Consider the following 122,363-nt stretch of genomic DNA (forward strand, 5'->3'; position numbering starts at 1 on the left):
TGGGAGCCAGATTGTGCAAGGTCTCAGGTTTTGTCCTTCCTGTAACAATGGGAAGCTACTGAAGGTCTTTCACAGGATAAGAGGCAAGATGCTCATTCTGAGGCAGGCTTTCCAATTGTGTGGCAGAGGTCATATTGGAGAAGGGCTATTGCAGATGTAGTGAAGCCATTGAGAGGCTACTACTGTAAGAGTCCATCCAAGTTTGGACTAGGGTGGTGGTAGTGGATTTAGAAGTAGAAAGATTTGAGACTAGGGGGTAAAAATTAATAGACTTTATGGGAGATCAGGAGGGAAAGTGAAGTGGAAGAGGGGGTGGGGAAGCCCTCTGATTTTGGCTTTTGCAGTAGAATGAGGGTGGGGCCATCTGTGGAAACAGACCACTGGAAGAGAACCAGAGAACTCGGGGAGGGGCACATCAAGGCATGAGCTTGGTTTTAGAAGTTGGAAGTGTTAATGATACACCAAGATGGCTGGGGATGTGGTTTAGTGGTAGAGTGCTTGCTTAGAATGTACAAGGCCCTGGGTTTGAGCCTCAGCACACACACAAAAAAGTTATGTCAGGTAGCATGAGACCCAATGCCTAGGAGTGGACTAGTCATCCTAAAGCAGGTGCAAATTGAAGATATGATTGTAAATCACATACCAAGGAGGAGAGAAGGCGCCTCTGCCTGAAGAAGTGCCGGGATTCAGCATTTGAAGAGAAGATGAAATCACAGAAAGAAACTTGAAAGTTTGAAATAGCATTTGAGAGTCAGGTATAGTGGCACGTGTCTATAGTCTGAGCTCTGCAAGAGGCAGAAGCAGAAGGATCACAGGCTTAAAGCCAGTGTGGGTAGTTTAGAGAGGTCTCATCTCCAAAAAAAAAGACCATTTGTGGAGAACAGCGAGACAGGAGTTAAAGCAGACCATCAGTACAACCTTGAAGACTCAGTTGGATTTATTGCTGGGGAACTTATGGCAGTACCCATGTGCTGGGCTGTGATCCTTGCCCATATCTTTTGGCTGCCCCGATACAGGGGAGGCCACAAAGCTGAGGTCTATACCCCTAATGGTCCCAAAGAACCTTCCTCAGAGACTTCTCCATTTCCTGCAGGGGAGGGAGACCCTGATCTGGGAAGGCATTCTAAACATTCCTACATTTAATTACACAACCCCTCCAGCAGCCCAGGGCCTGGAGGCAATTTCTTGCTTCTAAGGTGTTTGCCTGCCCTGCAAGGTGCTAAAGCCAGGGGTCCAGAAATGCCACACATGTCAGATTGGGCAATTTCCCAGATTGTAGCTTTTCCCCTTTTTCAGTCCCTTGTATGAGGTACCCATTTAACTATCCACTGCACTGCAATGGGCCAGGCATTTCTAGTTTGAAGCCGTTACCAATAGCCTCACTCTGTTCCAGTGTACACACCCCTGTGTACGTTAGTACTTCCGGGGGTTCTTTCTTACAGCCAGAGCCTCAGTCAAGTCTGCTCTTTACTTTGCCCCCGGCTCCCTCAGGCTCAAGAAAGCCTCCTATGAGGCAAGATTTTGCAGCACTTTTAATGCACAAAACAAAAGGAAAGTGGCTGGTTGGGTGACCAGCCTTCATTCCATGTACAGGGCTCGAGTACAGATACAGTCCAACTGGGAAATGAGTTGTAGTTCACAGGCCTCAGCTGAGAGCAGGTGATGCTGTTTCTCTTGACAGCCACAGGAGTGAGGATTCCATTTTCTGGGGATGAAAGGGAAAAGACAGTTGTTTCTACAAGATGGCAGCATCCAGTATTCAGCTAACAGAGCCAGCCAGGGCCCAGGGGAAGGCCAGGCAAGGCAGCTGGTGCAGGAGCGCCTCCTTCACTCTTCACCGTTGCAGCGACATCGAGCATCATCTCTGTGACGCGCTCAGCTTCCATGGCGCTTCAAAGCCAGCAGCACAACATGGTTCTCAGTTTCTGAAAGGCAGCCTGAGGCCCAGTTCTCCACAGCTGCTTCTGGGCTCAGCTGCTCTGTCCCTGTCCTCCCACCACAGCCACCCACCTGTTTTCAGTGCATGTATGCCTTTGGCTGCTCCATGGCCTGGTGTGCCTGCAACACTGCCACAGCCTCTTCTATCTGGGGACACAAGTAGGAGGGGCTTAGTGCAGCTTTCCAGCAGGATCCCGAAAGAGCCTGGGCCTCCCCCTCCTCAGCATGATAGATAAAGGGTCTGTGGACCCTCATCCACTGCTGCTTGCAAGATCCCATGCCCCAGTGTCACCTTCTCAGGATAGAGGTACACTGTTGGACACTGGGGAAAACCTTTATACCAAGTCAGAATATAGCTCCTTGTACCAAAACCTGAAGTAGCAAACCCTCAGTTAAGGCCCTCTCCCATCAGGCATGGTGGTGCACAACTGAAATCCCAACAGCTTGGGAGGCTGAGGCAGGAAGATTTTGAGTTCAAAGCCAGCCTCAGCAATTTAGCAAGACCGTAAGCAACTTAGTGAGACCCTGTCTCTAAATAAACTACAAAGGGCTGGGGATGTGGCTCAATGGTAAAGCGCCCCTGGGTTTATCCCCAGTACCCAAAAAAAAAAAAAAAAAAAAAAAAAAAAAAAAAAGAGTGGCCCTGTCCTACACCAACATTCAGCAGGCCCTCAGGTAGCGTGAGCAAGAAGATTAGCTTCATCTGGCCTAGCGTCTGGGACAGCCCTTGTCCTTAGCTCTCCTGCTGACAAGGCTCTACCTACCTTGGCATGGAGGGACTCCGGAGACTCCAGCATGAGCAGCAGCTCTGAGTTGTCAATCTCCAGTAGCATGCCTGTGATCTTGCCAGCCAGCTGGTTGTGTACATCATGGACAAGTGGGTAAAGACGCTCTCCTGTGTAGACAACCGCTGATGGCTTATGCCACACCTGGCCCATACATACCCCAGCACCCAGGATTGGTATTGGGTGGATCAGCGAAGACATCTGGGTTCTTAACCCAGTGCTCCTTCTAGGCTGTGTCACTTACTAGGGACATCTTTTCTCAATTGCAAAGTACCCATGGCAAACCCTGCCTCAGAGGACAGTTTGAAGAATCAAATTTGATACTGTGTTAACAAATTATAGCACAGGACCTAACGAAGTCCGTTACTGTTTAAAGACTACTCTTGTTCATTTTGCAAGAAATAGTTCTAACTAGACACATCTAGACAGAATATAATGCTGAACTTGAGACTTTTTGGAGGGTTGGAAACAAATACATAGGATAAATTCATCTTCCACTATGCAGTATTTCTAGCAATAGGCCTAGGGTTGGTGTTGGGCATGTGGAGGGTTCAGCCAGGATTAGGTTCTTAAATGGGGGGGTCGGGGGAGAAGGGTCTTCCCCAGAGGAAAGTGACATCATTTACAGAGAATTGCTAAGAAAGCCTTCTGCTTCAAATACATTCAGAATTTTTCTTTATAGCCAAGGGATGGGATATGGAATAGCAAAACCCTAATAAATAAGCTGAGAATCAAGGTATGGAGGCCTTCAGTGAGGAGATCTCAGTGACCATGCAGGGAAGAAGCTGCAACCAGGAACAAGCCTGCTCATTCAGTCAGAGTTCATGACGTCTTTTAGTAGGGCCTGACGTGGACTCATGTCATAGATGGAGGTGAACCAGGAATTCAGAGCCCAGTGGGAACCACCGGTTCTTAGGCCAGTGCACAGATTTTTCCCACCTCCTTGCAGTAGGCACCAGGAGATAGATGAAATGTGGCAACAGCTTCCTTCCGGTAGAAGAGATAAACTCTTAACACCCTGGGCCATTTCCTAGCATAAATTCAAGGTCCTACCCTTTCTTACTCTGCCTCCGGACCCTGCATATCTATAGTGTCTCCCATCTAAGTGAATCATGGAACAGCAGAGCTGGAAAAAGCCTTAGGATCTTGGTCTGACCAGTGTTTTAAAAATAAAATAGAGGCAGCTCGGGTAAGGTCACCTGGCAGCTCCGTGAGGTTCGCAGCAGCCTCGCCAGCTCCCAGCCCTCCTTTTGCTGCCCCAGTGTAGGGGTGTCAGCCACTCACCAATCATCTGCTTTTGCTCATGCAGGGGCGCTGCAGCCAGCATGGACGCAGTCAGGGGCTCCTGGCCAGGCACGTGCACGGCAGGCTCCTGGACCTACACAGTGCCGGAGACATGTCCCTTAACCACAGGGATGGGAAAGGCCTCCAAATACTTAAGTGAACACAGGCCTCCAGGAAGGATCTGGAAGAGGGGAGCAGGGGATAAGGTCTGGACAATCAGGTGGGGCAGAGACCCTAACAAGGGCACGTGGAGTAGAAGACAAAGTTATGTTCCAACTTAGATGTGCTGTGAACCCATAAAGGCCCCTAATCAGCGATACCAAATGAAAATCATGCATCACTAATCACCAAGTACCAAATAAAGCACCTTATCGGGTAGCTTTATGGACACGTCCCCAGAACACCCTGTCACATCTTGGTAACTTTAAAAGTGTTTTTGTTGTTTAAAGACCACTCCTTCATTATGCAAAAGATAGTTCAATTGGACACATTGGAATATGATAGTGCTAAATTTGAGGCCTCTTTTGGACAGGAAAATAAAAAATTGCACAGCCTTTCGTTTAATGATAGTGGATATTTTTAGTCCTATTTTGAGGCTTAATCACATTCCTTCAATACCCAGCATATTCTTAGACTATCTTCACTTGCTGTTCAAGAGAAATACTATAGAAATCCAAATTAATTTTGGTAAGAACCTAGGCAAAGCAAATCATAACTAGAAAATAAAATAAGACCCTGGTCCTCTTTCCTCTTCTGCTGACTGCACACAAGTAAATGGAACTTTACAAGCAACACATTAGCCAAGGTTCTGAGCCAGGATTCCCAGAGCTCCGACGAGGGTGTGCAGCTGGGCCAGCCTTACCCTGTGGGTGTTGTGTACGGCTGAGGGACATTTGTATGGCAGGAGAGGCCGGCCTGGTGTAGAACATCCCACCCCACTGGGTCCTGTGGTCTGGGTACCAATGTTGGCTGTAAAAAATAAACAGGGTTCAAATGGCTGCCGTCCACAAAACAAAACCCCAAACAAACCAACGCATTGGTTAGGACATAAAGAAATAAGAACACTTGTGCACTCTTGGCAGGAGTATAAACAGCCGCTATGGAAAAACAACACAAGGGTTCCTCAAAAAAAGACAATTACCAAATCATCCAACAATTCCACTTTGGTATGTACCCAAAGGAATTGAAAGCAGGGTCTCAGAGGTTTGTAAACCCACATCCACAGCAGCAGCATGCACAATAGCCAACAGGTGGAAGCAACCCAGGTGTCCATCAACCGGTGAGTGGATGAGCAATATACAATGGAATATTATTTAGCCTTAAAAAAGGAAGGAGAGTCTGACACACGCTACAGCATAAGTGAATCTTGAGGACACAGTGCTAAGTGAAATAAGTCAGTCACAAAAGGACAAATTTATATAATTCCACTTATATGAAACACCTGTCACATTCTCAGAGACAAAGTAGAATGGTGGTTTCCGGGCAATGGAAGGATAAGGATGGGGAAGTGAGGAGTTGGGGTTTAATGGGTATAGAGTTTCAGTTTTGCAAGAAGAATAAGTTCTGCAGACGGATGGTGGTGATGGCTGCACAAGTGTGAATGAATGCACTAAATGCCACTGAATCATACACTTAAAAATGGGTAAGTGAGCCGGGCACAGTGGCACACACTGTAATCCCAGCAACTTGTGAAGCCGAGAACGAACGTTTGCAAATTTAAGGCCACCTTCCGCAACTTGGTGAGACCCTGTCCCAAAAATAAAAAGGGCAGGGGATGTGGTTCGGTGGGAAAGCTCCTAGGTCCAATCCCAGGACCAAAAAAGAGGTTAAGTGATGCTGGGCAGAAGGGCGCATGCCTGTTAGCCCAACGCAGAGGCCGAGGCAGGCGGGTCACGAGTTTGAGGCCAGCCTTAGCAACTTAGTGAGACCGTGGCTGAAAATTAAAAAAGGACTGGGAATATAGCTCAGTGGTGGAATGCTCCTGGGTTCAATCCCCAGGACCAAAAAACCCACAAGTTAACTGGTAAATTGTTATATTTTGCCACAATAAAGAGAAAAAAGCAGGGTGTCGGGGCCTGGCAGCCACCTAAGGCCAAGGACCGAGTCCAGCTTGTCCATACAGAATCCCCACTTGCCGAGCGCAGGACCAGCACACAGGCGGGAGGAGGTTTGCTGAATGGAGCAATGGCTGTGCTGGCCCTGGAGCCAAAGCCTCCGCCCTGTTCACAGCCACTGTGGTACAATTCAAGATTCAGCTCCTCGCTCTGTGTTCTCAGTAGTCCTCACAAAAGGGACACACTATTCTTACCCTGTTTTAAAGAACAGGTGATCAGAGACAGGAGTTAGCAAGGGCCATCGAGTGAGCAAGTCCCAGGAACTGGTGGCCAAGCTAACTGTACACGACATACACAGCCTCCAAAGTCAGCCTGGCTTTCCAGAGGCAAGGTCACCGTGGAGACCTGTCTTGACTCCCCTCCAGTGCCAACCCAGCTCTGAGACTTGCCCTCCCCTCCTCACTCCTCTTGGCCCTGCCCACACTCACCCACTCTCTGGGTGTGGGGCACCGGGTGTAGCTCCTGGGTGGAGGCCTGGCTGATGCTGACGGGGGTCCGGGGGCGCCGAGGCATGCCTGTTGGCCGGGCCACTGAGGCGGCTGGAGGGTAGACAGCTTGCAGCGCAGAGAAAAACGGAGAGAGTAAGTTTGTGGGATGTAATCACCATGCCCTGGAGGTTCCAGGACTGGGAAGGGGAACTAGAAATTGACAGCAGAGAGATGAGCGACTTCACCTCAACCCAGAACGCCAGGGAGGAGGAGTGTGGAAATCTGCAGTGACAAAGCCGGCTCATGTCTACCCAGAGCCCTGAAATGCCTAAGTACCAGGGTCATGCACCCAAGTCCCCCAAGACAGTGTCAAGTGAATGTGAAGTTGTTTCTCAGGAAGGTTATTCAGCAGTATAGCCAGAGGAGTCTCATTTTCTCAGCTTTATAAGATTTGGGGGGGGGTACCAGGGATTGAACCCACAGACCTTAACCACTGAGCCACACTCCCAGCCCTTTTTTTATATTTTTATTTAGAGACAGGGTCTTGTTGAGTTGCTTGGGGCCTCACTAAGTTGCTGAGGCCGACTTTGAACTCACTAGTCACCTGCCTGAGCCTCCCCGATTTTTCAGCTATAAGTGAGAGAAGCCTTGGAGATAAGGGAGAGTTTTCCAGGGCATGTCTTCTACAGCCTGGCTACTAATGGGGCACTTCATGCAAACTCATTCAGGCCCACACTGAGAAGGGGAAACTGAGGCAGAGAGGTGAAGGAACCCCACCCTGGGGCTTGAGCCCTGCGTTATGCACTGCTTTCTGGGTCCCTCACCCACAGGCTGGGCTGAGGGTAAGGGGGCTGCGTCACTCACATGAAGGTCTGTGTGGCTGGGCGGTCCACCTGGGGGCAGGCTGGATGGGGGCCATGGAGCCAGAGGCACAGTATGCAGCCTGGGCTGGAGGCTGTGTGGGAGAAGAGGACCTAGAATGAGGGGCTCCGCAACAGAGGAGGGTGGGTGCGAAACCTCATGCTCTCAGGGACACTACTGCGGGAACTCTCCTGTCCCCTCTAGGGAACAGGTTTGCAAAAGCCCTCAAAGCTGGCTCAGAAGGTCCATTAGCCCTGAACCCTTTAGGGAAAGATCTCAGATTTCAATCCCTGCTCCTCATCAGGCCTCGGTGCCAGCTGAAGCAACTGCCAAAATAAGGGGGATGTTACCAACCTGGTGGCCTTCAATGGCTTATGTCTTCCTACTTCCTCTAAGTACCATGAGGTCCTTTCCCAAACCATGTTCCTCAGAACAATCATCCAAGAGATGTTAACAGGCATCCCACAAAAACCACCATGAAGCTGCGGAAATGCTACCTGCTTTCTGCCTCTCTGGGAGTCATAATGGATGTCACCATATTAGGTAGGATGGTGGATACAGTAAAGAAATTTAGGCTCCTTTTGTTTGCTGCAACATCTCCCCAACTTATTTGACCAGAGGAAGTCTTCCTGCACAACATTCGAGAATCTCTCAAGCGGGCAGATGCCCCCTGACACTCCACCTTTCTACAGATGGGGCGACTAAGCTTCAGGGTTTGGGACAGCTGCCTAGCGAGCTTTCTGCAGAACCTCTCCCTGGGAGGCTCCCGCCTTCCTGCTCTACCTGTCAGGGAAAGGGTGTGGCGGGAGCTACGGGCAGACTGTCACCTGGGGCATAGCGGGCAGGAAGTAGCTGGAGGGCTGCTGGAAGGAGCCCAAGAGGGGGCGGCCCAGGGCCCGCACCGTGGAGAGGCGCTGCATGTACTGGTTGGTCAAGATGGCCTTCCGCTCCTCTTTGCGCTGGGCCAGTGCCACGTACAGCGGCTTGGTGCCCACGATGCGCCCGTTCATCTCTGTCACAGCCTTGGTCGCCTCTTCTGGAGAGGAAAAACACACAAAGCCAAACCCCTTGCTGTGGCCACCCTCTGTCATCACCTAAAAGCAAGACAAGACAAGGGTTGCTGGGGTGGAGAAGAAGACTCCTGGGCTCTGCTCCCCCCTCCTCCCCCAGGAAGCCCCGTGAGACACCTGTGCTCAGGGGATAAGCTGAGCACCCTGTGTTTACTGAGGCCACTGTGTGCCAGACACTGTGCCTTAACGCGAGGCTCACATGCCCAGCCTCCCGCTGAGGGAGGTCCTGCAGCTCCCACTTTATGGAAGAAAGGGAACTTGTCCAGGTCACCCAGCCAGGGACCCAGACCGCCAGAGGCAACCTCTGTTGCCTCTGCAAGGCCCTGGGCCACGTTCTTTAGGAGTTTGGGGAAGATGTTCTCAGCCTTATTAAAATAACCTCACTGTTTTGGAGTAACTTCAGATTTACAGGAAAGTCACAGTACAGAGCCCTGGGCCTCTCACGCAGCCTCCCCAATGCTAGCCGGGCACATTCTTCCAGTCTCCGACCCCGGCATGGTGCCGTTAGCCAGGACACTGCCAACTCACCTCACTCCACACTTCATTTGAACCTCACTTTTGTAACTAATATTTTTTCTCTTCCAGGATCACATCCACATTTCGTTCTTAAGCTTTCCTGGGTTGAGACGCTGGCCTGGCTCCTGCACGCTAAGGGCTAGAGCTCTTCCCAACCTCCCCTTTCTGGGCCCACGCTCTAACTCGGTCATTTTCAAACGGCCACCCCCCAGCTATACTGGGGGTATATCCACAGATCCCCCCAGGGGAGTCATTATGGAATTCAGGAGGCTGTGAACTTGATGGGGAAAAGTGACATCCTTATTTTCACATTAGCATTTCTTTCCATTATGAATATGGCAATATTATCATGGCAATATTAACCAGGCCTGTGACTCTGTCATGAAGAGAAATCATGTCACTGTTGCTAATCTCAAACTGTCACTTACTCTGCTACCCTGAGAGATCTTAGTTTAATGCATTAATAAAGAAGCTTTTACTGCTGCCACTTAAGTATTTTGATGTTATACTTCAATAAAATTGTTTTTTATAATCCTGTGAATTTTATCATTTGAAAGTATTTTTACAAAGGATCCACAGGCTCACTGGACAGAGATATTGACACAAAAATACTGTTAAGAATTTCTGTTCAGAACTGTTAGTAAGATGCCAGGCTTGGTGGCGCACACCTGTAATCCCAGTGACTCAGGAGTCTGAGGCAAGAGGATTGCAAGTTCAAGGCCAGTCTCAGCAATTTAGCAAGGCCCTAAGCAACTTCGTAAGATCTTGTCTCAAAAAATAAAAAGGGCTGGGCCTGGTGGCATACATCTGTAAGTTCAGCAGCTGGGGAGGCTGAGGCAGGAGAATCACGAGTTCAAAGCCAGTCTCAGCAACTTAGCAAGTCCCTAAGCAACTCAGTGAGACCCTGTCTCTAAATAAAAGAGTAACAAGGGCTGGGGATTTTGTTCAGTGGTTAAACACCTCTGGGTTCAATCTCTAGTACAAAAAAAAATTTAAAATAAAAGTAAAAAGGGCTGGGGATGGGAATGGGGTTGTGGTTCAGTGATTTGATTCTTAGTACCACATGTAAATAAATAAAGGTTCATCAACAACTAAAAAAAAATAATAATATATATATATATGTTAAAAAACAGGGGGCTGGGGTTGTGGCTCAGTGGTGGAGTGCTTGCCTAGCATGTGTGGGGTACTGGGTTTGATTCTTTGCACCACATATAAATAAATGAATAAAGTGAAGGTCTATCAACATCTAAGAAAAATTTTAAAAAAGAATTGGTAATTAAAAAACATGGTAATGATAAAAATTAGTAAACATGCAGAATTTACTATGAACTTGACTGTAAGCTAAGTATAGTAGTTAATTTACATATCAACTAATTTAATTTTCACAATCACTACTTTATATAAAATGGAAAATACATAAAATTATATAAAATCCTCATAACCTGCTGGGCACAGTGGTGCACACTTGTAATCCTAGTGGCTCAGGAGGCTGAGACAGGAGCATCACAAGTTCAAAGCCAGCCTCAGCAACTTAGCGAGACCCTAAGCAACTCAGCAGGACTGTCTCTAAATAAATACAAAAATGGGCTGGGGGTGTGACTCAGTGGTTAAGAGTGCTCCTGGGTTTAATCCCTGGTGCCAAAAAAAAAAAAAAAAAAAAATCCTCATCACCTGATTGGCCTACTGAAAAAGATGATCACCCCAGGTGCCTCAACTCTGAGCAATCCAGATTTATATATTCCCTTTGTTCAGGGACTCTAAGGTCAGTGAATCTCCGTGTGCCGAACGATGACAAGCACCCCTATCCTGCCGCATATGGAGTGCACCTGCTCCATAGGCAGCCCCATGCGCAGCGCTCAGGAGCCTCTAGAGGTTGCTTCCATTTCTGGAAGGCAGTCACTTGCCCAGATTCTACAGCTAGGAAATAGTCTAATGAACTTAAGAGCCCAGCTTTCCAGTACCTACTGCACAAGGTGTGCATGTACTTCCTCGCAAAAGGACCCGTAGCTTTATACCAGGTTTGGTCAAATTCACTGAGTCCCATAGCTTTCTGTCACATTTTTTCAAAAGGCCCTTTACCTGCACCACCCCCCCAATTAGAACCCCTCCCCCCAGATACCAGATTCCCTGAAAGAAGTTTAGGGTTGGATTCAACAGTTAAGAGAAATTCTAGATTGCCTTTTAAGACCCCAACCATCATATATGTGCAGATCCCCAGCCCCGCTGTCCACACTGATCTCTGAGGAAGGCTCCTAATCCCCCCCCCACAGCTCTTCACTGCCAAGTCAAATGCTGCCTGCACTGCCACTTCCTCCAGGAAGCCCTCCCTCCTATCATGTCACTGGCCAAGGTTAGAAAACAAAGGTCCACAGAAATTTCGAGACATAAATTTCCAGGATCTGGCATACAGTAGGCACTCAATAAATACTTGCTACAGTGCACCCCAACAAATCCAGTAGTAGACCATATGTCTACTTTCTTCCTCTCCAACCTAGACAAGGCTACAGCCGGACTCCAAGCTCTACCAGGGTCAGAGCCCTAAAAGGCCCAGCACCCACTCCCTGACCCCCAGTGAGGGGCTGGTGGGGGCCCCGGGTGGGAGGATGAAGGGGCGGCCGTGCCCTGGAGGTGCCCCAGGCCTCACCTTCGCACTGGTGATCACTCCGTAGGGAGAGAACACTTTCCTCAGTCTCTCGTCATCAATGGAGTCATCCAGATTCTTCACGTACAAGTTCACGCCCTGTAGGAAAGGGCACTGCTCGATTCCCCGCCCCCGAGAGCCCCAGGTCACCTCCGAACTACAGGGCTGCCATGGCCACAAGGGTCACCAAGAGCCCTGCCAGCCAGCCTCCTGTTCTCAGACTCCCACAGCACCCCGGCATCCCAGTGGCTCAGCACGCCTGTTACCCAGAAGCTGCAGCCCCCACAGTCCCTCGGCCCCTCACTGCCAAGTCGAAGGCTGCCTGCACTGCCACTTCCTCCAGGAAGCCCTCCCTCCTGCAGCCCTCATTCACTGCATGGGTCCCCACCTCCCTGGCCTCTGCACACTTATACATGGGAGCCACAGAGGGATGCCGAGTCCCACAGCAGGTTAAAGCTCAGAGCGCAGCTGGAACACAGGTCTCCACATGTCAAGGAGGAGCAGCTGGAACCAGAGCTCCCCCAGGCGGGGTCCAGCTACCAGTCCACCACCAGCTGGGTGCCAGGCACTCCCCTGGGTTCTTGTATACATTTTAACATTTAATCCTTAAGAGAAGGAAACTTTAATCCTTATTTTGCCCACATCAAAACCGAAGCACAAACAGGTCAAGTGCATCGCCTCTGATCATCCAGCCCGTAAGTGGCAGACAGAACTGATTCCCGAGGTCTAACCTCAGGCCCTCAAGCCCCTTGGCACTGGATGATGGCCATTCCCAGGGCCTCGATGTCCTCCTTCCAGTCTGCCCAAGCACAAACGCGTGTGAATGCACGACAGAACTGAGACCCCACAGTCGCACAGCTGTATATCCTGCTTGCTCATGTTGTGTGCTGAGAATGGTCTCCTCCAAGTTTATAAACCCCCGAAACTGTGTGCACAATGGTGCCTGCATGGGTTCACACCCGGGTTTCTCAACCTCAGCATAGTGACTTTTTGTGTCAGATATTTCTTTGTTGCAGGGTGTACTGTCCATCATAGGATATTGCCAGCCTCCCTGGCCTCTACCCAGTAGATGCCAGTAGAACCCTGCCCCCGAAAAATGACCACTGAAAATTCCACACATTACCAAATGTCCCTAGGGTACAGAGGAAAAACTGCTCCTCACTGGGAGCTCCTGAGGACGGGTGTAGGTACGTGTGGAATACACCATACGCTTTGGGGTGCACGCACATACGCCCTTCTCCATGAGGGATCTAGAACTTCTGTTAAAAACCTTTGATGGGGCTGGGCACAGTGGCACACGCCTATAATCCCAGTGGTTCAGGAGGCGGATACAGGAGTTCAAAGCCAGCCTCCGCAACTTAGCTAGGCCCTAAGCAACTCAGCAACGCTGTCTCTAAATAAAATACAAAATAGGGCTGGGGATGTGGCTCAGTGGTTGAGTGCCCCTGAGTTCAATCCCTGGTACCCCCCGCCAAAAAAAAAAAACAACTTTTGAGGGGTTCATTTCCCATAGAAGGCTTAAATTGTAAAAGATCTACAATTTTAAAACATTAACTTAATATAATTTTAATGACTGCACAACATTCCCACTTTTAGATGCGACATATTTGGCCTGATTATTCTCAGCCTGGAGTAGGATTTTGTCTATGAGCATTTGGACTATACAGGGCCCTTTGTCCATGAGTGGAGGATGCAACAGGTATGGAGTGGGCAGCGGCAGAGGATGCCAACCAGTCCCACGGGAAGGCCCGGCCTTACCTGGTAGCGGTTCTGCCTGTCCTGCTTCATCTGTTCAAACCTGCGCTTCAGTTCATTCTGCCGCTCTGCCCGCTTCTGGGCTCGGCCCACATACAGCAGCCGCCCGCTCACCTCCTTCCCATTCATTTGATCCACAGCCTGGGGAAGGGAGCAAACTCTGGGTAACCTTGGCCTCTAGTCCCACCTTTTGGGCCTAAGAGGGAACTACCTGCAAACCAGGCTGGCCTTGTGAGCCAAGAATAATCAGTACCAGAAAAAGGTCATTTGAAAAGTTTTGCAGAGTGAATTATAGATTTTAAAAATTTGATTAGGTTTCTATTTTGGAAAACAAAATTGAGATTTGCAAAGTTTCCCCTATTTAAAATTTTAATCATTTTAAATTTAATAAAAATTTTAAATTTAAAATTTAATTATTTTTAAATATATTCAAGTATTCCCATATTTTAAACACACATCACTCAATGAAAGCAGCCAACCTGTAAAAGTTACATGCTGTGTGATTTCCAATATATGACATTCTGGAAAAGGTAGAATGTGAGGTCAGTAAAAAGATCAGTGGTGCCCAGCGGCTGGAGGGTAGGGAAGGTTGAAAGAGCACAGATTCTTAGGGCAGCAAAAACACTGATATTAAAACAATAAATACATGTCCTAATACAGTTGCCCAAACCCACAGAATGTACAACCTAGGCATGAGCCCTCCTGTAATAAGGATGTGTCAGTGCAGGTTCATCAGCTGTAACAAATATGTCACTCTGGTGGGGGACGCTGACAATGGGAGAGGCCATGCACATGGAGGGGTAAGGGACATATGGAGTATCTGTGCCTTCCACTCAATTTTGCTTTAAAAAATAAAGTCTGATCAACCTCATACCCAAACCAGGCAAAGACACATCAAGAAAAGAAAATTTTAGACCAATATCCTTGATGAATAGAGATGCAAAGATCCTTAACAAAATATTGGCAAACCATATCCAAAAACATATTAAGAAAATTGTGCACCACGATCAAGTGGGGTTCATCCCTGGAATGCAAGGATGGTTTAATATCCGTAAATCAATAAACGTAATCCATCATGTCAATAGACTTAAGGATAAGAATCATACGGTTATTTCAATTGACGCAGAAAAAACGTTCAACAAAATACAAGACCCCTTCATGCTTAAAACACTAGAAAAAACAGGGATAGTAGGAACATACCTGAACACTGTAAAGGCTATTTATGGTAAACCCATGGCCAACATCATTCTTAATGGAGAAAAACTGAAACCATTCCCTTTAAAAACTGGAACTAGACAGGGATGTCCTCTTTCACCACTTCTATTCAACACTGTCCTCAAAACTCTAGCCAGAGCAATTAGGCAGACCAAAGAAATTAAAGGGATACAAATAGGAAAAGAGGAACTTAAGCTGTCACTATTCGCTGATGATATGATTCTATATTTAGAGGATCCAAGAACCTCCTCCAGAAAACTTCTAGACCTCAATGAATTCAGCAAAATAGCAGGCTATAAAATCAACACGCATAAATCTAAAGCATTTTTATATGCAAGTTATGAAACAGTTGAAAGGACAATGAGAAAAACAACTCCATTTGCAATAGCCTCAAAAAAAAAAAAAATACTTGGGAATCAATCTAACCAAAGAGGTAAAAGATCTCTACAATGAAAACTACAAAACACTGAAGAAAGAAATTGAGGAAGACCTTAGAAGATGGAAAGATCTCCCATGTTCTTGGATAGGCAGAATTAATATTGTCAAAATGGCTATACTACCAAAAGTGCTATACAGATTCAATGCAATTTCAATTAAAATCCCAATGATGTACCTTACAGAAATAGAGCAAGCAATCATGAAATTCATCTGGAAGAATAAGAAACTCAGAATAGCTAAAGCAATCCTTAGCAGGAAGAATGAAACGGGGTATTGCAATACCAGAACTTCAACTATACTACAAAGCAATAGTAACAGAAACGGCATGGTATTGGCACCAAAATAGACAGGTAGATCAATGGTACAGAATAGAGGACACGGACACAAACCCAAATAAATACAATTTTATCATACTAGACAAAGGTGCCAAAAATATGCAATGGAGAAAAGATAGCCTCTTCAACAAATGGTGCTGGGAAAACTGGAAATCCATATGCAACAGAATGAAACTAAACCCCTATCTCTCACCCTGCACAAAAATCAACTCACAATGGATCAAGGACCTTGAAATCAGACCAGAGACCCTGCATCTTATAGAAGAAAAAGTAGGTCCAAATCTTCAACTTGTTGGCTTAGGATCAGACTTCCTTAACATGATGCCCATAGCACAAGAAATAAAAGCAAGAATCAACAACTGGGATAGATTCAAACTAAATAGCTTTCTCTCAGCAAAGGAAACTATCAGCAGTGCGAAGAGAGAACCTACAGAATGAGAGAATATCTTTGCCACTCATACTTCAGATAGAGCACTAATTTCCAGAATATATAAAGAACTCAAAAAACTCTACACCACGAATACAAATAACTCAATCAACGAATGGGCTAAGGAAATGAGCAGACACTTCACAGAAGATCTACAAGCAATCAAACATATGAAAAAACGTTCACCATCTTTAGTAATAAGAGAAATGCAAATCAAAACTACACTAAGATTCCATCTCACCCCAATTAGAATGGCGATTATCAAGAATACAAGCAACAATAGGTGTTGGAGAGGATGTGGGGAAAAAGGTACACTCATACATTGCTGGTGGGGTTGCAAATTAGTGCAGCCACTCTGGAAAGCAGCATGGACCCACCATTTGACCCAGCTATCCCACTCCTCGCCTATACCCAAAGGAATTAAAATCAGCATACTACAGAGATACAGCCACATCAATGTTCATTGCTGCTCAATTCACAATAGCCAGACTGTGGAACCAACCTAGCTGTCCTTCAATTGATGAATGGATAAAGAAACTGGGGTATATATATACAATGGAATATTACTCAGCTATAAAGAATAAAATTATGGCAGTTGCAGGCAAATGGATGAAATTGAAGAATATCATGCTAAGTGAGATAAGGCAATCTCAAAAATCCAAAAGATGAATGATCTCACTGATAAGCAGATGATGACACATAATGGAGGGTGGGAGGGGGGCAAGAATGGACGAAGGAGGGACTGTATAGAGGGAAAAGAGAAGTGGGAGGAGTGGGGGGGGGATGACAGTGACTCAAACCTCATTACCCTATGTGAATGTATGATCACACAAGTGGTATGCTGTTACTCCATGTACAAACAGAAACAACATGGATCCCATTTGTTTACAATAAAAATAAATTTTTAAAAAATGGCATCATTCAGGTCAAACCCTGACAGAGAGACCGAATGAAAGAATAAATAAATAAATAAATAAAGTCTGTTAGAAAATAACTTAAATTCAAGATCTTATTGCATCTATATGTGGGTAACTTAAACACAGGAGCAAGCAAGGTGACATGATTACTGCTAGGTGTGATGGGACATGCCTGTAATCCCAGCTACCTGGGAGGCTAAAGCAGGAGGATCCAAAGTTTGAGGCCGGTCTGGGTAACTTGGTGAGACCTTGTCTCAAATTAAAAAGGTCTAGGGATATAGCTCAGAAGTAGAGCATTCCTGGATCAATCCCCAGTACAAAAAAAAAAAAAAAAAAAAGACAATTGTAATCATCCTTCACTTCATGTTGTATTTCACAGTAAAAAAGAATCCTTTTTGCTAACTATGAGAACTGTAAGTCTTTAATAAACATTTGTGTCTTTGCTGGGTATTGCAACATACATCTATAATCCCAGGGACTCGGAAGGCTGAAGCAGGAGGATTGCAAGTTCAAGACCACTCTCAGAAACTTAGCAAGGCCCTAAGCAACACAGTAAGACCAAGTCTCAAAATAAATAAAAATGGCTAGCAGGTGTGGTTCAGTAGTGAAGCATCCCGGGTTCAATCCCTAATACCAAAAAGAAAAAAAAAAAAAAAAGAAATATTTGTGTCTTAAACTAAGGATCTAGCAGACTTAGGCCAGTTAACTGCATAAAAATTCTGCATCCTCTGTCAGAAATCATCTTCTCTCTGTTATCTATGGACATTGAACTGAATTTTCATTAGTTCAACCACAAAAACCAGAAGTCAGACCCAAGCATCGCCTGACTCAGTGGCTAGGATTTTTTATGGGTTTTATTTTTTACACTAGTGTTAGTGAGGATAAATGAAGGGTAACTGTCTTAAGTGGCCAGTTCATTAGTAAACATTTACATCTGATGATGATTTTGCTTCCCTGCCTAAATATTCAATTCTTTGAACCTCGAGGCTTAGAAGTGACCATGGAAGGATGAAGGATGAAGCCTGTGGCCCAGAAGGGCCCTGTCTGCAAATGGGACTCTTCCACCCTCTTGGCCCAAGCAGAGGGGACTTCCTTCCCCTCCACAAGCAGCTGGAGGGCCCTGCTCCTGGTCTCCCTTCTTCTGAGTCCTGGCTCCGTACCTCCTCCCTGGAGCAGAGCTGTGGGGAGGATCCTACCTTCTGGGCTTCCTCATGCTTTTCAAAGTTGACAAAGCCGAAGCCCCGGGAGTGGCCGCTGTTGTCCCTCATCACCTTCACGCTCAGCATCTTTCCTGGGAAAGACCAACCTGGCTCAAAGGGGAGCTGGGGAGCCCCGGATGTTCCCTCCCCAGGAGGGCCCTCCTCCATGGCACACCTGGGTGTAAAAAGAGGAGCGGTAGGGGTCCCCTCCTCCCTCGGGGAACACACACACCGAACGGGGAGAAGAGGTCCCGCAGGCCCTGCTCGCCCACGTCCGCATGGAGGTTCTTCACATAGATGTTGGTGAACTCCAGGGCCCGAGCTCCCAGCTCTGCCTCCCGCTCCCTGCGAGACTTGAAGTGGCCCACGAAGCTGTGGACACACCACCAGGTTAGGCAGCTGCCAGCCCTTAGCCACCCCCTCACCACACCCCCAACCCACCCAGGAACTTTGGGTCACTTGAGCCGGTCACTGTCCTTCCCTGCCTCCACATCCCCCACCAAGAAACTGGGCAGGGCCATACTACATAGATTGAACCTATCCAAGACCCTCCAACAGCCAAGAGGCCGTGTTCCAGAGCTTGTCCCGAGGGTAGGTTCAGACTTCATTCTTGTGACGAACACACACCATATACCAGGCAGCTACGAGCACAGGATGTAAGAGCATGAATTTGGGATTCAGACAAGAACTTGAATCCTCAGTCTGCATCTGGCTCACTGTGCAGCCCTGGGCAAGTTACTTCACCTCTCCGAGCCTGTGCTCATTCTTGTAAAACTGGGATCAAACTCACATCACGGGGCTTTCCTCAGTCATTTAACACACACTGGGTGTACTAGAAAGGCAGGGCTTAGTCGATCAGACAAGGCCAAAGTCAGTGTCACTCTGGTGGATGGACTGAAATCACTTAAATACAACATTAGTTTTAAGTAATTTCCAAGTTCATGTAAGCACATCTTGGAGAGTACCCTTTTCCTTTTTCCTTTTTATTTATATTTTTAAAGAGTCTCATTGATGCTCAGGCTGGTGTCAAACTCCTGGACTCAAGCAGTCTTCCTGTCTTAACCTCCCAAGTAGCTGGGCCACCAGATATACACCACCACACCTAGCTGGCACGTACCCTCAAAGGAAAAAAAAAAAAAAAAAAGCATAGCTGTGTGCAGGAGCCATGCTTATAGTCTCAGAGACGTGGGAGGGTAAGGCAGGAGGATTGCAAGTTTGAGGCCAGACTCATCAACTTAGCAAGACCCTGTCTCCAAACATAAAAAGGGCTGTAGGTGTAGCTTTGTGGTAGAGCACCCCTGGGTTCAAACCCAAGAAAGAGAACTGAGCACAGGAAATGCTGGTGGTGATGAAAAGCAAATGGTAGAGGTAAATCTGAGTAAATAGTCGCTAACAAAAATGACACCTGTTTGAGAACTGGTAAAAGCCCACCTAGAGCGGTGTGATGGGTCAACAGGACCCTCTCCTGAGGGACCCAGGCAAAATGCCCCAGGTGCATCTCAAAGCCACCTTCACTCCACAGCACTGAGGGCTGGGTCACCAGCCGGACAGAATCAACACTGGGGAGGGGAGCGGCCAGAAGCAGGTTCTCGCCAGCATCTGCGTCTTCCTATCTGTGAAGTGGGGTTGCCACTGGACTTGGACAGGCTAAGCATGTGCCTGCTTTTCCTTCTGTCCCCAAGTCCCGTGAAACAACACACAAGGTTTAAGAGAAAACCCACAGCCATACTGCGAAGACTGGAAAACAGATGAAATCACTGAGTCCAGTGATGAGTTGGCCTTCAGCTGTCCCCTCTCAAATTTTGAGATCATCACTTCATTTCTGACCCAGGACAACTCTCTAACACCCAGTCTGACAGTAGGAGAGAGTCCCTGAGAGGTCAGGCGGCTTGCCTGAGGTCATGCTTCCAGGAAGACTGCTGCCCAGTGTCTGGGACCCATCATCCTAGTTGGTGGCTGCCATGATCCCGTCCCTCCAGCCACCGTCCCTCCCCCAGGCATGGTCACTTACACTTTGCGGTCATTCAGCAGCATCCCATTCATGGTGCTGATGGCCTGCTGTGCAGCCTCATGGGTCTCGAAATGCACAAAGCCGAAGCCCCGGGAGCCATGCTCGTCACATACCACCTGGACCACAGGGAGGAAGGAGAGACAGATCATCCACCCCCAACAGGAGCTCCAGGAGAAAAGGATGACAAGTGAACGTCCAGTACCCGAGCGCTTGCTATGTGCGTGTGTAAGACAGTCCCGTGAGGACCGGGGTGGAGCTCAGTGGGACAGAGCTTTCCCAGCATGCACGGGCTCTGGGTTCCCTCCCTAGCACCAGAAATAGAAAGATAATCCTAGTCACGAAACAGCCCTGTTGTAGAGATGGGAAACCAAAGCTGGAAGAGATCAGTCCACTTGCTTAAGCTAACAGAGTAAGGAGGAGCTACACCCTCAGCACGAACACATTCCACCTACACCAGGGCCAGCTGTAACGGCCTCCCTATGCCAGCGGCTCTTCAAACCCCCATCTTTGCAGCCCATTTTCTTTCTTTCTCAACAGGACTGGGGATTGAACCCAGGGATACTCTATCACTGAGCTGCATTCCCAGCCCTTTTATTTATTTTTTATTTTGAGACAGGGTCTCACTAAGTTGCCTAGCGAGGCCTTGAACTTGTGATCCTCCTGCCCCAGCCTCCCAGGTAGCTTCGATTACAGGCATGCACCACTGTGCCCAGCCTGGGATGTTCTAAAATGTGATTCTGACCAGTCTCTTTAAGCTCCAGTGGCTTCTACTGTGCACAAAACTCTCAGCATCTGAGGCTTTCCAAATGACCTGCACAACTAATCCTGCTTCTAATGCCCAGCGCACACCCGACCTCCCCAACCCCAGACAGGGCTCTTTCATCCACACTCAGTCATGTTGGCTGGGACCCCACTCTGGGCTGCACACCTGCCAGGGCATCATATACTTTTCTTGCTATGTTTGCGAGGAGGACCCTGCCGGACAATTTTTAACCTGAGTTAAAAGGGAAAATGGAAATAAATGACTAGTCCAAGGTCAGCCAGCAGAAATAGCTCCTTAATTATTTGACCTGCCATTTGTATGCTTTCCAGCACTGCAAGTGCCCTTCTGCTGGCTGTACATCCTAACTCGGTTCATCCTACCACAACCCTATGAGGAAGGTTCCTCCTACCACTGTCTCCTTTTTAAGAGAAACCAAAGTATGGCAGGTTAAACAACTGGCCCAAGATCACATAACCAGGAAGTAGAAGAGACAGGATTTGAACCCAGGACATCTGGCCTCAAAGACCACGGTCTGACCTCATGTTGCCTCCCTGCTAAGCAACTGAGTTTGGCACTTCAGTGACCTGACTCAGGTCATGTGCTCTTCCCACAGCCACACAGAAACCTCCCTGACAGCCAAATGGCTCTCTCTTTCCTCATCATGATGACCATGCTTGTCTCTCAGAGCTGATTTCCAGCTATTCCTAAAAGTCTCACCATCTCCAACTGGCCTAAGAGCGCCCAGGGCTAGGGACCACATGGTATGCCTTGTTTCTAACCTGGCCCACGACAGGGCTTCATTAAGCCTGCAAAGACTCGCCTGTATCACACACAGCTTTCAGTCTAATCCTCAGTGTCCCAGAGGACCTCGAGGTCTATATGGGGGGAAGGACATACTGTTTCCTGTTTTCTTCAGCGGCAAATTCATTAGTTCAAATTCTGATTCTGCCACAAAAACTCAACCCTCAATGCAGCATAACTGTGGACAAGTGACTCCAACTCTCTGAACTTCTGTTCTCAAGTGCAACTCAGTGGTCCTCCTTTGCACACTTTAAGGGACTGTGGAAAGAAATTGGATGTGGCCATATGTGCAGAAAACCTAGCACAGGAGGAACTTAACGAATCTGCCATTGCTACTAAAGGGTATGTGTCTTCCACTGACCCTCAAAATGGGGAGCAGCCCCGTCACAGGGAACCTTAGCATATTACTGTACCTGAAGCCTCAGTCTGCTCCTCTGAGCCACAAGGAAAGTCCCTCATCTACAGGGAAGGTGCGAGGCATTGAAACTTGAGGACTGTGCCTGACACAAAGTAGTACTCAGGAAAGTTCCCTCCAGGAAGGTGGCTGCCCCAGAGGCTGCAGGGTAACTCACCAGCCATCCCCATAAAATGCAGGGGGCAGAACACCCAGGTTTAAGCCTTCTGGCCATCATACACCAACCTCTGCTGCTCCACATCTTCATATACAAAGTCAGAACAATCAGAGACCTTCTCGAATGATAATACATCCCATCAGTCAACAAATATTTATTGAGCACCTATTATGTGCTGATGGCCAGTCAAGATAATGGGATGCAATAGTGACTAAACACAAGGTCACTACTCTGATTGAACTTGCATTCTTTGGAAGAGAAATCTTTTTGTTTTGATGCTAGGAAATCAAACCTAGGGCCTCATGTATGCTAGGCAAGTGCTTTATCATTGAGCTACATCTCCAGCTCCCAAAGAAATCTTAAGATGTGGCAAGGACTGGGGTGTAGCTTGGTAGTTGCATTTGTATTTAGCATGCACAACAGAAACAAGATGTGATCCATTGATTGCCATGACGGCCCCCATTCATGGCCTTCCTGTAGCCTTTATCCTGTAATTTCTAGTGCCCTCTCACGCTGTATGTGAGCTAGTCTTGTGTCTTTCTTTGGCCTATATTTGGCAGAAATGATGGTGTCTCAGTTCTGAGTTCAAGTCTCAGGATGTCCAGTGAGTTTCCACTTTCTGCCTACTAGGGCCCTGCCACTGTCAAGAGAATGGCCCAGCCTAGCCTGCTGGAGGATGGAAGGCCACAGGGAGGAAAGCCGAGGTTCCCAGCTTACAGCCAACCACTGCCTCATATGCCCCAGAGGCCTCCCATCATGTTCAAGTGGCATATGAGGGAGTCCAGCCAAGGCCAAACCAAATTGCCCGCTGAGCTCAGAACAAACCTCCAACTGCAGAATTATGATCTAAATTAATGGTTGTTGATTGCTACCACTGGGTTGGTCACACAGAGAGCTAGCAGATTTTTTTTTTAAATTATTTTTGTAGTTGTAGATGGACACAATACCTTAATTTTATTTATTCATCTTTATGTGGCGCTGAGGATGGAACCCAGGGCTCCACCACTGAGCCACAACCCCAGACCTACAGGTAATTTTGATAGAGCAGCTACTGTGCTTGCTGTACCTGGGACCTCACTGAAAGGACCTTGTAAACTGTAAAGGGAAGTGTTGGTTAGCATCCTGTCCCACACAGGTATTTGTGGCACACCCACCTTGCACGAGAGGATGTTCCCAAAGGTGGAGAAGGTATCATATAAAGCCTTGTTGTCAATGGAGTCCTCCAGGTTCTTGATGAAGATGTTGCCCACACCTGATTTGCGGAGTCCTGGGTCTCTCTGGGACCACATGATGCGGATGGGTTGGCCTTTGATCACCTCAAAGTTCATTGTATCCAGTGCCCTTTCCGCTGCACAGGAAGAAAGAAAGGGATTTCCTGACCTTGAATATCTCTGATGCTTAGTTAGAGCCAGAAAGCAAGCCATTGTCTGGTTCTCACCTGAGACACGAGCCTAAAAGCTCGGGAGGGATGGGCTGAGGAATAATGCGCATGGTGCTGCTCCCAGCTCCCACTACCATCTCGCATAGGCATGCGAGCAAGGTTTCCTATCCCCATTTCACAGAAGGAAAACTGAGTCTTATAAGGATGAAAGGTCAGTGACAGAGCCAGCTCTGTTTTGTCCTCTGAAGCACAATGAGTCAATGAGAATGTAACAGAGGGGTCCAAATGATGGCAGTGGTATAAGGAAATCAAAGCTCAGAGGTGATAAAACAGCAGAGCTGAGATTCAATCTCAAGTAGTCTGGCTCTGAGGAAAGTGAACGCTGCTTGAGCCAGTTTCCTCACCTGTAAAGTGAGGACAATGACATTACCTGCCTCTCCACACAGCAAAGAAGCAGTGCCACCTACCAGGCTGTTGGACAGACGGGAAAGTAAGGCATGCAATGTGACATGCCTGCACTTTGCACTGATGTGCAATAGGAGTTTGGTAGTTGGCCAAGTCCACCCTCATGCCACTGCCACAGCCTCTAGGACAATATACTCTTTCTGCTCTGGGGACTTGCTAGTTTCCGAGGCATGGAGGGAGCCGGGGAAGCACAGAGGAGCAAGCCTCAGGAGCCCTCGTTCTTCATCTAGTCCTGACATCAGCAGCCAGGGGCAAGACTCCTGCTCTCTGCAGCTCGGTTCCCCTGTCTATGAACTGGGACCAAAAGGTCAGGTCCCGCTTCACTCGCCATGCCTGCAGAGGGGTTGGGAAGCCAGGAAAAGGTAGCAGGTGGGAGAGCAGAGGAAGGGGAAAAGCACCCTGCAATACAGTTCAGCTACAGCAAACCCCCAACTCAGGAGAACTTGCCTAAGAAAGTAAGTCACTTTCTTGTGGACGTGGGTGGGGCAGGCCTTTTTGGGTCGTGTTTCTGGAGTGTTACACCACAATATTACAGCTACTATTCATACTTTTTCAATGCAGGTTCTCATTCTGCATGTGTGTGTTGGGGGATGGTTGGAACCCATGGCCTTACACACGCTAGGCAAGCACTCTACCAGAGCGTCATCCCCAGCCCACTAACCACCTCCCTTTTTTTCTTTTTAGACAGGGTCTTGACAGCTTGCCCAGGTTGCCCTCCGACTTGGGATCCTTCTTGCCTCCGCCTTTCAAGTTGGACTCACAGGGATCACACAGTTCTCCGTTCTTTCTGCTCTGGGGGTAAGCCTTAGCCCTGTCTATAGATTGTGAGGTCCTGGGGTGGTTTGCCCCAGCTTGGCTCCTTTATCCTCTACTCTCAAAATAGGTGCAGACATACTCATCTACAAATTCTCCTCATCTACATACAAATTCTAATCAATCCTATGGGAGCTGAGAAACCAGCCCAGAAGGGAGGACGTTTAAGGGATGGAGAAAGTGGAGACACCAGTGTAGATCAGGCTGCCGGAGGCTTCCGCACCCTCCAGCTGTGTCATCTTGGCCGTCTTCTTCCCCAGGTGCTTCGAATCTCTCATCCTCACAACCACTATCGAAGGCAGAAAGGACCCCCATTTTGCCGACAAGCAACCGAGCTCGGAATAGTTGGGTAACTACAGCAGCTGGGTTTCTATTTTGGGCGGCGGTCAGATCTGCCTTATCCCAAGGCTTTCGCTGTTTTCACTTGTCTCTCGTCTTTGCAAAGCGGGGCAATACTTGTAAACAACGCAGTTAATTGCCAATTCTCGCTTCACTTACTGAGCCCCTTCCACGACCCTGCATCTCCGGGTCTCAGTTTGCCTGGCTGCAAAATGGAAGATTAAAGCGAGGGCGCCCAGTGCGGGGTGCGGTCTATCTGGACCTGGAGCTCCTCCCCTCCCGCTCGCCCTCCCCGGGGCTCACCGTCGGCAGGCTGCTGGAAGTTGATGTAGGCATAGCCCAGGGAGCGCCTGGTGGCCACGTCGCGGCACACGCGGATTGACAGGATGGGGCCGGCGGGCGAGAACGTCTCGTAGAGCATGGCCTCGTTCACGTCTGGGTGCAGGTCGCCCACGTAGAGCGAGGCGAGCGGGTAGCCCTGACCACCGGCGTTCATGGTGGACCCGGCCGGGTGCGGGGGAGACCAAGAAGCGGGTCACCGTGTGACCCGCGCTCAGTGGGCAGGAACCTGGCCTGCGGCGGCGCAGGACTATCCCGCCTGCGAGCGCCCGTCCGCCCCTTCCCTTTACCGCCTCCCGCGCCCTGCGCGCCAATCGCCGGAGCCCAGCCCCACCCCACCTGGGGGCCCTCAGCCACCTCAAGGCGCAGGTGGGGGACATCTCGGAGCCCGCCTCGGAGGAGGGCGCAACCCTCGGCCGACCCAAGGTAGAGCGGCCGAGGCGGGGGCGGAGCAGCTCAGCAGGGCGGAGGGCGGGCGGGACTACAGATTGAGTTCTAATCCCAGGTCGGGCAGTGCCTTTCTGGACCCATTTTCCTTCTCTGTGAAATGAATGGGGACTCCCTCATGTCAAGGATTAAAAACTGCTTTTTGCGCTTTTCACTTACAGAAGGGAAAATTCCGAGCCAGACACGCTGTTTCAACTTGGGTGCAGAATTGTTATCCTGCCTGCGGAAAGGCTTTTCTGAAACAGCGCGATCCAGTCCGCCATTCTGTGCAGAGAATGGAAGCGCCTTTGTGACTGGGGACTAAAGGCTGCGCGTGAGAACGTGAGGATCCCTATTCTTAAGGCCTCCTTGCCACTCGCTGTTATACCGCCAAGACCACTTCGTGACGCATCACCTCCCACCTCTGTGGAGCAAGCCTTTCCACCTGCATCCACCGGGGGTTTACTTCTGATCCAGCCTGCATGGGAACAGTAGGGACCTAAGAGTAGATAAGGGCCAAGGAAGTGGCCCTAAAATAAGCAATGAGGCTGTTTGCAGCCTCAATCTATGTGAGGAAGGGCCATTTTGTTAAAATTCCTGTCCATTGTAGACTAATACTTTTCCGTGCTTCTGCCAGGATCTCAGGCTTCTCCTGGCCTTAAATTGGGTGTGGCTTCCACAGGTTTAACAGTTCCTAAACTGAGGGCCGGAGTTGGTCTGACTGTCCAACCCACACTAGGATGTACCAATCCTTATCTTGAGCCCGAGTACCCCTCTGTGATTTGTCTCCTTGTGGGAGTGTGGATGTTTTTAAAAGGGGTGTAAACCCTATGAAGAAACAATGCTGTAGGTTATCATGAACAGCAACAGGAAGATGACCAAAAGTCATGCAACCATAAAGTACGTTGGTTCCATCTCACTGACTTGGTTGTAGTGAGGGTTTAAAAAAAAGGCGCAGGTGGGGGACATCTCCGAGCCCGCCTCGGAGGAGGCTTGGAAGTACTGCAAACTAATTGTGCATACCAAATCTTACAAGCCACAAAAAGGACCTGCCTGGATGGTTTGCTGTGGAAGGTGAGAGGCCTCAAGTAATGGGTAGGAAGAGACTTTAATTAATGGTAATCTCTTTACTACACCTGAAGGATGAAATAAAGCTATTTGCCTATTTTTTCTTTTTTTTTGGCGTGGTACTGGAGATTAAACCAGAGCCTTGCACGTGCGAAGCAAGTGCTGTACCACTGAGCAACACCCTCAAACTTTTATTTTTTGAGATAGGGTTTTGATAGGTTGCCCACTCTGGCCTCGAACTTGTGATCCTCCTGCTTCAGTTTCCCAAATAGCTGGGATTACAGGAGTGTACCCATCACCCACCTGTTTTATCTATTTTTCAAGAAAAGAGCTAAAAATAGATGTGATCAGAGTATGTACTTAGTTCTGTAGCGATAGAGATAGTGGTGGCACATCAATTCACAAGCAACTAACTGATAAAATTTTTTATTTCACTTGAGTTTTTACACTTTTCCTGATTATTCCGTGTAAGGTGAAACTAGAACTGTTTAAAAGACATACACAAATCTAGTACATCAATAACCGGGGATTTTTCTTTTTTGCTATACTATTTTCACAACCACAGGTGTGCTTGCTAGGCAATATAACCATCACAGAAGCAAACATTAGGCAGAATACTGGTAAGGAAAACAAAGCAAAGAGCTACCAGATATACAGACAGGCTTGGTTCCACATTCACTACTGCATTTTCAAGCGCCAAGTATTAACTGCACATTTTTGTTCAGCTATAAAGAAGGGATTTTTTTTAAGTTTTTTTTTTTGGGGGGGGGGTTGTTTTAAATCAGTGCATGAATTTTTCTTTTCTCATTTCAGCAGATGGACAAACAAATGACTCTACAGCTACATGGAATGTTAAAGGTAAGGGGTGATACCGTGAGACTGACAGGCCTGGCTATTCTTGATTCTCTCCTTTGCAGTGCCCATGCAACTTCCCTGCATTATAGGGTCTTGTGTAGACATGTCTGAGAACTGAGCTGGATGAGTACACCTGGAGATCTGGTGAGAGGCACTAACAAGCATTATCAAGGTTGGTTGCAATACAGGGAGAAATCATGGAGATTTAAAAATACTTTTTTGATTCAGATTGTGGTATGAACGAAGAGCAACAATTGTGCTGACAACTGGAGGAAGACAGGGATATGGTGTGAGAAGCTCTTCTCAATTCTGATGCAAGCCTTGCCCACCAACATGCTCACCAATGTCTTGCACCCCCTGCCCACGTGGTATAAAAAGTAAACAAAAGGTACAGAATTCCAAAGGAAGAAAATGTAAGGAAGCAAAAGAACATACATTTTAAGAGGGAAGAGAAAATCAAAGTCAGTAGTTCCAAAGAATAGGGGGAAGGAATGTTTAGATTTCAAAATTTAAATACCCAAGTTAGGAATATCTCAAAGACTGAGTACTCCTCAAGTGAGAGGCAACCTCTACAGAACATTGTTCTTTAATGCCTTACCCAGGAAACAGATAAGGTCATTCATAAGATACATAGCTTGTTTTTCTTTAGCTAAGTGGTAACAAGGAAAACAGATCCCATTGTTTTGAAAAGTTGCAAATCAGTAACATATTGCTGTAGGAAAGGGGGCTTAGTCACCCATGTTGTAATGAGCACGGAACCTTTTTGCAGTGTCATAACCCAGCTATCTGCCACAAAGAATCTCCATTTCAGGATCTGAGTTTCCTCAGAGGAAGACACTGTAGACATTTGTGGTCATGAACTTTTGAGTGGCACAGCCCAAACTGGTCAAGTGTCTAAAGTCCTGAACCACAGGCAGAATTACTGTGAATTACCATTAAACTTGATGTGTCTCACTCCAGTCCCAGCATCACAATATAGTCTCTATAACTTTCTGTACAACTTTACAACAGAATTGTATTTCAGTGACTATTTTGATATCAGATTAAACTTTCCAAAAAGTTACACATAATTCAGGTCTATTTTTTCTACCAGTAAGAGTTCTGCTAAGTTACAAAACCCCATAATCACAGTGTTCAGTTAAAAAAATTAGCACACAGTAATTCTGTCAATGTTAATGATATCAAAACTTCAGAATGCCGTGGCATTTATGTGACCAATCCAAGTTTTAGATACAAATACCAACTGTTTATACCATGGACCATTTTTGCTAGGCTGAGGCTGTGAAAAATTTAAGTCAACGTACGATTTTTTTTTCTTTTTTTCTTTTTTTTATCGCACAAAGGGATAAATGTGGAGGGTACAGAGTGACACTGAACAGATCACAAAGCATGATAGACATTAGTTCTCTCCCTCCCCAGCATCTCCTTCATCTCCCTGGTTTTCCGATGTCCACAGCTGCAAGAGAAAAAAAGAAGTATCATCAAAGTAGGGCCACTCAAACTTAAGCAGGAGTGGTATATCTTATCTCACTCAACTGTTTAAAATTCCTTCTGTATTACTGCAGACACTGATGACTATAAAGGTCACAATTTTAGCAGTCATTTATAACTAACTGAACAATATTTAACAGTAAAAATTCTCTCTTGAATCTTAGATAAGAGTGAATTATTAAGCAGGTGAACAGGAAAGAGACCATAAACCAACCAAAGTAGTACTTACAGTAAGATTGTCCCTAAGTAACTGCATGATCAGGGTGCTGTCTTTGTAAGACTCTTCATTCAGTGTATCCAATTCAGCAATTGCTTCATCAAATGCCTAAAACAAAGAGCCTTCAGCAAAGAATCTACAAGTTCTCAGAATTGATAGTTTAGCTCTTTTTCCCTTTAATAACTGACTACAATTTTTCTTCTTTTATAGTACTCTGGGGGAGTCTAGTGTGTTTCTAAAGCACCAACCAGCAATGTTAAAATTTCTGAGATAAGAAATAAAATATGCTTTATCTAATAAATTTGGCTTTGTCTAATAAGGAACTAGTATTACTGTTAACCCTAGCACATTTATTCTAGGCCAATCCACGTAAATTTTTAATTACCAAAAACAATTCTAGAAAATCCCAATAGTTTTTTAACTTAGATACAAAAATAAAGGTAGAAGAGTGAAATTCACTTCACCAAACCCAATTTGATTAACCCATTAAGCCCAAATTTTCAATTCTGTGAAGAGTTCAACAAAATTGACACAAGTATATTAAAATAGGATGGAAATGATAACCTAGCACTTACATATCCTTTATACATTTTTTTCGTACATATGGAAATATACATTTTCTTTTTTTAAAAATATTTTTTAGTTATCAATGGATCTTTTTATTTAATTAATTAATTTATTTATATGTAGTGCTGAGGATGGAACCCAGGACCTCTCACATGCCAGGCAAGTGCTCCACCACTGAGCCACAACTCCAGCCCCCATAGATTTTCAAATGCTGTAATCATTCAGTTATTTCTCAGAAGAGAACTTTAAAAACATAATATTTCCAAAATTACCATAAGTGGTACAATTGTTTCTCAATTTAAGATTTTATAGATGTCCCATATCTAGGACAATGAGACTCAACAGGTTAAGTGATACAACTTACAGGGTTCATTTTAGGACCTTTTCCAAAAACAAAAAACAAAAAACAAAACAAAACAAACAAACAAAAAAAAACCATGTGCATGTTTATATATATATATAGCCAAAAAAAGTAAGACAGGAGGAAATCTAGCACACAAAGAACATGTGGTCCAGCTGGTGTGGTGGTGCACTCCTATTCCCAGCTACTCTGAAGGCTGAGAGAGAAGATCACAAGTTTGAGGACAACTTGCACAACTCAGTGAGAGCCTGTCTCAAAAATAAAATTAAAAGGGGGGTGAGTATTGTGGAGATAGCTCAAGGGTAGAGCACTTGCCTAATATGAACAAGGACTTAAAGGTTCTACTCCCAGTACAGGAAGGCAGGAAAGAAGAAAGGGAAGGGGGAAGGAATGTGGCCTGATTTCTTTCATTTACACAGCCATAACCTACCATCTTGGTAGGAGGATGACAATACATAACTAAGGTCCAAAGCTTGATGAAAAACAATAAACCTACCTTTACCTGGAATGTTCTGCAACCATCCCTCAAAAATAGTAATCAAACAAAACAAAACAAAAATCAGCAGGAGGTGTTGAGAAGGAATCACAAATAGGTCTGTATTTATTTCATTAAGGACATAATCCTACCCTTAAAAAAAAACCTACCAAAAAGTCCAAAACAACGAGGATGTTCAAAAATACAAGTTATTAGAAAGCACAAGCACTGTTTACTATGATCAGAAATCAGAGGATCCTTCTCACCGTTTTTGCCAGGCTACAGGCCTTTTCAGGAGAGTTTAGAATCTCATAGTAAAAGACTGAGAAATTAAGTGCCAGGCCAAGTCGAATTGGGTGTGTAGGCTGCATTTCTTTCTTACTAATTTCAAATGCTTCCTGGTAAGCCTGCTGAGAGTTCGACACAGTGGCTGTAAGAAAGATGAAAAATATTAAAGGCTGGCTTCTTTCACAAGCTGCGTCATAAACTGGATTCACAATCAAATTATTTTGACAAAGTGGGCTGATGTAAATGATCCATCAAAACAAGATGTGTCTCTATCATTCAATCAGTCACTAAATATTTATTCTAAGTCAAGTACTACATTAAGTGCTCTGGGGGAAACAATGACAATTATAACCAAGTCTATTAAAGCAACTAAGAAATACAGACATAATCTTTAATAAGATAGAATATAGAAAACAATATGCTCTAGGGGAAAAATAAGGGGCTTCAGAATTGATAGACCCAAATTTGAATTCCCAACTCTTAATTCAACTAGGTACATGGGTTAGAACAAGTAAAAATCTCCACCCCTGGTTTCCTTTATTAGAAAAATGGACAGACGCCCATCTAAACTCAAAGTTGTGAGAGGATAAACGAGACTAACGTACTTGGCACACAACAGGGACACATAGCTGTTAATGACCACTATCATGATATCCTTGCAATTACAGATATGCGTCACTAGGGTGGCTGCACACCATCAAATACACCATGTCTCCCTTATCTGTAGAGTGCATGTTCCAAGATCCCCAATGGATGACTAACACTGCAGGTAGTATTGAAACTCATTTAACTGTTCTGCCTGTATATACATCTATAAAGTTTAATTTACAAATTAGGCACAGGAGATTAACAACAATAGTAATAAAATAGAACAATTATAATATACCATAACAGGAGTTTGTGCATTGTCATTAAGTACAGTAAGGGTTACCTCAATACAAACACAGCCATGCTATGACAGTCAATCTGACAGGTAAGATGACAACTAAATGACCAATAGGCAGGGAAATACATACAAGGTGGATATATGCCAAAGAGATGATTCACGTCCTGAGGAGGATGGTATGCCATCCCATTACTCAGAACAGGGTGAAATCTTTAAACTTATCAACTGTTTATTTCTGGAATTTCCCATTTAATATTTTCAGGCCTTGACTGACCTTAAAAAAAAACTGACACTGGAGAAAACAAAACTGTGGATAATGGTGGACTACTATATTTTAACATTCTGTCTCTAAAAAGATAGCTACCTAATAATCCCCAAGAAAAAGAGCTCTTTGAATGCCTATGCATCAGATTTTAATGTCCTACACATTTGCCCCTTAGACACATTCTGATTTGTCTATGACCCCCACCCCATTCATTACAATGCAATGGTCTTTTACATCCTGCTTACTGCAACATTATCTAATGTTGATGGTGCACGAACAAAAGCAAAAACTGTTGAACTCATTACAAAAGAAGACTAGCTCCTCTATTGTTCAAATTTGTTTAAAGGTTACTTACTTTGTTTATTATCTCCAGATGCCACCTCAGAAAGATACCTAAAATAATCGCCTTTCATTTTCAAGTAGAACACCTTACTTTCTGGTTGAGTAGCATTGGGAATTAGATATTTGTCCAACAGCTCCTAAAAAATGATTCACATTATTAAGACTCTTGAATTATTTACAAGATGCTAAAATTATATTTGAGATTCAAGATACACACTACCACTACCAATTTTTTTGAAGATTAAAAAATTTTTTTTTCATCCGAGACTAAATGTTGTTTAGCTCAGGTCATGACAGCAGATGCCCGTATTCTTCGGTTAAAAATCACTTTGACCATCCATAAGGGGTTAATTAAAATATTACAATGCAATGCTATGCAAAAATGATGCAGAACTACACTGATAACATGGAAAGACTCTCAAAAGAAATCTGAGTGAAAAAAGCAGAATATAAACACAAGAATCATATTTAATATTAAAATATATATGTGTACAGGCACACAAATACATAGGGGAAAAACCTGGAAGGATTATGTTCATAATGGTCCTCTAGGTGATAGGATCAGAGTGATTTTTACTTTATAGTATTTTTCCCTGTCCTTTTAAAAATAAACAAACTTGTATTATTACTGTAATTAGAGGGGGAAAAATATCTTTCCATTCTGGGAGAAAAAAGTGATAACAGAACAAAACTGCCAAGAACTAAGTTCAGAATCAATATGACCTGGGAAGAAACCCCTCTTCTGCCTACTGTCTGTATCTATATCACCCTGGACAGACTGCCTTCTCACCCCAAGCTTCAGTCTGCTTGGCTGTACAATGGGGGATCACAATGGCCACCTTCTAGGGTAATCAAGAGGACAAGTGAGCTAATGTACATAAAGTGCTTAACACGATGCCTGGCACGCAGTAAGCACTCAAAGAGTCTAATACTATTATTAATAATAAATTCCTTTAAACATTTATGCTTACAACAAAAGTAGTTCTGAAGGAGTCCAAGCTTCGTATACAGAGCAATATTTTCGAAGAGTTGTTTTAGAATGTGGCATCCTGAAAAACTGGTTAAGAGGCAGTAAGTACCATGCTCTTCTTCACATTCTTTCAGATGCTCTTAAAAGCTGGTCTACATTTCAGGAATTATGGAACTTTCGTGCCCTTGGAATGCATGCCATACTTCATCTGAATACCAGATGTACCTAACATTCAGGAATTAGTGCACCATTAACAAACCCCCAAATGACCAACAGGCAACAAGTTTAGCCATGATACTCTTTTTATCTTATACCATGAATCTAATAAAAAGAGAAGCTCAATGCAAAGCTTAGTTATAAGGGGATTTCATCAATCAAAGTGAGAAGACACAAGGGGCAGTAGTCATTTTAATATTCTTTGCAGACAGAGTATAACTCCTTGGGGGTTAGGGATGAGTACTGCCTGATGGCTGACAAACTTTGTACTGGTTTTTCAAAAGAAAGGTGTCATGGGCAGTAATTCGGAGAGGCAGCCAGCAGGGGAGGAGGTAGATCAACAAGTGTGAATTCCTTTTCCCTTCAAAGCATCCCTCACCGTTCATTTTTACCTGATTTCACCTGGAAGAAAAAAAAAGTTCCCAGTGGGCTCAGGATGTGAGGGAAAGACAATATGATCATGATTTGTTCTAGGATATGCACCCCTCCCATCCAACCCCAAACTGTGGTCACAAGTATCAATAATATGACTCTAGCTTATATAAAACATAGGAGAGAATCCCCAAACCACCTTCGATTTGGCTTTGGAACACATACTGAACTTGAGGAATGTGCCTAATTTTCAGACAAAAACAGGACTCTCCACTGTGAAGGCAGGGCTGGGGAGAAGATGAAAGGCAGTTCAGCTTTTTGATCCTGCCTCCCCTACAGGAGATGACATCACTACTTAGATGAATATAGAGAATAGCCTATATCTGTGGCTGCATCTAAAATCCTGTCTATCTGGCCTCAATTTCTAAAGAAAAGATGTTGACTAAATGTTCCTGTTTTTCACAGGTCTTTTTGATAGGGGAGGAAAATAACCCAGAAGTGATGAACAACCTCTGATGAAACAAAACAAAAAAAACAAAACAAAAAATCACATCATGTGCATAAAAATGAGTTGCAAATGTTTTTTCAGCTTTGCAGTATATTCAGACACCTCTTTCCTCCACACGCTGTGTGAGAGTTTGCATTTGGACATTAAGTTAATACTGTTTAGAAATTGTTGTTTAAAGCAGAAGCACTGGTCCCTTACCAGAACGTCATTGCAGATGTCCTGCAGCTCCGCCTCGATCTTCTCACGGTATTCTTTGCCCATCTGCTGCTTCTTCTCATTCCTCTCTGTTTTCTGTTCAATGCTGGAGATGACACGCCAAGAAGAACGGCGAGCACCTACCACATTCTTGTAGGCAACAGAGAGCAGATTTCTCTCTTCATTAGAGAGTTCGTGCCCCTGTTCAGTGACTGCCTTCATGGCTGCAGCCATATCATCATAGCGCTCGGCCTGCTCAGCGAGTTTGGCTTTCTGTACCAGCTCACTTTTGTCCATGGTCATTCCCTAGAATAAGAGCAAGAGAAAAAGAAAGGCAAATGTCAGGCTTCAGGGCCCAGGAAATGCATGTGTGAATCTTCTTACATCTCCTCTGGAAAGAACACCTGAAAGTGAAACATCTAGTTCCAAATGCCATCGACATCATGGATCAGGTACTGAGCACTTACATTGTCAGGTACTTTGCTAAAACCTTTATTTGGGTCAATTAATTTTCCAATACACACCAAAGAGGAGAAGCATAAATCAAGGATAGATGGACCTGGGCTCTACCAAGCACTAGCTCTGCTACTCCAAAGTGGTATGATTTTGGTTAGACCACTTAACCTAAGAGCTTTGGTTTCCTTACTGGAAAGTGAGAGCACTACCAACTCTCTCAAAGAGGCTCTTAAAAGAACATGAGCTTTATGTGAGGCGCTGTGAAAAGCTGAAAGCATTATATACAAATACCAGGTACTAATTTTGTTTAGGTATAGGTTGCAAAAGATAAAAGTACACAAGATGCATACCAATAGAACTTAATTAAATTTATTTGAACCACAAGAGTTCATTGAAATTTTCTTAAAACAAAATTCTCAGTGTTTTCAGTTTATCTTTTTATCAAACCCTTTATACAGACCAATCGGTAAATGCCTCTTATTCACCTCACCTTAAGTCAATTCTCCACTACATTAATCACCACTTAGTGTAGTAATTATTTTTGGAAAAAATGTAACTAAAAAAATTATTTACTAACCATTAAAAGTTAGTTTACATAATGTTGGCTTAAATTTACATATACCCATCTGTGCCATAGAGTAAAAATATGCTAATTTATTCATTTATTAATTTCTGTGGTACTAAAGACTGAACCCAAGGGTACTTTACCACTGAGCTACATTTCCAGCCCCTCTTACTTTTTATTTTGGGACAGGTTGTTAAGTTGTTCAAGCTGACCTCAACCTTGAGTCTCTGGAAGTAACAATGTGCACCACCTCACCCAGCCTTTTTTAAAAAATGGACCAGGGATTGAACCTAGGGGCACTTAACAATGGAGCTACATCCCCAGCCCTTTTTATATTTTATTTAGAAACAGGGTCTCGCTAAGTTGCTGAGGCTGGCTTTGAACTTGTGATCCTCCTGCCTCAGCCTCCTGAGCTGCTGGGATTACAGGAACACACCACCACACCCAGCTCCAGCCCATTTTTTTATTTTGAAGAAAGAAATTCTAAACATGAGGCCCTAGCACACACAAAAAAATGCATTATCAGATGAAGCACAGTGAAATCCAGGCAATTTAGAAAGAGCTGATTCTCCAGTTCAGAACTGTGAAGTTTCTTCCTACTGCTTATTATCTAAATCATATTCAGAGCTACCTCTATATAAGACTAGATAATTGTAAGGTTACACTTAGTGACGCAAGTCTTGCCTAGATCTATATGACATCTTTACTCACAACACTAGAATGAATCTACAGCAGATAGTAATCCTCAGGAAAGACTCCATTTGCTGCTCCCCTACACAGAGCACTCCCTCAGCAGTTAGGAGACAGCAGAAATGATGCTGCTTCCAGGCTCAAACTGTGAGAATCCTGCTTGTAGTTCCCTGAGCTTTCTTCTCTGGCAGCATCCACATAAAATGTGTTCTAGATGAGGCACTCACAAACAACATGACCTAGTCTACTTTAGTACCAAGTAAGAAATATCCTATCATACTAAAATTACATACTTTCAGTATATCTAACTTTCTTGATCATAAAGTCTTTGGGATCAGAACAATTCCTATGTTATTAAATAACAATTGTTATTCCTAAAAATGCCAAGCACGGCAGAGGGAATCTAACTTTCAGTGACTCAATTTACAGTCTGCAGACTGACTTAAAGTTAGAAGTCACCTAAAGTTCCACTTCAAAGTTCATAAAACAGTACCTATGTAACTACCTATGAAAGATTCCAGATAATAAATTTCTGGGCAAAAGTCAACTCAGAGCTAAGCTATCCATACAGGGTTGTAACAGAAATATGAAGGACTGACCTTGCTAAAGGATGCCACAAAGCTCTTTTGACTTCACTAGGGTCCAAATTAAGTACCCTACCCAACCCCCTTTTCTCTCCTTGTTCAAGGATTTAAAATTTAACTCACACTTTGAAGAATTCTGAGTACTCTTTGAGACCTCCCAAATGTCCTCACCCTATTTCCTAAAATAAAATGTGGCCTTTCTGATTTGAGGCCAACTATTTCAAGCTTCTCCGGGATCATCACAAGAGATCCTGGAGACTGAAAACCATCATGTTACAGTAAGACTAAATAAATGCATGTTTAAAAACACACACACACACAAAACCCTATTCATGTATCTACCCATTTCAAAAAATTTAATTTCCACATACACCCAGAAACAATTTAGAACAAACAAAATCCATAGCCAAATGTCCTGATGCCTACTGCTTACATAACTTTTGACTTATATAACATGGATTTTGAAGCAGCAAGACCAATTTCAACAGGAAATGGGTTACACAATACCCAGCAGTTTGGAGCAAGGCAGTAGACAAGGAAGAAATGAAACCGTTCCTCTTTCTGTATCTACCATAAATCTCCTATCCATCCTCTTTCCCTATACCCACTGCTTTCAGTCTCTATCTCCAGCCCATTTACATCTTTGCTATCAGATCCATCTTCTTTTTTGTGGTACTAGGGACTGAACCCAGTGCCTCGCACATGCTACACAAGTGCTCTACCACTGAGTAACATCCCCACCAGTCCCAAGACCCATCTTCTAAAAGCCCAGATCAAGTCACTTCCTGCTCAAAATTCTTAATAATTCTCTGCTGTGGACAGTAGAGTCAGATCTCCACCCACACCCTATGAGTGAATGCTTGCCAACCTGTCTTCTCAGACTTCCTATAATACACCTGCGACACGATATGTGTTTCACACTTACATACAAAGTGTGATTTTCTGTCTTGACTCACTAAAGTCAATCCCTCTATCTGGAATGGCCTTCCCCCCTTACTCTGAATCGTCTTCAGAGCATGGATCCAATGCTACTGCTCCAAGAAATCTTGCTTAAGCCAAGCCCAAGCTGTAATACCATAGCCACTGGCCACATGTGGCTATTCACTTGAAATGTGACTGGTCCCACCCATTTAAATCATATTTTGGTTATTATATAGAAACACATACAATTATTAATTTCACTTGGGTTTCTGTAACACTGGGGACTGAACCCAGAGCCTTGCACAGATTAGGCAAGGGCTCCACGGCTGACCTACACCCCACTCCTTTTGTCCACTTTAAAAAATATATAGCTACAAGAAAAATTTAGATTACACAGAGCTCATATTCTATTTCTCCTGGACAGTGCTGCAGTAAGATGAAACTATTCTCACAAAGCATTTAATCTACACCTGTCATGTCTTATCCCATCTTCTCAGTATTAAAATTATTTGTATATACTTCAAATCCCTTCCTATACCACAAGCTCCTTTTAGGCATATCTCCCACAGCAACCTGCACATAATCAGTATGTGCAGCTACTGAATCTATGGACAAATCCTGAAAAGAGCAATCTACAAATTTGGTAGCATACTCTTTTCTCAAGAAATTCAAAGATTCTATTCCTCAAGCATATTAAATCCTCATATTTGTACCTTACTCTCTGTGCTTCTGGCCCTATTTCAAAATTACTCTTCCTAAACTACTTCCTTAGTCCTGCTGACACTTCTACTCAATAACTTTCAACCTTTTTGGCTACAGTCCATGAAGTCTACACTCTACCTGGCTTTGTAGGTACTTCATAACTTGGCTCCTCCTTATCAGTCAGGCTTTCTCATCCACTGTTCTGCAGGTACCCTTCTCTCAGGCTGGACATCACCACATGGCCTATAAATGCCATGTTCAAACACACCAAAAACTGCTTTTGTTATCTTCTTCGTCTAGAATGCCCTCCTATACTCTTTACTTTTTGCCTATGTGAACTCTGTCCACCTATCGGGGCTGTAAAGCACATATTGGTCTACCATGCCCACCACCCCAAATACACATGGAGAGTGTTTCTTTATGTTATTCTATGGTACAGATGATGAAAACTGTAATAATTAGTTTCACAAATGCATTTCCTCCAAGGAAAGCTTCTTATTATTTCATGTTTAGTGTCATCAGAAACTGTTGGAGGCTGAGGCAGGAGGATCATGAGTTGAAAGCCAGCCTCAGCAAAAAGCGAGGTGCTGAGCAACTCAGTGAGACTCTGTCTCTAAATAAAATACAAAATAGGGCTGGGGATGTGGCTTAGTGGTCAAGTGCCCCTGAGTTCAATCCTCAGTACCCCAAAAAACAATAAAGAAAAAATAAAAACAACACTGTGCTCAGCACAAAACTCATGCTCAAATTACATATATGATACATTTTTCAACACTCATTACTGGAACAGCAGAGAACACAGACTACCTGTATATGGTAGTACAGCAGAAAGGCAATAGGGCTGTTATCATAGCACAATCTGCCACTACACAGCCATAAGACCTTGTTACATCCCAGTCTTCCAGCCTACAAAATGAAGACAAGAGCATCTCCCTAGAAGAGTTGCCGTGAACATGAGGGATAGGGAATTAAAGAACATTAAACATGGAAACTGTTCTTAAAAAATGCATAGTGCATAAACATGAGTTATTATTATTATGAGCTTGGATTTTTATTTTATCTATTTATCCATCTACCCATCCATCCATCCTGGAGACTGAACCCAGGAGTGTTCTACCCCTGAGCAAGCAAGTGAGTGAACTATCAATCAATCAGGACTGGGATTTGAACCCAGAGGCATTCTATCACTGAGCTATAGCCTCAATCCTTTTTATTTTTTATCTTGAGATAGGGTCTTGCTATATTACCAAAGCTGGCCTCAAACTTGCAATCCTCCTGTCTCAGCCTCCTGAATAGCTGAGATTACTGTTGTGCACCACCATGCCCAGTTGAATTTGTTTATAAATATACAAGCTCATGAGGAGAAAAAGCAAGTCTGAAACAATCTTGTACAGGAAATAAACTCTCAATGAACTAAAAATGGGCATACATGTTAACTGTTGACTGATTTATTTACAAGTTCCTAATCAAATTTTCTAGAGATGACAACTAGTGATCATCAGGATATAATTTTTATTCTGAGCTTTATAAAAGACTACAGACTGGTCATCAAGTCTAGTACCAACCTCAGAGAGTCAAAGATACCACAGTAGACAAACATGCAGGACAAAATTGGGGGCGGGGGTGTGTCCAGATCTGCAGTGAGCCAAGAGAGTTTGCTTGTGCCTGGCGTATTTCAGGGAGATACATGCCTGAGAATAAAAGTTCTCAAGCACTCTAACATGGTAGTGATGGGTGTCAGTCTTTCCTAAGTCCCCTGATGCAGCAAGTCAGATGATGAGGAAGCATTTGCTGATCAATACAGCAAATGCATAGTGAAAAATTGAAAAAAAATCTAAATATTCAACAATAAGGGGATGATTAATAAAAGAGAAAGATGGCCCAAGACTGCATGATTATCTATGTGTTATATATAGTCATAAAAGAACACAGCCTGTGATAAGCACAAGGAGGACAAAATAATTTGTTTTATAAGAAAACATGTTTAGAAAACAGAAAGCTATGGAAAATAATTCTAAAGGTGCCAACAAGATAATAGGATTTCCTTCAAAAAAAACCAAAACCCTAACTTGGACAACAAATGCTAGAATAACAGTATCTAAGAACCAGCCCAGTCTCACCATCTCAATTCTTTGCCTAAGTTTTTTTAGACAGGATAAAACTTCTGAGAAGTTATTTCCCAATGGCCAGAGAAGACACCCAAGGATAAGAAAAAAAAAAAAGACTATCCATCACTAATCAATCTCTGTCTCACTACATATGTGCTTGTGTGTGTGTGTGTGTGTGTGTGTGTGTGTGTTTTAGAGGGCACTGCAAAGGAAGAAAAGATTTGATGGCTGTGGCTTTAGATGCATTAACTTTCAGCTACATTTTGTTTTTGAGGAAAAGAACACATTCAATTCTAAAATAACTTTGAGTTAGAAGTTTAAAATGAGAATTCTGTCATCTCTTATATGTCTGGAATTACCCAAGTTTTATATAAAACATACTAAATCTGTTTTCAGGAAAGCCCTACATACAATGAATCTGGGTTTCCATACAGAAATTAAGTGATCCCTCCCCATATTTCCATATTATAACTTCTCTGCATCTCAGTTTCCTCAATGTCAAAAAGTTGATATTAACTGGTATCAAATAAAATAATGCACATAAAATGCTTACATGGGGCTGGTCAAAGTAAAAGCTCATAGGTAAACATTCTTACTCATAAGCTACTTCACAAAAATGTAGTGCATATAAGCCAATGTGTGCTGAAAGAACTGCAAAAGGAAAAAAAAAAAAAAAAAAGTATTTCCAAGAACTCTGGATTACTAACTGAGGGGAGTTCAAAAGAAATGCAAGCCATATGACCTTCCCTCAAAGAACATAAACTCTAATAGCAGGAACATAAGAAAATACCATACATTTATGGGTTACAATGCTTCTTCTCAGAAAAGTAGCTAGAATTAGAGGAGGGTGGTTTAGTTTAAAAGTATATGGGTCCCAAATGCTTTTATGGGATGGAGAGCTATGTGTAAGAGAGAAAAAGGGAACTCCAGGTGGTGACAGGAAAGAGAGATGTATGAACAAAGTACATGTATGTTTTTCTAAATGACAAAAAGCAAAGTGGAAAAAGAAATGAAAACAGTTATCAATCCAGAGAGCGGAAACTGACAGAATCTTAACCTAGGCTCAAAAGTTTTGGTGGGGTAGAGAACTGACTGCGAATTCAGAACAGCATTCAGAGATGTATCATTCCAGACAGAGCACCCACAGCACCATAAAGTAAAGTTATAGCTCTGGAGTCACTCTGCTGAAGGGAAAGCGTGCCAAGCTCCTGCGGAGGGACTGAGAAAGTCAGCAGGACCAGCTGGCTAGTGGGTGTGATCCAGAAAAAGTCAAGTACTCCTGGCTCTCAAAGAAAACTACTCACTGAAAAACACCTACTCTAAAAATTTCTGTGTGCCTTTCTACACACAAAATGTAAAGTCCTGTAATAAATTTCATTTCATTCAAACATTTGCAGGTTCTTTGTTAAAAACAGAAACATAGCATATCTGAAATACAAAATTATTAGCTTTATGTCTAGTGAACACTGAATGGTGAAGGGAAACTGGACCTCTATTTCAAAATCCCTTCCTTCCTTCACACCAACTTTGAATGTCATTGTTAATTATGTCCAATTAGCCAAGATTAAATTTAAAACAATAAAGGTATTAAGTGATAAGCCCAAGGTCAAGCAATGTGAATCATTAGCAGATATGACAATAAATTGATCTCTTGGCTTTAAGTGATCAATCCAAAAACTTAATATGGTAATTATGATCCTAAATACAGCCCAAATAGTTGACCCTTATGATCAGGTTTCAAAGTCTGGGGCCCACCAACATAACAAAGTCACCCAACCCAACATACCAGTTCCATATTCCAACTCCCCAGGTCGTTGGACCTGTGTGGGTCTGTTTTCTCATCCATAAGATAGGTAAATCTAATTAACAAGGTTCTTGTAAGGAGTAAATCTATTCTTGTGAGGATACAGGACATTTACCACAGTCTGCCTTTGTAAGCACCCAAATAAATGGCAGTCAAAGTATACCCTACACAAAGGTTAACAAATAAATGGTCAATGAGCAAAGAGGGACTATTATGCATCTTTTTTTTTTTCAATTCTAAATTGCTTTCTTTGAAGATTTTTTTTTAAAAAGTAACATGCTAATTAACCTACGCCTATTTTTAAAAGTGGCACACATCAGTTATTATAAATGTCTTTGTTGACTCTACACTGGATTATGAGCTTAAGGTAGGAATCCAGACTTTCTTACTTTTGAATAGCAAACCACTTGACCAAGTGACACATTTTTGTAAAGAAGTGAACAAGTTTTATTGCCCACACGACAGAGGCAGGGAGGTTGATGATATCTGATCTATACACTGTACGTGTAGTCTATCTTAAGACTACTGTTTGAAGAGTCAGCTCTAATCAGGAGACAACACTATGCCTTTTGACTAATATTTTTCTGTACCTATTACTATATTTATAGATTAAAACTCAGTTTCAACAAGTCTTTGAAATACCATCTATCTCTTCCATTCAGAAATCCAATTAGTTAGTTATACAAAAAAGTCAAACTAGCTAATGGGCTTAAGAAAAATATTCATTGTTTATGGTTTACTCAAAAGGGCAAAGCACTTAGGGATTTATAGCAACTCATTTAATCCGCAGTACTCTTATGAAGTAGGTGACACTGCTCCCTTTTATAAGAGTAACTCAGGGTCACACAGTTATAACATTAATTTTAAAACTAATGTTCTTTTCTCAATGTATCACAATCTTCTAAAGATCAATTATTATTCTCAATGTCTACTTAAGGAAAAGATAGACATTAATTTTTTGAAGACTCATGCAAGGTTATTAGTTAAGTTGTTGTATATTTAAAAACTCATCAAATGAGCTTTAAGTTGAAGTTCTCGTGGAAGAGTAAATAATAATAATGGATAGGGTTCATATATAATTTATTTTACCCTTTAATATGTTTGTCCTGGTCAAGGCCATTCAGAAATAACTCTTCCTGGGTTGCTTAGAGAAAACAATGAAATGAACAACCAGGACAGGAAAAAAATTACAAAATAAAGAACTGGCCAGAATTAAAAAAAAAAAAAGAGCTAACCTACAATCTGCTGGAATAACTTGTTCCTGGTAGGCCATCGTTCATTTTCATCTCATTACAAGTATTAGAAACATGTGACCGTGCCTCTTTTGGAAGATCTTTTGGTAGAGAAAGTATTATTATGACTGACTTTGAGCATGCATATCATGAAACACAAAGTACTGTAGTCTATTCATCCCCCTTAAACTTTTCCCTTAGAAAACTCCCCTCAGCACCCAGCTCCAGCTGTTAGTTTCTCCATCCTGACGTGCAGATGACTATGAGGATCATATTCATGTAGCAATTAAAATGGTTCTAAAACTTAAAAATTGCTATTACATAACTGTAATTTCCTGCCCCCTAATGTGTGAATTGTCATCTCTCTTTAGAAGAATGTAGAAACCAAGGAACTTAAAAGTCCCTCTACAGTGAAATTTTAGTTCATTCTCTAAGGTATCCTCATTTAAAAGGAAAAGAACTTTGTTGCCACATAAAAAAGCAGGCAGCATAACAAGATGTAATAATTTAAAATTTTCTTTCTACTCATATACATATATTCCCTCATCTCTTCTTCCCCAATAATACACAGAAAATCTAAAAATCTACAGAAAAGTAGTATGATAAACAGTAAATAACGATGGCCATGACCAAATTCTATTAGGTAAAGAACCTGGAACTGTGAGCCACAAAGGTAGCTGATGAACTTTCTCCCTGATCAGAAGCAAGTACCAGAAAAACTGGATTTTACACAAGCTTGCTTCCTAATGCTCACCAGCAGTATCGTTCCTCAGGCCAGAAGGGGTATATCCTCCAATAAATCCTGTCTTCAAAATTAGCAGAAGTTTCAGTGTAAACACATTTACTTTAATAGGATACATGTAAAGAAAAATGAAGGGCTAAAATATACACATATTTTATGTACACATTATTCCGTAAGTAGAAATCTATAATTCCTTAGAGCCAAACCACCTGGGTTTAATTTCCAATTCCACCACTTACCTTGTGTTGGAAAAATTACTCTTCTGTGCCTCACTTTCTTCACCTCCAAAATGAAGCTACAGTACTTACCTCTTATTGGCTGTTATGAAGACTGAGTTAATATGTGTAATGCTTAGTGCACAGTGAGTGTAGACTAATTACCTAATGCTACTTCATCAGCTGGTGAACTAATTACAAATAAGTGGATTCTATCTATCTATGCTATATAGTACATATGCCATGACTAAATATGGGTATATTCATGCATATGGTAAAAAACTATTACCGAAAGGTTGATCGATTGAGTACTAAGTTATAGTTTGACAGGAGTAAGTTCTGATGTGATGGTAGGGTGACTACAGGTAACAATTATATACTATATATCTCAAACCTGGAAGAGCTGGACACAGCAGCGCACACCTATAATCTAATCCTAGCCGCTCGGGAGGCTGAGGCAGGAAGATCCAAGTTCAAAGTCAGCCTCAGCAAAAGAACGGCACTAAGCAAATCAATGAGACCCTGTCTCTAAATAAAATACAAAATAGGGTGGGGGATGTAGCTCAGTGGTTGAGACCCTGAGTTCAATCCCCAGTACTCCCCGCTTCCCCCCCAAAAAAAAACCTGGAAGAAAGGACTTTGTTTAATATGATTTAAATATTACAGAATGCATACATGTACTGAAACATCCCATAGTTCTATAATGATGTATCATTTTTTTCAAAGCAATATGTACAAAAGCAGGGTTGGGTCTTAACAGAATTTAACTGGAGAAAAAAAGAAAGTGAACTCTGTGGTTAAAAAACAACAAAACTAAGAGCTTACATTTAACAACTTAGTTTGTCAAAAGGCCTCATGACAACTCCGGTATCAGGAAAGCTAAAAGCCAGATTGATTAACATGCTTAAGATCACACAGCTAGAAAATACTGCAGGCAAGAACTGAATCAAATTTACTTAACTTCAACTTCAGCTCTTTTTCTGTTTCTATATCAACAGTCAAGAGGGTAAAATGCACTTTTTGCATCAGTCCAAATCTCCAGAGACTCTGCCTGAGGAACTAGCGTCAAGGGAATTTGTTCAGCCTGGTTTATAGAGGCTCCCTCCCAGATCTATAGAGCTCCAATTCTAAAATGGCTTCAACATAACACAAGCACTGCATGATGGGAAATGTTCAGAAGATTATAGGGTAGGAATCATACTCCAGAGGCTGATGGTCCATAAATATTTACTACTGATAAAAGAGGATATTCAATTTGCAACTAGATGTGTGGTTTAGGCCAAATCACTTCATTTCTCATAAAGTCTTCATCTGTAAGATGGGTGAATGGTTTCTTATTTCATTGAAGGCAGAGGCCAGGAAAATAATTCAGCAGTTGCTACTGGATTTTTAGCTTTCCATTTTGAAAGCCCTGCTTAAGATTTTAACCTAGGTCCAATAAAACCGATAGGTTTCACACTCACCATGCTGTGTGCTGCTAAGGACATGGACCAAAGAAAAATACAGGCTCAGACAAACTGAGAAGACCCTAATAAATTGTGTGCACTGGAGGCAGTCAAGAAGAAATACACCAAGAACCAAATAATACTTACAAATTTTCGACAGGAAAATGCAAAAAGCTGAGTAACCATGTGTTCAGTTCTATAAACTGCATATGTGTATGATTTCATATGAACAACTGAGACAGTGAGAAGTGCAGACAACTCTCATATTCCTGTAAATGCTTCACCTTTCTGTTTTGGCTCCTGTGACCGGCTGATTTTATATATTCATAACATCATCTTGCCAAATTCCATCTCCCACACAGGGCAAGTAAAATCAGAGCCTGATGCTATCTAGCCTTACCAAAGAGAAATGCAGTGAAGGCAAGGACAAGAGACATGCATTTTTAACAGAAAGGTTGGCAAACTGTCTAACCAATGCTGCCACCTTTGAAAGCCCCATTACATGCAAGTTCTCCATTTGCAAGAAACAAAGATGTACTCGTCTGATGAAAAAGAATCCACATCACGCCCACCCATTCCTCACCAGGGAGGCCATCAGGCAAATTTCAGATCAAAAAACGTATGGGGGAATTTTGGGCGAGGACACAAAAGACTGTGGCATTAAATGACAGTAAATACTACGGGGAAATATTCCAGTACTCAGACTCTGGTATTTTTTTCCTGGGATCCCGCCTGACTCAGTAACCGGTTCCAATGAATCCATTTTTAAATTCAAACCTCAATCTTGCTTTTCCCTGGGAATCCCCGGTCCTACCAAGCTCTAAAACCACTGAAAGACGATGAAATGACTTTACTGCAAAGTGGGAGGGGGTTTCCCCTCTGCTATCTGCCAAGGTTAAACCCTTTACTCATCCAGAGGGAGTCCAGCAGGGGTACTGGGGCTCGAAAATTCTCCCGCATCGGTTAAATTTCAGTATCTGGAAACCCGAAAGCATGGAACAGTGGCGACAGGGCTGCAAGGGACGGTTCGCGCCCACCAAATCCCAGGGAGAGATCGAAGGTCGGTAATGTGAGTGTGGGGGGGCGTTTCCGGGGCCCACCGCCCGACCGTCCCTTCCAGCGCAGTACGGAGCCGCACCCCGCCTGCCCCGCAGGGCCGCAGGAGGCGAGGGAGGCCCGGGCTTCTCCAAGAGGCTGAGGGCCCGGCCCCGGAAACAGGGAGGGGCCGTGGCAAGGCCGGGCCCGCGCCGCCAGCGGCCGCGCGGGGCCGAGAAGGCCAAGCGCAGATACCCTCGCAGCCCACTCGTGGGGATGCGGTGATTGTCGCCGCAGGGCGAGAGGGGCTTCCAGCGTGGGCCCTTGGGGGCCCGGGGCGGGACCGGCCGCACTCACCGTGGGAGGGCAGCAGGGGGCAAAAGTGCTTCCGACGAAGCTCTGAGAGTGGCAACCGCTTCCTTCCCAAGCCCACTCCTGAGGCGGCGGCAGCGGTGGCTGCAGTGGCTGCAGTGGCGGCGGCGGCGGCAGCTACCCCGGCTCCGGAATCGGCGGCGGCGGTGGCGGCAGCTCCACTTCCGCTCCGGCCACCACTTCCGCTCCGGCCCAAGTCCCGCCCCACCCTGTGCTGTCTACTCATTGGGCAAGCGAGGCACGGGGTTGCCCTGGCCTCCCGAGAGGGGCACTGACGGAAGGGAGGAGGAAGAAGAGCGGAGGGCAGGGATGAAGCGGACGGGGGAGGGTGTCGGTCTCTGGGTGGGAGAGAGGAGGAGGCGGGCGAAGGGGAAGGAAATGGGGCGGGGGAGCAGGAAAAGGAGGTGGGAGGAGAGAGGGCGGAGCTGGTCAAGAAATCGGATGTGTGGGAACTGCGAGGTCTGGGAGAGGGATTTGGGTAAGGGTTTGCCCTCTATGCTTAGGGTAGGGGGAACCCACAGGGCCTCGAGATTCCGAGGGTCAGAGGTTCCCACCCCATCCTGAAAGTAATCCTCACGGGATCGGAGGCCGCAGTCAATCCCGTCTGCTGTGGGCACTGAGAATACTGTACCTAGAATTGAGAAATGCGCATCCCTATGTTTTTTAGTTAATCTTTTTAGTCCTTTAAACTAGTTCTTCCTTTTGTGGACTGAAAAGGCCACAGGAAGTGCCACGGATCAAACATGCCAAGGACTTTAAAAACAAAAACAAACCTTGGTACATTATTTCTTTATTGAGAATACCTGCTCCCCAAGACTTGTAGGGGAAACTTCAGGGAAAGAAACAGGTCTCCTTGTCGCCCCACTCCCTTGACTGCTTTCATCATTATCAACATTTTATTCCTCTCGAGGTAGTTGACTCTTAAACCCAGCCCTTCAAAATGCCTCCGCCTTCACTCCCTTTCCTCCATTCTTTCAACAAACATGAAGCAAGCTTTCTGCTTAGTACTGAGGACACAGCAATGAACAAGACAGACGGGCGCCCTGCTGGCTTAGAGTTTACAGACTGGTAGGAGAAAGAACAAAGTAAATAGGCCTTTGTTATCTCTCCTTTACCCTTACTTAGCTTAATGATAGACTTATAATTCACAACCTTCTTCTCAGCCCTGCCACCATCAACTGCCAAGTGATCTTTTTTTAAAAATGCAGTTGTAATCGTGTCCCCTTTCTTGCTTAAATCCTTTGATGATCACTTAGACCCAGAAGTTCCTTAAGTGAGACAATCAAGGTTCTCAAGAAGCTGCCCTTACCCTTCAGCTATCACCTGTTATTTCTCTCGCATCATAAAGACCCCAATTCATTTACATGACTCCTTCTCCTCTAATTTGGCATCCCAGTATTGCTAAACAGTAAGTTGAGTAAGTTGAGTAAGTTGCCAACATTTTTATAAAACAGATTGCCATGTGAACAAAAGTCTGCATCCCTGCCTTGTCTATCAACACTGCCCATGTGTCTGTGCCCCATTCTAGACTGGGCATGAACTTTCCAAAGGCCAGGGAGAGGTCCCAACCTGAGTTTGCCTTTCTCATTATGTTATCTAACATATAACCACTTGTGCCCACCACCACTGGACCATACCACATGGCCTTAACCTAATACTACACCACCTTTTAACGTCAACAAGATTTATAGAGAGTGTTGTGTAATGTAAAAAGCATGGATTTTAATCAAAATCACTGGATTTGGATTCTGGAGAGATTTCCCAGTACAAACTTCCCCATGGGGATCTGCCTTTGGCAGACCAAAGACCAGTAATCCAGAGACTGCTCAGATTGCAGTAAACTTTAATGTGACATGACTGTGTCTTATGCCCCTATCCAGAAAATAGCCTATTGGGTCAGAAGGCTTATAATGATTACACCACAAATTACATCGTCAGTGCACTGAGTGAATAGCACTGCCCTTTGTCAGGCCTTCCTGAAGGCCTACTAACAAGTTGCATGGATTAGCTCCTTTCACTATCACTGCATTCTAGGCCAGGGGTCAGCAAACCATAGCTCTTAACTGACAGAGGCACAAAGATATTAAAATATAATGTGGTAGATGCAACCACAGGACTATCAATATGTGTGGGGCATTATGGAGGCTTGAGAGAAGGGCACCTAGCCCATCTTGGAAGTAGTTGGAAAATAGAATAGACTGCCTGGAAGAGGCGGTACTTGATCCTTAGATACTACGGTAGGTTTTTTTAAAAAATAGTTTTCTTTTTAAATAACAGTTTAGGTTTATAGAAAAATTGGACAGATGGTGCACAGAGTTCCAATATTCCCTTCTCCCCCATACACAGTTCCCCTATTACGAACATATTATAGTCATGTAGTACATGTGTTATGATTGATGACCCAATAGTGATACACAATCATTAACTGAAGTTCATAGTTTATATTAGAGTTCTTTCTTTAGGTTGTCAGTCCTAGAGGTTTTGATAAACATGGAATCTGATATACCTACCATCCTTAAGAAGAATTTTACTACCCTAAAATTCCCATTTCAATCATTCATACTTCCCTCCCTCCCCTACTTCCAACCTTTGGCCATCACTGACCTTTTATATTCTTTATAGTTGTGCCTGTTCCATAATGTCTTAGAGTTAGATTATATAATATGTAGCCTTTTCCAACTGGATTGTTTCATGAGACAATATGATTTAAAGTTTCTTTATATCTCTTTATGGCTTGATAGCTCATTCTTTTTATCACTGAATAATATTCCATTGTATGAACAGTTTATTCTTTAACCTATTCTTAGATTGGCCTGTGTCTTCCACCAAAGATATATTGAAGCCCTAAATCTTGATATTTGTGAATATCAAGTTGATATTTGTGAATATTAGTTGGAAAAAGGTCTTTGCAGATATAGTCAAATTAAGATAAAATCACTAGAGTGGACCCTGATGTGACCAGTGTCCTTAAGAAGGAAGATGCCAAGTGGAGACAGAGACACATGGAGAATGCCATGGGCAGCAACTGGAGCGATGCAGCTGTGAGCCAGGGAGAACCAAGGATCAGCAGCCACCACTAGAAGCCAGAAAGAGGCGTGTGGCAATTCTACCCAGAGTCTCAGAGGAAACATGGCTCTGCAGACACATTGGTTTCAGACTTCCAGCTTCCAGAATTGTGGAAAAGTTCACCTCTGTGACTTGAAGTCATCTAGTCTTTGGTACTTGATTATGCCAGTCCCAGAAAACTACTAGACTCATTGAGGGATCTCTTGATTCAGCTTTTGATGATTATGAATAAAACATCTGCATGCAGGATTTTGTGATTTTGTGATTTGTGATTTTGTGATTTTGTGAGGACATAAATCTTAACTAATTCAAGTAAATACTTATGAGTATGACTGTTAGATTATCCATTAAAACTATGTCTAGCTTTGTAAGAACCACCAAGTTGTCTTCCAAAGTGGCTGTACCATTTTGCATTCCTTTCAGCAATGAAAGAGAGTTCCCATTTCTCCACATGCACACTGACATCTGGATAGTCTGCTTCATTTGTTCTTCATGTCTGTTTATTTTCTGTTTTTCTGAATTTTAGCCATTTAAATTGGTACTATGTAATGGTACCTCGTTATTGTTTTAATTTGTAATTCCCTGATGACAGATGATGTTAAACATCTTTCCATATACTTATTTGCCATCTGTGTATCTTCCTTGATGAGGTATCTGTTCCAATTTTTTGCCCATTTTTAAACTGGATTGTTTGTTTTCTTTTTATTTGGATTTTAAAATGTCTTCGCATGTTTTGCATACCAGTCCTTTATCAGATATGTGCTTGGAAAGTATTTTCCTCCAGCCCATATCCTGTCTTTCACTCTCTTAACAGTGACTTTCTGGACCAGAAATTTTATTTATTTATTTATTTTTGTTGTGCAGTTCTGGGGATCGAACCCAGAACCTCACACATGCACAGCAAGTACTCTGTATCCCCAAGAGGACTTTTTAATTTTAGCGAAGTCTAACCTCTCAATTTCTCCTTCCTGGATCACTTTTTTTTTTTTTTTTGTATCTAAAAACTTGTTGCCAAACAAAAGATCACCTAGATTTTTATTTCTTATATTACCTTCCAGAAGTTGCCTAGTTTTGTATTTTACATTTAGGTCTGTGATCTGTTTGGGGTTAATTTTTGGTGAAAGATTAAAGGTCTGTGTCTAGATTCATTTTTTTGCATGTGGATGTTCAGTTGTACCTGCAAAGACTTTCCTTTCTCCACTGAATTTCCTTTGTTCCTTTGCAAAAATCAATTGACTATATTTGGTGGGTCTCTTTTTGGTTCTTCATTGTGTTCTGTTGATCTATTGTATATTCTTTTTTTTTTTTTTTTTTTTTTTTTTTTGCTGAGGGACACCAGGGATTGAACCCAGAGGCTCTTTACCACTGAGCTAAGTTCCCAGCCCTTTTATTATTTTATTTTAAGACAGGGTCTCACTGAGTTGCTGAGGCTGGTCTCAAACTTGTGACCCTCATGCCTCCACCTGTTTGTCCATTCTTTTGCCAATACCACAGTGTCTAGATCACTGTAGTCTTTTTTTAATTTGGTTTTTTATTTTTATTTTTGTTCTTTGTTTTTTTTTTAAACTTTTTCTTTGATCTCTGAGGTCTTACAGTAAGTTCTTTTTTTCAGCTTCTTTTTAAATTTTTTAAATTTATTTTTAAATTTGTTCTAATTAGTTATACCTGACAGTAGGATGCATTTTGACACATTGTACACACATGGAGCACAACTTCTTCCCCTGGCTGAACGTGGTGCAGAGTCACACCAGCAGTGTAATCATACATGTGTATAGGGTAACCGTGTCCGTCTCGTTCCACCGTCCTTCGCATTTACAGTAAGTCTCAAAGTCAGGTAGTATCACTCCTCCAGCTTTATTTCTGTTCTTCAGCTCTGTGTCTGCTGCTCTGGTTCTTTTGCCTTTCCATATAAATTTCACAATCAGTTTGTCGACATCCTAAAATAACTTGAAATTATGGTTGAGATTATGTTGAACCTATAGATCAAATTGAGAAGGACAATATCTTAACAATATTGTCTTCCTACCCATGAACGTGGATTATCAATTTCTGTAAATTTTCTTTAACTTCTTTTATCAGTTTTATAGTTTTCCTCACATAAATCTTGTACATGTTTTATTACATTTATACCTATTTTGTGCTAATATAAATGATACTGTCTTTTAATTTTCAAAGTCCACATGTTCATTGCTATATAGAAAAACAACTGACTTTGAATATTAATCTCGTATCCTATAACCTTCCTATTTTTGATTATTAGTTACAGGAGTTGTTTTTGTTTGTTTATTTGGTTGGGGTTTTTTTTAACCAGTTATTTAGCATTTTTCATGCAAATAATTATGTCTTTTGTGAACAAGGAGTTTTATTTTTTCTTTTCTTATTAACTTAGCTAGAACTTCCTGTAAGGTGTTAAATAGGAGTGTTGAGAGGGGACATCTTTGCCTTGTTTCAGGTCTTAAGGAGAAAACATCTACTTTCTCCTCACTAACTATGTTGCGTGTCACAGGGTTCTTGGAGATATTATTACCAAGTTTAAGAAGTTCTCTTTCTTAGTTTGCTAAGAGTTTTTTTATTTGAATTTGTGTTGGGTTTTGTCAAATGTTTTTTTCTGCATTTGTTGACATGATCACATGATTTTCCCCCCTTTATCCTGCTGTAGTGATAGATTAGATTCGTTAGTTTTCAAATTTTGAACCTGACCTATATGCCTGTAATAAATTCCACTTGGCATGGAATACATTGTACATTATACATTATACAGTGTCAGATTTTATCTGTTAACAAATTGTTGATGATTTTGCATATCTGTTCATAAGAGAAACCGTCTGTAGATTCCCATTATTAGAATGCCTTTGTGGTGGTAGGGTAATTCTGGCCTTAAGTATGAGTTAGAAATTATTCACTATGCTTCTATCTTTGGATGAGATTGTAGAGACATAGTATCATTCATTCCTTAAATATTTGGTACAATTGACCAATGTAACTATTTTGGTCTGGCATTTTCTTTCTTGGAAGTATATTAATTTTTGGTTCAGTTTCTTGAATAAGTGTAGGCTTATTCAGATTGTTCTTTTCTCCTTTTGTGTTTTGGTGTTTGTGTCTTTCAAAGAATGGATCCAGATTATCTGTTACATTAAATTTGTAATCATAGAGTTATTCATAATATGCTTTTATTATCCCTTTAATGTCCATCGGATCAGTAGTTATGGTCCTTATTTCATTTCTAATTTTAATTTATATCTTCATTAGTCTGGTCATAGATTTATCAATTTCATTGATCTTTTTGAAAAAAGAGTTTGTGTTCTCATCAATTTTCTGAACTGTTTTCTTGCTTTCAATTCCATTAATTTCTGCTCTAATTTTTATTTATTTATTTATTTACTTACTTACTTACTTATTTATTTTTACTTCTGTTTGCTTCAGGTTTATTCTGCTCTTTTTTCTTGAATTACCTGAGGTGTAAGCTTAGATTAATGATGTTAACATACATTCAATGCTATAAACTTCACTCTAAAAACTACATTTCCTGCACCTATCAAATTTTTATTTTTATTTTCATTTAATTAAAGATATTTTAAAATTTCTCTTGAGACTTCTGTGACCTATGAGTTACTCACACATGTTAATTCCTAATGTGGAGATATTCCAATTATCTTTCTGTTCCTGATGTCTAGTTTAATTCCATTGTGTCACATTTTACATGATTTCTCATCTTTTAAATATTTTAAGGTATGTCTTATGGCCTGGAAGATACTCTATCTTGGTTAATGTTCCATGTGGACTTGAGAAGATGTATTTGCTGCCGTTTGGAGATGCAGTACTTTTTTGGATTCAGTTAGATCCATTTGATTGACGGGGCTGTTTAATTCACCTCTATTTTTACTGATTTTTCTGCCTACTGAATCAGTCAATGAATAATAGAGCAGTGGTGAAGAGTTCAACGTAAAGTGCATTCACCTGTTCCTCTCTGCAGTGGTTTCCTTACGAGTTTGTTTGTTTATTTATTTATTTTGTGGTGCTAGGGATTGAACCCAGGGCCTTGTGCATGCGAGGCAAGCGCTCTACCAACTGAGCTACATCTCCAGCCTGCCTCACGTGTTTTGATGGTCTGTTGCTGGAAGATGTGTGTAAATTAAGGATTATTGTGTCTTTTTTGGAGAACTTATCCCTTTATCACTGTGTAATGCCCTTCTCTAGCCCTCACATTTTCCTTATTCTGAAGTCTCCTTTGATCCAAAGTAATATGGTCACTCCAGCTTTCTTTTGATTAATACAAGCATTGGGGATATATCTTTCTTCATCCCTTTACCTTTAATCTGTCTTTACATATAAAATGGGTGATTTGGGGCTGGGGTGATAGCTCAGTCGGTAGAGTGCTTGCCTTGCAAGCACAAGGCCCTGGGTTCAATCCCCAGCACTGCAAAAATAGATAAATAAATAAAATAAAAATGGGTGATTTGCCTGTTTATTTATTTATTTATGTACCAGGGATTGAACCCGGGGTGCTCTAACCACTGAACTACATTCCCAACACTTTTTATTTTTTATTTGAACATTAAGTTGCTGAGGCTGGCCTCAAACTTGTGATCCTCCTGCCTCAGCCTACCAGGTTACTGGGATTACAGGTGTAGGCCTCCATGCCTGACTTTAAAGTGAATTTCTCATAGAAAACATAAAGTTGGGTCTTATTTTTGTGTTTTTATTCTTTCAGTCTCTTTTAACTGGTGTATTTAGGCCATTCCATTTAATGTAATTACTAATAGAATTATATCAATATCCACTATATTTGTAACTGTTTCTATTCCTTATACTCGTTCTTTGCTCCTTCTAAATATTCCCTTCTTTTTCTATCTTTTCTGGTTTAAGTCGAGCAATTTATATGATTCCATTTTCTCTTTTAACATATCTGATGTGCTTTTTTTAGAAAAATTACTTTAGCGATTGCCTTACTGTTTTTTAATTTTTATTTGTTTATTTATTTATTTATTTATTTTTACATTGCATTTTGACTCATTGAACGCAAATGTGATACAACTTTTCATTTCTATGGTTGCACACAATGTAGATTCACACCGTTTGTGTGATGGTACATGTACATAGGGTCATGATGTCTGCCTTACTCTTTGTATATACATTTATCAGTAATCTAAGTCCACTTTCAAATAACATACAACTTTCAAATAACTATACAGCTCACAGGTAGTAGAGATACCTTATAAACAAAGTATTGCTAGTTCCTCCTTCCCATCCCTTATAGCATTGCTGTTAACATTATCCATAAGCTCTAATCACCCAATACTTGCTGTATTATTATTTGAGCAGAAATCCATTAAATAAAATAAGAATATGAAAAACAGAAGGTTTTATTTTACTTCATTTATTCCTAACACTTTTTATGTAGAACTGCTTTTTAACATTTTCTCTTTCTGGAGAACTTCTTTTAATGTTTCTTACAAGATAGATCTACTAGAGACAAATCTCAGTTTCTGTTTGTCTGAAAAAGTCTTTATTTCTTCACTTTGGAAAGATAATTTCACTGGATACAGAATTCTAGATTGGTAGGGTTTGTTGATTTGCTTGTTTTTTTCTCTTTCAACACTTTAAATATTTTACTTCTTGCTTGCATGGTTTTTAAAGAGAATTTCAATGTGATTCTTATTCTTGTCCCCTTATGCAAGGCATTTTCTCCCCTAAGACTCCTTTCAAAATTGTCTCTTTGTCTTTGGTTTTCTACCATTTGAGTATATTCCTAGATGTCACTGTTTTAGTATTTTTTTTCCTTGGGGTTCTCTGAGCTTCCTGAATCTATGGTTGGTATCTCTCTTTCTCTCTCTCTCTCTCTCTTTTTTTTGTAGTACTATGAATTGAGCCCAGAGGTGCTTTCCCACTGAGCCACATCTCCAGCCCTTTTTAATTTTCATTGTTCTTGCTACATTGCTGATGTTGCCCTTGAACTTGAACTTGCTTCTGCTTCCCAGGTAACTGGGTAGTATCTGCATTCTTGCATGCTGTTCACTTTTTCCACCAGAGTCCTTAGCACACTAATCCCAATAATTTAAAGTTCCTGGTTCAGTAATTCCAAATCTCTGTCATATTTGAATCTGGCTCTGATTCTTGCTTTGTTTCTGCAGACTGTGGTTTCTCTTGCTTTTAGCATGCCTTATAATTTTTTGATAGTCAGACATGATGTATTGTGTAATAGGAACTGAGGTAAATAGGCCTATAGTTGTTTTCTGTTTATCTGACTGAGTTAGGCTATGTTTACTGTTTGCTGTAGCTGTGTCAAAGGCTTCAATTTTCTCTAATGTGCTTGTTTTTGTCTCTCCTGTTGTCTTTGAGTTTCCTTGGAAACTCCTTCTGAATTGAAGTCTGTATCTTGCAACATTCTCAGTTGTAATTCATTGTTTTTATTCTGGAGCCAGGTTGATGTGGTGGTAGGATCCTGATGAGGGGAAGCCTCCTATTATTTTAGGATTAAATCTTTGGGGGACTCAGGGGGATAGTGGACCAGAGTTGTAACCTTCAAAATAATTTCTTAGCCTTTATGCTTCTCCCCTATGTGAGACCTGAAAGCTAAGGGCAGCTGTAGGTGTCTAATTGCCTTCATTCTAGGCGTGATAAGGGTCTGGCAAAATAGTTTCCTTTGAGGGCAAACCCTTGTTACAGAGAGCAGAGTGCTCTGGGCTCATTTCCAAGTGGGTTCTTTTCCCCTCCTCTTGTCAAAAGTATGAGGGGATTTTCTTTAGATCTTTACAGTGAAAAACTTGTGGGATTCCATGTGGGGTACCCCAAAAATGGGCCTCTGGATTTTTTAAACTCTCAGGCTAGTCCACCCTCAGCCTGCAGTAATTCATAAATACTATTTAAATGTTTCTATAAATTTCTGTGACCAACAGTTTCTGCTTCTGGTAAGCCGTGTCTATGTATTCTCCTGTCTCTGGGCTTCAGAACAGCAGTTTGCCCTGTGATCTCAATCCTCTAAGGGATCTTAGAAGAGGTGTTGATTTTTGGTGTGTTCAGCTTTTTTCTTGTGGTAAGGGTGGAGTGATGACTTCCAAGCTCTCCACGGTCCTTTACAGAAGGACAGAATAAGGATAACATTCTGTATCAAGGTGAAGATTGGGTTTTATAACCACTGTTAGATGCCCAACTCATCCCCAGATGGAAGTTCCTTGACAGCAAGAATGATTTCAGTGTCTGACGCTTGGTACAGAGCATGCTGTGTCTCTTCCAGATGAATGAAGTCAAGGGAAGACATTTCTGCCCTGAGAAAAACAGCTAGCTATAATTAGCAGTCCCCAAGAGTCCAACATTCTCCCCTCATCTTGTGAGAAAGATTACTTGGTAGTAGTATGGGAATTTGGGAGAAGGTAGGAATCAAGCTCACATCAGACAAAGAACCAAAGCAGTTCAACAGCTTTCCTTCAACTTGCAGTTGGTGCTTGACAGCAGGCTTGAAGGCCTCTGAAGCCAGGTTGACAGCAGGGGGGGCCCAGGTGGCGGGGAGGTGTTCAGAAACAATATTGTCTTTATATACTATCGCCAGGGAACAATTTGGTATCAATGATAATAATAATCTACTTTTTTGGATCAAAACAAATTTAAGCCAAACAAAAACATGTATAACTAAAAAGAAAAAATAAAAAAAAAAAAAGAAAACAATTTTTAAAGGAGAGAATAAGCTGATCTTCAATTTAAGTATATACATAAACACCATGGGAAAATGTGCTTCAGTATAGTCTTGCATATTTTTATGTTACATAATTTTTATTATTAATTTTTTTTTTTTGCAATGATGAGGATTGAACCCAGGGCCTTATGCTTACGAGGCAGGCACTCTACCAACTGAGCTATATCCCCAGTACCAACTGAGCTATATCCCCAGCCCCATTGTTCATTTTTAACATTTGTTCTTATTGGTTATACATGACAGTAGAATGCATTTTGACACATTGTACACAAATGGAGCATAACTTCTCAGACCTTTGGTTGTACATGGTGCAGAGTCACACTGGGTGTGTAATCATACATGCATATACAGTAATAATGTCTGTCTCATTCTATTGTCCTTCTCATCTCCACCACCCTACCCTTCCCCTCACTCCCCTCTGCTCAATCCAAAGTTCCCTTATTCTTCCCTGCCCACTCCCAGTATAGATCAGCATCCACTTATAATAATCTACTTTTAAAAATTAAATTACCATATTTCTCAGATTATAATATACACACATTCTTCTATTTTAATATCTGAAATCATGATGTGTTTTACCATCAATGGTGTGTCATGTGTTTAATTAGCAGAATCCTCCCTCCCACCCCCCTACATCCTTAGAAATACATTTTTTAAAACTCTTTTAAAATCAAGAACATCTTAGAGCAAGAAATATAGTAAATTCTTATTTTTATCAAACTAGCACATATACCAAGTAGTATGTAGTTTTCATTGTGAAAAAAAGCAGTCCCCTACCCATCATCCCTCTGATAACCTCTCCCCAGGGGATAATTATTTTCAACTCATTGAGCCATTATTTCTGCTACTTTGCCTCCATATTTCTAACTAACATGAAAAGCTATTTCTTTAAAAACAAACCAAGCAGCTTCTAAGGTCTCAATTTTGGATAAAATTTTTACTGACTTCTAGTATATTCTACTCTCTAAAAGCACCCTTCATACATGCACCACTAAATCATTCTCCCTATTTGTCTGTATATTATATTGCTTGGAATCATACCCCCTGAATTTGTTTCAAACATTAGATCTTATTAAAGCCAACCACATGGCTAATAGAAGTAAATAGTTCTAGTGAACTATTATGATATATGATAAATATTTTAAAAGTCCCTCATACTCCCTCCCATCTGGAGTCTCTGAGCAATCACTTTCTGCTGTTTATCTCCAAATTATGAGCTTTATCTGCAGGTCCCTGATTCTCAGACTTTTAGCAATATCTATCGAGTAGCTTTTATGGGCTATAAATAATAGATCTCTCTCACATACACCCCACACAGCATCCTTCAAAATGGCCAGGTACTTGCCCACTTTCTGCCTTCCTCCACATGCATCCTTTCAGAATAATTGTGTCATAATTTTAATCAAGTCAATATTTACATTTTTGTGACCAAAAAACTCTATTGACAGCTTTGCCTAGTTGTATTCCATGGTAGCTTCCTCTTTAATGGACAACTTTTTGTTTTTTCAAAGATTAATGAAGTTTTTCTTTCTTTGCTCAGTTTTCTATATTATCATCACTAACTATACTATATTCATTTCCTATTGCTGCTGTAATAAATCACTACAAATTTAGTGGCTTCAAACAACACCTATTTTATGCAAGTGTGTGTGTGTGGTGTGTGTGTGTGTGTGTGTGTGTGTGTGTGTGTGTGTGTGTTGCTGGGGATCCAACCCAGGGTCTTGCATATGCTAGGCAAGTGCTGAGCCTCTGAGCTACATCCCCAGCCCCATCACCACATCCCCAGCCCCAGCACCCATTTCTTATCTCACGGTTCCATACGAGTAAAGAGTGAGTCAGCTGGATCCTCTGCTTAGAGTCTCACCAGGCTGACGTCCAGCTATCATCTGGGTAGAGTTTCTCTCTGGAGGTTCTAGAGTTGAATCCACTTCCAAGCTCCTGGAGATCGTTGATTGAATTCCAAACTTGCAGCAGCTTTCCTTCTGGTAATCATCCAGGCCTTGGTCCGGGATCCTTTCATACTTTCTCTGTGCTCTTTCCCGTTCCAACAGAAGTGGCCCAGGAATCTCGGCAACTTCCCTTTTTCATCCTCTGTCCTGCTTCTTCTTCCACCCCATCTCTCTCACTCCAGCTGAGAAAGTTCTCTTTTCAAGAGTTCATGTGATCAGGTTGGGCCCAGCCAAATAATCCAGAATAATCTCCCTGTTTTAAGATCTGCAAAGTCCTTTTTGACATGTCAATAACATCTGCAAAGTCCCTTTGGACATGTGACATAACATCCTCACAGGTTCCGGGAGTGGAACGTGAACATCGTTGGGGGCCATTCTGCATACCACATATTGTCTCCCTGGTACAATTAGTTGATTCCACAAATATTTATTTACAAGCACCTTCTCTGTATGGTGCTGTTCTAGAACTTGGGGTTACAGAACTGGACAAGACAGACAAAAATTCTTGCCTTAAGTACTTACAGGCTAATGAAATGCTCTCTAAATCTCTTCTCAATTGTTCAAATTCATTAGATTTTCTGTCAGTTTCATTCTATTGAAGCAAACTTTCTGGAGTTGTCTGACCTGCTCCAGTTCCACCTGCTTGCCCTCTAAGCCTGGCTGTTACCTTGGAGTCCTTCATCATCCGGGGCTTGGTCATTGTATTTCTCTTAGTTTGGATGGGTCCTGGATGTCTTATTATTGATCTTATTTCATTATTTTTTGTGGGGCATCCTGAGGAGAAAAGAAGGTGAGATCAAGTTCTTGAAACCTTACCAATCTCAAGGCATTTTTATCCCACCTTCATGCATGGTTGGTACTTTGCCTAGACAGAAGGTTCTAGGCCGCAGGCCACGTTTTCATCATTGTGTGGACACCATTCTCTTGCTCCTCTAGCATCTGCATTCCTATTGCAAAATTCGATAGCTGTCTGATTCTTGATGTTTTGTGAAACTCTGTTTTGTCTCTCCCCAAACCTCCTTTTGTTCTAATATTCTGAAATCTCATGTTTAGAGACTTTGGGACACTCCTTGTTGTCCTTCCTTCCTTCCTTTGCCTCCTTTCCTCCCTCCTTTATTGCTTTTTCCTTCATTTTTTGTTATGATAATTTTAAAACAAACACAAAAGTATAATACAATAAACTACCTTGTATCCATAATTTTGTCTTATTTTACTATTCTATCCCTTATGCAGTTTTGGGGAGGGTAGCAGCATTTTACAGCAAATTCCAGATATCATATTGCATTGTAAATTATAAATATGTTGGTATGTAGCTCTAAGCAATAAGCCCTTTTAAAAAACATAACCACAATTTCATCATCTTACTAAAGGAAATTAGCAATGATTTCTTATATAGTCGAGGTTCAATTTTATCTGATTATCTCAAAAATGATTTTTATTCTATTTATTTAAATCAGGACCTGAAGGCCACATGTGGTGGCACACACCTGTAATCCCAGCCACTCAGGAGGCTGAGACAGAAGGATTGCAAATTTGAGGCCAGCCTCATCCTCTTAGCGAGTCTGTAAACAATTTAACAAGACCCTGTCTCAAATTAAAAAATAAAAAGTTAAAATAAATAAATCAGGATCCAAACAACTTCTGTGTACTACATTTAGATTTACTTAATTAAGTCTCTTGATCTGTACCAGCTCCCCCTATTCCTTTTCTCATGCAATTTATTGGTTAAAGTCTTAGGGCCTTGTGGTGTTTTTTAGAATGTGACACTATCTCTGAAATGTCCTATGAACAGGCAGTTAGATCTGGAGACCTGATTAGAGTGATTCAATCCTCAGCAAGACTATCATATAGGTGGTACTGTATATTTCCTGTCACATCATCTCAGGAGGTACTGATGTCTAATTGTTCCTCAGTGATCCCTCCCAATCTGAAAAGTCCATTTTCTTCAGTTCTGGGTTATTTTTGTGAATTATTTCTTTGATTATTTCCTTCCTTCCTCCTCATTCTCTATATCTCCACTTTCTAGATCTCAAACTATTCAGATATTTGACCTTATGGGATGGTTTTCTAATTTTACCGGATTTCTCTTTCTACCTCCTATTTTCACCCATGGGTCTACTGTCTGATTATTATCTTCCAACCTCTACTCAGCTCGGGTCATGTGTAGGGTCCAGAAAAAGAAACCACTCCAGGTATTATAGACAGAAAGGTATTGAATATAGAGAATTAGGTACTTATAAACTCATGACAAGAGCTGGACTTGAAGATATCAGGGGGGCACTTTTATTTCAAAGTCACTAGAGCTGTGATTGAGAGGTTGGCTTCCATGGCTACTTTTGTTACTTCCAAGGCATCACCATAACTACCTGACGCACGTGAAGCTGAGGACTGGGCAATGGGTCAGGGAGTCTGGCTACTTTGATTTTGCTCAAAAGTAAACTTCAAAGACAAGAAGGATTTTATTTGGCTTGAATGAGAAGTTGAAATTGCAAGGCCGACTATGGCAGACCAACTTGCATGAGTCTTTGATATTCATCCAACCAATATTGGCTTTTTGGTTTAATGGGATAAGGGCAGACTCAGAGACGTCTACAGGTGTAATCAGAAACAGAGCGCCTGTATCTTTTACTAACTTTTCTAGGTAAGGGTTGGCTGTGTCAAGGAGAGTAGAGTTCTCCTAGACTAACTGAATTGAATTTTGGTCATATAATTACTCTTGTTCTCATATAAATGAGGTCACTGGAAAGGTAGACATTATTCATGTTTTAAAAAAAAAGGATTCTGAAGCTGTTTCAATTTTATGATAACTGGACTAGAAATAAATTTCACAGCGTGTCTAGGCTCTGCAGATTTCTACCTGCAGAGAAGGTGGCAAGACATCGTCACGCTCCAGTACTTCCTCTTGCTTTGGAAAGTTCACAGAGCTATCCGCCTCCAGTCTCCTTCTTCAGAGTGCCAGCTGGGCAGAAAGAACCATTAATTTATCAGGTGTTTATGTGTATATTTTAAGAATGATATTTTTTAGCATTTAATTTTAAGTAAGAAAACACTTGCTGTATTCATTTTAAATAATGTATTTTTATTACACAGTGATGCACGAAGATATTTTTGTTGTAAGAAAACTAAAATATTAAACACAAAGTCCCCTGTGATCATCCCTCCCAGTGCCATTTCTCCTCCCCAGGAATAGCCGGATCAATTATACAGCAGTATGTATTAGTCATGGTAGGTTAGGTTATGCTGCAATAACATCTTTAAAATTTCAGCTGTTTATAATAACAGAGATTTATATCTTGATCCTTCACATGCTTGTTACAAGTGGACTTCAGCTGTATTTCTGGATGCAGGTTAAAGGAGCAGCAGGGATCTGCTGATCTCGTGGCAGAAGGAAAAGAAAGAATAATGGAGCCTCTTAAAGCTTCTGCTTGGAAGTCTCACATCACTTTTACTTACAGGCCCTTGGCTGAAGCAAATCATATGGCCATGCCTGTCTTCAGCGGGTGGGGATGTATAATCCTTCTACAGGGAGAGGCAGTGAAAAGTGTACCACGCTTTATTTATTTACTTATTTTTTTGTACCAGGGATTGAACCCAGGGGTGCTGTACCACTGAGCCACATCCCCAGCCCTTTTTTAAAATTTTTATTTTGAGACAGAGTCTCTTTAAGTTACTTAGGGTCTTGCTAAATTGCTGAAGCTGACCTTGAACTTGTGATCCTATTATCTCGGCCTCTCAAGCCTCTGGTATTACAGGTGTGTGCAGTTTTCCACACTCTTATGGAATACATAACACTATGGAAATAGATAACATTTTTATATCATTTATAATGGCTCTGATCTTTCTTCATGCAAAAATATATTTTAGAGGTTTATGTTACAGATAGAGCTCTTTACTTTTAAAATAACTACATAGCACACCATACAATGGATGTAATATAGTTGATTTAACTATTCCCTATTTGAAGGCAATTAAGTTATTTCTAACATTTTATTATTGCAAATAAGTGTGTTGCAAACACCCATGTGCTTGCCCTTTGTACATGTATGCAAGTGAGTCTCTAGGGTGGATACAGAGAAGTGAAATTGCTGATGATTGCTTCTCCAAAGGGCTGTGTCCATTTTCTCTCTGTATCCTCCTCTGGCACCCTCACTAGGAGAATTTCAAGGAAAATTTAATGGGGGACTGTTTGCAAAAAGTAGTGCAGTACTTGGGACCAGTAAGAGGGGCTATTACTGAAGGCCTGAAGGAGCAAGGAGAGGGTGCACTTAGTAGAACTGGAGGAAGAGTCACATGGAGAGGGATGGATGAAATCAGTCCGAGGTGGCCTCACAGGAAAGGAGCCAGGGGAATAAATGTCCCTTGAAACACCCTGTTCCCTCTGTCTCCTACTGGGCTGACCTCAACCTCAACCAGATGGCAGAAGGAATCTGTTGATGTAGCTTGTGCAGGCCTGACTCCTGGGGCACAGAGGAGGTGGAGGAGGACAGAGAGCAAATCCGAAGAGGAAAACAGGAGATGTCTACCCGTGCTCCCACCCACACCGCAAGAAATGACTTTGTCATTTGGCACTAATGGCAAAGAATGGTAAGGGTTTTTTGTTTTGTTGATTGGTTGATTTTTTTTTTTTCTTTTTTTCGGTATGGTACCAAGGATTGAACCCAGGAATATTCTACCTCTGAACTACATCCTAAGCTCTTTTTAAATTGATTTTCGAGACAGGGTCTCACTAAGTTACTCAGGCTGGCCTCAAACTTATGAACCTCCTGCCTCAGATTCCTGAGTAGCTGGAATTATTGGCATATGCATCCCCATGCTTGGCTAGTTTTATTTTTAATTGGCATTGCCTTAATTATTAATGAAACTAAGCATTTTCCCCATATTTTATTGGCAATTTGTATTTCCTTTTTTTACATACCTCCCTAGAAAAACTGATTTGTCTTGCCAGGCAGTGCCACATGCCTGTAGTTCCAGCAGCTCAGGAGGCTGAGGCAGGAAGATCCCTTGAGCTCAGGAGTTTGAAGATGGCCTGGGCAACACAGTAAGATCCTGACTCAAAAAAAAAAAAAAAAAAAAAAAAAGATTCTCCCTCTTATTTTTCAGTACCCAGGGGTGTTCTAGCACTGAGCTGTATCCCCAATTCTATATTTTGTTACTTTTAAATTTTGAGATGGGGACTGGCCTTGTACTTGCAATCCCCCTGCCTCAGTTTCCTGAGTTGCTGGGATTACAGAGATGCACTGCCACACCTAGTTTAGAATTTTTAATCTTATATTTAGTTCTTAAATCTACCTGAGATTTATATTTGGAAAAGGTATGAGGTATCATCAAATCAATTTATTTTCCCAAATGGATATTCAGTTGTCATAGTGACATTTATTGACTGTCCTGCTATTTTCTCATTATTTGAAATAATTTTTAATAGATAATAAATCCCTATAAGTTCATTTCTGGATTCTTGTTTTGTAGATGCATTTGTAAATTCCAGTACTGTTTTAGTTACTGAAAATGTTAACATGTTTTGCCCTCTGATAAGGCATGTGGTTACTCTTCTATTTTTTTTCCCCAAAGTTGCCTTTGCCATACAGCACAATTATTCTTCCAAATGAATCTAAGAATCAGCTTATTGACCATTGTGAAAAATTCTTGTAGTATTTTATGAGAAAGGCATTGTGTTTATATATTCACTTTGAGCTCGTTGATTTATTTTTGGTATTATGTCTTTCACATCCAGGAAGGTAATATATACAGTACTTCCATTTATGTCTCATCGTAAAGGTTTATAGTTTTCTTTGTAGACGTCTGGCACATTTTTAATAGACTAGTCTGTAGATATTTTACCATTTTCGTTTGGTATATTTTGTTCTATTATTAGTTCAATATTTAATTGGTTGTTGGGGATTTCAAGAATTTTCATTGTGTTCACTCACTCATGCTCATTTTTTCTCTTGCTACACAGCAAGGAGACTAATGCGAAGTCAGGAAGAGCCCCCACCAGAGCCTGCCCACTCCGATCTTTGCCTTCCAGCTTCCAGAATTGTGAGACAATGATTTCCTTTGTTTAATACAAAAAAAAAAAAAAAAATTTAGTAGTACAGTTTAAACCTTTCCTTTCTGAATTTCTTAATCTTTTCCCTTCCCAAGCTAGTTTTTAAAAGCAAAACAACATTTTCCAGACTCTTTGAGTTCAGGTGCAAGATCTGCTGTGTATCTGATGTGTTCACTCAAGACATGGATGGAGAAGTGAGCAATGTCAGGAAGAAGCAAGTTGTGTGGGACAGATTTTCCTGACAACCATGGTGGTGGAAGAGATCTAGGGGGCAGAAGTGCTGTTATCCAGTCCTATCATTATCCACTGCAGGAGGGGAGGGTAGCAATGTGGTTTTCCTAGGTCTGCTTGTGTTGGGGAGCTGCTCCCAACTGTGATGTTCTTTTTCTACTAAAAGCAATAACAACATCAAAGAAAGAGCTCTTCTCTTCTAATAAACATGGGGACTCTGGATTGTCAACAGTTGGATGCTTATCAGTTTAGGGTTAGGTCCATCTGTGACTAACAGAGATGCTAAATATTGATGACTTTAGCCACTTAGAGTTTAATTCCTTCTCTTGTAAAAGTTGGAGGTAGGAAGTTTGGGTTGATTTGGTGGTTTGTGCCATGAACTCTTCTGAGAACTTTAATCTTTTTACTTCATTCTGCATCAACTGCCATTTCCAAGCTCACATCATGGTCTAAATGGCTGTCCCGACTCCTGACATTTTAAGTGTATTGGAGCCAGAAAGAAGGAAGAAGAGAACAGGGGGAAAAGTGGGAGGTGTTGGGTGAAATCCTCCTGTCGCTTAAGAAAGGTTCTAGATTCTGCTATGTGATTATCCGATTTGCATACTATTGGATAGAACTCAGTTTTATGGCCAGACCATGACTGTAAGAGAAGTTGGGAACTCTGATATTTTTGGGGGAGAGGGGGAAGGGGAGAACATGTACCTAGGGACAGGGGAGATGACCTCTGAATACTATTTGAAGTTCAGGATTGGACTCCTTCTCTGGTAGTTGAGTTAGTTTGGCTTTCTAGGAGGTGTGTTTCTGCCCTTTGATCTCCATGACACCTTCTCAGGGAGGTTCATCATTGCCCAGAATCCTTATGACTGTATCTAATACACATTAGAGTCTCACCCTTTTAGGGGACTTCGCAGGTTTTATAGCCCTGTGTCTTGATGGTTTGGGGACCCTGAATTTCTCATTGCTTTGTAAAAGAAAGGGAGTCATTTATTAGGGGGTACTTTGCAGTATTTGTCATATAAAAGTACAGGAGTTAACATCTTACAAGGAGATGAAGATCTAAATACAGTTCTTTTTTTTTTTTTTTTTTTTTTTTTTTTGCGGTGCTGGGGATCAAACCCAGGGCCTTGTGCATGCAAGGCAAGCACTAAATACAGTTCTTAAGGTAAAGTCATAGTCAAAATTGCTCTTGACACAAGTGCATGCTATCCTCTACGACATTGTAAATGTGTATCAGTTGGCTATTGTCACATAAAAGGCCACCCCAAAATTCGGTGGTTTAAAGTAACAATCATTTATTCTCACACTTCTGCAAGTTGGCTGATCTCAGCTGGCTCAGCAAGACTGTGGCGCTTGGCTCCAGGCTGGTCAAGTCCTGCTCTGTGTGTCACTCATCTTCTTTAGATTAGCAGGCTAGCCAGGACAGGTTCTGCCGGATGGCAAAAGCACCAGGGTGCACAGACAGCCATGCAAGCACATTTCAAGCCTCAGCTTGTGTTCCAACTGCTCAGATCCCATTGAGCAAAGCAAGTCACACAGCCAAGCCTAATGTCAGTGGATGAGGAAGTAACACTGTTCTCCACAGGTTAAAGAAGACACGAGACCAAGCCCACATCCTTCAACGTGTAGAATTCACTCCTCTTGCGAGGAAATGTAGTAAGGACTGAAACTCTTCACTTTTGTCTGCAAAAGTGATAGGTAATAGGTAACTAAAAGCAGGATTAAAGACTAGGCATCTCTGCCTCCATTTTGCATCTGCCTCCTTTGCTCTGAGTCACCTTGGATTCCAGGAACCACAGGTTCGAACAATAAACATCTTGAGATGAGCGGAAGCTACCCCCAGACAACAGCGACTTTCCTATCCTGGACAAGGCTCTGCCTGAACAATCCTGAGTTAATGATGGACCAGACCAAGCCATACCAAGATCATCTGTTTTGCAGCTATGAAAGACTTCCAGCTTAGGGAATCCCCAACGCTCGCCCTCATTCCCCTTCCTATGAAACATCAAAGTCATTGTCAACTCCTGAAAGGAAGGAGTAAGAACTGGGTCTCCTTGTCTTCCCATTGTGGCCATGCTGATTAAAGTTCCTTTCATATTTTTTCACCATTAAGCGAAGAATTCACTCCTCTTATGGAAGTGTCATGGGAGGAGTGAAATGTTTTTATTAAACAATTTAATTTACCACAGAATGATGTTTTAAAATCAGTTCTCATGCTTGCTTTGGCAGCACGTATACTAAAATTGGAACCATACAGAGAAGATTAGCATGGCCCCTGTGCAAGGATGACATGCAAATTTGAGAAATGTTCCATATTTTTCAGAGAGAACTAATAATGAAACTCTAAAAGGTAAAAAAAAAAAATCAGTTCCCATGTATTAATCAATTTGTGGCCCTAAATTCTTCCATTTTTAATTTGAGGATGTCAAGCAATTCATCACCCAGCATTTGCCTGGTCAGCTGATGATTGCATTTTATTTCTTTATTAAGGGTTTGGAACTCATAAAGTAACTCATATTTCTGGATGAATAGACCAAAGTTCATTGGTTATTGCAGCAGCGTGGCAGGCATGGCCTGGGTCACAGATTCATCGGGTAGATGGCAGTCAGAGCCAGTCTCACTCTTTAAATCCTTCCTTCCACAATTCTTAGCACTGACTGTGTCTACCTACAACCCTCCTCCCCATTGCACTGAGGAATGTGTGAGCCCCTAGGTGTGAAGGACAGTCACAGGGGCTCTTAGAGGATACTGTGGTATGCAGCCCAGACCCCCACCCCACCCTCTGCCAAACCCCTGGCTGAAACACTTATTCCCCCAGTGGCTGGGAACATTGGTTGCCAACAACTTTCAGCTGAGTCCCTCTTGGGGCCTTGCCCTTGGCTGAAGAGAGCAGCCTGGCTCAAGTTCATACCCCTTTCCTGGGACAGGCTGTGTCCAATGACTGTGAGAGACAGGGTCCAGCCTCCTTGCCATTCTGGGTCCATGTGCCCCTGGCATTAGCTCAGGCCTCTGTTGAGGCTGCACTTCTGTCCAACCTCTCCCTCTCACAGATGAGCCGGGCGGCACTCTGCAATACACTTTCCACAAGCAAATCTCCATCTTGGAGTCTGATTTCTGGGGAGCCCAACCTACAACAGTCTCTGAAGTCAGGCAGAACATCTTTGAGTCTTAACCCAAACACTGCCTAGCTGAGTTTCTTAGACAATAACAAGTCTACTATAAGCCTTTGTGAGCCTCAGATTTTTAATATCTGAAGATGTAACTGAAATGATAACCCATGCCTTGCCTTTACGATGAGGATGCTGTTACTAAATATATCTAAAGCATTTAGTACAGTATCTAGCATTAGGTTTACTTGAAACAAGCACTACCATGTCATAGTTACGTTTTATTAAAAATAATAATGCTAGTAGGATAACTTGGAGATCCAGTGCAGAGGAAACGGGGGAGTGGGGCGAGATTTTGTTGAAATAGATTCTCTTCTCTTTTGGTGAGGAGGGGTACCAGGGATTGAATCCAGGAGTGCTTAACCACTGAACCATATCCCCAACCATCTTTTTATATTTTATTTTGAGACAGGCTCTCTCTAAGTTGCTGAGGCTGACTTTGAACTTGTGATCCTCCTGCCTCAATCTCCTAGTCGCTTCCTTTTGACTCAGTTCCTTGTCTGTGTATTCAGAAGTCCTTACGTGTGTTCAGCAGAAATGGACTTGTTATTCTAATTTATTTCCAGAAGATGGCGCCAGTGGATAACACTGCAGTTGCCTCTGCTCAGTAACAATTTTTTGGTCAGTTTCACATGCATTATCTCATTTCATTCTCCTTCATTAACCATTCTCCAAGTGGCAACTAGTCCGTCATTTTACTCTTTCATCCCTTCCTCCACAAGTACTTTACTAAGCCCTTAACTCCAGCCACAGAGCAGCTTCAAATCCCTTCTAAAATGTGGTGGTGACCAAGAACGAAAAAAATTCCAAGTTCCTGCTGGTGAACTGGACTTTTGAGAGATGAATAAGAGGTTCTAGGCACTGATTTATTTCTGGGTCTGAATTGGTGCCAACTCATGCTCTTGAAGGAGGTTGATTTGATAAAGCGGAAGGGGCTTAATACAAGTGAAACTGAGTCAGGAAGAAAATGGTTCCTCTGCAGAAGCAGGTGAAGTGCGTCCCAGAGACAGTCTGCAGCCCTCACAGGGCTATTGATCTGAGGTCAGAGCGATTTGGTCCCTGGACTGGTTAAAATTGCCGAGCAGGAGGAAGAAGGAAAAAATCCATAAAGGGAAATGAGAGAAGGTGTTGAAGGGCTTGGGGAGGAGGGGTGAGCTGGCCTGGATTCAGGAGCTCCAGTCAGAGGTGACTTTGCAGGTCCTTGAGCATCGCACACAGGCCAGCAAGCATACCTGGAAGCCGGGAGACCACGGCCCGACAGTCTATATCGATGGCGAGGACAGAGTGTCCCTGTCAGCCTTCTCACATCCACTCCAGGACTGTGCGGGATGGGCTCACCTGAAGGTCACCTCAGCGCAGCAATTTAGAAGTGTCAAGAAGGACTCCTATGAGCAAGATTTCTTGACAAGCACTCTTTGGGACCCAAAAATGCCATGAGTGTCCTTTAAAATACATATTACAAAGCTGGGCGAGACGGTGCATACCTGCAATCCCAGGAGGCTGAGGGAGGAGGATTGCAAGTTCAAAGCCAGCCTCAGCAACTTAGTGAGGCCCTCCCTGTCTCAAAATTAAAAAAAAATTAAAAGGGCTGAGGATGTGGCTCAGTGGTTGAGGTCCCTGGGTTCAATCCCTGGTATTAAAAAAAAAAAAAAAAAAAAAAAAAAAAAACATATTACATCAGTAAATGGAAAATTATATCAGAGGTAAGGGAGATAAAAATAAAATAATTATTGCAGGAAGTAAGAGCAGAATTTCTATGTAGGGGTGAGAAGGGGGGAGAGCGGGGGGGAGAGAGATAAAGAGAGAGAGGGAGGGAGAGATGGATTTTATATTGACTCAGGAGGCTGGGACCATAGCTCAGTGGTAGGGTGCTTGCCTTGTACGTATGAGGCACTGGGTTCCATCCTCAGCACCATGTAAAAATAAATAAATAAATGAATATAAATAAAGATATTGTGTCCATATGCAATTAAAAATATTTTTTAAAACACACACTTAGTTGTTAACATGGATTATTTGAGCCAGAAGTTGGAGGAGGTTAGGGAGGTTAGTGGAGGATGGGAAAGGAGGAAAAGGCTAAGAAAAAAAAAATCACATTAAAAAAGGGCATCTGTGATTAAAAGAATGGTTAGTGTGTTTTCATTTAAGTAAATGTTGCTTCTGTTGCCCATGTGCATAGACATGCTTGAAACATGCCCACCAAAATGTTAACTAACAGAAGTCATTATATGGTGATGAGATTTCAAAGCATTTTTCTTTCTTCCTTATAACTCTATAAATTTTAAATTCTTTCATAGCATTTAAATCAGGGAAGTGGGGGAAAAAATAGAACCTAGAAAATGTTTGCAAGCCAAACGTGTAAAGCAAAACGAAAACTGAGCTATTGGTGTCTAAGGACATTCAAATTCTAACTTCTCCATCCCCTAGCTGTGTGACTCTGAGCAGATTACTTAGCCTTTCTGAGCCTGACTTTCCTCCTCTTTAGAAGTAGGAATGTAGCAGATATCTTTTACTTTTGTCTACCCAGCATGTTTTCCTTCTGATTTCCTGTGGAGAATTGTTCCATCCCACTTTGCATGAGACCAACCTTGGGTACCGGGTGGGTCTGTGTTTGAGGCCTAGCCAATTCATTTATTGCAGAGATGTCCACAGTTTGACTTGGGTCAACAAGAGTCAAGTCTAAGACTTCCTGAAACTACTTCGCAAGAGAATCTCTTTTTCTCTGCCAGGTTTCAGAGCCCGTTGGAATATAAGCCTGGAGCTTCTGGTGGTCATCTTGCCCATGTGAGCAAAGAGTGTGACTAAAAGTGGAGCCAGTATACAGTAGAGGAGAGATGAGAAAATAATGGAGCAACCCACTGATAGCACTAAGGACCTAGATCCAACTGTACCTGAAGCTGGAGAACACTGCCAGAAGGAACATAGACTACTGGTTGAAATGTAAATGCTAGGAGACAGATTGGTCAGGTTCAAATCCCAAGTTTGCCACTGCAATCGGGAAACAACAGAAACACAATTGACAGAGTAAGCAGTGAAGGAATTTGTCAAAGGATATGGAGTAGATTATAGAATCACCGGGGACCCAAATTCAGCGACTGAGCAGTCAGAAATGGTGTTCACAGTTGGGTGTTGGGGTGCACGTCTGTAATTGCAGTGGTTCAGGAAACTGAGGCAGGAGGACTGCAAGTTAATGCCAGACTTCAGCAACTTAGTGAGGCCCTAAGCAACTTAGCAAGACCCTGTTTCAAAAATAAAAAATAAGGGCTGGGGAGATAGCTCAGTTGGTAGAGTGCTTGCTTTGCAAGCACAAGACCCTGGGTTCAATCCCCAGCACCGCAAAAAAAAAAAAAATAAATAAATAAATAAATAAAAATAAATAAAAAATAAAAAAGGGATGTGTCTCAGTGGTTAAGCACCCTTAGATTCAATCCCTGGTACCAAAACAAAGAAAGAAATGAACAAAAGCAAAGCAAACAAAACAAAAAAATTTAGAAAAATAAAAGAGAGAAAGAAATGGCGTCCATATTTACATTTCCACAGCTGAATGGGCCTGGGAACACTGCCGACCCTCCTTCCAGACACCCATTGCTGCCTGTCACCCCACTGCCATTGTCGTCACAGGAAGTTGGCCTTGGAAGTTGACCACCACGCTGGTCGGAGAACATTCTCCATGTTGGTTTTCAAACCCAAGCCCAAGGCGGATGCGCCTGACTGGCAGAGCCTAAGTCACATGCTCACGTCCTGGCTGCCAGGGAGACCCGGGAGTCAGTGAGGCCATTTTCTGCCTCCCATGGGAATGGATCTCCAAGAAGTCTTAGGATGTAGATCATTCCCTGAAACACAGGAAGTGGGCGCAGAAGCTGGGAAGTAAGAGGGATGCCTTAGCTGGATGATCACAGTAAAACTGTCGAAATCTCAGGACTTAAATTTCCCCAGCAGCAAATTGGAGATAATATTTGTTCTTTCCTCAAAATATCATTTAGAGGATTGAAGGAACTCATATGTGTAAAATTCTTAGAACTCTGTGGCTACATAATGGTTTAATGAATGCTAGATCTGACTTTTCAGTTATGTGAATTTTGCCTTGAGTCATTTAGAAATCAGCTGCTGTGTGGTTTTGTCGTACATGCCATCTGACAGTCCTGACGTACATGAGGACCGCTGATACTCCAGCGGGTGGTTGTAAAGTTTGAATGTATAAATAACATAAAGTTCCTGCTACATGGGACACCCTTGATCGATGATAACTACTTATTTCTAATATTAACACCACTATCACCAATAAGTGGGTCTTAACAATCTCATGTAAGTGCTAAGAGCAAGGCTTGGTCAGAGGCACTTGAAATCACATCTAGGGAGTGCTTTGATTGTTTGGGGGCTACAAGAGAATCCATGACGCCCAAGATCAGGAGAACCCTGAGGTTGGAAAATGGGTACAAAGACAAAGTTGGTAAAAAAAATGTTTTTGAGCTGCTGGAGAGCAAACCCCTGATTTCACACATGCTGGGCAATTGCCATGTCACTGAGCTATACCCGTGGCCCAGTAAACACTTGTTGAGGGGACAAATTGATTGACAGGAGTTGAAAGCATCTGTACAGAGCTTGCCTTCCAGTAAGGAGAGTTGCACTCATTCTCCCAGCAGGCCTGGTGCTGGCTGTGGGAGCCCCAGAGATGAACAAGGCACCAAATCTGTCTTCAGGTGTCCCCAGCATGGCGGGAGGGTGGAAAGCTCAGGGACCTACAGGGTCCAGTCTGGGAATGTAAAGGAGTGAAATGGGCCAGGAATGAGGTAGGAACATGGGTAGAAGAAATACTTCCCTTTCTTCTTTACTCCACTCTAAGAAAAATTATACTGCAAGAGTGCTAACAAATGGCTCCCTCACCAGGCTTTCCGGCCAGGGAGACGATAGGGCATGGGGAGGACTGTGGATAGATGGAGACAGAATGCTCGACCCAAAAGAGACTGCAGAGTGGAGGGTGGAGAAGTAGACCCACCCGTGTTACCTGATTTCCAGTAGGTCAAAGAAGCCAGAAATTGTGATATCTTGGTTTTTAGCTTTCAGTAATGAATACAAAATTTTTTTAAATACCACTAGGCTTAAACAGTGTGGGCCAAGCAAAGCACAATTTGGTCTGAATTCCAGACCTGAGCCTGAGGGTCCAGGGCATGACCTCCAAGCAACTGGGAGAGACAGGTGGGCAAGGTTAGTTTTGATACACCTTTGATAAGTGCAGAGGCAAAAGACATGGTGGGTCGCAGGAAGAGCTGGAGGGCCTGCCTGGAGGGAGGAGTCCTAGGGGAGGCCTCAGGTCAGTCAGCACAGGAACTGGGGGAACCAGCTGGCAAAGCTCAGGTGGGTGTGAGGCAGGAGGAGCTGAGACTGGGGAGGGCGCAGGGCTGCATAGAGCGTGGCCTTGGCCACGTCGTCAGCCTGTTCAATGACATCTTAATTTTCCTGATTATAATTTCTGCTGGTTTTTGATAAAAAACAGAGGTTGGTTCTGTGTCCCCCAAACAACCACTTCCTGTAATAAAAAAAGTCCTTTCAGATATCAGAGTTGGCCACGCTCCCCCTCTTCCTCCTTTCCGCCTCCCTCTCCTTCACCTTCACTCTCTGCTGGGTCACATTCTCCCCCCCAGGATATTAAAGAAAATACATGCTTCTGACCTTTGTCCGAACACCTTGGACTTGCCAGCACAAAAAGAAACAATTTGCACAGGGAGGGAACGTTTCAGTTCTTCCCAGCCCACTCTCTTTGCACTCTGTCCGGAGCCAAATGCAGTTGATGATTCAGAGAGCACAGGGGTGGCCAGCAGGCCCTGGGCTGGAAACCAGGAGCCAGTTCCAGGCCTGGTCTGCAGATGGATTCCTTCTGTAGCCCAGGATAACACCGGCCGCACAGGCCTAGCTGTCACAGAAGCACTAGGTCAGATGGTCTCCGAGAACCTGAGGTCACTGCCTCTCCATCACGACTCTCGGGCCCAGATCTGTCACACAGAGTGGACCTGACGTTGTCTTGGGTGTCGTCCATCTAGCCAGCCAGCATGTGCCGTGTGCCAGGCGCACTGCCAAGCTCCCACCATATGTGATTTGACCTCACCCTGGTGAAGGAGGCGGACAGTTCGCCCACTTGGTAGACCAGGAAACTGAAGCTCAGGTAATCGAAGTGATGACAACTTGCCCGGTGTGGCCAGTCTTGTAGGTGGGACCTCAAATGATATAGTAGTTGAAACAATATGTTAAACATTTCATTAAAGTAGCACACAAACCTAATGTATAAAACAGCACGGAGGAATTCACCATGAAAAACAAAATCTCCTGATTCCTCAAGTCACCTCTCTTAATCATTCGATTTTTTTCCCTTAGGTTTTGAAACAGTAGAACCAATGGTGTGAATGTTGTGCCCCTCCCATTCATATGTTGAAATCCTCCAAGGCCCAGGGAAGTGATTGGGTCACAAAGGTGAAGGCTTGTGGTAGCAGGAAATGAGGGTCAGGACACCGAGATCTGGAAGCAACACTTTATTACTGGTGCCACGGCCCAGAGGAATAATTTCCAAAGTCTGAGCCCCGAGCACAGCAGAGCTTTTACTTTTATACATAAGCAAGTTTTGGGTACATCAAGACAAGGGAGTTGGTGAAATTCCATTAGAGGGTGCATTCTACATTCCTTTTGGGTACAAGTTTGTCAACAGCCTGGGGGACTTTTTACTGCACTAAGCCTAACGGGGGATTGTTCTGTCCCGTTGCTTTGTTTCCTGCTTCTGCTATTTCAGTTATCCGTTATAGGTACCTGTTGGCCGCAAGCCTCTATGGTTCGATGTTGGTAAGTCGAGCTGCTGTGTATCAGCGTGCAAAACCACAACCTGTCAGTTCTTACACTGCTGAAGTTCCCATTTTGCTCTACCACGTTCTGAATGGGATCAGTGCCCTTGAGGGCCTTCAGAGAGCAGGGGCTATAAGAGAGAGTCACCTTGACCTTCCACCATGTGAGGACACAGCCAAAGGTGCCATCTATGTACCAGAAAGCAGGCCTTCACCAGACACAGGATCTGCTGGCACCCTGATCTATGACTTTCCAGTCTCCAGAACCATAAGAAATAAAGTTCTGTTGTTTATAAGCCATGCTGCTTGTGGTGTTTTGTTACAGCAGCCGAACACACTAAGACAAACAGCTGGGCACTCTCGACCACCCGCTGCAACATTTACTGACTCTTCTTTGCTTCCTCCGTCTCCAACGATTTAGTATTTACACACTTATTTGTCATTTTCTTGTTTCTTCTCATAAATTCAGTAAATGTAAGCTCTGATTGCTTATTCTACTGCATGGGCAATGTCTACTGAACTACCATTTTCTAAGATGTGGGCATGCACAGTATTACTTTTCTCTCCATCTTTTCCAACTGCTTCTATTCTCCAACTTTCATCAGCTTCATTATATATATATATTTTTGTGTGTGTGTCATTTTTTTAAAAATGTGGTCGAGATTTCAAAGCTTCCCTCCTAATTCTCCTCTCTTTTTGGAAGAATGGAGGTTTGCGCTTCCCCACCTTTTAGAATTGAGTGTAGCCAGTGTCTAATTCTGGCCCACGGGTTGGAGGGGAAGGGATCTTTGTGACCTCTGGGCTGTAGCATCTAATGGCTGGTGTGAGCCCCGCACACTCAGGCAGTCCTGTACCTGTGAGCATCACATATGGAGGCGCCTCTGTCAGCCTGGGTCCTAGAAGAGCAGAGTCCCCACCAATGCACATCAACATGTAGTAAGTGGGAGACATACATCTTTGTTATCTGAAGACTCAGAGTTCGGAGTTACTTATTACTGCAGTCGATTGCATCCTGATGGAGGAAGTGCCCATTATAAGCCGTCTTACAGCTACAACTAAGACTTTCATGTGTTGTCCTCGCTTTAAATAAAATCAATAGATTATTTAAAAAGACACCATTCCTCTGCCCTGGGAACTCTGCAAATATCTTTATTTTACCCTCACCCTTACATTTTGGCTGGAAATAGAATTCTAGGTTAAAAATCTCTTTCAGAGCTTTGTAAATATTGCACTAATGGTGTCTGACTTTTGATTTTTTTTTTAAGTTTATTTTTAGATGTTGATGGACCTTTATTTTATTCATTTATTTATATGCAGTGCTGAGAATCGCACCCAGTGCCTCACACGTGCTAGGTAAGTGCTCTATCGCTGAGTCACAACCCCAGCCCTGACTGCTGATTTTTGATGAGAAAACGGATTCCTTTTTCTTCATAAATAAATCTTTTTTAAATCTGTGGAAAAATGTGTTGTCTGATATCAAAGTCTCTTATTTTTTTCCTTATATTTTATCTGTTTTTTTTTTTTTCCATTTTCTTTTGTTCTGTATTGGAAGGACTGTTTTTTTTTTTTTTTTTAACTTTTCAACCATTTCTTCAAGTTTGCATTTTAACAGTATCATATAAATTTTAGTGTGTATTCTATGCAAGAATAGCAGAGAGAGATGCATGAATCACAAGCGTACAAATGGGTGAATTATCACAAATGAACACACACAGATCACCACCCTCCAAGTGGAGAAGTCCACTCTTATCAGCAGCCGGTCACCCTGTGTTCCCTTCTGGTTACTGTCCATCTCTTCTCCCTGAGGTTACTCATCATTCTGTTTGAACACTGTCAGTTAGTTCCACCTGCCTTTAAAACTTGGAATAAATGGAATCATAGAGCCAGTCATGCCCTTGAGGTCCCAGTTTCTTCAGCTGACAATTGGGACTAAAAATGTAATGGAGCGTTCATGGCAGATTGTAGGAGCTCAGGACGTGTTTGTTAAATCTGTTCAGTTCCTAGTACCTTCAAATCGCATTCACGTTTTTCTTACCTCTGGAGGATTTGTGGCATAAAAATGGGCTCTATGATACTTAACCAGAGAACCTATAATTGTAGGAGCTGATGTGGGGCAGACTGGAAGGTGGAGCCATGAAGTAGGAGAGGAACAAGCTCGTTGTCTTTGTTCAAGTGGCAAGAACAAAATTCCATAGTTTATGTGTCTTAAACCCTTTCTCCCAGTTCTGAAGGCTTGAAGTCTAAGATCAGGGGGCTAGGATGCTTGGGTTCCTGCTACCTTTCTCCTGTATCCTCACATAGTGAGGAGAGAAAGAGAATCTGTCTTATGTCTCTTCCTACAAGGGCACAGATCCTACCACGAGGGCTTCCCTCTCCTAATTTAATTACTTCCAAGGGCCCCATCTCCTTTGACCATCACATTGGGACTTAGGGCTTCAGGATGTGAATTTGGAGGGAGGCATAATTCAACCCACAGCGCTGGACATTGGGAATTTTCTGTTGTTCGGTGCTGGATTTTGTATTCTTTTTTTTTTTTCCTGAGATCTCAGTGTCTGATATTTATTTGTTTTTTTAAATTCATTTTTATGGTAAACAAATGGGATACATGTTTCTGTTTGTACATGGAGTAAAGGCATACCATTTGTGTAATCATACATTTACCTAGGGTAAAGTTGTTTGATTCATTCTGTTATTTTTTCCCTTCCCCCCCACCCCTCCCACCTCTCTTTTCCCTCTATACAGTCCCTCCTTCCTCCATTCTTGCCCGCCTCCCCCCACCATTATGTGTCATCATCCGCTTATCAGCGAGCTCATTCTTCCTTTGGTTTTTTGAGATTGGCTTATCTCACTTAGCATGATATTCTCCAATTTCATCCATTTGCCTGCAAATGCCATAATTTTATTATTCTTTATGGCTGAGTAATATTCCATTGTATAAATATACCACAGTTTCTTTTGGATTTTGTATTCTTTTAAATAGTGTGGACTTGGCTTGGGTCCATGGTTCAGTTACTCGGGATCATTTGGACTTTCTTCAGGATTCCTCTTAAGTTTTTTAAAGGCAGGTTCAGAATAGCCTTTAATCTAGGCCTAATTAAACTTCGTTACTAAGGCCATACCCCTTAAGAGGACTCTCCTTGATGCCTACTCTATAAAGAAGGGTTTCTATTTTGACTTGCTGGAATCATAAACTTTTCTTGACCCTGAATGAGCTCTAGAAATTCTTTAGCCTGTTCCTCTTCAGAAGTCTCCCTGCCGGCCTTGAGTAGTTTGCTTTCTCACACTGTGCAGATCATTACTCAGCCAAAGACTCAACAGGACCCCTTGGAGGTCTTTGAAGCTAAGAACTCTCAACTCCTCTCCAAGACTCCTCCCTGGAAATCCTAGCCACCACGGCCTCCTAGGGCTCTGTTCGGGTTTCTCTTTCTTGAGCTACATCCTGATCATTGTCTCCATGTGGTAAGGGGTCATCAGAAGGCTTATATCGTTGTTTCCTTTCTCTTGAGGATCATAGTTCTCCATTGCCTATTGTCCAGTACAGTCACGTGAGGCTTAATGACAGGGATAGGTTTTGAGAAGGGCATTATTCGGCAATTTTGTTGTGACAACATCATAGAATGAACTTACAAACTTACAAACTCCAATGTCACTAGGTGATATAATCTCATGGGACCACTGTTGTATAAATGGCCCATTGTCAACTGACATATTATACAGCATATGACTACACATGAAAATCCTTATTTTGTATGATTTTACCTATTTTCCTAACTATCTAAAGAAGGTTAAATCCAGCCTCTATTACTCTCTCACAAGAAAAGAGGTCTTTGAGCAGATGGTGGTGATGGTTGGAATGTGGATGGTGGATGGTTGGAAGAAAAAGTCTTTGCCCAACACTTTGGGAAACAAATTGTACATCTGGAAATTCCAAAAACCTGGAAACCACCATTATAGATGTAGCTTTCTTTAGAACAGCACCCAAAACAATTTCTAATGTGTGATCTGACCAGTTCAGATCAAAACTCCACAATTTATCCTCAGAACTGGAGTAAAGATGGGGCGGGGGCAGGGAGGAGAGAGACAGAGGAGAAAGGAGACAGGAGGGATTTCACCCTTGCTATGGTTAGAGTGGATGTGTCCCCTCAAAGTTCATGTTGGGACCTAGGACCTGACATGGCAGAATTAAGAGGCAGCCCCTTTAGGAGGTGGATAGGCCCAGGCTTCCTGAATGGGATTAGTACTTTGAAAAAAGGGCCTGTGGAAACTAGCTGGGTCCTTTTTGCCCTTCCATTTCTTATGCTAAATGGGGACACAGCATTTACCCCTTTTTGCCACCTCGCCATGAAAGGACTCAGCAAGAAGGTGCCATCTTAGAAGCAAAGAGCAGCCCTCACCAGACAACATATCTGCTAGCACCTTGGACTCCCCACCTCTAGAAATGTGAGAAGATAAATTTCTATTCTTTATAAATTACCTGATCTTAGGCATTTTGTTATAGCAGCAAAAATGAACTAAGACATTCCCCAACAAGAAATGCATCCGCCCTGACTTGGAGGTGGCAGGTTATTGAAGGCACAGTTTCAGCAGCTGACTGCCTGGGTTCGAGTCCCACTCTGCCAATTACAAGCTCACCTTGAGCTGGCTACTTAACTACTCTGTACCTCGGTTTCCTCATTTTCAGGTTGGGTTGGTGACCATATTCTCATCTACCTTGTAAGGTTGATTGTTAATGAAGGTAAAATAAATTAATGTTTGTAAAATACTAAGAATAATCAATGGTACATAGCAAGCACCATGTAAGTGTTTACACACATTTTTCTCATTAGAGAAGTAATGCACATTTACTGTAGATAGAGTAGGGGGTGTGGCCTGCTAAGGCTGCCTGCTTGTTTTCTAAGACACCTTTCAGACTGAACTTCTCAGTACAGTGTATTGACTCAAGCCCTGCTCGGTTGTCCCGCAGGTGTGGGAGAAACAAAACTTGCAGATATGTTTGGGTCAGATCTACCAAAGACAACCTACATCTTGAGAATACCAATGCTGCGATGTCCCAGCATGACTGTGTGTGCAGAAACGCTCTCAGCCCAGTGAATAATTTGCACATTATTGGACCAAAACAAAAAAGGAAAACAAAATAAAAACAAACAAACAAACAAACAAACAAAAAACCCCACAGAACTGGTCAGTCTCTGCTTTTTTACAACTTAAGTGGCCGAGTAAAATTTTCTTTAACAAGCATATCTTATAACTTAGTATAACTTAGTTAAACTGTTACGTCTTATACTTTAAAAATGATATATATATATATATGAAGAGAATGTATATATATATATATACACACAAAACCATGTAGTCTTGTAGTTATATCTCTCAGAAAGTCAAATGCCTTCTCATTATATGTTATTAAACATGGGGAAGGCATCAAAACTGTAATAATCAGGAAAAAATTACACATTTTTTGTTTCTTATTTTTGAAAAGTTATGGTCAAATACATGTAGATTTTACCATCTTTGCTGATTTTTTTTTTTTTTTTTAGATTATTTATTTAGGTACTGGGGATTGAACTCAGGGATGCTTAATCACTGAGCCACATCCCCAGCCCTTTTTTACATTTTATCTAGAGACAGGGTCTTGCTGAGTTGCCTAGGGCCTCACTAAGTTGCTGAGGCTGGCTTTGAACTCACGGTCCCCCTGCCTCAGCCTCCTGAGCTGCTGGGATTCCAGGTGTGCGCCACAGCACCTGGTGATCGTGGCTGTTTTTAAGTGCAAATGTCTAAGGTATTAAGAACATTCCAACCATCACCACCATCTGCTCAAGGACCTCTTTTCTTACAAACCGAAATTCTCTTCATATTAAATAATATCTGCCCCCTGCCCCTCTTCCCCTTTGGCTATTCTGTGTCCCTCACATACAGGGACCCATGAGGGCTTTGTCTGCCTGCGACTGGCTTATTCCCCGTAGCCTGGTGCTCAAGGGTCGTTCCTGCTCCAGCACTTAGCGTTTCCTCCCTGTTAAGGGCTACGTGGAGTCCCCCGTGTGCAGAGTTCCTTTGTTCATTCATTCATCTCTCCTTGGACACCTGGGTCGCTTCCACTCTGGGCTGTTGTGAATAATGCTGCTAGGAACCTGAGTTCACAAATCTCTCTTCAAAACTCTGTTTTTAATTCCTTTGAGAAATAGACCCAGAAGTGGAATTGCTGGTTATCTGGTAATTCTATTTTTAATTTTTTGAGAAGCTGCCATTCTGTTTTCCACCGTGGCTGCATCATTTTACGTTTCCAACAATAGTGCCCAAGGGCTCCAACTTCTCCAGATTCTCTACCGCACGTGTTATTTATTTATTTAGGTTTTTGTAGTAGTCATCCTAATAAGTGTGAGCTGATATCTCATTGTGGTTTTGATTTGCATTTTCTTAATAACTGGTCTCCTTTTCTAAATTAAGAAATAGCTTCCATATGGTAAAGTGCCATATCTTGTAAGGACAGATGAATGAAACTGTACCTATGTGGGTCCCTGTGAAACTACTGCCAGATCAAGCTAAGGAATATTCCCAGTACCCCAAGAGGCTTGCTCATGCCCCGTCCAAGTCAGTGACCCCCACAGGTGACCACTCTTCAGGGCCTATGTACTTTTAATCTCATCTGTGTCTTTTGCTCCATCAGACCAGTTCCCAAGAATACGCCTGTCATATTGTCCTTTGACAGTCATGTCAGTGTTAACATTCTGCATAACCTTCTCTTCCTTATCTTGCTGAAGGTAATTTCAACACAGCATTCAAAATTCTCCAAGTACTGATGTCTTCCGCACCACTTCCCCTCTCTTTGTGAGACTGCTTATCAAATTCAGTTGTGACTTACACTTCCGAAACCAAGATTTGTTTGATTCTACACAGGCTTAGAAGCTGATGTCTTCTCTCAGAGGTGGGATTACATTTACCAAGCTCCTGGGATGAAGGTGGAAAATCAGAATGTCAATGTATTCGATGATAACAAGAAATGTAATTGTTAAGTAGAGTGGAATAGTCTCATCAGCATGACCCACACATGGTTTCCTGAAAGCAGATCTGCATGAGAAGTCAATTCTACCCGCAAGGTGACTTGGTGAGTACTTGCTCATTCAACACTCTCAGCTAAGAGCCTATGAGTCAAGTATTGTGCTGGATGCTCTGAGGAGAAGGGTGAATAGGAGAGATGGGACTCTACGCTCACACATCCTAAAGTACAGAGAGAAAAATAGGCCTTGAACAGATAATCAGACTTCCAGGTCACAGAAAAAAAAAAAAAAATCTAAACTGTACATCCTAGCCTCTGCTTTCCCTCTGCACTTACTAAAACAACATACAGGGGTTCTTTAAAATGGCAGTTCACCAAGATGGGGGTCAGCAAACTATGGCCTACAGACTTGATTCAGTCCACTGCCCATTAACATGCAGCCGATAAGCTAAGGATAGTCTTACATTCTTAACTGGTTGTAAAACAAATCAAAAGGAGAATGTTTACGATATGAAAATTTCAATGCACATAAATAAAGTTTTATTGGAACACAGTCACATGTTACAACTCATGTTCCTGAATTTTATGCTACAGTGACAGAATGCAGTGCAGATCATATAGCATGAAAAGTCTCCCAAAATTGACTCTGTCCTTTCTTGGAAAAAAAATTGCCAATTCCTGCTCTAGAAAGTTCAACAGAACTTTCTGCAAAGATGGAAATACAGCAGGCAGCCTCTGTTGATGTGTGACCCTTGAGCACTAGAAATGTGTCTAGTGCAACTGAGGAGCCCAAAGCTTATTCTACTTAAATTTTAGTAGCCGCATGTGGCTAGAGGTTGCCATATTGATAGCACAGAAGTAGCAAGTGAGAGAAAGGGTGTCTGGATGGAGAGCCCCCAAACATAACGAAAGACAAGGCAGCACATGCCGCAGAGGGAGGAGGGAAGGCTCACAGGTGGAGGCTGAGAGGTCCTGCCAGCCTCTTCCTCTCAGGCGTCTTTCCCAGCCTACATTCCAGAACGCTGGCCTTGGACAGTTCTTGAATAGATACTGAGACTTCTGGGGAGGGAGGGAGACTACATAGGGTTATAATTTCCCAGGGAGGTTTGTCCTCTCCTAAAGAGTCCAGAGAATCTTTGGGAGAATTTGACCAGTTCAGAAGGAAGCCTAAAGATCCTGATACTGGGACTTCCTAATGCATAGGCATACCAACTCTTATGATCAATAAACCTTCCCCATATGCTCACAGCTTCCAAGAAGCATTAGTCTACATCCCATCCTTCAATATGAACAGATAAATAAGAATCATCATACATTTGGGGAAATCCTGGAGTAAGTGAGAGAAAACCCAAACAGATAAACAGACTTAGGCAAAGACCCACGGAAACACATATATACTAAGAAGTTCATGAAGCTGGGTGGGAAATACAGTTTTTATTTTCACAAAGTTTATCTGAAATGTAGCATTTCCTTTGATCATGAACATAAGCAGCAGACCATAGTAGTAATTAAATATCTGCAATTTCATCACCAATAAAAATTCTTTGCTTTTGTGGAAGTTATTTAAAAATATCACTTTTCTTTTGTGGAAGTTATTTCAAAATATCATTTATGATCATCAGGACTTTGAAATTATGGTTCTTAACAAACACGCCACTAAATTTTGTAATATAGAAGCATATATGTTACCTTATGACAGATTTGTTTCTTAAATATTTTGATAAATGCATTTCAGTATATACAGGTTCCTCAACTTACAATGGGATTCTATGCAAGTAGACCAATTGTAAGTTGAAATTATCATAAGTCAAAAATGCATTTAATGCACCTAGCATATTGAACATCATAGCTTAGCAATGCAGTACACTATAGAAGGTCAGATGGTTCCTCTTCTGATTGCCTGATTGCTTGGGAGCTGCAGCTTGCTGCTCTTGCCCAGCATAGAGAGAGAATATCATGTCACACAACAGTAACCTGGGAAAAGATTAAAATTCAAAGTATGGTTTTACTGAATGCTTATCATTTTCACACCATCATAAACTAAAAAAACATATTTATGTAACTTGGGGAACATCTATGAATTTTTTTATAACCCCATGGATAGAATTTTATTCATTTAAAAATATGACAGCCAGGCATGGTGGTGCGTACCTACCATCCCAGTGACTTGGGAGGCTGAAACAGGAGGAACACAAGTTTGAGGCCAGACTCAGCAATTGAGCAAGACCCTAATTGACTCAGTAAGACTGTTTCAAAATAAAAAGGACTGGACACTAAGCTCAGTGGTAAAGTGCCTCTGGGTTCAATCCCTAGGACCAACTAATCAATCAATCAATAAAAAATATGCTAAGAGCTGGGGTGTGGCTCAGTGGTAGAGCACTTACTTAGCATGCACAAGGCCCTGGGTTAGTCCCCAGCACCACATACACACAAAAGAAGTGCTCAAAAAGGAGTCCTTAGGCTCCACAAGACTGCAAAGAAGTCCATGGCTCAAGAAAGGTCAAAAACACCTGCAATAGGGCTGGGGTTGTGACTCAATGATAGAGCGCTTGCCTAGCGTGTGTGAGGCACTGGGTTCGATTCTCAGCACCACCTATAAATAAATGAATAAAATAAAAGTCTATCAACATCTAAAAAATTTTAAAAAGTCTGCAATAATATTCTTTTTGGAGTTATAAGTGGGTGGGGCATTCAGATAATAATAATAATCAAGCACTATGTGCCAGGTTTCAAACCTCCTAATTCTGAGAGGTAGCTATTATTTTGATAACTTTAATTAGGTTTTTGAAATGCTTGTTTTGTCATATCAGTAGGATATTTGGAGAGAGAAAAGATAAACAGATGTACCTGATCAGCCCTCTTGACCTGAAAGTCCAGCTTTCTTTTGCAGAAATGGTACATGCATATCAGAAACCAGCTAGAAAGAAAAAAGAACAACAAAAATCACCCTCAAACCCATTATCTCTCTGGTTAACATCATTCTAGGCAGCACTCTCTACGCCTACCTACATAAATAAATGTACACACATAAACTGAGATATGGATAAATAGATGTATAAGGGTATATAGATAATTTAAAAGAAAACAGGATCAAATTACACTTTGTTATGATTTTTAAAACTTTGTCACTAAACAATACGTTCTGTTTATCTTCTGTATCAAGAATAGAAATCAAGGGCAGTTGTTATTCTCACTGTACAAGTGAGGAAATGAAGAATCAGATAATTAAAGCCTGTCTATGAACATACATGGTGAGAGAAGAAGAAACCTCTTGGTCATCCCAGAACTACTTACTCTTCAAGTTCATGGTCTCTGTGAGGGGCAACCCTGGAGTTTAGTTGGACCAGGCATCCTTCCTCCTCTCAGTGCTGCCTGCAAGCTTGTAGTCTTGAAGGCTTGGAGACTTCAGAGGATTCTAGCTCAAGTGCAGGCAGTCCCTATGTCTGGTTCCAGCAGAGATTTACAGCTAAAAAACCTTCCACTGAACTGTTACACTCAAAAGCAGGAACCTGGTACCTCCTGGATTCCTTGCTTTATTTCTGTTCTGATTCCTTTGTAAAGCAAATGGGAGCAACAGGTTTATTCCTCCGATTGAGCTCAAATATAACAACTCCACACCTGTAATCCCAGTGACTCGAGAGACTGAGGCAGGAGGATCACAAGTTCAAAGCCAGTCTTACCAATTTAGCAAGGCCCTAATAACTTAGTGAGATCCTTTTCTCCAAAAAAAAAAAAAAAAAAAAAAAAAAAAAAAAAAAAAAAAAAGGGCTGGGGATATATGTCTTGGTGGTAAGCACCCCAGGTTCAATCATTGGACCCCAAACAAAAACAAACAAGTCACCACTAGGTGTCTCCATAGAGCCCATCACAGAGATGGAGACCACTCACAGGAAGGTTGAACTTCATGGAGTTCAGCTCCCAGGAACTGGAGAAAGATGAGAGGATTCAAATGCAAGTCCAGGGAAGATGAACTCAGCATGGTCAGAACCAAAGATTAATCAATCTGCTGTCTCCCAAAATCCGATTGGCTACAGCAGAATCACTTGAGGCTCTTGTTGAAAGCAGTAATGCCAAGGTTTCACTCCCAGAGAAGTGGGTGTCAACCTTTGCTGCACATGAAAGTCCCAGGGAAGGTTTTAAAAGTTCAATGACCCCAGTAACAAAATGGCAAATAGACTTTTCAGGCTCCTCCTCCACAGGGAACATTGAAAAAACATGTAAAAACTGTCAGAACCCATTGTCAGAACTCTGTAAAACCATCAAAGGTTTAGAGCAACCAAGTAGATGCTGAATCAAGAAAAAGAAACTTAAAAACAGCTCTGTGAAAGTGAAGGCTAAGGTAGAGTTGTAAGCAGCCTGGCTTAGTGTTGAAGGAGGACCCCAGTGCAGTCAATCTGCAAAGACTGAGGGAGGTGTGTTTGATTTTCTCATTTTTCATGTTTTCAAGGAAATTTCTGTAAAAACACTAATTGAACATAAACTAAAGGAACAGAGGTTCAGTAACCACATTTGACAAGGAACATAGTCTTTCCAAAATAGTTTATAAGAGTCATTAATTAACAGAGAACTAGCTGGATATGGTGGTGCACACCTGTAATCCCAGTGGCTTGGAAGGCTGAGGCAGGAGGATCACAGGTTTGAAACCAACCTTAGCAATTTAGCTAGGCTATAAGCAACCTAGCGAGACCTTGTCTCAAACTAAAAAAATTAAAAGAACTGGGGATGTGACTCAGTAGTTAAGCACCCCTGGGATCAATTCCTGGTACCAAAAAAATATATATATAAAAGTGCATTTCAGTCAAGGAACAAAATACATTGACAGAACCTGTCCCAGGGCTGGGGATATAGCTCAGTCGGTAGAGTGCTTGCCTGGCATGTACAAGGCCCTGGGTTCAATCCCCAGCACCGCAAAAAAAAAAAAAAGAACCAGTCCCAGAGGAAATCCAGACATTGGATTTACTGGTCAAAGACTTTTGATCAATGATCTTAAATATGTTCAAAGAGCTAAAAGAAACCATGGACAGAGATCTAAAGGTAATGAGGAAAACAACATGTGGAAAACAGAAATTCCAAAGTTGAGAGTTATAATAACTGAAATAGAAACTCTAATGTCGAGGGGCTGGGATTGTAGCTCAGTGGTAGAGAGCTTGTCTAGCACGTGTGAGGCACTGGGTTCAATTCTCAGCACTGTATATAAATAAATAAATACTTTAAAAAAAACCCCCTAATATCCAGTCTTTGTCCTAGTCTAATTACATTAAAATGTCTGGAGCAGGGATACCAGCATTGGTTTCTCCAAACTCTGTCAACATTGAAAACCTCTGTCCCAGAAGTTCTGTTTTAGTCTCCCAAAGATGTGAGTTTACAAAAGTGGCACATTATCATTATGTGAAGAACTCTAAAAATACGAACTTCTGGATTACTCCCCAAATCATTGAAATAAGAATCTTTAAGGGACTGTGCCTGCCCGCCCCCCACCACAGACAGATGCAGGATTCCGAGGGGCCTGTTGGCCCACTGCAGACAGACCGACCTCATGCGCCCGTCCACCTCCCCTCTCCCCCACCGAGCTGACTTGGCATGCCCTCACTGGGGCTCCCCAGCTTCCTTGGAGGCTGGTGAAGGCATTTTGAATTACCCTGAGGGCGCGGCCACCATCATTGGAAAGGCGGCTCCCTTCCTGAGACACCTAAGGAGACTGGAGGCCCTTTGACAGGTAACTCTATTTACTCACTTACATCCTACACCCTTCCCCATCTTCTTCATTCACCACTAGAAATACTATAAACAATAATCGAACTCATCCTGTTTATTACAATAATGTTAAAGTCTTTATAGGGGCTATCTGGTTCAGGGCTGCATTTTCTTTGTATTGGTGCTGCTAATATTGATCTCCCCTTCAAAGGAGAGGTACTGGAAAACTGCAGGGTCACAATAAGCCTGCAGGGGAAAACTTCAGTACCTCAGATCTTCACTGCTAGAAGGGCAGAAATAATATGAAAAAACAGGGAAAGAAAGTGTCCCTAACAAACCAAGATGCTATTTTGATAGAATCCAATGACAGCATGGCAGTAGAAATGACAGAAAAAGAGTTTAGAATCTGCATAATTAAGATGATCTGTGAAGCAGAAGATGAGATAAGAGAGCAAACGCAGGCAATGTATGATCATGCCAATAAACAGTTAAATGAGCAAATACAGGAAGCAAAAGAACACTTCAATAAAGAAATAGAGGTTCTGAAAAAAAACAGAAGTACTTGAAAGAAACAATAGAAAGCATCACCAACAGAATAGATCTCATGGAAGACAGAATCTCAGACAATGAAGATAAAATATTTAATCTTGAAAATAAAGTAGAACAAACTGAGAAAGTGTTAAGAAATCATGAATGGAACCTCCAAGAATTGTGAAAAGACCAAATTTAAGAATTATTGGGATTGAGGAAGGCACAGAGATACAAACCAAAGGAATGAACAAACTGTTCAATGAAATAATATCCGAAAATTTCCCAAACCTGAAAAATGAAATGGAAAATCAAATACAAGAGGCTTACAGAACACCAGGTGCACAAAATTACAACAGACCCACACCAAGGCACATTATAATGAAAATACCTCATGTTATGAAATAAAGATAGGATTTTAAAGGCTGCTAGAGAAAAGCATCAGATTATTTATAAGGGGAAACCAATACAGATATCAACAGATTTCTCAGTCCAGGCCCTAAAAACCAGAAGGACCTGGAACAATACATTTTAAGCTCTGAAAGAACATGGATGCCAACCAGGAATCCTATACCCAGCAAAACTAACCTTCTTATTGGATGATGAAATAAAATATTTCAATGATAAACAAAAGTTAAAAGAATCTACGAATAGAAAGCCTGCACTACAGTACATTCTCAGCAAAATATTTCATGAAAAGGAAGTGAAAAAAACAATACAAGTCAGCAAAGGGAGGAACTACCCTAAAGGAAAAGCCAATCAAAGGAGAAACCAAGTCAAGTTAAAAACCAAAAATAAGCCAAAATGACCAGAAATACAAATCATATCGCAATAACAACCCTAAATGTTTAATGGTCTAAACTCAATAATCAAAAGACATAGACTGGCAGATTGGATTAAAAAGGAAGACCTAACAATATGCTGTCTTCAAGAGATTCATCTCATAGAAAAAGACATCCACAGACTAAAGGTGAATGGATGGGGAAAAACATACCATGCACATGGACTCAGTAAAAAAGCAGGGGTCTCCATACTCATATAAGATAAAATGGACTAAGTTAGTCAGAACGGATGAAGGACATTTCATACTGCTTAAGGGAAGTATAAATCATAAAATATAATGATTTTAAATATTTATGTCCCCCAAAATGGAGCATCTATGTGCATCAAACAAACCCTTCTCAATTCTAAGAATCAAATAGACCAAAACACAATAATAGTGGGGGACTTTAACACACCACTCTCACCACTGGATAGGTCCTCCAAACAAAAACTGAACAAAGAAACTATAGAACTAAATAATACAATCAATGATATAGAAATAATGGACATTTACAGAGTATTTCATTCATCATCAAGCAAATATACTTTTTTTCTCAGCAGCTCATGGATACTTCTCCAAAATAGACCATATGCTATGCCACAAAGAAGCCATTAGTAAATACAAAAAAAAAAAAACATACTACCTTGTATCCTATCAGACCATAATGGAATGCAATTAGAAATCAATGATAAAATAACAAATGAAAACTACTCTTATACCTGGAGACTAAATAATATGCTACTGAATGATGCAAGATAACAGAAGACATCAGGGAAGAAATAAAAAAATTCTTCGAGGTGAATGAGAACAACGACACAATATATCAAAATCTCTGGGACACTCTGAAAGCAGTACTAAGAGGAAAGTTCACTGCAGTGAGCACATACTTTAAAAAAATAAAAAGTCAACAACTAAATGACCTAACCTTACATCTCAAAGCCCTAGAAAAAGAACAGGTCAACACCAAAAATAGTAGACGATAGGAAATAATTGAAATCAGAGATGAAATAAATGAAGTTGAAACAAGAGAAACAATTCAAAAAATTGACAAAACAAAAAGTTGGTTCTTTGAAAAAGTAAACAAAATTGATAAACCCTTAGCCACACTAACAAAGAGAAGGAGAGAGAAAACTCAAATTACTAGAATTCGTGATGAAAAAGGAAAGATCACAATAGACACCATTGAAATACATACCATAATTAGAAGCTACTTTGAAAATCTATACTCCAACAAAATAGAAAATATCAAAGACATTGACAAATTTTTAGAGACATATGATCCTCTCAAACTGAATCAGGAAGACGTACACAATTTAAACCGATCAATTTCAAGCACCAAAATAGAAGAAGCCATCAAAAGCATACCAACCAAGAAAAGTCCAGGACCAGATGGATTCTCAGCCAAATTCTACAAGACCTTTAAAGAAGAACTAATACCAATATTCCTCAAAGTATTCCAGGAAATAGAAAAGGAGGGAACCCTTCCAAACTCATTCGATGAGGCTAGTATCACTCTGATACCAAAACTAGACAAAGAGTCATCAAGGAAAGTAAACTTTAGACCAATATCCCTGATGAACATAGATGCAAAAATCCTTAACAAAATACTGGCAAATCACATACAAAAATATATTAAAAAGATAGTGCACCATGATTAAGCCGGGTTTATTCCAGAGATGCAAGGTTGGTTCAACACCCAGAAATCAATAAATGTAATTCACACATCAATAGACTTAAAGTTAAAAATCATATGATTATTTCAATAGATGCTGAGAAAACATTTGATAAAATACAGCACCCCTTCATGCTTAAAATACTAGAAAAAGTAGGAATAGTTGGAACATACCTCAGCATTGTAAAGGCTATCTATGCTAAGCCCATGGCCAACATCATTCTTAATGGAGAAAAACTGAAAGCATTCCCTTTAAAAACCAGAACAAGGCAGGGATGTCCTCTTTCACCACTTCTATTCAACACTGTCCTTGAAACTCTAGCCAGAGCAATTAGGCAGACTAAAGAAATTAAAGGGATACGAATAGGAAAAGAGGAACTTAAGCTGTCACTATTTGCTGATGACATGATTCTATATTTAGAGGATCCAAAAAACTCCTCCAGAAAACTTCTAGACCTCATCAATGAATTCAGCAAAGTAGCAGGATATAAAATCAATATGCATAAATCTAATGCATTTCTATTCATAACTGATGAATTCTCTGAAAGAGAAATTAAGAAAACCACTCCATTCACAATAGCCTCAAAAAAATAAAATACTTGGGAATCAATCTAAGAAAAGAGGTGAAAGACCTCTACAATGAAATCTACAGAACACTAAAGAAAGAAATTAAAGAAAACCTTGGAAGATGGAAAGATCTCCCACGTTCTTGGATAGGCAGAATTAACATTGTCAAAATGGCCATTCTGCCAAAGGTGCTATACAGAATCAATGCAATTCCAATTAAAATCCCAGTGACATTCCTCATAGAAATAGAGAACTCAATCATGAACTTCATCTGGAAGAATAAAAGACCCCGAATAGCCAAAACAATCCTGAGCAGGAAAAGTGAAGCAGGAGATATCACAATACCAGACCTTAAACTATATAACAGAGCAATAGTAACAAAAATGGCATGGTATTGGCACCAAAATAGACAGGCAGATCAATGGTACAGAATAGAAGAAACAGAGACAAAACCACATAAATACAGTCACCTCATACTAGGCTAAGGAGTCAAACACACAATGGAGAAAAGATAGCCCCTTCAACAAATGGTGCTGGGAAAACTGGAAATCCATATGCAGTAAAATGAAATTAAACCTCTATCTCTCGCCCTGCACAAAACTCAATTCAAAATGAATCAAGGACTTAGCAATTAGACCAGAGACCCTGTACCAAATAGAAGACAAAGTAGGCCCAAATTCTCATCGTGTTGACTTAGGATCAGACTTCCTTAACAAGACTCCCAAAGCACAAGAAATTAAATCAAGAATCAATAAATGGGATGAACTCAAACTAAAAAGCTTTATCTCAGCAAAGGATACAATCAATAATGTGAAAAGAGAGCCTACAGAGTGGGAGAAAATTTTTCCACATGCACTTCAGATAGAGTACTTATCTCCAAAATTTATAAAGAACTTACAAAACTTTACACCAAAAATACAAAGAACCCAATCTATAAATGGACCAAGGAACTGGACAGACACTTTACAGAAGAAGACATACAGGCGATTAATAAATATATGAGAAAGTTTTTAACATCTCTAGTAATTAGAGAAATGCAAAGTAAAACAACTCTAAGATTTCATCTTACTCCAATTAGAATGGCTATTATCGAGAATACAAACAATAATAGATGTTGGCGAGGATGTGGGGAAAAAGGCACACTCATACATTGCTGGTGGAGTTGCAAATTGGTGCAGCCACTCTGGAAAGCAGTGTGGAGATTCCTCAGAAAACTTGGAATGGACCCACCTTTTGACCAAGTTATCCCACTCCTCGGTTTATAGCCAAAGGACTTAAAATCAGCATACTACGGTAACACAGCCACATCAATGTTTATAGCAGCTCAATTCACAATAACTAGATTGTGGAACCAACCTAGATGACCTTCAACAGATGAATGGATAAAGAAACTAGTATATATACACAATAATATTCAGCCAAAAATAAGAATAATATTACGGCATTTGCAAATAAATGGATGGAATTGGAGAGTATCATGCTAAGTGAAATAAGCCAATCCCAAAAAAACCAAAGGTCGAATGTTTTCCGTGATAAGTGGATGATGATATATAATGAGGGTGGTGGGTGGGGGGAGTGAGAGAAGAATGGAGGAACTTTATGTAGAAGGAAATGAGGGGGGTTATAAAAATCGTGGAATGAGACAGACATCATTGTACGTATATGATTACACAAATGGTATGAATCTACATTGTGTACAACCATAGAAATGAAATGATGTAACCCGTTTGTGTACAATGAATCAAAATGCAGTTTGTAAAAAATAAAAAAATAAATAATTAAAAAAAAAGAATCTTTAAGGGTAAACACTGGGTATTGGCCTTTTGAACACATTTTCTTTATAATTCTGATAACCAGACAATTCCATGAACTCCAGAGAATTCCATGTTGTCCAACTTCTCTGTCCGAAAGCCTTTTCTTCAATGAAGATATCGAGAGCCCCACTATCTAAAGCACATGTGTTAATAGCATTTGCTCTGAAGTCCCTCGATGAGGCTTAATTCCCTGGATAATTCACTAACTCACTTCAGACTAACACTATTTATTGAGGGCCCTGGATATAGCAGTACCTGGAACAGACACAATCCCTGCCCTCAGGAAGCATTCCTTCTAGCACAGGAGCCAGAAAAACATTATATAATTACGACTGTTAGTAAGGAAATTAAAGTGAGGCAAGGGGCTGGAGAGGTAGGAGAGTGGGCAGGGGTGTCACCAGAGAGCTGCCATTTAAGAAGAGACAAGTGAGGGGTGAGCTTAGGGTTGAGGGATATATCTAGGAAGAGAGCTGTTGATTGAACAAAAATACCTGAAATCTTGGCTTACAGAAGGTAGTCTTACTCATGCACCTTCCAGTTTCTTCCTTTTGTTTTGGATTTAACTCTCATCTGGGGCCAAATGACCTGGCTCCAGGGCTCTCAACCAGCTGTGTGAATTTTGGACTGGCCACATCATCCCTAAGAGTCATAGTGTCTTCACTGTCAATTGCACTTAATAGTCACCATAATTGCTACCTGAAGGTAGGGTTGCCAACGGGGCACCTGGGATAGGGAAGTATAGTGCAGGGGTTAAAGTCATGAGTGCTGGAGCCAATCGTCACCATTCAAAGTCTGTCTCTGCCATTTTCTTACCATAAAACTCTGAGCAAATTACTTAGCCTCTCTGGGCCTTTGGCTTATGTATTAGACACAAAAATGTCCACGTCCTACACCTGAACCTAGGACTATGTTAGGTTACATGACCAAAGGGAATCAAGGTTGCAGAAGGGATTAAGACTGCTAGTCATGTGGCTCAGTGGTAGAGTGCTTGCCTAGCATGTGTGAGGCACTGGGTTCGATTCTTGGCACCACATAAAAATGAATAAATAAAATAAAGGTAGTGTGTCCATCTACAACTAAAAAAAAAAAAAAAAAAAGACTGCTAGTCAGCTGACTTTAAAACAGGGGGATGATCCTGTGCTATCTAGCTGGGGTCCTTAACCATGGATCAGGGGGCAGAAGAGGAGGTTCAGAGGGAGATTTGACTACAGAAGAATGGTCACAGTGACATGATGTGATGTCAGAAGAACAGGACCCATTGTTGCTGGTTTTGTACGTGAAGGAGACTCTAGTCAAGGAATGCAAGTGGCCCCTGGAAAAGAATTCTGGTACCTGAACTTTGGCCCAAGGAGGCTGCGTAGGACTTGTAACCTACAGAACTGTAAGATGGCAAATTTGTATAACATAAACCATGATGTTGGTGGTAATTTGTTATTGCAGCAATAGGAAACTAATACAATTTATCATCTGAAAATGGACAAAATGATAGTATCCGCCTCACTGGCTATTTGGGAGGGTTCTCTGAGTCCTCCTCAGAGTCAGGTCCATAGTAAGTGCTATGGCAGATAAAATAATGGCCCAACAGAGATGTCCATACTGTAATCCCCAGAACCTGGGAGTAGGGAGTCCCTACTTGTCAAAAAGGACTTTGCAGATGTAATTAAACATTTTTAGACAAATTATCCTGGTGGCTTGGATGTCATCAGAAGGTCCTTACAAGCAAGACCAGCAAGTAGGAGGCTAGAATCTGAGAAGGAGATGTGACAGCAGAAGCCCAAGGAGAGGGAGCTGAGGGAAGGGAGGGAGAAGGGAGGGAGGCAGGCAGGGCTGGGGAGCGAGAGGTTCCTAACTGCTTCTTTTTCTTTTTCTGAGCTGGGAATAGAACCCAGGGCCTTGCACAAGCTAGACAAATGCTCTTCCACCGAGCCACACTCCCAACTGGACACACCGAGAGATTTGAAGATGCCACACTGCTGGTTTTGAAGATAGAGGAAATGAACACCGTGCTCAATAAATGTTAACTATTGCCGTTCGGTGGAGCCTCCAGCATTGTCAGGTAGAGTGCTCAGTCAGTACTGAAGGCAGTAGCAGTGACGATGCCTGGAATTCGCCACAAGAGGCACACTATGATGCCATCTCTACTCTTTCGGCTTACTTTTTGGCATCCCAAGCATCTAAAAGCATTTCGGTTACAATTTTTTTGTTTGTTTTTCTAAAATAAAATTCTAACCCAAGTGCTTCCTCCCACCATTCAGGTCTATGTCACACATTAGTGACAGCTAATAATTTTGTCATAGGAAGAGGCCATGGTGATAGGTAGTACACCCCAGAGTAGAAATCAGAAAGCCCAGACCCCGTCCTGGCACGGCCTCTGTTTGGCTGTGTGACTTGCGTCACCTGCTTCCCTCCTCTGAACTTCATTTTCACCAATTCGAAAACAAAGGGATTAAACCCTTAATAACTCCCATTCGTTGGACACCTTGATGGGTGTTTGGATCTGGAATGCCCCCAAAGCTTCAAGTGTTAAAAGTGCGGTTCCCAAAGCAGCAGCGTTCAGAGGTGGGGCTTTTGGGAAGTGTTGGATCATGAGAACTCTGGTCTCTTTGGTGGATTAATCCATCCATTGGTTCGTGATGGAATGGGCTTTGGGGAAGTGGGGGGAACTGTAGAAGGCAGGGCTTAGTTGGAAGAAGTTGGTCACTGGGAGTGTGCCTCAGAAGGGTATGTCTTGTCCCTGGCCCCTCTTCTCTCTCTGCTTCCTGGCCACTTTGAGGAAGGTGGCTTTGTTCCACCATGACAATCAACCTCACCTCAGGCCCAAGGTGATGGGCCTAGAAATGGACTGAACCCTCAAAAACTGGGAACCAAAATAAATCTTTCATCTTTTGTTTTCCTCAGGTATTTTGTCACAGTCATGGAAGTTAATGCAATGTACAAGGTATGCTTATGGTCTTGTTCAAGCCCTGTGAAATCAACGCAAGGAATCGTTCTCATTTTCTAATTGAGAACACTGAGAGGCCCACAGGGGTTAAGTGACTTACTCAAGGCCACAGAGTTGGCAGAGCTGGGATTTAAAGTCAGGACCACTTGACTCCTTTATGATGTGCCCCTCCACCTTTAAGACATTTCTCTGAGGATAATGACATGTTTAAAGGACATAGTTACACTTTTCTGGTGTTATTGTTTGAACATGAGGTGTCCCCCACAAAGCTCCTGTTTTAAAGCAGGAATATTCTGAGGTCGAATGATTCGATTACGACAGCTGTGACCAATGGACACAATGGTTTGAATGGATTAACTGGGTGTAACTGTAGGCTGGTGTAACTGGGTGTAACTGGGGTGTGGCTGGAGGAGAGGGTCACTGGGAACCTGCCCTGGAAGGATTCACCTTCCCTGTGACCCTTACCTTTCTCCTCTTTCTCTCTGCTTCCTGGCAAGTGTGAACAGAGCAGCTTTCCTCCACCACGCCCTTCCGCCATGATGTTCTGCCTCACCTTGGGCCCAGGGCAATGGAGTTGGCCCACGTGGACTAAATCTCTTAAACTGTGAGCCCAAGTGAACTTTTCCTTCTCTAAGTTGTTCTTTTTATAAAAAACTTTTTTTAGTTGTAGGTGGACACGATACCTTTATTTTATTTATTAATTTTATGTGGTGCTGAGGATCGAACCCAGTGCCTCACATGTGTGAGGCAAGCGCTCCACCCCTGAGCCACAACTCCAGCCCTCTAAATTGTTCTTGCCGTGTGTTTTGGTCACAGATGAGAAGCTGAATGACTCATCCGGTTTTCTCTGGAGTTTACAGTAGGACATGGGAGGAGCTATGAATGGTCCTACAGCCACGTCCACCCTCTAACTTACCCATGAGCATTCTGGAAATGGTCCTTCCCTGAATTTTCCTAAGAAACCCTGACCCAGCTCCTCCTTCATTGAGGCTTTCCTCAATGAAGACCCATCCCTTCACCTGTTGTGACAGACACCACAGTTGCTAAACCAATGTATTCCTGCCTTCTTACTTAGTAATAGAATTCCAATTTTCTTTGAATGACAATGAACCCAGGTCAAAATACTCCTTGCACTCCCTTGGAGCTAGTGTGATCCTCTGACCCAGTTTTGATCAATGAGATATAAGTAGAAATTCGGATGGGGGCTCCCTGGGAATCTCTCGTCTTCTTCATACAAAAGGGCAGGGGAACTCAACAGACACATGGCTTTTTCACCTTCCCTTTGCCATTATTCCTCCCTGGAATGTGAGCTTTCTGGAAGTAGGGCAGCCATCTTCTGACTATGAGGAAAGAACCCCTTGCTAAAGATAGCAGAGTGGGAACATACAAGGAGCTTCTGTCCTTAGGGAATTCTTTGAGTCTCTTTACTAACCTGGACTACCTACCTCTGAGCATCTTCCAGAGGTGATAAAAACAAAACTTTATTAAGTCAGAATTCCGTTTCATACAACTCAGTATAATCTGAACTGATAAGTTCTCCAAGAAAGGTCTATTTCCTGTCCTATAGCCCTGAATACGCTGCATTAATGAGCACATGCCATGACCTGAAAATAGACCTTGGGGGAGGAGACATTGGCTGTGGTGATGATATGGAACTTGCTGAGCTATTACCTGTCCTGTCTGCTCTCTGGACAAAAGTGTGGTTAATTACCAACGTCTTCAGTCGGAGCACAATGGCCTAACGCACATATTCTCAGGAAAGCACGAACACAGCTCGGACTCCGCCACTGCTTTTGCTGAGAGAGCAGCATCTGCATGTCTGGCAGAAGTGGGATTGTCTCTAGGAAGGCTGGGGTCGAGAAGGGGCTCAAAACCAGGGATGTTGGCAAAGCCCAGCTCACGTAGACAAGATCTCCTTCCCCTGGTTTCCCGTGACACGGGTTAGCAGATGACAAAATTTGCTTGGAGTTCAAATTGGGGCTCAGAGAGTGGTGACCATGTCAGCCCAGCTCCTTGGCTGCATGCCATAGAAGTGGACTCTGCAAAAATTCTTTGCTGGAAGAATACAGGGTAGCTCACAGAATCATAGGAACGTTTGAAAAAGCCGACCTGGAGCTTTAGTTGCAGGAGGTCTGGGTAGCAGACACCAGCACTGGAACCACCAAGCGTGGTCATGAGCTCGGTCCTCAGCTGAAGGAGGGCAGGGGTGCCTGGAAAGAGTCCTTCCACACGGGACTGCGAAGAGGTTTGCTGGAAACAACCAAGGACCTTAGTGCCAACAACAACAACAAAAAAAGGCAAGAGGATGTTGTGTAGTAAAAGCAAAAGAGAGAAAGACACCATGTAGTATAGAACTACCCAGGGCTTGTTTTTGGGATCAGGCTGACCTCAGTTGCAGTCTTAGCTCTGTCCCTTACTATCTGTCTTTGATCAAGTCGGTGAACTTCATTAGGCCTCAGGGTCCTCAACTGTGTATGATGAGAACGAGCCATGAACGTGAACTCTAGGAGGGCAGGGATTTGGTCTTTTCCCTCCATTCGTATGTCCCCAGCACCTCCATTAGTGCATGGGAGTCACCGATGCTCAGTATCTACTGAATGAATGAATACCTGCACCTCGCGTGAGTCCCAGAGAGCCTGGGGTGGTGGTGAGCGTGCTCCGGCCTCACTGCCTCACCTGGGGAGGGAGGAGGAGGAGACCTGGGCAGACACCAAGGGAGAGAAGCAGCTGCTCATGCTCCTGCCTGACGCACCCTCTGACGGGCTCACCCGCGTGCACAAGCCACCAGACCCTCACTCTCAGGAGCAGGCCCTGTAGCTGGGAGCAGCAACCCCACGTGGTGTGTGGGATGGAGCCAGTCCAGCCACCCCCAGGACTTCCTGGCCAACGTCGGCGTATTGAACTCTGCTGGCAGGTGTGACGTGTTAAGTCTGAAGTCACCACACCCCTCCACTTCACAGAGAACCATGACATATAGTGGGGAATAAAGTACAGCCCCCGGGGAATGTGTGCATTGTTTTCAAAAGAAATACACACAGCGTGACATCACTGCGGAATGAGTGTACTTGGACTCAGTCATGTTTTCATCCACTGGTCTTGACAAGAGGAAATGCTAAATCGTTTCAATCCCCAAGGTCATTGTAGAAATACAAAGCATAACAGAAAGAGACAAACCTTGACAAAGTGAGGATTTGGGTATTCGTGATCTTTACTGGATTTATCGTCACCCTTATTGGCACCGCCCCCACCATGCCACCCATTGCCTGCACTGCCACCTCCGCCTGCCCAGCTGAGCTTCCGGTGGCCAGCAGCAGTACCTTCACCATGTCTAGCATCTCCGTTCCTGTCACTGTCACCACACAAGTGATCTCCAGTACTTTGACAACAGAGAACAAATCATGCTGAGTCCCAGCCAGGTGCCCTTTCCCAGGTTGGACCCTCATCCCCCAGCCGTTGGTGACTCACAGATCACAGCTGCTCCCTTCAACCAACAGGAAATGCCTGAGAAGTTACCCCTGCACTCTAAGCGGAGTGTACAAATGCCCAGTCTCCTCGCTCATGTTGGCGTAACTCTGGGGTGGTAGTATTCATGCTCCAGCACCCTCTGTGGGATTGCGACTGAGGCTCAGCTTTAACTGAACCCATGTTTTTTCCCAATATTTTTAGTTGTAGATGGACACAATACCTTCATTTTACTTATTTATTTTTATGTGGTGCGGAGGATCGAACCCAGTGCCTCTCATGTGCACTGAGCCACAACTGCAGCCCCTGAACCCATATTTTGTTTTTTTATTTTTTTATTTTTATTTTTTTATTATTTTATTGTAAACAAATGGGATACATGATGTTTCTCTGTTTGTACATGGCGTAAAGGCATACCATTTGTGTAATCATAAATTTACATAGGGTAATGCTGTTTGATTCATTTTGTTATTTTTTCCCTTCCTCCCACCCCTCCCACCCCTCTTTTCCCTCTATACAGTCCTTCCTTCCTCCATTCTTGCCCCCCTCCCTAACCCTAACTCTAACCCTAACACTAACCCCTCCCACCCCCCATTATGTGTCATCATCCACTTATTAGCGATATCATTCGTCCTTTGTTTTTTTGAGATTGGCTTATCTCACTTAGCATGATATTCTCCAATTTCATCCATTTGCCTGCAAATGCCATAATTTTATCATTCTTTATGGCTGAGTAATATTCCATTGTATATATATACCACAGTTTCTTTATCCATTCATCAATTGAAGGACATCTAGGTTGGTTCCACAATCTGGCTATTGTGAACTGAGCAGCTATGAACATTGATGTGGCTGTATCTCTGTAATATGCTGATTTTAAGTCCTTTGGGTATAGGCCAAGGAGTGGGATAGCTGGCTGAACCCATATTTTGATTTCTCTCCAGTCCTATTCTGCTTCCCTCACCTCTTAACAGGTTTCCCCTGAGAAGTCTTTCAATAAATCGCTGTAAGAATCCTACCTCAGTCTCTGCTTCCAGAGGACCCAACTCAGATGTGCCCCACCACTCATCCCTGTGCTAGTGGGCTGCTTTGGAATACTTCCCTACGCTTCTCCCCTTCTAGGAGGAATTTTGTCTGGATAGGCAATGGTGTGATGTAGTTGGCCAGTTCTAGCTCATGAGAGTCAATTGAGCATGTTTTTCCCAACTCGGGTTTCAGTGCCGTCACACTGATTGCTTGAGATCAGCTGTGCTGGGAGCATTTACACCATGGAAATTGGCAAAACAAAACAAAATAAAGAGTCTTGTTTATATATTTTATCCTGGAGATCTGGTTGTTAAATATTTACCAGCATGCCACAGGGCACAGGCCATACATTCTAATCCTTTGATTGCCACTAAAGTGACTGACACAGACTCCTTCCTTTGTAGAGACTTATCCAGGGATTGCTAGTGGCATATGAATTATTTGGCCTGGTGAGAACAAAGAATGGTTCAGGTCTGTAGCCGTCTCATGAAATTGAGAAGTCAATAAATTTTGTAGCCATTTGATCAGGAAAGTTGAATAATAATAATCAGAGTTATCATATGTTGAATGCTAAGCTAAATTCATGCCTTGCTAAGCACTTTGCATACATTATCTTGTCCTAATTCTTATGATACCTTTTGCAGTAATATTATCATACCCCTTTATCAGATTGAACAACCACAAGAGAGAAAGTCCTTGCCCCCAGCCACACAGCTTGTTGGTGCAGAAAATGGGATTCAAACCCTGGTCTTTCTGACTCCTGAACTTATGTTCAGAACCCTTCATGAAAGAGGCTGAGGGGTCTAGACCGGTACAACCCACAGGTATGGTGACTTTATGGGGGAACTAGGGTAAGTGCAAAGTATACAGGATACATTGGTTTTAAGTTATGGGAACCAAACTTGAACTAGCTTCAATAGAAAAGTCTTTTTTGGCTCATACCCATCTCTAAGGGGCAAAACAGGAGCCAGGCTTAGGGCTAACTGGAAGAAGGAATCCCCAACCGAGCAGTTGTCTCTCTTTCCCCATTCTTTTGCCCTCTTCCCACTCTTTTATTTTTCCCCCCTTTATTTCTCCCTGCATACCAGCATTCTCCCAAGACGGGGCCAGGGAAAGTTATCCTAGCTACCTGCACTCTTGGCTCATCTTGTTGGAGAAGGTAGTGGCTTAAGTCATCCAGAGGATAGTGGAGTCCTGACCTGGGGATTCATGCCAGGTGACTCTCTGATCCACAAGGAGACAGAGAAACTATAAAGGACATTTAAAAAGTTGTTGCTAGAGGACAGATGCCTACACTCATGATCTCTGCCCAGGATTGGGATTCCTGCCCCTGCTCACAGTCCTCCAAGCCCAAAGTTGAAGTGGAAGGGAAACAGCATAGGTTTAACCCAGAACTCGAGAGTCACACAGTTACCTTCCTGTGCCTACTCAGTACATGACCTGGGAGACGTCTGATGAGCAGCAGGCCCTTGGCTTCGGGTACATAACTTCACTTCTCTGAGTCTCAGTTTCCCCGTACAATGGAGAGATGATCATCATAGCAGAACTGTGAAGAGTGAGTAAACAGATGAAGCACCTAGAATATGGAGGGTCCTCATCCATGATCGTTCCAATCCCACTTGCTTTCCCAGCAGAACCGGTTCTTCTTGGTTACACTATTTCTGACTAGGCTGGTGGGGGAGCCCCCACTCTAACCCAGGGCTACAGGATAAAAGGAAATATATTGTATTAAAAATATCTGATGAGGCCCTAATTCTTTGCTCTGTGAGCGGTTACATAAATCTCAAAGTCATCTCCATCTTTCTCTGCCACCCTGGCTAGCCTCCAGACCAATTAAACATTGATATTGCCGCTATACTTATCTTCTCATCCCCTTTCTAGCCAAGCCCTGGACATTAATTCTCTCTTTCAAATAAAAAATTTAGCTCTCACATTTGTGGACTTCTTTAGTTTATGAAACGTGTCCAGATCCACTCTTCTCAGACACTCATTATGAGGAATTAAGCCACATGGAAAAGTACAAAACCAAAGGGATCAAGGTCAGGATCACCAGTGAGATGTCAGGTAGGTGTCATTTGCCCTCCAATATAATGGGACAAGATATGCCCGTCACCTCTGTGGGAGGATTCTCCCCCCAAACATATAACCTCAGTTGAATCATGGGAAAATCATCAGACAAGCCCAACTTACAGACATTCTACAAAATGACCACTACTCTTCAAAAGGATCAAAGCTGAGAAAGACAAGATCAGACTGAGAAGCTGTCACCAGTCAGAGGAGACTAAGGAGACATGACATCTATATGCAAAGAGATATCCTGGTGTGGAAACCAGAGCAGGAAAAGAACATGGGCAGAAAGACTAGAAAATCTGCACGAAATCTGTAGCATGGTTAGTAATATTACACCAATTACCAAGTTCATCTAAAACTTTTTACAAATGTGCCGTGATTATGTAAGATGTTATCATGAGAGGAAGCTAGATAGGGGGTAAGTGGAAACTTCTGGTCCTATCTTGGCGAATTTAAAAAAATCTACAATCATTTCCAAATGCAAATCTTAAAAGCAAAACAAAAAAACCTCAACATCATTCTGAACATCTTTCAATGCATATATACAGATAGGTCATTAGAAAGAATTTTATTTTAAAATGTTTCATATGAGGATATTCTTTTTTTTCCCCAAGAATTTTTAAATTTGTTCTTTTTAGTTATACATGACAGTAGAATGTATTTTGGCATATTATATACACATGGTCATAGTAGGATATTCTTAAGTTTTGAAGGATATTTTTAGGGGGATCTGATGATGCGAAAGCAAGGAAAGAATGTGTGAACTTTATGTACATTGCTATTTTTCCATTGAAAGAGATGTTAACTCCTTAAAGATCCCTCTGGAAAACATTAAAAGAGTATAGTTGCCATTGTTTTAACCAGTTATTTCAATTTGAGATGGTACCTACCTGCAATGAAACCCTGGTGCTCTTACACGTCTGTCATTTCTTCTGCTCAAACTTTCATTTTTATATTGGTTCCATTATTATTTTTACACTGTTGGGTGAACCAGTGAAGGATTGCTTTGAGCCATGAGTTATAGAAAACCTGAACAGCCACTGATTTAAATAAACAATTAATGAAGAGGTAGGCAGTCACTACCACTGCTAGAGTGCCTCAGGAAGTCAGGGTTAGGATCTCTGCTGTTCTCTGGGGTTTGGGGGGCGTTGTTCTCATGATTTCAAAGCAGCTGCAGCAGCTCTGGTCATCACGTTCTTGTTCCTTTCAGAAAGAAGAAAATGATTACATCAGAAAGGGAGTTTTTCACAAATTCCTTGTTGGTATCTCACCGGCCATAATTGTTATGTGTTACTTCAGCTGCAACAGAGGCTAAGAAATCTGGGATTTTTATTGTTACTATTAGACATAGTTGATGGCTTCAATAGAATTATTATTCTTAATAAGAAGATGGAAAGAACTGCTAATTCTCAGTTACTTTTGTCCATTTTATATTTAAATGTAGTTTATATTTACCAGAAACCTCATGCACCAAAGTTTTTTCCTTAACACTGAAATTTTTTATTTTTATCTACCTCTTAGTCGGTAAAACTTTAGTGTCATGAGTAAGTTGAGGCTAGGATCCCAGGAATCACCCCCAATAATTTGCCTTTTACCTCCCTTATTCCTCCACTGCCCTAGATCATGCCCTAAATGGACAGAAAGTGTCAAAGTGGCCCAAGCCCTGCTGTCTTACCCAAGCAGAAACTGTCCCTTTAAAAGGGAGAGGAGGCAGAGATGGCACACCGCCTTGAAAAGGCTCTTGATTGACAGCCAACATGCTCCCTGGAGGCCTGATGTCATCACCAGTGAGCAACAAGGCATCCAACTGGCAGCTGAACAATGAGTTGTCACTGTGACCAGGACGTTTCTGTGCATCACTTGCCCAGCAGGATTTTAAAGTCGGAGGAATCTGTCTGAAGGGCATCGTTTCTAGTCCATCGAAGACTCCTTAGGGCCTGGCACTCAGCTTTGCCTTCCAAGGGGGGCTGGGCCTGGGCGAGTTCTCTCCTCTGTTCTATCCTTGGACCAAGGAGTCCTGCCTGCAGAAGCAAGCTCAGGTGGGCACCCGGCGCTGGAGACTGAACAGGTCTGCCCAGCTCCAGGGCTCGGGTACTATACTTTTAACCTGGTTCTCATGTGCACATCCCCCTCCCCCATGCGCTTGGCACTATTTTTTCTAATTATAAAGGTGATACAAGCTCTTTGTAAAAAAAAAAAAAAAAAAAAAAAAAAAGGAAACTACAGAATAGGATAAAAAAATGAAAATTATACAGTACTTAGCAACACTCACTGCTAACGTTTTCGTTCTTTTCCTCCAGGATTTTTCTATGCATCTATTCAATTCTTTCAGTGACATATAAATTATATAAACCTGTATAAAGCACACACATTTTAACTATACAACTGGATTAATTTTTACATGTGAAGACATCCACATACAAGCCAGCTCAAGATTCAGGGCTTTGCAAGCACCTGGCGGGCTTCCCGATGGACAGTCCTTCCTCCCCCAACATTGGCCACCGGTCTGGCATCCCTGTTTTGGCACTTGATGAAAATGGCATTTATGCACTTTTAAAATTAAAATGGGACATAAGTGTTTCACATGGCTTTTTCATTGAATATGTCATGAATAAATCCCCAAGTCCTTATTCTTTCAAAACTCTGTGTGTATGCAAATCAAAACTACACTAAGATTTCATTTCTCTTCAGTTAGAATGGCAGTGATCAAGAACACAAACAACAATAAATACTGATGAGGTTGTGGGGAGAAAGGAACACTTGTCTGTTGTTGATAGGACTGTAGACTAGTACAACCACTCTGGAGAGAGGTATGGAGATTCCTCGAAAAACTAGGAACGGAACCACACATGACCCAGGTATCCCACTCCTTGGTATTTTCTCAAAAGATATAAAATCAGCCTACTATAGTGATACCTCAATGTTTGTAGTAGTACAATTCACAATAGCTAAATTAGGGAATCAGTCAAGATGCCCATCATAGATGAATGGATTAAGAAATAGTGGCATATGTACACAACAGAGTCCTACTCAACCATGAAAAAGGATGATATTATGGCATTTGTGGGTAAATGAATGGAAATGGAGACTATCATGTTAAGTGATAGAAACTCAAAGGTAGAATGTTTTCTCATATGTAAGCTAGAGTAAAATAAAGGAAAGGGGAGGGAAGGGTAGGAAGACATACAGATAAAGGGAAGGCGGTAGAGGTAGACAGAGGAGATCAAGAGGCAGAGTGGAGGGATGGGTGAGGGGAGGCAGTGCAGAATGGGTTCTTAAAAGATCGTGTTCTGTGCATGCATAAATATACCACAGGGACTTCACCCTTATGCATAAGTAGAAAGAACCAATCGAATGCAAATAAATAGATGAGCGAAAGTAAGTCTAGTAGAGGAAGGAGAACGGGAGTTGGGGCACAGGAGGGAAAAGGGGGATGGAAGAGGGGGAACCATGAAGTCAAATTGAATTCTATGCATGTAGGAGTTTGTCAGGATGAGCCCAACTACTATGCACGACTATAAAGCTCTAAAACAACAACAACAAAACTCTGTGTGCGTGTGTGTGCGCATGCGCATGGGCTAGGGCCTCACACATGCTAGGCAAGCTCTCTATCATTTAACATAGTTCTGAAGTTTTGCTACTTTAAACAATAACATGTAGACCCCGCTCCCCACTACTCCAGTGTGGGGATCAAACCCAGGGCCTCATGCGCACCCGGCAAATGCTACCACTAAGCCACATCCCCAGCCTCTAACTGGGGATAGCAAGCTGGTTCCTTGCATGCAGATTTCATTTAGAGTTTTGAAGTTAAAGAGACCAGAGTTTGGGCCCCAGCCCGTCACTTATCAGCTACTTGGACTTAGCAACTTACAACACCTCTTTTTTTTTTTTTTTTTTTTGTGGTGCTGGGGATTTGAACCCAAGGCCTTGGGCTTAGCGAGGCAAGTACCCTACTGACTGAGCTATATCCCCAGCCCATACAACACCTCTTTGAGTCTCCATTTCCCCACCTAGAAAAGAAGTCGATAATTGTCATCCCTTGATAGCTGAGTTTAGGGCGAAACGTGTTAACAGCAAAGTGCTCAGAGTACCGCCTGGCACGGAATGAACACCCAGTAAATGTTAAGCTGCTATTATTCATCTTTGTGTTCACTTCTAATTATTTCCTTAGGAAAAATTCCTAGATGTAGGATTGCTGGATGGGAAAGAGTGCTTGTCCTCAGGGTTTTTTAAAATTTTTATTTTTAATAAAATCTGCCAAATTGCCCTCCAGAGAAGCTGTGCCAATTCACAGAACTACCAGCTGCTCTTGGAAGTGTCCTTTTACCTCTCCCTCAACAGTGAGCATCCAAAAGAGAAGAAAGGAGGGAGGGAGGAAGGAAGGAAGGAAGGAGAGAAGTCGGGAAAAGGAAAGGGAGGGATGGAGAAAAAGGAGACGAGAGGAGAGGAGAAGACACAGCAATGTTGCCCATCAGACGGGGTGGGGGAGTCTCTTACTGCCGTTCTGCTTTCTGGTGAGGTTGGACATTTTCTTTTTTCATATTGTCCCTTTGTTTTTCTGTGGAAATCTGTCTGGTCAGGACTTCTCCGTGTTTTCCTGTTGGGTCATGGGCTGGTGTTTCAATAACTGGACTATTATCTAGTTCAATAAACCCGTTTCATTCTGCAAGGGCTTCCATAGGGCTTTGATGCTGGCCCCTATTCCCAAGTTCCGACCTTGGTGGTCCGCTGAGACCCGGTAGCTCTAGGTTTGAGCTTCTGCTTCATTCTTTTTTTTTTTTTTTTAAGCTGTAGATGGACACAATACCTTTATTTATTTTTATGTGGTGCTGAGTATCAAACCCAGTGCTTCACAGTGCTAGGCAAGTGTTCTACCACTAAGCTACAACCCCAACCCGGCTTCTGCTTCATGCTTGCCAGCCCTATCTGACTATCCCTTTTCCCCATACCTTGCCTGCCTGAGGTGTATGTAGGTGCCCAGTACAACTAATAAATTTGTGTCTTTCTTTTCTCTGGGTGGTGGTACTTGGGATTGAACCCAGGGTGCTCTACCACTGAGCTACATCCCAGTTCTTTTGTATTTTGAGGCAGGGTCTTGTTAAGTTGCTGAGGCTGGCCTCGAATTTGTGATCCTTCTGCTTCAGCCTCCAGGGTTTCTGGAATTTCAGGCCTGCACACCATGCCTGGCATCAGTGTCTTCTTCTGCCTTTAAATAATTGTTTGCTCAAGAGTTGTTTAGAAGAAGGGCTGGGTGATGCTTGAAGGAACAAATGAGAAGGAAGACCTCTTGGGACAACACTTAGCAACACCTATCAAAAGCAATTCAGCTCCAGCTCCAAACTTGCAAAATTGCCTAAATGAAACCAAAGTCCTATAGTTAAATGCAACAGTCTTCTTAGAAGGCAGTTTAACATCATCTCCCATTCTCTCAACAAATGCATATAGTGATATCCTTAAGAAGATATTCTTAAGAAGAATTCAGGGCAATATGACTTTCTGCATCTCATTTTATTCCATAAGTTGTTGTAGGGTCCCAGAGATGCTTTGGTATGTGCTGTAGATTGACACTCTTGGCAACTGCCCACGTGACCACTGCCTTCCTGGATCTGCCTTGCTTATAAAGGGAGGGGCCCTCTTTTATGGAAGAGGTGATCCAGAGGGTCACCAGAGGATTGTGAGAGGAAGTATATCAAAACTTTGCTGTCCTGCAGGAAGATACCATTCCTTCCAACTGGAGAATGAAAGGTTTGGGTAAAGGAAAAAATATAATATGTTCATAGATGGTATGGCATTGTGATGGCATCAACTCATGAAATTCTCACCCAGTATTAGGGCATGATGAATTGGATAAGTTGGTTCTAAATTTTGCCCAGAAGAATAAAGTTCTAAGACGGTTGTTCTGAAAAATAAGAGCAAAGGTGAGGATATCACGACTACACATTAGGATGTAATTTTTCCAAAGTATGCTATTAGTGGAATGGAAGAGATGAGCCCAGAAGCAGAACATGGCTATTTGGTATGTGATAGACATGGTAACAGGAACCAGAAAGGGAAATGGATGATTTTAATGACGTTGGGGAAAGTGACTTACTATATGGAAAAATGGTTTAAGAAGATATAAAAATTTAAAGGCAAATATTTGTGATATGGGATTAGGAAAACACCTAATAAGATGCAAAAGTCCGAACCATAAAGAAAATGATTGATGGTTTTCTGTTCAACAAATGACACCAAAGTCAATAAATAGTTAACAGAGTGGGGAAAGATTCACAGTATCTTTTTAACAATCACAGGATTAAGATCTAAATTATATAAGAAACTTGGCAATAAAATATCAAGAAAAAAGTCTGACCACTCAATAATGAAAGAGGCAAAGTTAGTCTCTGAAAAACTCAAATAGTAAATAAACGTATGAAGAAAAATTCAACTTATTGGTAATCAAAAAAGAAAAATTAAAGCAACAATGGCATCGTGCTTATTACTCAGACTGGGAAAAGAAAAAAAGATGAAATCAGGTGCCAGTCAGGACTTAGGGAAATGAGAACATAATGTCATAAATGAGTGTATTCACTCTGAAAAGTGATTTCAAAGTACTGAGTGAAACTAGATATATTTTAATCCATAGTTTTTCCAATTATGGAACATGGTTTATTAATGCATTATAAAATCAATCTAGTGATTTGTGATTAACATTTGAAAAATGAAGTTGAATTAAATGGAATAAAAACACATCTTCGTGTAATAAGAATATGGGTTATTTCATGAACATTTTGTTTTATGTGTGTATGCAAAGGGAGCCTTACCAGATGGTATAAAATGTATTTCTTTTCTTTTCTTTTCCTTTCTTTCTTTCTTTTTTTTTTTTTTCCTCATACTAGGGATTGAACCAAGGGGCATTTAACCACTGAACCACATCTCCAGCCCTTTTTATTTTTTAGGGCCTCACTAAGTTGCTTAGGTCCTCACTAAGTTGCTGAAACTGACCTTGAACTTAAAGTCCTCCTGCCTCAGCCTTCTGAGCTGCTGGGATTACAGGCATGTGCCTATGTAAAATGTATTTCTTAATGTAGGTCACAGTAAAAAAGAAATTGAAAACTGCTGCTGACCTTACTACCCAGCAATCCCACTTCTGCAAGGAAACTCCAGCAAAGTTAAAGATAAAGATATGAAGATGTTCATCAGGGCATTTTTTAAAAAATATTTTTTAGATGTCAAGGGACCTTTATTTTATTCATTTATTTATATGCGGTGCTGAAAATCAAACCCAGCGCCTCACGCGTGCTAGGCAAGTGCTCTACCACTGAACCGCAACCCCAGCCCTATTAGCAGAGCATTTTTATAGTAGCAAAATGACAACATTAAATTACATCAGTCTGAAAATGAACTTTGAAAATGGAGACGAAAATTAAATTGTAGTTAAAATGAATAGAGTTACATAAATTAATACAGTTCTCAAAAACAGTATTGATTGAATAATAAGGGACAACAGAATAAAATATATAGCATGATAGTGTTTACATTTTTTTTTCCAGTACTAAGAGTTGAACCCAGGGTTGCTCCACTACTGAGCCAAATCCCCAGTCCTATTTCTTATTTTGAGACAGGGTCTCACTGAATTGCTCAGACTGGCCTTGAACTTGTGATCCTCCTGCCTCAGACTCCTGAGTTGCTGGGATTACATGTATACACCACTGAGCCTATCTTACATGGAGTTTTTAAAATGTCCAACACAAAAAAAATCATATTATTGTTTGTGGATACCTACATATATAAATAAAGGTTTTGAGGGTAGATTGTCTAAGTTCACAGATTTGATAGATCAGAGTGAATGTCTGTTGGTGTTGGGGAACAGGAAATGGGAAATTCTGAGATTACCAATAGCAAAGAAAAAAAATCACAAAGAAAATATCTGGCTTTAGAGAATGGGGCTGGGGTGTAAGGACATTTGCTCCTGGAGAGTGACAGCTGGTTCACGTTGTTAGGGGAAGTTTATTGTCGCTTATTAAGAGCCTTGAAAACAGACATCCTTTGACACCACAGTTGCTCTGCTAGCGAAGCCATCATGGATACATTCAGCAATCTAGTTGTTAAGGGAATATTTCTTTAAATGTTGAAAATGTGAGAGCCAAAAACTGGAAATAATCTCTATGTCCAGTAACAGAGATTAGTTAAATAATACAGAATCTTATTCAATCATTTAAAATGGTTACAAGGAGTTATATTCACTGCTGTGGGAAAATGTTTATGATGGACAGCTAAGTGGAAAAAAATACCCGCACAGGTCCTGAAGCCCCTCATAGCATAAAACCATTAAAAAAGCACTTATATGATATACGGTCAAAGAGGACAAAAAAAAAAAAAAGAGAGAGAAAACACAATCAAGTTAAAAAGTGACTTTCTGGAGGGGGGGAGAGGGTGATGCAATCCGATTTTTGTTTTCTTCAGCACGGCCACTGCTTCATCAAAGCATGCAAGGTGAGAAGACCACCGAGCGTGTTGGAATGTGGACGTCACCATCTCACGCAGAATCGAATCATAGATGTGATAGTCTAATTTGCCATATTTTTTGGTTAGGAGCAAGTGGTGGGTGCTGCCCACACTTAGGTGGAGGGGATTACACAAGGGTGCAGACACGGAGAGGTAGGGATCATCTGAGTGGGCAACCCAGGGATCAGCAAGCCGGGAGCCCAGCGGTCTTAGGCTACAGTGTGGGACGGGGACTGCGGGGGGAAGGATGACCAGCTGACCCAGTTCATCCAGGACTGCCCCAATTATGTCATTGAAAGTATATCCTGGGAAACCCTGGGAAACAGGAACAGTAAGTTATGCTGCCTTGTGGGATGCAAGATGACTTTGGTAATATGACACTGAATAGCATGATGGGGAAAGTCTTCATTTGGTGCCAGTAGGTCTGGTCCCTTCACTAAGGCTATCAGTCAGACGCAAGCCTGCTGGCCTCCGTGTTACTCTGCACTGACTTATTGTTTCATGGTGCTCATTTAGGTGGTTATCTTCTGTTCGTGCCAAGTGATGTTGGCTATTTATTTATGATAGTGATGTAAAATGTTCATTTCAAATGTATCTAAACAAGAGCAAGCCAATTTAGGGAAGAGTAACGAAACAGTAACCTTATGGCATGTGGAATTGTGCGAGTCAAGGACTGGACCACGACCTCCCTACTTTCCTCCATCCCCTCCCTGATGTCATGTGTTGCCGCCTCCCTTGTCCCTCTCTGCCCGCTGAACTGGCCTCCTTTCCATTTTCCCAGCACACCAGGCTGGCTCCCCTCTTAGAGCCCTAGCGCCTGCCACTCCGTCTGCCTGGAACACTCTTTCTCCAGGTGTCTGCATGAATCATCCCTTTCAGGTCTTCACTTAAATGTCACCTCCTCATGGTGCCTTCCCTGGCCATACTGTGTAACACTATGATCCCCTCTCCAGATCCTCCCCTCCTCCCCATCTGCATTACGTAATTTCTCAACAGCACTGACCCCATCTAACATGCCGTTGTTTTTACATATTTCTCTATGATCTAGAATGTCAGTTTCCCGAGGGCAGAGATTTCTGTCTGTTTGTGCATTGTTTTCTGCAGTCCCCAGGTGCTCAATAAAAACTTCCTACTCTCCAGGTGAGGGGGTGTCCTTGAGAGTCATCCTGTTAGAGGCGGTGGTGGGGGAGGTGCTACCACAGCTCACTCCCCCTGCACCAGCTTCCCCACCGCTGGTCCAGGGCCTGCATCATGCTTCTTCTTCCTGTCTGTCCCTGAATCAGAAACAAAGACACCTGCCATTGAAACTTATACTTGGTGGTGACTTGGAGAAGATCTGGCTGAGTTGGGAGTTATTTGGTTTTAAGCAACAAAATAAGGAGACGGATTTATTGTAGGGATGCAAGAGAATGTCAAAGAAATCATTGGCAGGAAATGTAGTCATGTGGGTATTTCCTTTAGGATGCTTTGATGACTCCCTAAACATAAAGCAAAAAACTCAAAATCACAATGTATCGAACAGTAATGAAATCATAAGCTAACAAAGGCACTCAGCCTCTAAGTAGGGCACAACCAGGGTTGGTTAATGCAGTGGCTCAGTGACATCACATAAGGATTCTGGTTCTTTTTTGACTTGCCCTGCCAACCAGTGCTTTGACTGTGTCATTCAGTTGCCCTCTTTATTGCCATGGAAAAGGAAATGTTTCTCTCTGTGTCAATGGTGAGGGAACCTTTCCAAGTTACCCCTTGTCCCCATACGCTTTACTCACACGACATCAGTCGAACCGAGTCGTATGCATAAAACAAATGCTGCCCAAGGGATGGATGTCTAATGCAGGGTGAATAAAAACCAAGGGCAGGAAGACAGACTTGGGCAGGAAACCCACCCCCTGTGCTTCTGAGGACCTTGTGAAGGACAGAACTGGGATCTGAAATCTCATGCACCGTGGTTGCTCCTTCCACGTCTCCAGCTTCATGTTCCCTGTTGCTCTCTGTCTAGTTGTTCATTCTCCTGCTTTTCCTGGCCATTGGGTGAGACAAAGCTCCTTTAGCCCTCGTACAATTCCTCCTCCAGTTCAAGTACCCGGTAGTGAACATACCAGCCGGGGTAGGCTTACTGCTGTGAAGACCATGGCTCTCAATCACAAATGAAGACAATAAAGTTTCACTTCCTGCTTACATCACGGTTTAATTTGTGCATGTGTGTGTGTGCACGCGCGTGTGTGCGCATGCATGTGGACACACAGGTTCTGCTCTATAGTCATTTTAAGCCTCACAGTCAACTTATATTTTGTGATTCTGGTCTCCTCAAGGTCTTAGGGTCTTCTCCATGCAGCTGAGAGGTGGTAAAAGGTCCTTGTGTGAGCACATGAATATGGATCTCAAGGGGAACAGTCACAGAAGTGGGAGAAGCAACCAAATCAAATGACACTCCATAAGCTCCATAAGCTATCAGAGCTGGGGTGCCTTCAGCGATCATCCTACCCCACCCCCTTTTACATGTAGGGAAGCTGAGGAAGAGAGAGAGGAAGAGAATAGCTTCCCCAGGGTCACGCCACAAGCTCAGGGGCTTCCCTGGGCTTCTTGACCCCAGTCATGTCTTTCTTTTGGTTTGGGTGCCCTAAGGGCCAGGTTTAGAAGTCAGAGTTACCTTGTGGGATGAGGGATGCAGTAGGAAAAAGTTCTGGCTGCTGAAAAGAACGGTCCAGCTTCACCCAGTTAGGAGGGGAACTGCTGGCCCGGGCAATGGCAGGTGGACATCTTTGGCTGCCAAGCCTGCTTGTACATTTCCAGGAGATGGGACAGCAAAGTGGGTTCCCTTCCGGAGGGTGGTCCCCGGGGTGGGGGTCTGCTGCATCTGCATCAGTCTGTCACCAACTCTTATGACTCTGAACTTAATCTGTGCTGCTGAGGTCACAGATCACAAGAACTTAGGGTGTACCCTGGCCCAAGTACTGCATTGACGCCTTCATTTTATTTACCAATCATTAATCCTGACCTCTCTTTATATAAAGAATGTGCTTTAAGATTATTTAATTCAAAACAGCACATGCTCATGATTAAAATTAAAAAATCCTAGAGAAGGGCATGAAGCCAAACATAGACTCCCACCCAAAAGTTTTCAGTCTTATTTCCATGAGGAAATCACCATTAATAGCTGCTATGTGTCACTTCTGAAATTTGTGTGCCTATTCAAAGATATGTATTTAAATACATATATAAATATCTTTTGGGGACACGAATGGGATCATACTATACATGCTATTCAACATTGCTTTTTATTTAGTCATCTATCTTGGACATCAACATATCTGGATCTACTTTTAATCTTTCTAATGACTATAGAATTTCCCAGGGTGGATACATTACAGTTTGTTTGATGGACATTTAGCTTGTTTACAATCTCTTTCTATTATAATTTTATAAAAAAAAAAAATCCTTGTATATACTATCTTTGTTCATATGTGCAAATATATCTTAGAATGTAGAACAAATTCCTGGAAGTGGAATTGTGTTAACTGCTGAATTGTTGAGTTACATGGTTTGTGGGTTTGAATATTTTGAAAGATACTAACAAATTAATCTCCAAAGTTTCCATCGATAAGTCTATAATTCCCACAGCAATGTGTGACTCTATGTCCCCACTCCCTTCTCCCATACAGTTGGTTTTCAAGCAGTTTCTTCTTAGACTAACAGGTTGAAAAGAATGCCTCACCGATTATCAAGAATACAAGCAACAATAGGTGTTGGAGAGGATGTGGGAAAAGGTACACTCATATATTGCTGGTGGGGTTGCAAATTAGTGCAGCCACTCTGGAAAGCAGTGTGGAGATTCCTTAGAAAACTTGGAATGGACCCACCATTTGACCCAGCTATCCCACTCCTCGGCCTATACCCAAAGGACTTAAAATTAGCACACTACAGAGATACAGCCACATCAATGTTCATTGCTGCTCAATTCACAATAGCCAGACTGTGGAACCAACCTCGATGTCCTTCAATTGATGAATGGATAAAGAAATTGTGGTATATATATACAATGGAATATTACTCATCTATAAAGAATAATAAAATTATGGCATTTGCAGGCAAATGGATGAAATTGGAGAATATCATGCTAAGTGAGATAAGCCAATCTCAAAAATCCAAAAGGTGAATGATCTTACTGATAAGCGGATGATGACACATAATGGAGGGTGGAAGGGGGCAAGAATGGAGGAAGGAGGGACTGTATAGAGGGAAAAGAGGGGTGGGAGGGTGGGGGGGAAGGAAAAAATAACAGAATGATTCAAACATCATTACCCTATGTAAATATATGATTACATGCTGTTACCCCATGTACAAACAGAAACAACATGTATCCCATTTGTTTACAATAAAAAAATTTTTTTAAATTAAAAAAAAAAAAAGAATGCCTCATTTTTGTTTTAGCTGACATTCCATTAATTGTGAGAAGTGCTACAAGGCTTTTTACTACTTATAAGTCACTTGTACTTCTTTTTCCTTTGAATTGCCTATTAATGTCCTTTCTCATTTTCTATAGTAATTGGGCCTTTTATATTGTTTTGTAAGAGCTTTTTATATATTAAAGAATTTATCTATTTTAACTTTTGAAAAACCTTACTGTAGAATGTTGTAGAATGTTTTACTATCTGATGGGGTCATTGTCTCTCATTGTTCTTCCCTAGTTTCTCCAACCCCACATTTTCCTGACCATTTTTACATGCTTATTTTTTCCTTATGAGTCATAAAGGAGTACAAAAGTTTCTTTCCCAAATTTTCCCATTATTCCTAAAACTCTTTTGTATCCATTATCCCATTTAACCTTAAAACCACTGAATGAGGTCTGGGGGCTTATTGTCCAAACAGGGAAACTGATCTAAAGGCAATGTGGCTTAAGCATGGCCTAAGGCAGGAGGTTCCTGGCCTTTTCCTCCACTCGGTGAGTGTGTGTGGATGAGCACGTGTGTGCATGTGAGTGTGTGCACCTGCCATGCTGCAGGGCAGACAAAACCAGGTCTGCAGGATAGCTTGCTTCCTTCCCTCTGCCTTCCTGCCTGCTCCTCTTAGCTTCTGCTTCTTTTGTCTCTTTGTAGGTCTCTATTATGGTGTCCCAAGTCTCTTCTCTAATCTCTGTCTCTACTAATTGTCTCCTCTTTTCTCTTTTTCTTTCTCTTTTTAGATTAACCATAAACCCCTTCACCAAATAGCGATATACCCCTGGTGGAGATGTGAAGGGGGTGTACCCTGCCCTGGGCTCCCCAGTGGGTGCTTTCCAGGGGGAGAACAGAGCCTGGAAATGATGGGAGTGGGTAGCAGGAGCCAGAGGACTGAGTCCTACAGTGCTATCAGGTCTGCTTTGCCTGAGCCTCTAAATGACCCAGCATAGGTCCTTGCCATTCTGAGGGTTTGGAGTGTCCCCTGGTCCACTACATAACTGTGTATGGCTCTGCAGGTTCATCTAGACTCTCCATAGGAAGTAGGGAAAGGGTGTTTTACCCACTTGCTATGTCCAGAGAGGGCATAGTTATCCAAGGTCATATAAAAGGCAGTGGTAAAGGCACTTACTGGCCTCACCAGCTTCTAGTTCAGGGGTGGAGCTTAGAGAATTGCTGAGAATTTGCTGAAATAGACTGACCACCACGATAGTCAGACATCATGATGGTTAAGACAGGGAGTTCTCACTATGTGCTATGCAACCTATGCAACCTGTTGTTTTATTTGCATTATGTCACTTATATGCCCACCCACATCTCCAGCCTATCATGCTGCTACCTTTAATATCCCTATTTTATAGAGGAGAAAACTGAGACACTGAGAAATTTGGTAATTTGTCTAAGAGAAAAAAACTACATTGCAACTAAATGCCAGTATGATTGAGATGAATGGGTGGATGGATGAAAATGAAAGGTTAGGCAAGTAGTTAGGGAACTTATTTATTTTTCCTAGTAATGGGGATTGCACCTGGGAGGTTCTCTACAACTGAGCTACATCCCCATCCCTGTTTATTTTTTGAGACAGGGTCTCATTAATTCACCCAGACTGGCCTTGAACTTGTGATCCTCCTGCCTCAGCCTCCTGAGTTGCTGAGATTATAGGTGTGTGCCACTGCCCCGGCTGGTACTTTTAGTTTATAAAAGATCTTAATATCTCTATCCTTATTACCTCTAAGTTATGTAGTAGCCATTTGAAAGCATAAATTAATCTAAGAAAACACAAGAGTTCCCCTTTCAGCTACCAGTCTGCACAGGCAAGATCACAACATTCATGCCCAACGAAGGATTCACTCACCTCAACCAGACACACAAACACACAAACGTGGACAAGAACAGAAATCTTACCCTATACACAAGCACAGTCCACACAACCCAGTTATACCCACAGACACCGATACCCTTGGAGACAAGGCAGGTGTAGAGAAGGACACGCCGTCAGTAGAAGACATAAGCACAGATATGCTCAAGCAGACGCAGAACCACACTAAGATCAGGACACGTGGGCCCAGTGCACACACACTCTTCTGTCTCGTCTGCCTGTCTTTCTCTCTCCTACATCCCAGTGCATTCAAATATCAGGATGCATGTTGCATTTAAAGTCAGAAGGGACATGCTTAACACAACACACACCTTGCAAGACATGTTCAGAGACAAGGTCATTGCCATGCAGCAAGGACAAAGATAAGTAGACATGCACATGTAAGTAGAGATGTCACACACACTCACAGGAAAGCCACCCCTGGGTCTTGCTAATTATGCAAATGCTAGGGGCCACTTCCCTCGGGTTCCAGCTGTGAGGAGAGGTGCATGAAGAGGAGGGTTCCATCCACCTGTGCTGTTCTCTCTGGATGCTCAGAAATTCAGTTGTTTTTGTCCCTCATCCTGTCTGGTCTGTCTCCTATTCCTGCTCCAGTGATCTCTGCAACTTCCTTGTGCTGAGCCGTCCCCTCAGCCCCGGGCCTTTGTTTCCTCCCACCCACATCTTGACCACAACCTTCATGCTGCCTCAGAGTCTGTGGTCCCCCAACCTCCTTCACGTCACCTTTCCTTCAGGGCATTCTTTCCCAGTCATCTTTCTCTGCTGAGGAAGCAGAACAACAGTCGATGGCTTTTTGGTTCAAATCAGAACTTAACTGAAGAGAAGCAGGGGAGGGTCACCTTCTGAATTCACTTAACCCATTCCCCTTTCCCCAGAGCAGCCCCAGGAGAGTTTCAAAATACAAATGTGAAGGCAGTGACTTTATTTTCCTTACTGATATATCTTCAGGGCCAGAACAGGACCAGAGAGTACTAGGCTCAAGGTAGGGAACATTTCCAGCTTAAACATCGCTACCCGGGGGAGCCTTCCTGATCTCCAAGGCTGAGTGAGAGTCGCAGGCACTCGCAGGCACATACACGCACTATAAAGAACATAAGATACTCTGGATATCTTTTAAGGCATTTATCACAATTGTAACTAAAATCATTATAGTGGAAGTACTAGATAATGTCATTAAGTAATTACTAGTATAATTATTTGTTTAATGTTGCCAAACTGTAAACTGTGAAGGTAGAAGCCAGGTCTGTTCTATCATCCCTGTATTCAGAGGGCTGGGTACAGACTGCTTGCAGTGGGCGCTTGGAACTTTTACTCGATGAATGTACCTAGTGAGTATCTACTAGATGCCAGGTACTCTCCATACATTTAATCATCACCATGACTTTGTAAAGTGAGTGTTCATTATCCTTATTTTTTGACAAGAACCCTGAAGAGATTTACCTAAGGTCACACAGCCTAAATAAGAACAGGCACTTAAATTCATCAGGCAGTACTTCTTCAGCTCCAGGCGACCTCTCTGACTCTTTGTCATCCTCCATCTCAAGGGATTATAAAGCTCAAACCGGGGATTTGTCTCTGGTTTCTCATCTCTTCCTTCTCCTGGATCCACATTTGCCATTTCCCCCATCCACAATTGGAAGCAGCCCCCACTGCCAAGCTTGTTCTGAGAACGAATTATTCACAGCAGGTGCAAGTGCTGACCACTTAAACTTCCCATGGGAAACTACATATTTATAAGGCATCAAAGACTTACGCTTCCAGGCCCAAACTCCCGGTGGAATTTTAGACATGCACTAACCAAGAGAGAAGAAATCACACCAGGTAGTCTGCTGCCGAGACTGTTGGCCCAAGGCCTGCTTAACTTTCTCAGGCTGGCTTTCCTCTTTTGCACAACTAACCTCATGTAGTCACTCTTGCCAGGTGAGTAGGTGACTTGGAATGTAGTAGGAAGAGCACAGGCCCAGGTCAGGAGACCTGTGTTCTGGCAATAGCTCTCCCTGAGTACTCTATGGCTCAAGGCAGTCCCTTGCACTTGGGGATCTCAGTTTCCCTCTCTCCGGGTTGAGGGGGCTGGATGATATTTCAGATTCCTTCTAACTCTGAGAGGTGAGCTATGGGGTCCTTTCGTAGTAATGGCTCCCAGCTGCAGAGCACTTCCTGTGTTGGGCACTGTTGTAAGAGCTTCACATTTATGGCCTCCTTGATGGTGACACCCACAGTGTAAGATTTTGTCCCTGTTGTACAATTGAAGAAACCAAGGCCCAGAGAGATTAATTCACTTGCTCAAAGTCACTATTCCATTGTAGTGTAAAATATGAGCCCCAAACTTGGCAGCGTTACATGACAACCTTTTATTCCGTGGTCAGTAGTTTGGGGAGGGCTCTGCTGGGCAGTTCTAACTCTGTGGATCTCATGTGTTGCCAGCAGGTGTCAGCAGGGGCTACATCAAGGTTTGCCAGACTGGGCACCGAGGATGGCTTTCTTTCATGCCTGCTCCTTGGGAATCTCACTGCTGGCCTTCTGGACAGTCCTCTTGGGTCCCTGAGTCTCCTGGCTCCTCCCGTGGCCTTCCCATTGCCCTTACGTCTCCTCCCACATGCTGCTCTCCCTCTGCTCTGGTCTTAGGAGGCCAAGCAGAGTTGCAGAAAGGACAAACTTTGGAATTAGGCTCCAATCTCCTGTCCGCTCCTTGTGATATTGAGTAAGTCAATTTCCCTCTGTGAGCCTCAACTCTTCATCTGTAAAGTGTGGGAGAGGGGTTTACACCCCTCCTTCAAATACCTCCTTCAGAGCCAGTGTGAGTTTCTTCATCTAATCCACAGCTAGTTATAGAGCACCACCTTTTAACCAGGACTTCTCCTATGTTCTGGGCCGGGTGAGAGAAAGAGAGATAATAACAAACAAGAAAAATATGTATATACACACACATACAAATGTGTATGTGGGCATGTGTGTACATACATCCCCTCCCCTCCCCATACATGGGATGTGTCCCATGGGGAGAGAGTGAAGCAAGGAATGGAGGATTTGGCATTTCAGGGAGGAGTGTCTGCGAAGGGTGACAAGCGAAGACTTTACCAGGAAAGTGGCGTTTGAACATTAGAGTGAGCCCTATGGTTTTCTGCAAGGGAGAGTGTTTGAGGCAGAGGCAACAGAGGTCTGGAGCCCAGTGAGCCAGAGGACATGTTGGAGATGAGAATGGAGAGGTAGCAGAGGC

General features: G+C 42.4%; 2 protein-coding genes and 1 non-coding gene across 3 annotated transcripts; 1 reads left to right on the forward strand and 2 right to left on the reverse strand.

The window, feature by feature from the left end:
- Positions 1-949: 949 nt before the first annotated feature.
- Pabpc1l (poly(A) binding protein cytoplasmic 1 like) lies at positions 950-25,717 on the reverse strand. Its single transcript, XM_047542462.1, has 15 exons — positions 25,372-25,717; positions 23,225-23,418; positions 19,935-20,050; positions 18,156-18,295; positions 17,921-18,015; positions 13,396-13,533; positions 11,641-11,736; positions 8,238-8,504; positions 7,414-7,504; positions 6,550-6,675; positions 4,870-4,976; positions 4,008-4,101; positions 2,703-2,833; positions 2,011-2,085; positions 950-1,705 (listed from the first exon to the last, which is right to left on the reverse strand). Exons 1-14 carry the CDS (start codon positions 25,562-25,564, stop codon positions 2,017-2,019), a joined length of 1,857 nt encoding a protein of 618 aa, XP_047398418.1. The 5' UTR covers positions 25,565-25,717; the 3' UTR covers positions 950-1,705; positions 2,011-2,016.
- A 1,898-nt stretch (positions 25,718-27,615) lies between these two features.
- On the reverse strand, positions 27,616-47,966 carry Ywhab (tyrosine 3-monooxygenase/tryptophan 5-monooxygenase activation protein beta). The gene is made up of 6 exons (XM_047540393.1): positions 47,766-47,966; positions 34,913-35,215; positions 32,662-32,785; positions 31,134-31,297; positions 29,477-29,572; positions 27,616-29,212 (listed from the first exon to the last, which is right to left on the reverse strand). Exons 2-6 carry the CDS (start codon positions 35,210-35,212, stop codon positions 29,156-29,158), a joined length of 741 nt encoding a protein of 246 aa, XP_047396349.1. The 5' UTR covers positions 35,213-35,215; positions 47,766-47,966; the 3' UTR covers positions 27,616-29,155.
- Positions 47,967-68,976: 21,010 nt separating this feature from the next.
- LOC124978332 (U6 spliceosomal RNA) lies at positions 68,977-69,079 on the forward strand. Its single transcript, XR_007107370.1, has one exon. It is a non-coding gene; the product is annotated as a U6 spliceosomal RNA (small nuclear RNA).
- Positions 69,080-122,363: the final 53,284 nt, after the last annotated feature.

This window comes from Sciurus carolinensis, chromosome 2, assembly GCF_902686445.1.
Source record: "Sciurus carolinensis chromosome 2, mSciCar1.2, whole genome shotgun sequence".
Lineage (NCBI taxonomy): Eukaryota > Metazoa > Chordata > Mammalia > Rodentia > Sciuridae > Sciurus > Sciurus carolinensis.

Bases quoted from the DNA above. Each gene is read 5' to 3' on its own strand.
- Pabpc1l (XM_047542462.1), bottom strand. From the start codon at position 25,564: ATGAACGCCGGTGGTCAGGGCTACCCGCTCGCCTCGCTCTACGTGGGC. The intron at 2,834-4,007 runs GTGAGTGGCTGA...TTGTCTACACAG, and splicing joins TGAGCAAAAGCAGATGATTG to GAGAGCGTCTTTACCCACTT. The intron at 2,086-2,702 runs GTAGGTAGAGCC...TTGTGTCCCCAG, and splicing joins CGGAGTCCCTCCATGCCAAG to ATAGAAGAGGCTGTGGCAGT.
- Ywhab (XM_047540393.1), bottom strand. From the start codon at position 35,212: ATGACCATGGACAAAAGTGAGCTGGTACAGAAAGCCAAACTCGCTGAG. The intron at 31,298-32,661 runs GTAAGTAACCTT...TCTTTCTTACAG, and splicing joins ATCTGGAGATAATAAACAAA to CCACTGTGTCGAACTCTCAG. The intron at 29,573-31,133 runs GTGAGAAGGATC...TCTTTGTTTTAG, and splicing joins CCTGTAGCCTGGCAAAAACG to GCATTTGATGAAGCAATTGC.